Source organism: Pipra filicauda, unplaced genomic scaffold (genome assembly GCF_003945595.2).
Source record: "Pipra filicauda isolate LSUMZ 115617 unplaced genomic scaffold, ASM394559v2 scaffold115_size4368891_pilon, whole genome shotgun sequence".
Classification (NCBI taxonomy): domain Eukaryota; kingdom Metazoa; phylum Chordata; class Aves; order Passeriformes; family Pipridae; genus Pipra; species Pipra filicauda.
Window position 1 is genome coordinate 1,983,671 of NW_024103607.1, and position 144,179 is coordinate 2,127,849.

General features: G+C 41.9%; 3 protein-coding genes across 4 annotated transcripts; 2 read left to right on the forward strand and 1 right to left on the reverse strand.

The window, feature by feature from the left end:
- Positions 1 to 23,449: 23,449 nt before the first annotated feature.
- Positions 23,450 to 28,482, reverse strand: SOX1 (SRY-box transcription factor 1). The gene has a single exon (XM_039384642.1). It carries the CDS (start codon positions 24,834 to 24,836, stop codon positions 23,712 to 23,714), a length of 1,125 nt encoding a protein of 374 aa, XP_039240576.1. The 5' UTR covers positions 24,837 to 28,482; the 3' UTR covers positions 23,450 to 23,711.
- LOC120323919 (translation initiation factor IF-2-like) lies at positions 27,807 to 30,532 on the forward strand. The gene is made up of 2 exons (XM_039384806.1): positions 27,807 to 28,351; positions 29,220 to 30,532. The coding sequence occupies exons 1-2, from the start codon at positions 27,807 to 27,809 to the stop codon at positions 29,821 to 29,823; spliced, it is 1,149 nt and encodes a 382-aa protein (XP_039240740.1). The 3' UTR covers positions 29,824 to 30,532.
- Positions 30,533 to 32,061: 1,529 nt separating this feature from the next.
- On the forward strand, positions 32,062 to 73,448 carry LOC120323895. 2 transcript variants are annotated; one of them, XM_039384646.1, is made up of 5 exons: positions 32,062 to 32,223; positions 38,940 to 39,122; positions 61,981 to 62,071; positions 65,669 to 65,807; positions 73,370 to 73,448. In XM_039384646.1, exons 1-5 carry the CDS (start codon positions 32,100 to 32,102, stop codon positions 73,400 to 73,402), a joined length of 570 nt encoding a protein of 189 aa, XP_039240580.1. In that variant the 5' UTR covers positions 32,062 to 32,099; the 3' UTR covers positions 73,403 to 73,448. The 2 variants fall into 2 exon arrangements, 1 of the variants encoding a protein (XP_039240580.1); XR_005564809.1 differs by lacking the exons at positions 61,981 to 62,071; positions 65,669 to 65,807; positions 73,370 to 73,448 and having other exon boundaries at positions 32,062 to 32,255; positions 38,940 to 46,938.
- Positions 73,449 to 144,179: the final 70,731 nt, after the last annotated feature.

The following is a 144,179-nucleotide window of genomic DNA, read 5'->3' on the forward strand; positions in this document are numbered from 1 at the left end:
GATGCTGCAGTTCATCTGCACTGGTAAAGGCAAGAGCCACACATAAAGTTCCCACTCATGTGAGTTATGGGTCATTTGCTCATTAGTGAGGTGACTAATCCAGTAGTGAAGAGGATGTTTAGTGAAAAAAAATTGCATTATACTACTGACTGCTGTGATGGATTTTTCATATGCTCTTTGTGTTATCGTTCAGAAGACTCCCTTTACCCAACCCTTGGTGTTGCAGCCGTGTTATAAGGAATTTTATCAGAGCAAACAGGAGTCTTCCTAAGGCAAGAAACAATAGAACAAGCAGGAAATAAATAATAACTAGATAACCAGGAAACAGCACTAACACAATAGATGTTCATTCATTAGTTTAAACTGTCACATTTGTCCTGAAATGATCAGAACAATCACAGTGGCGCTGCAACAGTGAAGTTTACGATAAATCCACTCTTATGCATTTTGAAGACCAGTTCAGGAGAGTTAGATGAATAAAAAGGGAAATCAAAGGTGAAACTTGACAAGGAAAGTAGGTGAGCCTGAAAAGGTTTCCAAGCATTTAAATTCCTTAAAACTTTTGAAGCGCTTACCACTGAAAAGAAGCATTGCTTCACTTACCTACCATTTATAATGACCCAACACTAATATGGTAATCTAAATGGGATGTTTAGTCATGATGGGGTTTTGTTCCTCCACATATTGTCTTTCCAGACATGGTTTAATGAGACAAGTCTCTTCTGTCATTTCAGTCCACATAACTGCCACAAGATAGTTTCAACACATGGAAATAGCATTCTGCCACTGTCTGATCACTGCTAAAATTTTATTATTTATAGATCATTTGACCAAACTACATTGATTCTGAATATTCAAATTAATAATATCATTGATTCTGGATATTAAAATTAAAAATATTTATGCAAACACTCTAAACTCTGAAAACTAGGATCATTAATGAAAAGATTTTTTAAAATCTCAACCTGTTCAATGCATACGGGATGAAAAGTGATGCAGAGATTCACGTTTGCTTTGTTACGTACTGATGCTTACCAAAACATAAGGATTCTGTGTTATATTTGTAACATTCTGACTGCTTCTCCCACTTTGATTTCTTTTTTGTATCTCTTTCATTGGAGATGCTTAGAAGCAATTTTACCAGGTTGTAAGTGAAACGACCTCTAACAGTGAGCAGCAAAGTTCTGCCTGCTTTGCTTTGCACCTCTCAGAGTTAAAGCTAAGTTTAATTGAAGCTAATCTGTCATCACCAAAACTCCCCCTTTTTTTTTATCCTGTACATGTTGCCAGACAAAGCAGAGAGAGATTTGAGGTTTTAATTGTGGTTGTTTATGACCCTCTTTGGTAAGACTTGCTGAATTTCTAATTATGTGCTTAACCACTGAAACAAAGCTCCATACGTTACTGCATAAGAAGTCCTCCTTGATTGCTTTCTTTGAAGTTACATAGCAGCCTCGATCAGTGAAAGTATAGGATTGCTTTCCTGACATTTATTGAATAACCATTATTTAAATTATTTTTCTTCTTTCAATGAGTTTGTCATACACTGTATTTTACAACAGATCCTCTTTTTGCTTGTTATTTACATAAAAATTTCAATGCTTTGCTGCCAGAAATAAGGTAATGAACAGATACATGTAAAAGTAAAGTATGATTCACACAAAAATCAAAGATGAGTGGAAATATACTGAGAAATGCAAAGTTTTATTTTGCCATCAAATTGTATTTATTTGTAAGAAATATTTAAAATTAAAAGTATTGCTCTAAAAAGTAAACCTGAGCATCTCTATTCAAACATTTCTAATTCATTCCAAATTAATCTGGTTTCATGGGAAAAGAAAGATGTAGTAAAAATAACATTTCTCAGCATAGTGAGGCATAGTGGTATAAAAGGCCTTGATCCATGGCCCACTAGAAGTCCTTATACAGTGACATCACTGAGCCCTGGATCGGGGCTTGAGCAAAGGATATTTTAAACAGATGCGAGACCAGAATCTAGCTCAAAATACAAATACTTTGTCAATTGCACTGAAATGTGTTTCTCTATTTTAGCAGGATCAGAGAAGAGTTCTACTACTCTGCATTGGTACCTCTGAAACAACAAGTTACTTTTCCGAAGAAATCTAAGTAGCTGACAATTTGCTCCCAATAACTATTTCTTCTCACATTTTCACTGAAGCTATCGTTCAGTTTAGAAAAACAAAATAAATAAATACCCCAAACATGTTTTTTAATAGCGTTTTTATAGTTTGGAAATGGCAGAGAATTTTACTCTGAAAAATTAAGAAGGAAAAACACAATGCTACATATGCAAATGAAAATAAAATACCTGAAGGCTTGATTTTCCGTGGTACAGACATTACACAATAACTGACAGTAATTTAAATTTCATCATTATCATGCATTTGTAGGATTTCTTCAAAAGTTAAGATGATAGTTAATTTGAGATTGCTGACTTAGATCACAATACAGTAATTAGCCAAAATTAAAATTAAAGTCAAATTTGAAAGAAAATGAACCAAGTAATACAATGCATTGTGTAGTACTTTTTCCACAGACAACTCCACTGATAATCTTTCAGTGCATGAATTATCAGGGAAGAAATACATTCTGATTGTACAACTCTGTTACAAAACTCTTTGAATTAAGGTGGCGATGCAAGAGGCGCTAGCTTCCACTGAAAATACTAAGTGTGTTTTTTATATTTACTCTGAAGACGCATTTTTAGTATTTTTATTGTGGCAGGAAAAATAGCAAAGGTTTTGAGGAGTGCAGGGTGTCTCATAGTGCTCTACTGCTCTGGAGGAGAGTTGTTTGTAGTTGCTTAAAATATGTCTTACAGTAAAATAATTATTTGAAAGACCAGAACAAATCCTGAATAAAAAGAGTTAACACAAACATTTTGAAGTAATTATCAGAGCGTGAGGTGAAATAAAATACAGAAGGAGGAAAGGAAGAAACTGTATTTCGGCAGAAGGAGGTTTGTGTCTCTTCCTAACATCTCTGATCTTCTGTAATTTTTATTTTTCATACTGGCAGATTTGATCATTTTTCATAAGGGAGAGTTGCTCAGCTATCTGTTCCACATAGTTTTAAACAGAAACTGGAAGAATAAGAAAAACAAGGCAAAACAAAACCTAAACCCTGTATGCTCCATTTGCTGAATATATGGTTTCCTTCCCCCCGTTGTGCCTGTGCCAGATGGCACTACACTGGGTTGGATGATAATAAACATGAAAAATACAGTCAGTGCACGAGCAGAGATAACTGTGGCTGAATGTACCAGGACTGGAGCTGGTAGGGGGAAGGGGCAGAAGTTCCAGCTGTGAGAGAAAAGCAAAGTTCTGCTCCTCAAGGGGGGAGCTGATCTTGTTTCCAATTAGCTCCTATTGGCAGGGGCACATGGGGCCACTGGGAAAGGTTTTCCCTCGTTATCCCAGCACCCTGCCCAAAGGGCAGATTTGGGACCATTTCCCTCCAAGTAGAACCCAATCCATTAATGTGGGGTGATGGGAACTGTTTTGGTACTGTAAAGGACAGAGAGCCTGAGCAAGCTAACACACCTTTGGGTTTCATCCCTGGTATGTGAGGCTGGTAGGCTGCTGAGAAGGGGTAAGGTCCACCTGGCAGGATGGGCTTAGAATAGGGCTGCAGGGAGGGGGGAGGAGGGACATGTCTGGGTCAGAAATGGTGACTTGACTTTGTGCGCACCTCTCCCTCTCCCGTGGTCTGGCCATCTCATCATCAACTCGGAACAGTGGTGTCCACAGAGAGGACCCCCACCTCTACATATCCCCAAGGCAACATCTCCCCAGGAGGCCTGATGAGCTGCTGCTCCTCTTTGAAGCTTCTCCTCCTCAACCTCTTTCTGGAAGTACTTCAGCAGAGATCTGGATGAAGATGCACCCACTTACAGTAACAGGGCATTTGGGATCTGGTCATGTGCATTGCTGTTGTCCTCTGTGTAGGCACGGGAAGCACAACATTGCTTTTCCTCTGGGTTTCTGCATTCAAGCCAGTGAGTGACCCAGAGGGTACCTGAAGCATGTCCAACACCTCCCAGAACATAGATTTTGGGGGATCCCTTTATCTAGTAGGTAAAGTTTTAAGGCGGTAAGTGAACAAATACCTGGCAGAGAAAGGTGCTTACAATGCATATAATCTCTTTCAAAACATTTTTATGAGGCAGGTAGCAGTCTGAGTTCCTGCTATTACTCATTTGATCACGAGGCTGATATAGTTGAAAACAGGTCTTCTTTTAATCCAGTAATTATCCTTGGAAAACTCTCTTTGGCAAGGGGAAAGATCTTCCAGCCAGAAGATGTGTCTATGCATTAATTTATTTGCCCCATTCACTTCAACCTCTTTTTGGTTTTCTTTGTTACTCTCATCTTTTCCTTCTTACCGACCACTGCATTCTGAATCGGGCAACCTTAACTTTAGGAAGCCAATCAAATCACGGGGAATAATTATTTACTTTTAAATAATTATGTCCTTTGCAATTTATGTGATGTTATTATAGAATCCAATACCCAATCTAAAGAGAAAGAGCCAGTTGAAGGGGTAGGAAAGAAACACTGAATTACTTTTGATCCCAAAAATACTGTAATTAAGAATTTCTTAGCTCAGCTCTCTTAAACCGATGAAACTTTCTTCTCTGCTCCTGCATGAACGCTAAACAGTCCACACTCAAAGGTGACCACTAATATGTGTGACCACTCCATCTATGAACCAGGCAGTGTGTGAGGCTGGGGTATTATCCGTCTCTGTAGGTTCACTGTAAGACTGTTGCTGAAGAAGAAGCTTTGGATTCATTATTTCCTATGAGATAGGAGATTGAGGAGAGGCAAAGGTAACCCCCAACATTTTTAGATACCGGTGGCACAGACCTTTGCTCCTTGAGCACAGGCTCCTGACATGAGGGTGGAAGAGAGGGGAGTTTCCTCTGCTCACCACATGGTGATCACAAGTGTCACCTACAGACAAAAGAAAATGAAAAGGAACGATAAGTGAAACACAGGCAACGATTTCGTCCCTTGAAAATACACATTAATCATCTGACAGCCCTCAGCTTCACTGAACTGAAAGTTCAGTTCGTTTCTCATGGCAGGGCTAATTTTGGGACCAGTGCCGGGAGGCGAAGCTGAAGCCGGGCTGGCAGCAATAGTTAGGAGCGGCAACTGCATGAGTGTATTAAGAAACCGAGTATTTACAAAAACTCCTAACGGACCCGTAAATACCCAGCTTAGCTGCTGGTTTAATCACTCGCAAAGACATTGCCTGACTCTTTTAAAGCCCCGCATATCTGAAGTTTTGGAAGGAACTGTGAATAAATACTTCACTGCCTGCTCACAGCGACCTTTCCTCAGCATTAGCTCATTAGAGTGCCTGAAAGAGACCCGACAGAAAATAAGTTAAATGCAACTTAAATCGTCATCCGACTCGACTCTAAAAACAAGAAAGGAGAGGCGTCCACCAAAAGGTTGCAAAAGGCGTCAGCTGCACTGCGGTTATTAGGAGTGGAGGGAGAGGGATTGCGGGACGCGAGCGGGCAATGTGGCTGGGATCCCAGTCCCCAGTTGTTGGGGGGGGGGGGCATTTTCCCCCCTTTTTTCCCTTTTTCACACTTTTTATTTTCCTCACTTTTTCTTCTGGTGACTTCGAAAGATGTCACGGCAAAGTGAAATCTTTGTGGAGGCCTGATCATGCATTCAGACTGTAGAGTTTTCAAAATGTGATGTTTTGCAATGATGACATTAGAGTAGCAACCAAGGGTCCGAGACAGCAACGCCTGCTGCAGCTGGGCTTCGCTTTGAAATGCCCAAGACAATGGGGGCCACTGTTCTTCATCGCTTCGCCTTTCCATTCCATTTGCATAGTCTGTTCTGCCTGATTGACCAGCTTGGGCTGTCCAAGGGACCAGTATTGTTCACAGATCACTTCAAGATGGCACAGATGACAAGATTCAGGTGAGAGATGAAGTGGGATGATTCTCGAATGCCATAAGGAAAAGCTACCCTGGGAACTTTTAGCTCAAGAGAAATAATTCAGGAATCTAAGCAGTTAACAGATTTTATTTTTTAAAAAAAAACCCTGATCATATTTGGAACTACGCTGCCGCGACACACAAATTACAGGAGGTTTGTGTGTTTCGTTGAGGTATTTTTTTTTGTTTGTGTTTGGTTTACGTTGGAAGTATTTTTTTTTCTGGTTTGGGTTCGGTTTTTTTCTTTTTCCATCTCACACCTCACCTTCCCCAGGCTAGTCGTTCCCTTCCCCAGGCGGGGAGTGGTGCCGTTGGAAAACTTTGTGAATAACAGTTTGCTTAAAAAAAACCAGTCGACAATAAATAAAGCTCATCATAGAGGCGAGTTTTGAAATTCCTGGGTGCCTGCTCCGTAACTAAATGCCCGGATTAATAAGTTAATGTTCATAAAGAGCTTTCGACGTGGAAAACCCTCCTAGAAAGGCGAAGCGCTCAGAGCACTGTCAACTGCCTCCAGGACGGCAGTACCCCCAGCCCAGGCTTCGTGAGGGGAGCGAGGGGAGGCTGGAGAATGTCTCGCTCTTCCCGAAGAAGTTGTAAACGCTCTGCTGGCCCAGATTCACGACTGAAATGTCATGGTCTGGGCTGCTTCCCTCCCTCCCCCCCCCGCCCCAAGTACTGGAGTAAACACACATACATGGCAGCGCCCCTAAAATGAGTTTCATTTGACACCGATGTTTTGACTTCATCTCAAAAAGACAAAATCTTTGTCATACAAGTATGTTTTCCCTGGAGGGGTTTCCAGAACAATTTGCTATAATTTCTTTACACCTAACGGAACTGATGGGATCTGAGCAGTAAAACATATTCCCACAGTAGTTTCGCTCTCTCGCGCTCTCTGTTACCCTCCTGGGGTTCAGATCACTCTTTAGTATAAATATTGCCAATAATTGTGCTAATATGGTGATTCTCGGAAAGAAGCAGAACTCTCTTCTCCTCGTGTATCAGACCTAAAGCCATGCGACTTCTGCTTAATCTCTCGTTGTTTTCTCTCCTAGCTGCTCATCTTTCCCCTGCAGCGACTAATACACTTAATTACATGATTTACAAGAATTGCCAACAAGGTCCCAGGGGCCGCTAAAGACCGATCCCCACCCGGCGAGTGGGGCGTAAGGTGCGTGCCTGTCTGCCACATAGGCACCTCAAAGGGAAAGTGTCTTCAGCAGGACTCGGTTCATCAAAACTATCCAAAATATCAGGCCCGTCTCCACCGTTTCACACACACCCGCACACCCCTCTCATGTTGTGTTCCGGTCCCAGGTTGGTTTGAGGGGTGTCGTTGTTCCCCCCTTTCCCCCCTCTTCCCCAACCCCCCTTCCTAGAGAAAGGGGTTAAAAGCTGCAGAGGAAACTTAAGTGGCTCTGAAGTTTGTTTAATTTCCCTCCAGTGTTTACTGATAATTCGAGAGACGCTTATCTCGGGGAATATAACGATTAATACAACCGCAGGTTTCCAGATAAGTGATTGTGATGGAGATTGTTGGCGAGAAAATAGACAATTATCCGCTGTTAGCTTTACATAAAGATCGCATTAACTTGAATTAGTTATTAGACAAAAGAACATCAGAAAGCTGCACCTTTCTGCCAAGGCAACCGCTTGCAGGCGGTGTGCTCCGCACAAGCAAACGCACCGCTGCCTCCCCAGCATCTCGCAAGCATGAAAGGGGCGGCGGGCCCGCGGGGCCGGGGGGGGGACGGCACCGACACGCCGCGCTCCTGCGGAGGCACGGCCGCTGCGAGGAGCGGGAAGAGCGAGCCTCGGCACCGGGGGATCGCTTTAATATCAGCTGCCCGGCCCGGCCGCTTTCATTTCCATAGGGCGAAATTAACATGGACGTGGGGCAGGCGCTGGGGCGGGGGCAGCGCGCCAGGGGAAGAAGCGGCGTGGCTGATCGCCAAGGAAACCTCGCTGAAAGGGAAGGGTAGAGCATGTGGCTATTAAAATCCCGACACAATAATAACATTAAGGAAAAAAAATAAAACCATAATGATAACTTGGAGGCAGCTCCCATTTGCATATGAAACCAGCGGCCAGAAGTGCGGCAGTTCCGAGGTCGTCCTCCCCCAGCAAGACTGAAAAGCCTTTTGATTATTTCTCCTCTCCCTAGGAAAGGCTGATTCCTCCGTAATTGATACGGGGAAGGGCCGTAATTAATTTTGCAGCGAAGTAAAGTGCAGCTTCTTCTCCCGGCTGGAGAGGAAGGGCTGAGAGCGAGGAAAGGGGGCGAGGGAGCGGAGGCGAGAGGAACTCCTTCCGAGAACCCCTAATTAAAAGAAATCACGCCTCACCCTCTCCGGCACCGAGACCCCCTCGACTCCTCACCACCCCCTCGCTCGCCGGGGAGACAAGAAGGGCAGGGACTGTGGGCTGCTTTCACCGAGTCAGAAAGCATTCACCAAGCGCTTGTGGTGCGGGAGGTTTCTGTGGGAATCGAGTGGCTCGAGTAATTGGAAGGGGAGGCGGGTGCACTCTCGGCTGGTTTCACTCTGGAATTAAAGGCAGCCTTCAAAATAGGGTGTTTGTTAGAGAATTTCAGTCGGGAGGAAACCTGCCATTTCGGATCAGTGCATTTTCTGTGCTGGGTTTCCAGACAGACCCTTAAGCACCGTGTTTATCTGCATAAGGGAAGAGGGACAAGGGTGGGAGGCTCTTCATGTGTGGTGGGGCAATAGGGGAAAAAAACGGCGCGGTACTTCAGGCGGCAGGCTGAAGCCTAACAGATGCTGGAATACAAATCAGCTCGGGCGAACAGGGGCACATCAGGTCCATGCCTGAGGTAGCCGCGAAGGGAGCGGAGAGGGTATGCCAGGTGAAGTGGCGCTGCTCCCACCCGGGACGGAAAGTACCGGGAGCCGTCCCCAGCCTGGGGACGTGCCGCTGCCGCCGCTGGGTCCCCGCTGAATGGAGCGGATAATGATCCCCGGTTCCCAAGGCAGGCTTGCTGCTGCCTGGTGAGCCTTGGATTTGTGTGGTCCAAGCCTTTCCCAGCTTGTCCCATTCTGTCACCGGGATAAGGGGCTCCCTCGGCTCGTTTGCACCTGCGTCGCTTTTGGCTCCTTCAGGAATGCGCTGAAGCTTGTAATCAGCTTTGTGAAGCCATTGAGTGCACGGCTGAGTGAAACTTCCAAAGCTCGCAGAAAACTGGCCCGCTGAATAGGAGTCAGCATGGGGCTTCTCTCCAAGCCCCTGGCCTGCCAAATTCCAGCAGAGCCCCTCACAATCAGTCCACACAAGCTTTACTGCTCTCCCCGCACTGAGAGAAGCGAGAAAAGAAAAGCTAAAATACCAGTCACCGAGGTTAGCGGTTTGTTCCCAGATTAATGGCAAACGCTTCTCTGCCCAATCCCAATTCACTCGGGGTGTGTGTGTGTGTGTGTGTGTATACACATATATATACACACATATATATGTGTGTGTATGCATATAGATATACGTGCATATGAATGTGTATAAAAGCCTATGGGTATAACAAGAAAAGGAAGAAGGAAATAAGGGAGAGTTATTAAATTTTTATTTTATGTGAGCACAAAGGTTCTTGTGGCACCAAATAGGTAGCAGGCTGTCTTGCTGTCCCACGGGGTTATGCTATTCTCATCTCAATCTTTTCTGCAACGGTATGTTTTAAGGCTCTGGATGAATGTGACTCAACTGCAGTCTGGTTTTCCATCTGGAAGTGATTGCATACCAAACAAAACTCTGGGGGAGAGCAAGAGAAAAGCAATGGGCAGGTTTAAAAAAAAAAAATCAACTCTAGCATCACTAAACCCACTTTAGGATAACTTAGAGGGCCAAGACTCTGTGGTACTCGCAGAATGGGTTTCCCATGCTCAAAGTCGCGGCCGCCTCGCGGTCCCCAGCCTGGGGGAAGAGGGGATTCTCCACTGCCGCCCGGATTGCTTCCACGCCGGGGAAAAGCGAGCGGGAACGGTCCCACTCGAATGAATCCCCTTACTTCGCGCATCCTTAACACTTGCGACATGTATCCCTTCACTGCATCCGATTGCACAGGCAGGAGTGACGCTAAGCAACTCGGGAATACGTAGCACAACTTCATCATATTTTTCATCCGAGTTCTGTCTGTAGTTGAAGATTCACATTTATTAGCGTAAACAATACTGGAGCTATACAAACACCTTGCATTCTAAAGCAAGTCCTTTCACTGTAATAAACACAGTAAAATGTCTTTAACTCTGCAAAATTGTAAGGCAAGTGCACTGTGAGATCAAACTTCTGAGTACAGAACAACTGAGCAAGGCTTTAACTTCCGGTCTTGGGACTTTTTATTCCATTTATGTCCTTCTTCTTCTACATGTGTCTAAAATAATGAAAACAACATTATGACAACATGAACACTTCTTGCAAGTCCTCCTCTTCGGCTAGTATAAGGGGGGAAGTGTACACTTCCAGCATTTCCAAAGATAATGTTTCCTGAAGGGTTTAGCCATGCCTCTTAATTACGTCATGGAAATCATGTTTTCATGAGGTTCACATTGAAATAAACGCGGCAGAAGGGACAAAACTAACTCCACAGAGCTGGTAGACATTTCTTGTGGGTTCAGCACGATTTTGTCTCGCTTTGCTGTCATGCTTTTGGTGTCTTCTCAATTACCGCATTTTCAGGAATGTCCCAGAAATCGATGACAGCAGTAGGTGTTTTCGCCATTGCCTTCTGGCGAGCTTGTAGAGGCTCATGGGAGAGAGTCGTTTGCACAACAGGTGCACAGTTTAGCAGCATCAACGCACCGTATTCTGATTCCCCAAGCCCCTCTAAAGGATAAGGTAACACCCGATATAAAGAGTTAGGGAGTAAAAACGCAGAGGAACATGTCTTGATGTTGAAGTCCTGACCCTTCTGCTGCACAAAAACTTCTACATATGGCCAAAACGGGTTTAAAGCCACATCTCTTTCTGTCTGTAAAGTTTCTTTTCTTTTTGGAAGTTTGATGCGCTATTTTCGACTGTGTTGCTCCTTCCAAACATTCTCAGTGACAAGTCATGAGGATATGCAGTAATTCAGAAATTAGTGAAATTTTATTCTTGGTGGGGGCGTTGGATTAAGAGGCTGGGAGAGTGTGAAACAAGTCAACGTGTAATTGTATGATAAGGCTCTCACGAGGAATTTATTGGCCAAGTTGCTATTTCTATTCCTTCCTAATCTCGTTTAGCACATTCATTCTCTGCAATCTGTCTCCATAATCTTCTGTGACAGAATGGCAGCCAATAGAAGCATGCATGTTTGGAGAGAAGAGAAAATATGCAGAGGCGTGATAAACTGATGCTAATTATCCATATTTAGGACACCGAGTGCAGAAGATCAAGGTTTACAAATAACAAACCAGAGCCAATGATGATGGCTTCCTAGTGTGGAATATATTGGAGGGGACAAGATAAGGGTTTCACATGCAGAAGAGATTTATTGGTCAAAGGGTTCACCTTCCACTTTTCCACTTTTATATAGCAGTAAATTATTTGGGCTAAATTCACCAGAACATTACTCTTTTATTTGGCAATGTGCCATGACTTGCTCTTTCTTTGTGTCCTTTCAATGCAAATCCTTGTAGTGTAACATCAGTTGATAAGAAACAAATAATTGAAGTAATAGGTAATTCCCTTTAAATTGTGCATATAGGACAGTAAGGTAATCATCTAATGTAGAATGAGACCGGAGTATAGAGCAGATAGCTGAAAGTGAAACAATATCCATCTCGGCTATTAAATTACATTTGTACTAGGGAAAAATAACCTGCAGAAGACTTATAGGCTGAGGAAGAGACAACACTATTTTAGTCACCTTTAGGCCATTTTCCTACAGACATCTCAAATTTATTTCACTTTAAAAACAGTTTACCACAATTTTTCTTGTTTTCTCTTTCTCTTCCCCCCCCCCCCCCCCCCCCCCCTCTTTCTTTTCCCCCCGAAAGCTAGCATTTAAATTAGGGAGTCTTCATTCTCCTTTTTAAAAGCTCTTGGCTCTGAGAAATAATAAGGGAATTCAATTTGGCAATATCTATGTTGTATGGCTGAGGGTCAGTGGAGTGATCTTAGCAGTCTGCAGTAACTGTATTGCAAAGTTTACAAAACGAGAATAATATTTGTTGAGTTTATGTTTATTTATAAGTTCAGAAAGTATTCTGTACAGTGGCAAAATTCGAAACGTTATTTTCTATTACCATCTTGCTGTCAGGTAGAGGTAAACTGTTCTTTAAGAAAGTCACTCTTTAATTGTGTGTCAATACTCCTTGCTTCTCGAGCAGTATTTTTCTTGTATGGGTGGTACGACGACACAGCAAAAAACAGAACCTGCTGTTGGAGCAGAAGATACCCGTCTCAGAGGTGCTTCAATTAGGAAAACTCATTTAAAATATCTCTTCCTTGATATAAGAAAATATATTTCTTCCGTGAGTATTCGTTTAAGATGAGAAAATTTTCTGGCATTTTGTTTTACTGCTGAATGACTGAAGATTTTTTTCTCTCCCTCTTTGAGGTATTCCTTTGAATTGGTTCATGTTTTGTGTTTTGTGCAGATGCAAAAATACTGCAGTCCCAAGCTTAACATTTTCACAGGTTTCCTAAAAATATTTCTAAAGTCAGTCATGCTTTTTCAAATTCCCGTAAGTATCTGACTTCTCTCAAAATTACCAAAACCACATCATTAGAGAAAGAAGGTAAGCCAAGAAAACGACTGCAATTTGGGTCATAGAAATTACCATTTGGTCACTAGTGGGTAAAAGCAAAGGGCATCAGGATTGGAGCAAGGATATGGAGGAGTACGACAGCCTGGGGACAGGGCTGGCTCTGGGGTTGCCCTCCGCAGTGAGTGCCGGCCCATGAAATACCCCCGGGCTATTTCCCGGGGACGGGGAAACCTCTGGAGCCGGATTCAACCCCCGCTAAAATCCACCAGGGGCTGTCCCCGCCTGCCCCACTCGGGAAAGCGCAGGGTAGAGGCCTTCGCAGCCTGAGTGCCCCCGGCTTCCCCCGTGTCAGGCGAACCTTTGTCCCGTGTCCCCCATCCAGGGACAAGAGGCGTTTATCTCCGCAGCGATTCCACAGCCTTGGCCCCGGAGCTGCTCCCCGGGTGTGGGGCTCCCCACTGGCACCCACGCTGCCACCACCCGGCCTCTTCCTCTCCACCCCGTTGAGGACCGCCTTCCCCCACGGAGGGGGCAGAATCCTGCTCCCCACGAGGAATGCTGGGAGGTGTGGGGGGGAGTCGTGAACCTCTTGAGCAGGAGCACCGGGGCGGCGGGGCGGGGGACCCCCGGGTGGAGGTGCCACGGCGGGGCGGGAAGGGGCTGCTCACACCGCTTTCTGTAAGAAACTACTTGGCGCTGTAGGAGGGGCGGGGGTGGGCGCACGGGAAAGCCGGGTCCTGGGCTTCATGGAATAACGTTTGGCAACTGGTTTGTCTAAGGTTGATTTTCAAAGTAACGGCCTCTTAAGTCCGGACCGGTTTGAATCAGTAGCCCCTTTGGCTGGAGGAAGGACGGCAGGAGGCTTCACCGCAGCTGCCTCCACCCCTGCTTTCCGTGCGAAAAATCCTTTTTTCCCTGTTCGTCGGAAAAATGCAGTCGTCTTCCACAGAAAACTCGAAGACTTTTTTCGAAATCAGCATTTCACAGTTCCGTTTGTTGTCTCCGGAGAGACAGTGGAAATCCCTCTAAGCCGGGTGTTCTCGCTAAGCAAGGCGTGCGCACCGGCGGAGGGAATGCCGAAGTTTCCCCTTCAAGTGTTTTGTGGCTGCACTTAACTATATAATGCCCGATGATGGAAAGCACTCTGTTCCAGATGTTGTCCAGCTGTTTCATAGAATACGAACGGAGCTTCTATAATATCTTTTCTGCCCTTTCTTCATTTTTTTTTAATTATTATGTCTCGCATCACAAAAGCCAAACGCTATCCTCCGTGAATTTTAGCTCTTATTTTCCGCCTCCATACTTCCATTCATCACTCAATTTTCACTCCTGTAGCGAGTCCTCTACCTGTTAGGCAATAGGTATGTGATAATAAAACTAGGAGGTGAGACAAGACCCCTCGGCTACCCCTGAATCTGGTGTGTAGCTCTGTGCATATGGCGAGAGACTTGCATTCTCCAGCAAACGTCCGGAAACTATGATGGGATGTTCCCAAGTACGTGACGTCATTGCATATATTTATGAAGCAGTTGGTATCCACACACTGATTTTTATTAAAGATTCTTTTTTTTTTTTTTTTTTTTTTTTTTTTTTTTTTTTTTTTTTTTTTTTTTTTTTTTTTTTATGTGTACTAGCTTTTGCTCGTTAAAGGAGATCAGCAAGAATATCCTGAGGAACAGAGACCATGTTTTAACAAGGGACTCTGAGACTCTGAGTTTGCCTCTTTTCATGACAACAAGTTTACCTTTCAGCTATAGTATTTTGTCTTATTGAGCATCCAAGGCTACCCTAAGATAGATGATAAAAACAGACGTTCAAATAGGAACCCTTAACTGTGAGTACATGAACATATAGTTTAGCCATTATGAAACATTCAAAACATGTCTGAGATGCACGAACACCTTTAGTTTCCTACCCCAAACTACCCACTGAATAATACAGCTACATAGCAAGCTTCTACCAAATTAGGCTCATTTGGTCACCCAAGGATGCCTTTTGCAATAACGCCACTTCATTGCTTTCTTTATCTTAAATATGTGGATACGTGGCATGTTCATCATGATGAGCTTGTCCCACTTATCTAGTGAGCTTTAGTCTGCGACCCCTAAAACTGAGATGTTACTATATTCGGGAAAATCATGCAGGGCTTTCCTCTGCAGCTTCCTAATCAAAGCAAAACGATTAGAAGACTATTTGTCCCTATGTTGTGACCCAGAACTTAGTCAGCTAAATGGACATTTTAGCTGGAAGTAGCAGAAACTTCCTCAGCCTTGCTAGAAAGTTAGAAACTGAGAGGAACATAAACATGCTTTTTGGAGGAGAAATGCATGTTCTGCTCTCATTACTTTGTTCTCGGCTGTTCCATAAGACACATAAGTAAAGATGTGACACCAGAGCATGGAAATTAGCGATTTGTAAAATGCACTGCATGCCTATATCCCTCCTCTTCTTTCTTACGGCAGATCAAGGCACATCGCTGAGGAGATTTTTTTAGGCCAAACTCCATGCCTCCCTTATTCGTATCTTCTTCTTTTTTTTTTCCCCCCCGAATTTTATTCTTCCTGAGCTATATTATGGAATCTGACATTCACAGTTCTCCTCCAGTCTCTCTACCTTGACATATACAAGCTTGAGCTCACCTACAGCTGTGTGTTTTAAAAGGTGTTTCCCACTTAGTTTTGTTTTCTTTTTCATGGTCCTTCAAGGTAGAAAACGCACGTGCTCACAGTGACTCGATTGCATAGCATTTTGTGGTTTTCACTATTTCCTACATTTTAACAGCGGGGAGGACGAACCATGACGCTTTCACCTGCCCGGGGACTGAAAAGCAATTTAGAGGAAGGTAGGAGTGACAATGCGCGAAGGTACAGATAATGAGAAAAAAAACCCAAACCACTCCTTAACAAAAGCAAAGCCTCTTTCACTCTTCTGCTACCTACAGGTGAAATAAAAGGTAATATGGAAAGTTAATCTAGTCACTTGATCAAGGGATTGCACAAGATTTTCCCAAAAGATAAAGATATCCTGTGTGCTCTGCAAGAACTCCACGGTTGGAGTGAATGTAACTCGGAAGCACCGTAGCAGGTTTCAGATCTTTCCCCACCACTTAGGAATTGTTTTCATGTCGATACTTCGTTTTGAACTCCCCTGCTTGGGCTTTTAGTCTTTCCTGGCTTTGGGCTACCTGTGTTTGTAGCTCCAACCCTGAACAGCCATTCATTCTTCTAATCTGATTAGGATTGAACTATCCACTGTCCAATGATTCTAGCAAGACAATCTTCCTACAGAATTTTTTCTGCACTGGAGGTAAAAAAAAAAAAAAAAGACCTGAATTCAATACGTCTGAATTCTGTGCGAGACAATTTTTGGGTAGGAAATAAACATCTCCCTACACCCCCGGCACCTTCACCCCCCTCCGCGGATGTATGGTGCCTTTGTTCACCGCTAGTTCCTAGTTGCTATGGAGTTTTACGCCTTGGTAAACTATATTTCACCTCCTCCTGGTGAAAGCTATTCTTTTCCTAAATGCACACTTTGCAGACTCCGGTCCTTCCCCGCCTCATGTCGGCTGCAATTCCTCAGCCCACGCTGGTCTGCTCCTGAGTGAAGCCACGTTTTCCCACTCGGATCTCAGCTCACCCTCTAGCACTTGCCCAATTGTTTGACCCCCGACAGATGCTCTCCTGCTTCTCCTCGGTTTCATTGTCCTTTTTTTTTTTTAAGGTTTCTGAGGGATAGTCCCTCTATCTGAGAGCTGCGGTTAACCGTGGCACACGTCTTCTCCAAATCAATGAGAGGTGTCCGGTCTGAAAGCGTGGACAATGAGATTTTACTGAGCATGAAGCATATTACCCCCAAACCCGTCCTGACAGGCCGTGCTAAAGCACTGAATGACTTTCTTGAAACGAGACCTTTCTGAAGGCTCCTCCCTTCAGAGAATTACACCGTCCAGGAAAGATAGGCATGAAACTGCACGAGGGCACCCCAGGGCTTTGTAAATTGGGGGCGGGGTACGTGTTCTTTGTTACAAGGCCCCACTACTTCTACCCCAAAGCCAAGGACCAATGTTCTTTACCTTGGCGGTTGCTCCTCACTCAACACCAGCTCCACACGTGTTAAAGGATGAGGTTTTCACTTCGGTAGTTCCAGACTTTTTGACAGCACATACAGCAGTGTGATTCAGCTCAGTCGGCTCCTATTGACTTCTAGCCTAGCCTACAGAGGCATCGCTAGGGGTGTCCCGGGTTTAGGCACAAGGACTTGAAGGGCTTCCAGGTCTCCTGCTAGCACCCCTTACCACTTTGGGCATGCGGCCACAGGAACAGGCCCCATACACAGCACCGCTGTTACATCAAAGATCCTCAAGAGCCTCCGACCTTTAGTTGGTTTACCTTTACTTTTGCAAATTTTCCTCCAACGGTAGAATGGTTCACTGAGTGTAAAAGTCAACGGGCTTTCCCTTCAGCGTCTCTAACTAAAGCCTCCGGTTACATCTGTACCTGCACACCAGGTTCCCTCGTTCTTTTGTCTGCCGTCCTGCACCTCGGGGCCGTCCCTGTGTCCCAACTCTTTCTGACGTTACTCAGCAGAGGCGCAGTGGGGTTGGAGTCAGCAGGCAGGGAGGCAGACAGGCAAGGCCCTGCCTGCCCTGCACCCATAATCTGTTATCCCTCCTGCCGCCCGGCCAGCGGGAGTCGGCGCCCACCGCTCCCCCCCGTCCCTCTCTGCAGCCACTTTGTTCACGCCAGCCCTCCCCTCCGTGTCCGGCTCGGAGCTCTGCAAGACCGTGTCCTGACACGTTTTATGTTTCGTCTGCTCTGCCTCTCTTTTGGCCTTGCCTTTCCAGTCACTTTTCAGCCAAGCTTTACTGTTTGACTCCTCTCCGCCTCGGCCGTGGGAAACTCAGACCTCATTTTCCCTTCAGAAAGCAGCATCCACCCCTACCCAACCTCAGCATGAACCCAGGGAGATTCGCTTAATCTTGACCGGTACCCTCCGGCCCCAACCTGCCGCTCCTGGGCGCCAGCCCTCCGTGGAGCTGCGCGAGTGCCCGTGGCGCTGGGGAGACAGAAGGGCAGCAGAGCGAGACGGCGCCGCGTTTCGCAGAGCGGGGCCACGCGTGGCAGCAGGTGCCTGGGGCTTCACTCAGCACTTTTAGGAGGGATGTCTCCGAACCTGGCCAGGCCCATCGCCTTCGAATCCCCTTCGGCTCGGAAAATGTGTACAGAGGCGCTCGGTGCTGATTGTGGGGTAGTGCCGAACCACCCAATATCCTCGCTTTTGGGGGCGCTGAGTTTTCTGGAAGAGGAGGAGCCAATATGCCGCGAGGTGGAGGGACCACTTGCTTCTCCCCCCTTCCTCTCCCCCTCCCCCCAAAAATAAGAAAATAGCGTGTGTCGTCTCCTCGCCATGTGCAGTGTCTGTGTGCGTGGGGTGTGCGCGGCACGGCGGAGCGGCGGCGCCAGTGCACCGCGGGGCGCGGAGCGGCAGCCGAGGCGCCCACCCGCCGCTGCCGGCGGCCCGTCGGGGCGTGCCCCCCTGCCCCACTCCCATCCCCCGCCCCCGGTAGCCGTGCAGCAGATGGCCCGCGGTCCGGGAGGGCGGCCTGCGCCCGCCCGCCGCTGAACGCATGACTGGAGCCGGGCTTTGGTGTCGCCCATCCCGGGAGGGTCCCGTGTGGAGTTCAAGGGCGGCCTTTGCCGGCTGACAGCAACGCGCTTGTTTTTCCCAGATATCTCGGCCGCCCCCGCCTCTCACGCCTGGAACCCTCCCTCCTTGCTTTCCCCTCCTGCTCGTCGGTGAGAGGCCAATAGACTGCGGTCGGGAGATGGGGCGCACCGCAGCATTCTCCTCACCGCCACCCGCAGCAGCTCCCCGACCTCCCGCTGGGACCTCTCTTCTCCCACTCTCCCGGCTGTGGCATCTCCCTTCTCCCCACAGCAGAGCCGGGGCCTCCCCCACCAGACTCCCCCCCTCCACGGCGGGGTCTGGTCTCGCTGGCTGCCCGGCCGGCCGCTGGCCTGCAGCGGGAGCCGTCGGTATTCCGCCGAGTGATTGTAAACGGGTTTGACTGGCCGTTGATCCCGGGGTCAGGACTCTCCTCGCTAATCCCTCGCTCTCCAAACACCACCCCCCGCCCTTGTCCCCGCGTTCTCCCTCCCTCTCTCTCACCCCTCTCGCCTCCTTCCACCCCCGTTTCCCTCTTGCATCATTCATTTGCAGCCCCTCCGACGGCATCGGGGGCACTTCACTTCCTGGGGCTGCAGCTCGCAGATACCCACTCGCACCCCACGAACAACATTCCCCAGGCCCACTGCTCCACGACTCTGGGGTACTTGCTTAGCAAGATCAGGCCCCCGCACATTCACACGGACAGACGGACACCCTGACGCTGTCCGCGTCCAAGGGACTGCCCCTTCCCGGCACTCCCCACGTGTTGCTGAGTGTAGGAGGGAAAGGGAGAGCTGGAGCTTACTGGAGGGAGCTGGCAGAAAGTGTGCGCGAAGGGGGAGGGCGGGGCAGAAAAGGGCAGGGGAGGGTCGGTGAGTGCCCGGGAAAGGCGGGGGTATTGCGAGGTGTGGGAGAGCGTCGGCGCCAGGCCCGGGAGCGCATCTCGTCCAGATAACCCACAGGCACTTGCCAGTTCGTGTCTTTTAGTTCCATTTTACTGTACAGCAACTCTCAGATCAGCCGTTTCATTTAGTTTTCAGCGGGGGAGTGTGCATGTGTGATGTTGTGGCGCCTTTTTTTTTAACGTTGTTTTTTTTTCTTCCATGGCAGTTTACGCATGATAATAAAAGCTATAACCTCGTCAGACGTTCAGGTGACCCGGCCTGATGTCATCTGCATGTGGCGCAGCTGGGAGGGAGGGTCCTCACCACCCCTCTGTCCAGTGAAGGAGCATTTCGTGGGGCTTCTTGTCCCGCTGTAGCCCTCCGGGCTCGTTGGCTCTGATTTCTGGAATCGTCCCTCTTTTTATCTTCATGGATGATTTAATGTGCCCTCCTCCCCCACTCCGTTGCTCCCAGAGGCTCGGAGCCGTCCCATCGATGCCCCGCCCGGCGCTTGTTGCGGTGTGACTCCGGCTGAGGGCACGGAGGAGTGGAACTGGAGGGAACGGCTTTTCCCCGGGGCCCAGCGCCACTCCTACGAGCTCAGCGAGCCACGTACGGTGGGGGGAAGGAGAGGGGGAAAAAAAGTGGGGGGAGAACGGCTGGGAAAGAGCTGTGGAGTTCAGGCCAAGTTTGCGTTTTGGCTCGAAGTTTGGAGCGGATCAAATCTGTTATCGCTCTGTGCCTCCTGTCCTTCTGGCTGCTCTGCCGCCGCCCCCCTCCCGGGGCAGATGGACCCTCCGTCAGAGCTCTGACCGCGGGGGCGGGATCTGGCCCATGGGGAGCCTTGACCCCAAGCTCCCCACGCTACACGCGGCCTAACTCCGCAGAGGGCACCTCCACCGCGCTCCCCTTCGCCTTACTCCCTGGATTGTCCTTCCTTTTACTGAAAACGAGATGACTTTTTGGTTTAATTCTTCCACATACGCGATTTTAATAGCTCTGTCAATCATGTTAAAGGAGGAACATTTCATACAATTTTAGATTTAATGTCCTTAAACCATAAATCGCTTAAACCTATTCTTAGTTTTGCATATTCAATTATTCTCTTATATATAACTCGCACAGCAAAAAGCCGGAAGACCTAATTATTTTACTGTACCTAAACCCAACTCATCTGCCTAGGAAAGCTGTTTCGTTTGTATACCCAAACGTGAAGTTTAACTTAAGTAAAGTGAACTGCCAAACCAACCAGTAAAACACAACTAAAAAAAAAAGCAGCAAAAAATTCTACCCTGATGATGTTTCGGGGAGGGCGGGGGGGGGGGGGGGGATGGTTTTGGTATTTTGTAGTGGAGTTTTTTAATTTTTTGTTTGATGGGGGTTTTGTGGTTGTTTTTTGTTTGTTTGTTTGTTTTTTGTTTGTTTGTTTGTTTGTCTTTTGGAGGGTGGCCTTTCGCAGAGCAAAATGTATTTCTTTGAAAGGCGGGCTGAGAATATTCGAAGCTTATTTGAATATAACCGAGATTGGGTCTGTTTAATCCACTTGTGTTGAAAGAGCAGGTATTCCCATTATTCTAGGCATAACGCCATTGAGCCGCAAAATTCTGAGGGTAGGAGGGAAAACTCGTTAAAAGGAGATAATTTAGACAGCCGTAATATTTCCTTTTTTAAGCGTTTCCCCGTAGTATTTCTGTTGTTTGGAAGCAAATAAACAGATGTTTATTTGCTTTTCTCCCTTGACTGTCCCAGTCCACCTATTCCATCAGACGTGTTCAGCGATACAGGATCGTCTCACTGGGATTTTTCTATTCTGCATAGTCAGCAAATGTGATTTTCAATAGCTATGATCCTTAAAGAAAAGACACGTAACAGGGTTGCCTCAGATGTATATGTGTCTGCATGTGCATATGTACACACACACACACTCCTCTTCGGTCACGATGCTATCTACAGTGTGTATAGATATTTACGAGTACGTAGTATGCACATGAAGGAAAACACATTTCAAGAAACAGTTCAACAGGTAGCCAGCCTAATCTGCATATCTAAAGGTACGGCTAATAATATTTTAAATTACATCTAGGACTGTGTTTGGCTGGAGGTAACCGACGCCAGGGAAGTTTTCTCACAGTTTCCTGCTTTCTGTGTGCTCTGTTCGGAGGCTGAACATTTCCAAAAGTCGCCTGTCGACTGAACCCGCACACACCTCGCTGTGATAAAGGCTCAAATAGTTGAAAAAAAAAAATGTGTGGGGCTTATTTTCGGTTGAAATCAACAGACACCTTCCATGAAAATTCTACGTTCAGTTTAAAGCATGAGTGATTTATACAAAATTATCAACATAACTCGGAAGAGTTATATATGTCAATTGACATGTAAGCATTATAGAAGAAGTGCAATCTCTAACCGGGACCAAAACCGCTCCTCATTAACCAACTAAAACTTCCGCACTCATTATGGACGAAGTATTTATTCGCCAGCGCTAAAAGATAATTTAAAAAGTCCTACTGCCTGCTGCCGCCGACATTACAGTCATGGAAGTTAATTTTGTTTCCTTTTGTTTAAGTAGTTATAACTATTTTAAAAATTCATTTGCTACAGAAGTTTACAGCAAACTTTTAATTCTAACATATCGAAAAGTATCGACCGACAGCTAGAAAAAAAATTAAATTTCAAAGCACTGAACAACATTCTGCAACGAACTGACATACATCGTTTTGCTCGACAGCTTTAGCACCAGTCGCTGAAAATTGAGGGGGGGGGGGGGCCCGTCGGAGGGGACAGAAACGTGTGACCCCTCTGTTCCCCGCTCGCCCCCCGGGATGCTCCGGAGGGATGGGGCTACTTTTCGGGCTTGAGGTTTAGAGGTCGCTTTTCTTTTCGAGACGAGCAAAACTAAGCTCTTTCTCTTTTCAAGGTGTTAATTAGAGGGGAAGTGCCGCCCTGACCGGTGCCTTCTCGATTCCCGGGGAGGTAGGTGCCCCTCCTGGGCCGGCGGGAACTCCCGGCCGAGCGGGGACCCGAGGAGAGCAGGGGTGGGCAGCACCCGATTACCCCCCAAGGGGAAAGTTACTGCCCCGGCAAGGTTTAGACCACCAGCCCAGCCATAAAGTCCACAAAATAAATGTTCACGGCTAGAAGAGTAACGCAGTAAGAGGCTTTCCCTTGCAGTAGGGAACGAGTATTAAAATAAATCTACCTTCATCCCTCCCGATTTACACAGGTTAGGGAACATCGATATTTACTGCAGATTGCACTTCATTCTGTTTGCAGCTGCTGTTTAAAACTTCCTCCCCAAAATTTAGGTTTACCCGCTGTATTTCTAGGTTTACCATGGTAAACACTACTAAGTTCTCCAGGAAATTTTTGTTTGTTTGTTTGTTTTTAAAAACCAGGTGACTTTTTCCGCTTTGAAATTTATTTAACTCAAAAAAAAAAAAAAAAGGACGCATCCTTCGGATTTCTGTTTAGCAGAAAAGCTTTTTAGTAAACTATGTACAAAATCTGAATTCCTTCATAATGCCTAAATAAAAATTATTTCACAATGCATTTACAAGAAATGATACAAAAAAGAAAACAAAACCGAAGAGAAAACAAACAAACAAAAATATCCAGATACAATAAAATTTTACAAACCTCAGGGAAAAAAATGTAGCTTCTAAAAGAAAAACAAAAGTTTTATAAATAAACAAACAAGTAACAAAAAAACCCCAACCCAACAAAACCGCGAGAATATCTACAAAAAACTTTTTAATTATTCTTTTGGATTTGCTTTAGTACATGAGTAATAAATGAGAACTGTTTCCTCATCAACTTCGAGTTAATTAGTCAATAAAAAGCCTTCGCAAGAAGCGATCCGTGACTGAAATCGTAGCAGTTCCACGCGGTATAAAAGTTGGCATCGCCTACAACTTTTTGTTGGTATTTTTTTGTCTTTTCACCATCGTTTCCCCCCCTTTCTCCTTTTTTCCTCCCTTATTTTCTCTTTCTCTTCTTTTGCAAATAAACGCACTATGCCTCTTGGGTGAATGATAAATACTGTACAAAAAGTCTCGATAAAACACGGAAGTTCAGTTTAAAACTAGTTTCATAAACTAGTCCTTCTAAAAAAAAAAAAGGTAAGTAAAGCAACCGTTACCTTTTTTCTCTCTCGTCATTATTATTATTATTTATTATTATTATTACAAGAACATCAAAACATTTCTGTACAAAAAGGAAGGAAGAAAGAAAAAAAAAAGAGAGGCGGGGAAGGGCGGGAGGGAAGGGGCGCGAGAGGCAAAAATAAGAGGGGGAACCTGGGAGCGGGGCAGGAGAGGCGCGGGGCCGGGACGCGGGAGGGCGGCCGGGGCTGAGCGTGCGGTGGCAGCGGCGGGGCGCGCAGTCCAGCGGAACGGCCCGGGGCCGCGGCCGGGGCCCGAAAGCCGAGCCGGTGCTCGCACCCGAGCCTGCCTCCGCCGCTCCGGTGCCGGCGGGGGTTCAGATATGCGTCAAGGGGACGGTGCCGTTCACCCCCGTGCTGGCGCTCTGGTAGTGCTGGGGCAGGGAGTGGAGCCGGCTCTGGGCGGCAGCTGCCGCCGGATCACCACCTTCCCCGGCCGGTAAGTACATGCTGATCATCTCCCGCAGGTCCCCGGGGCACGGGGCCCGCGAGTGCGAAGTGACGGGCGGGCTCACGCTGGGCTCCGACTTTACCAGCGAGCCCAGGGCGCCCAGCGCCCCCGAGGAGGCGGCCGCCGCCGCCGCCGCCGCCGCCGCTGCCGCCGCCGAGTTCTGGTGGGGCTGGGAGCCGTAGGGCAGGGCGCCGTAGCCCGAGGGCGAGGCGCTCATGTAGCCCTGCGAGTTGGAGATGGGGCTGTACTGCAGGGCGCCCATGTCGTAGCGGTGCATGGGCTGCGGGTTGTGCGGGTGGTGCGGGTGATGGGGGTGCGGGTGGTGCGGGTGCCCCCCGCTGCCCGGGTGCTGGCTGTAGGCGAGCTGCGCCTCCTGCATCATCGCCGCCGCCGCCGCCGCCGCCGCCACCGAGCCCGGGTAGGCGCCGTTCGCCCAGCCGTTCATGTGCGCGTAGCCGCCGCTGGCCGTGCCGCCGGGGCTCTCCAGCCGCTGCCCAACACCGCCCGGGCTGACGCCGACGCCCATGCCCACGCCGACACCGGCCGGGCCTCCCGCGGCCGAGCCGGCGCTCAGCAGCCCCCCGGCCAGCGAGTACTTGTCCTTCTTGAGCAGGGTCTTGGTCTTCCGCCGGGGCCGGTATTTATAATCCGGGTGCTCCTTCATGTGCAGCGCCCGCAACCGCTTCGCCTCGTCGATGAACGGTCTCTTCTCGGCCTCCGACATGACTTTCCACTCGGCCCCCAAGCGCTTGCTGATCTCCGAGTTGTGCATTTTGGGGTTCTCCTGGGCCATCTTCCGCCGCTGGCCCCGCGACCACACCATGAAGGCGTTCATGGGTCTCTTGACCCGGTCCTGGTTCGCTTTGTTCCCCCCGCCGCCGCCGCCGCCGCCTCCTCCGCCGCCTCCCGCTCCGGTCTGCCCCGAGAGGTTCGTGGGGGCCTGGGCTCCGCCGGGGGAGTGCAAGTCCGTCTCCATCATCATGCTGTACATTCAAGTAGCTTTTTTATTTTCCACCGGCGCCAGACGTGAAAAATGAATCAAACATAGAGGAGCCCGGGCGGACGGGGAGCGAGCGAGGTGAAACCCGTTCGTATCTAGGTAGCTACCGCCGTGGAAAAAAAAAGAAAGGAAAAAAAAAAAAGAGGAGAAGAAAACCGCGAGGAGGGCGATCGGCGACCCCACCGGCGAAAAACTTTCTCCCTTTTGCAAACCACTTTCGGGGCTCGGCGGCGACGGGAGTTCGAGCTGCTCAAACAGGTGCACGGCAAACTTGCTCCTTCACTTGGCGCGGCGGGAGGAGTGTGCGGAGCCGTCGGCGGTGTCCTCCGCTCGCCGGCGCTCCCCGGCAGACGCGCGCACACCCCTCCGCTCCCTCTCTTATCCTTAACGGAGCTATTTTTTTTTTGTTCTTTGCTGCTAACTTGGAGAGAGAGAGGGAGGGAGGGGAGAGAGCGTGTGTGACTTGCATCCGCTGATCGCAGGTGAACGGAGCAGAAGAGAGGAGAACCCACCGCCACGCGAAAGGAGGCGAAAAAAAAAAAAGTATTTAAACGTTAACTGAAAAAAAAAAAAAGCGGGAGGAGGATCAGGGGAGGGAGGGGGTGGGGGGAAGAAGCCCAACCAAAACACGCGCCGAGCCCGGCGGCCGGGGCGCGGCGGCACAGTAATTTGCTGGCGGTGGTCTCCCTCCCGCGGCCCGGGCGGGACGGGCCGGGAAGGGGCCGGGACGGGGCCGGGACGGGGCCGGGAAAGGAGGAGAAGGAGGAGGAGCCGCCGGGCGCGCGGGCGAACGGCGCCGCAGCCATACGGCGCGCGCCGAGCCCGCCTTAAATCGCCTGCCGGCGGCCAATGGGGGTGCGCCGCCGGGCCGTGATTTGCATATGGCGCGCGCCGGGCGGTGACGTGCGGCGGGGCGCGCCGCGCGCGGGGGGGCGCGCGGGCGGAGGGGGCGCCCCCGAGGCGGGGACACAACGCACCCCATCCCGCCATCCCGGCCAACCCGCCCGCCCCACGGGCAGCGCCCCGGGCAGGCCCGGCCCCGCGCTTAGGCGACCGTCGAGCGGTATTTAGGGGGGCTGAGGTGCCCCAGGCTGTCCGCCCCGCCACAGAACCGGTGCGAGCGGCGCCTAAGACTGCCTTTTCCTCGGGACTTGGTCCGTTCTGGAGATTTCTCCAGTGCCCCCTCAGACGTCTCTCCCAGGTGTTAAAACTGCTCCCAGGCACGAGGCAGAGTTAAAACTAGGCCCGGGCACGAGGCAGAGACTGGACGCAGTCATTATTCACTTAGTCCTAGGGGATTTAAAATCACCTGCGACTAAAGAAGATACATGAAAAAATATGTTATATTGATGTAGAGTAAGTACAGGTGTATGACTTTTTTTTCCCCCTTGAAAATATTAAAAGACTACCTTTGTGCCTTGGCTGTCCTGTGAGATTTTAGTTATTTTACAGAGGGGAGAAAATGGTCCACGTGGAAATTAATGCTGCAATCTTTAATTGCAGCCATAGGAATGGCAAGTCTGTCGCACAAGTGCCCACGCAGATATAAACTGCTGCCCCCATCATCTTTTGTCAGGTGGAGAAAGGGACACATGCATCCCTGTTCTTTTCATGGTCTGTGAGTGTAAATTCTCCTGACCCTAGTGGCCATTCAAGGCTGGAATCATGCCGCAGCTTCCCCAGCTACTGCTATTACCACCAGAAGTTTTCTGCAGTGAGAATACACGCCATACACAAAGCACCACCCTTAGGCGCTGGGCTATGATTAGACTTTTTTTTTCCCATTTCCAATGACTTGTTGTGAAATAGTGATCTCATCATGATAATCTGGGTTTTCTGGCAAGACGAAAGCACCTCTCAATTGCTGCTGTCCAAAGGCTTGGCCTGCTTCTGGGCCTTTTGAGCTCAGCCTGAGTGATGATGTTAGCTCAGATGGGCATGCTTTTGGGAGGATCCTGTTCCCTTCTAGTCAACCTTAGGGATTCAAAGAGGGGACAGGAGGTAGTGCAGGATTGGACACATGTTTCTCCAGCTGATATTTTCTCAAGTTGCCACATCTGCTGTGGCAAAACAAGCGAGGCTGCTGTGATTGCTAAATTATGTATTTAAAAAATAATTGGTTGAGGTAGGAGGGGAGGGGGAAGGGAGAGAACGCTTCTGCAGAAAGGCACGTTTCCACTTGGATGGCCAAATGAAGATATTAGGAGTAAAACCTGCGAGATAAATGACATGGCTCGCACATTATCCATCCACTCAAGGCCTTAGTGGTATTTCTTCCTGAAATTTGATATTAAGGTACCTAAAGGCCTCCTGATAAATAAATGGGTCGAATCTCTGTAGGCCAACCTTTTCCAGAGGAGTTCTTTGCATCCTGCCAGCCAGAAGTCCCCATGGGAACATATGCTTATCCCTAGGAACTGGTGAAACACACCAGCTTCCCTCTCCCTCACATGCAGGTAAAAGGTGGAGGAGGCTGACCCTGTCTTCCCTTCTCTGGTGTGAGGGCAATCGCTCATCTGGAAGCCCCTGAGGCTGCCCCCCTCCTGGGACTTTTGTCCGTCTGGGGTTTCCCTCTCTTTCCTTCCGCCCCCGGCAGATAAACACAGAGCGCCCCTTCCCTCTCCTAAAAGCAGCCAAACTACCACGAACGCGGTCTTTTTGGGGGTGAAATGCAGACAGGGAGCGAGGAGCAAGGATATGCTGCTGCCGTGAGCCCTCTTGCCTCTGGCCCAGGCGCACCCAGTTCTCCGGCGGCTGGAGGATGTGTATCGACGGAACAGGGGGTAGAGGGGGGTGGGAGAGGAGACATAAAAACCAGCTCGGGAAGGCAGACAGGGGCTTTTCTTCCGTGGTAAAGGTAGCGCGGATCCCTGTTCGCGGGACAAGGAACGAGGTCAAGCGCTTTTGCGAGTGTCATTTGACAGGGGAGAAAAGCCAAAAGAGGTCTACGGGGCTAGGGTAATGCAGCTGGGGGCTGTGCCCGGAGATGGGAGGTACTTGGGCTTTCCCCAAGAGGAAAGTGGGTTGCCAAGAACCAGGGGTCGGGTGGTGAAAGGAATAGGTGGAGGCGGCCCCGAGAAGCGATGTGTGCTGGGTGAACGCTGCAGAGGAGCCAAAGGGAAAGTCCTGTTCCCAGTGCGGGAAGAACTAAAAGTCAGCTCGCAGCCCTGGCCACCGCCCGAGCCCGCGGAGTGGACAGGTGCCGGAAGGGCCCGCTCTCGGGCCGGCCGCACTGACGAGTGCCTCCCTCGGCCTCCGCTACCCCCCACCTCTGCGCTGTGCGGCGGGACGCGCCTCCCCCCGCTCCCGGCTGCGGCAGGAGGGCCGCCCCCTCGGGGCGGGGGTCGCCCGCCGCGGGCCCGGCCGACGCTGTGCCCTCTGTGCCGCCGCGGACGAGGAGGGGGCCAAGGGGCGGCGGGGCCGAGCCGGGCGCCCCGGAGCAGGCGGCGATCGCCGTCTACTGGCTGCCGCCGTGCCTCCCGCGCCCTCGCCCCAGATCGGGACCGGTGAGCGCCAGTCCGCGTCGGGGCGATGCTATGGGGAGATTATTAAGAGTGATGCTGGCTGATCCCGCGCCAGCCCTGCGTGAAACGCAGGGTGGGGAGGTGGGGGGATCGCTTGCAGCTCCTCTGGCACTTCACTGCAAAAGCCGCTGGCCCGCACGAAATGCGAAGCGCTCCCTCGCTCCCGGGCTGCCGTTACCCGGGCCAAGGCGAGCAACCATAAGGGAGCAGAAAGGGTAGGCAAGGGGGAGAGAGGAAGCCCTTTCCTGCCTCGGAGGAGACTTGTGGACGACCTGCTACCCAGTCGAGGTGGGATGGTGGAAAAAGGGCACCTGAATAAAGTCTCACTTTCTTTTCCAGTGTTAACTGTTCCGTGCGATCCTACAACCCCAGTCCCAAATCAGCTACGGGCTCTCTCTGTGTTTTGTTGTCTTTTCCCAGCTTGCTGGGTAAAAGCGTATGGAGAATCTCTGGAGCTTTCGAGTAGGGGCTCACCCTGTGAACGGTACTCACACATATAATTCAAATTTCACAGCTGACCTGCTCTGAAAACCTCAATCAGCTTCTAATTGAAGGGAAAACAAAATATTGCTTCCCTACAGCAGAGCTAACGATTTAATCATTATATCAGACATTATAGCTTTTAATTAGGCTAATGCTGATACTGTATGGAAAGAGATAATTCAACACAGTTCTTGATGAATTCTGTAATTGGGTTAACGGTGGAGCAGTTGGGGGAAGAGACGTCAATATTCAAGCTGCGTCTATAGCCACCAGGTTTATGAATGAAAGGGAAGGGGGGGAAAAGAAAAGGGAGGGGAAGAAAAGGGCTAAAATTCCCTGACGATAAATGTCTCCCCCCTTCGCCCAGGAGAGCCGTGCCAACCAACTGGAAGCGTGACGAGGGTAAGGGCTGTCCTGCCACCGCCTCGGCGCGCCCCGCTCCCGGCCGCCGGTCCCAGACAGCCCGGACTGTCGCGACACCAGCGCAACCCGAGTGGCGGCCCCGCTGCGGAACCACACTGCGGCTCCCCGGGGAGGCTCTGGGGGACGTCGGCTTGGCTCCCAGGCCGCTTTCCCTGTACCTGCACCCCAGCCGAAGGGTCGTCTACGGTCGCGCTGGGAGCATGAGGGGAGGGGGCAACCTGGGCCACCAGCACAGAAACCGCCCTGCGGGATGCCCTGGGGTAAAGTCGGGAGGCATGGTGGGGGAAACTGAGTATGGTACAGGACGGGGCCGAAAGGTTTCTGAAGTCGTTATGAGAGCAGGCAGTTGCCCTCCGCGCCCAGGGCCGGCGAGGCTCGGCTGCCCGGAGCCGCCCGCCCTGCGGGGCGCGGGTGCTGGGGACGGGGCGCGACACGGAGCACAGGGGTGTACTCAGGGCCAGCCTGTTCCGGGCAAAATCAAAGCGTCCGGAGGGCAGACGGCTGTTCCGTGTAGGTGCTTCCATTTATTTGTTTATTGTGCCAGATAGAAGGGGGCTGGAGCCGTTTTTCTAAAAGAATTCTGCATCGCCACTCCCTCCCCAATGTCGATAAATTGTCCCTTTCCGAAGAGTTTATCTATCCAAGCCTTTCTGTTTTCGCTCCTTTCTAGTTTCTAGTTCTAATTTCTACTGGCTTTGAAAATGAGCTTTATATTTTCTCTGCGCCTAAAAGTAGTATCGATCTCCCCACACGTTTGATCTCCGCAGTAGCCGGCGGCCGACAGCAGGTCCCGGTGGGCAGGTGGGCCGGGAGTGTCATCTCCCAGTTCAGTTCCCGGGACCGACACTGCAGAGGGAACGCCGAGGCACACCTCGGTGGGAGGGCGGGACGGTCAGTCGGCGCCTCAGCAGAGGTTTGCTTCCCCTCTCGTCTCCCCGAGAGGACATACTGCGTTGCCCCCTCGCATTGGAACGGCCCCGATCCTTCGCCCGATGGGAGTTCCGAGTCGGCAGAAAAAGCAGAATCGTGACTTTACGAAATTTTGCCAGCAGGAGCATTTTCTAAAAATGTTTGTTTATGCTACGCATTAGCTCGACTTCCAGCACAATATTGTTCCGAAAGAGGAATATCCTGTATTGTGATCTATCCTTGTCTTATTTTGTCAGTAATTACAGTAAAATTAAATGGGTCATTGATAACACTCCAATGACACAACTCCCTGTAATTAACAAGCTGAATACACCTTTTTTACATTACACAAAAGTTGTAATTTTCAAGTCTGTTCAGATTTTTTTTTTTTAATTATTATTACTAAGGCACATGCCAGGAATATGTGCTGATCAGATGGTACAGCATCTCGCGGGAGAAGAGGGTTTGCACTATCCTATTTCCTAGGGTTTGGGGCTTCTACCTAAGTGGATGGCCACACCTTTAACTTTTTACAATCGAGTTATCGATTGGCCCTCTAGACAAAAAAAAAAAAAAAAAAAAAAAAAAAAAAAAAAAAATATCCAAAACGAACCCCAAGAAAACCTACCAAACATTTTATTTTCCAACAAAAAGAAAATATTTTAAAAGTATAGTTTTGCAACTGTGAACTTTTAAAGGAAAAGGAAGAACTATGGGGATGGAGAGTCTGTCGGACTAGCATGACACGGGAAGTTAGTACGAAGTTAATCTTTAAAATTGTGCTGCTGAAATGTCAGTCACGCAAAAAGAGCTTCACAAGCCCAGGTGCGGCATCCCATTTCCAGAAGGGCAAACTGTCTGGTTATGTCTGTGGCACGTCGCTCAGAACACCGTAAAGGTAATATTTCTGGTTTGCATCCTCGTCAGTTATACCCCAATTGCAAAGGCATCATTTAGGGCAAGTCGGAATGAATTTGCATAAAAAATAAACGAGAGGGGGGAAAAAAGAAATAATGTAGAAGCTTATTTCTTGCAGGCCATCCTGTTATTGCAAATTAGATTAGCTACATAGGCTTCAATATAAACATGACACGAGGTTCACAGGAGAGTGAAAGTATCATCCACTCCAATCTCTCCTTTCATTGAAACATCCCCCACAAATTACATCTTCTCATTTAATATACTTTTTCATGAGATTAAAACATCACTTTGACACGATTTCAAACCTTTTCGGTCGCTCATCCAGTGCTTACTTCAGAAAACAGCAAACAAGGGGAAAACTAGAAACATCTAAATAATCCAGACCGCTGGTCTGGAAATTAAAGGTACCCAGAGGAAATACATGATCCTCTTGCTCCATCCAGTGCAGCATTCTGGCTATGGGAAGGCGGATAATGAACCCTTGAGACACGAGGCGAAAAAACCGGTTTCCTTCCCACCAACGGGATATCCCGATTACTTGGCCGCAGCCGTGTTTATTTGCCTTTGGAAAAGCGGTGTTTGTCGCAGATCTGTTTTTCAGCAGATCGCTGACTGATACTTCACATTCCCGTTACACGGATTCCCTGGCTGTCAACGTAAGGCGGGATAGCAAAAAGGCTACTGACACCTTTAGCAAATACATAATTTACATCAAAGACTGGCAAACCTGAAAAAGGTGCTGGGGCTGGGGGTGGGGGAGGGAGGGCACGTTGTTCATAGATTGTCCTGTTTTAGGAATAACAGCGCTTGCAACTATCTAAGGCTACAGTTTATCTGCACCCACAGCCTGAACCAGCCCGCAGCTGGTGCAGGGAGGCAGCCCCCGCCCCCGGCCGGACCCCTCCTCCCCGAGGGGCATATCCCTTTCCCGAGGTGGATGTGTCAATTTTTGCCACAGGGGCTGCGCAACCGGGCGGCCCACGGCGGGCAGGGGATGGCGGCAGCCCCCTGGGCCCGCAGCAGCCACTCTGCCCCTCCGCGGAGTCGGGACCAGGAGCGGCGGGCGGAGACGGGGCGCGCTGAGACGCTGGTGCAGCCCGGCTTGGTGGGAAGAAACGGTAGTTCGTCATCTTACTCCCTGCTTGATACTGTACGTCTGGGAACAATTTGCAACCACCCTTCCTAACCCCGTCCCGTCATCTATCCATCCCTTCATCTATTCATCCCTCCATCCATCCCTCCATCCATCCATCCATCTACCCTCCCCCCTTAACAAAGAGGCTTTCAAACCATAACCTTTTATGGCAGCCCGCGGGAATCAATGCGATAAAACGGGGTTTTAATGGGTTAATTGACTGGAGCCGCTATCATGTTTAAACACCTGTTTCTGAAAAGAGATTCAGCCAAAACCAGTCCCCTCCCTGATCGATAGATGTACAACCTTGCTCCGTTGCCTGTTGATCGACCCCAAATACCATCGTCGAATATGAGAGGAAAAATCCATGTCACCGTTTTAATATCTCGATACTTTATGGCAATAGTCAGAAGCTCTACAGGCACTTTGGAGTCGGGGAGAGAGGGTGGGACCCTGGGTCGGACCAACCCAGGTAGCCCTAAACCCCTAGTGTTTTTTTCGCCGGGACTCGACTTCGAGAGGCTGGGCACAACCTCCCTGTCGAGAGGTCCCGGCAGCTGTCACCTTCACAGAGAACCGGATCCGGGGATCCCCGTTCCCTGGGAAGACGGAGCCGGGCTCATTCCGGCCGCATTAGCAGTGCTGGGAGCCCATACGAATGCTCGTTCCGAGGGGCAGAGATTAAGCAAGCATTAGTTGTAATAGCTGAGGGCTGCTATGCCTATTGATTTCCCATTTTTTGGCAGTATTAATACAGCCAAGCCCACCGGTCAGTCACAGCGAAATTGATTCTTTGCCCAAGACACCTTTCACTAAATGGCACCCGCGCACCGACATGTTAATTTTTGAACGTGTAACCGGAGCGGGCGCTGCGCACTCGGGAGGTAGCGCCGTCGCCCCCGGCGCCCTCCCCGCCCCAACCCGCCCGCAGTCCCCGGCCCCGGCCCCGGTTGCCGCTTCCCTCCCCCGCCTCAAAACCCATGAGTCGTCTTCCCCAGAAGGCGGAGGGGGGCAGCCCAAAACACTGTCGCCCGCACTTCCCCCCTCCCCCCCAAATCCGTGTCATAGCCGATAACCCAGTGACTGCAATCGGCTCTTCCCTCCTTGCAGCAAAAGTAACTTGGAAGCCCTCCCTTCGCCGGCTTTCCCTCCTCCGTTCCCAAGACAGGGTGAAGACCCCCTCAAAAGTTAGAGGCACACTTACAGTTGCTCTTCCAGCTCCAGCCTCCTCCCAACATATCATCTGAAGGGGCAGCCTTATTATTATTACTTCCCTCCCCCCCCCTCTAGCCTAGCTCACACCTTCATCCGACCGTGCCCGCAGGTGCAGGGCAGCGCGACATGGAGTCGGCGGTCTCCTCCTCGCCCCTCGCCCAGCCGCAGCTCCCAGGCGGCTGTGCCCGAGCCACGAGTGCCCGGCGACACACGCACACTCACCATTCGCGCTCTCTCGCTCACTCGCTCTCTCTCTCTCCCCCTCACACACACACGCGCAACACACACACACACACCGCACTGGAGAGGGGGAGAGAGGGAGAGTGGGAGAGAGAGAAGAAAATGAAATTTATTATTGATAGAAAAGATTTTAAAGACAATTTCGAGTTATTGTTTCGGTCTGGAGAGAAAAGGGAAAAAAAAGAAACGGGAAAAAAAAGAGAGGGGCTTTTCTCCCCACCCCAACATAATGAAATGCCTTTTGTGTGGCACCGAACAATACCAAACAAGTATTCTAATAAATAGCCACTTTTTTGTTCCGTCGCGGCAGTGAATAGAATTGAGCAGTTGGTTTGAGAGCAGCTGGAGCGCCGCGCCGAGCGGGGAGGTGGAGCTCGGAGCCTTCCTCCTCTTTCTCTTCCCCTTTACCTCTCTCACACGCACTTTCTCCTCTAAGCTTGCATTTCTGCCTTCCAGCTCCTGCTGGGCCACTCTTCCCTGCCCCTTTCTCCGGTGGAGATGCCTCCTGGAAGGGAAGAGCCACCCCTGGGTGCTGCTTCCCGCACCTGTGCCACGCCGCGGGGCTCCCCGCGCTTCCGCCCGTCCCTCCCCACGTTCGCCTCGGTCGCCCCGAGCCCCCGCTCCTGCTCTCCCCGCTGTGTCCTGACGGTCCCCGGCCGCCCAGGGACCCCTTTCCCGCGCCCCCCCCGCCGTACTCTGCCTCCGGCAGCTCGGGACGGCGGAGGCTCCGAGCCTGGCCAGACCCTCCTTTGTTGACAATAAACTTGGATTTCACAGGGAGGCTCAGAGCCCCTCTCCGCCCCTCTCGCTCCCCCTCTCCCGGCCTTCCCTCGCTTTCCCCGAGCTGGAACCGGGCTTTGTCAGCCTCCCCCTCTCCGCTCGGGATCGCTGCGGAGGGTCCGCACCTCCTCCACCCTGTACCACTCACTGAGATCACCTCCCCTTTCCTAGACAGCGCCGTTAGTTTTTTTCTGCATGTTTTTTCCCTCCCCGAAATACTCTTCCAGTCCCTTTCTGCCAACGTGACAACCGTTCTAGGAAAGCAAGTCGATAGATGTTATTAAAATGGACAAAATCAGCTAAAGATTTTCAGGTAAAGCTGAGAGTGCCCCGCTTTCCGTTCTGCTTCGGCTGTGCGGGTGTGTACCTGTTCGTCTGTGCCAGGGGTGTGCAGTGAGGAGGGAGGGCAGAGGGGGACACAGGATATGGTTTTCCTCGCCAGTGGAGCCGGCTATAGCGTCCAGGCGGGTCATGGCTGCCTGTACCCTGATGAGGGACCAGCCGCGCCAGGGCTGGGAATGAACACCGGGGGCAGCCGCCTTCCTGTGGCCGGACTGTCTTCTTCTCTTACTGGGGAGGGATCTAGTCCTCATTTAAAAAATAAATTAATAAATACATCCTCCTACCCCCACCGTTTTCTCCCATTTTCTTGCCATTCAGAGCTCTTCTTGTCTCGCAAAAGCTGCGGGAAGCACCCGAGGTTCAAATACACCCCAACAATTTCTGCAAAGACTCCTTAGCATGCAGGGATTACCTCGTCAGCTATTTCGAGTTGCTCAGTCACATACAATCATTAGATATGTTGGAATAAAAAGCAGATTGCTTTAAAGTTAAACCATCGTTGCCCTTTACAGACTCGTATTGGCGCCTGAAGGGGGAACAAGGGAACGGACGGGCATATATATTAACGACCTAAATTAAATGTTACATCCTCATCCGTGGGAATAGAAGTGGGAGAGACCTCGGCCAAGGTGCAGCGCTCGCTCTCCATTAGCGCTTTCCCTTGCACGTCCTTCCAGAGCTGCCCAGAGGGATCCCTGAAGGTGGGGGCAGAAAGCGGGGGGGGGAGGGAGGGGGCCCGCGGGGGTGCAGGGATGCCTTCGGTGTTCCCTCCCCAGAGCTCGTCCCTTTCCCCGGGGGAGTCTCGCTGTGCTCCACGCCCGGGTGCGTACCTCTGCCTGCACGGAAAATTCCTCTCCCTTCTTTTTCCCCCCCTCCCTCCCCTCTCTTTTAAGTGGATTTTTGCTCTCACTTCAATAACACATCGGCTCTAATTAGCTGCAATATTAAGAAACGCTGCTAAATGACAGTTTTATCGGGTTTGTGCAGATAGGAGGAACGCGGGGACCCAGCGAAATACCCACCCAATGCGTTCGGCGCTGGATCCCCGCCAGCAACCGCTGCTCGCTCTTTTTATATGGAAAAATGGCAACATTTTGGAAAGCAGCTTTAAAACTTTGACTTATATTTTACATGCTAAATAACGGGGAGAATGGCGACAGCGTTACAGAAAGCTTCAACCCTGCAAATATTTGAATGGGGCTTTTTTGTAAAGTAGAGCAGCTGTCAGTCAGCTGGCTTTGACAGCCTGCCACAATTTTGTCATTTAATAGTGGGTGTTAGGCTAAGTGCAAAACACTCTGGCAAACAGATGTCAAACCTACATCTCATATAAATGGGGGTTGTAAAATTGAGTTTTAACCCACATATAGGGTTTTAAAAAGCGGTGCCAGTGTGTAAACTGTATACAAAATAGAGATACTGACAATCTCCCGTGTGGGTTTGTTATTTAAAGTAGGCTTATTTAGAAATCTGACCTCCAAATTATGCTAAATCTTCCTACATTTCAAACAGTGGAATATGAGAACAGTGCTTGGGAAAGTCGAAATTAAGGACAAATATGATGGCTTGTTGAAAGGGGCTGATTGCCATGTGTACTGAGAAACCAAGGCACATTCAACTCACCATCGCTCTTCCAAGTCCGAAGAGAAGGAAGGAAGGAAGGAAGGAAGGGGGAAAGGAGGGAAGGAAAGGGGGAAGAAGGGAAGGAAGGAGGGAAGGAAAAGAAGGGTTTGGCAGGTTCCGAGGTTCAGGGACTGTCTTTTAAAGCGGGACCCGAGGGATTTGATTTAGGCGGCAGGGGAAGGAAAGATCACAGACGCAGCGAGTACAACCACAGACTCCGTAGGATGAACGAGGGACCGTGCAAGGAGGTGGCCAGACCTGCTGAAAAGAATGGCAGGCACCCGTCTAGAACATGGCAAAAGAGATTTTGAGCGGTAGCGGGAAGAAATATTACTCAGTGTTAATTTCTTCGGAAGTTACTATTTGAAACACGAACTGCTTTTTCTTTTGAACTCACATTTCCAAGACTCATATTTTCACCGAGATGTGGTTTCCCCCTGTACTTCGAGGGACCTCCCTGACAAATTTCCTTTGAACATTTAAAAAACCGTCATAAATATTTACACCAAAAATTGTTCGTTGCCTCAGCTGGTTAGAATGAAGCAAGAAGAGAAAATGATTCAGTAATGATATTATATGGATTATATAAAATTCCCTAGAATAAGTCTGCACCCATATTATCATTTTCGAAGCTAGACATGTAGCTTCCTACACAAGTCAATATGAGGGGATTAAATGAAACATTTAATCGAAAAGAATTGTTGATATTAATAATTAACCATAGTTTAAATACACGCTCAGCTGATTTCCTTGTCGAGTACTCAGTTGCAATATTTGAACGGTCCTAGCTGATGTTAAATGAGTAGAGGAATGTACACGGGATGATTATTGATCACACGCAGTTACTGCTGTCTACTTTAAATCCCATTTGATCCGAACTCTCTCCACGTTCATCTCAAATTCCCCAAAGCTCTGCTGCTTGTTTACAGCGTTTCCTCTTCTCAGGTTTTTGTTTGTTGTTTTGCGGGGGCTGTAGACACTTACTTTTGCAGAACTACAATGAATGCCTGAGACTGGCTAATTCTGCCCCAGGTATTCAAAAGCACAAGGGGAGATGTGGATGCCCGCAGCCCCGTGCCCGACGGGAGGTCACCCCGCTCTGTGGGCAGCGGGCAGCGGCCCTTGGCCGCCACTCCGAGGTTGCAGATCTCACCCCTGGGCTCTCGGAAAGGGGCTCGGAGCCTCCCGCATCCCTTACCAGGAGTCTTGGGCCAGTACTGCAGACACTCTCCTTTCGGGTCTGACCTGAAAGTTGTCGCTTCAGAAATTCCAGATTTAAAAAAAATATATTAAAAAAAGCCTAGCGCTTCGCCTGGAGTGCTCCAGGCTGAGGGTACTGAGGACTCTTCGGGTCCCAAGCACCAGCCCCGAGGTAAGGTCTTTTCCATGCCTTGACAAGGCCAACTACAGTCTAGCATCGGTTAATATCGTCGAAGAAGAAATCAGGTTTTAGTTTGGAATAATTGCCTCCAACTTGTTTTAAGTCAATTGTAGCTGGAACTGTGATGGACAGTGAGGCTGGCTCTGTGGCCAGTCCCTGGCTCTAGAGAGGAGCCGTGGTCTGTCTTTATTCAATTCCCTCACACAGAAGAATTCCTGTATGCAGCCCATTTGCCTGCAAAGAAAGGCTATGGTAGAACACGACCCTTATTTTCAAACAACTGACTGACCAACAAATCTGCAAAAAATATTTATCAATATCTTTGATAGATACTAAAAATCTCCTCTTGCCACCTAAAAATGAACATTTTGTTACCTCTAATGTATTTGCTTTTTTAACAATATACTTGTACAATTGTTGCTTTCCATCACAGACACAGCCGCCCCCTTTTCAGCATTATGCAATGAAACAGTTCCAGACCTCAGAATTCAGAATATAATTGACACAGCAAAATATTTTTTTCCTCAAACATAGCAGTTTGATCAAGTCTTGAAATAAAGTCCAGTGACAACCTGCCTGTTCTACAATTGTTCTGAAATACAGATCTGCACCCTCTCCAACTGCAGTGTCATAAGAAATCCAAGCACTCAACTTGTATTTATTCCCGTACTTGAAACGTTAATATTAGCATGTTTTCAAGGATGAAATATCATAGCACAAATTCAAATGGTAGCGCTGGGAAATGACTAAAATAACATGGGAAATGTAAACAAAGATGATTATGATTTTAGCATTTAAGGATTAAATGGTGTTTGTGCTGTACATAGGAAAACCAAAGTTTGCCAAAATTTTGTCTTCCTTGACAAAATGAGTGTGGTGGAATTATGCCTAATCCATACTAGAGTGAAATCAGAGGGAAGCTACAAGTCCTGTAACATAAAGATTGCAAGCTATAAAAATCAAAATCTAATTGCATTGCTGTATAGAACTCATTTTTTACAATGTTTGTGTTGATTCTCTCATTTCATTTTAGAGCAGCAGATAGCAATGGAATTGCTTCCTTAGTGTTTTGTAGTTTTGGTTTTAACTTTTTTTTTTGGTGCTTTTTTTTTTTTAAGGTCTTAGACCCTTTCAACAGGGTCTGAAGTCTGAACCACACCATTCAAGAGCAGAATATACATTCCAAGACCGAAGTGCGAAACAGTTTTTCAAATGGCTTGTGAATAGAAAGTATGGGGTGCAGCTCAGGTTATCCCACTGTGATGTGATCCAGTCCTTCGAGGAAATCATCGAAGTTGAAGGTAGTGCTGTAAAATGGAGCATGGCATAGCATCAGGTATTAAAGAGACTGAGGCAAACTAACCCTTCTCAATGTAGAATGAAACATTTAGAGACTGTCATCACTGTCATGAGCCCACCAGAACATGTTATGGCTTTAAGAAATCAGTTTCTTTCTGAGTATCTAAGCAAATGTATTAAAGATCAAATTTTTACTGTGAGGGCAAAAATGTTTGCACATATTTTATATACACTTATAATATATTTGTATTTCCTGGGGGAGGTGATAGTACCTTTTCCATTTGATGCCCTAGCAGTATATGCAAGTTCCAGTGCTGGAGAAGTGCCTTCTCAAGTCATTGGGATGAGGCATAGCGTGCTGATACAGTGACTGCTATGAAACTATTCAAACCTCTTCCAGTGAAGATGATTCACTTCTGTGATTTTACCAGGACTGTCACTAGTTCACCCAAGGGCTGAATTGCTTTTCTGTTACATTAGGTCCAGCTGTGCTGTCAATTTGTCGCCTTAAGCTTCAGCCAAGGGTCCTGATGTCCTAATTGTTGCCATTGTAGAAATCCTGGGGTTTTGGCTGGGATGGACATCCTTTGTGAGAAAACCAGGAGGAAGGAGAGAGGATGGTTTTCCCCAAAGCCCTCTCCTCATAGGCACTATAGCCATGGGCCAGTCTAAAGTGGGAGCCATGGACTCAGTCCCCGCTGCAGATCCCAAAAGTTGTTCACATGCATTGAAACAGTTCAATCAACTGGCTGTTAATAACAATTAAAAAACAGCCTTGAGTCCTTGGTAAGTCCTTTATATTTCAACATTTGTAGGGATCCAGAATATTTAGACACAAAATTCTCACTGAACATAAACTCTGCATATAAATCCTGGACTTAAATCTCCTTGAGCTGGAGATGTGAGATATCAGGCTTAATCTCCACGAGCCTTCACTGAACCATAAATATACTGACTACCATAGCACACGGGAACATCACAGAAGAATTGACTACAAATTTGCTAATACTTTTAAAGAGAGATAAAGAGGTAACAAATGTGCTAATGATTATCATTACTGTTTACCACCATGACACTCACTGGCTGGGAAGGCAGGAAATAATGTTCAGAATATCTGAGGAATATTGCCTTGTTTGAAAATATCTCTGCTACTAATGTGATGACTGTCTATGGAGTTGTGGTTGCTGGGAATTCACACACTGATTTCATGGAGAGATAAAAGAGTGGAGTTTATATGGAATAAACCCCTTTTGAATAAAACAATCTGCATAAATGCTTTAAGAAAGCCTATAATTATGATAAAAATGTTGCTCAAAGTTAAAATTATGAAGCAATCAAAATTTATAAACAGTCTCTCATCGACTTTTAATCATACTTTCTCATATACAAACTGTAGAAAACATATAGTAGCAATATATAACAATATGCATTTTATTTTTGGTAATTTAGGGTGCTATGTCATGCTCTTTAATCAGACAAAGCTTGGCTTGTCAAGATCTGTCGTATTATCCTTAAATGTCAAAAAACACATTTAGGCCTCCAAGTTATATATACACTTAGCTGAGGTTTTATCCTGCTGGCAACCTCTGGAGAGGTGGTGTGCCCTCTCTGGGCTAGATCCGAAGCTTTCTTCTGTCATATTCCCACCAAGATCCTCTGGCTAGGGCCTCTACTCTGACTGCCTGCTCTGAAGGTGCTCACTCAGTCTAACACAGGATCCTACTCACACCTCCCCTGAAATTCTCTTGTAGACATTGCTCTTCATTTGTGATTCACTAAGGAGAATGCTTAAATTATATGCATCATGTAGAACTTGGATGGCAAGAGATATTCAAAACAAGGAATATTTGTAATGGGAACCTTGCCAACTTGAATGGTAGCCTACCATGTCTATAAGCTCCATTGTTTCCTTTGAGCTGAACTAGCTGAACACATTCAGGATGCATCCTGATAGTAACATGCCTCTCTTGGCAAGTAGTAAAATTCACTGGTACTGTGTCCTTAAAAATGTTATCACAGATAGGTCAAATTAATGAAGTATTTGCTTCAAACAATACATATTTTTTTAATGCAGTATTACTAGATTCTTTTCTGGAACAGAATAGCATGCAGAGTATTCCATCTGAACTCCTTATGAAAATGAGATCTTCTATTGAACTGACTGGCACAGCTCTTATAGATAGATTGAAGGATGGAGAAGCACCATGCATGCAGCTTGACGTACATTCTCAGATAGCATTTGACTATCAAGCAGTGGCATTCTTGGACGTGCTTGTTATGCTCCTGCCCATGCCCCAAATCCAAGCATGGTGCAACTTCCCTTTTCAGCCGAAAAAAGAGGACCATTCTAATTTTAGGACTTTGTGGTTTTGTGAGAGAAAGGCGAATTTTATTTTTTCTTCTTTTTACAGCCCAATTTTCTGACTCTTGGCCCTATTAGGGGTTTGCCTGCTGAAGGATGGGTAGAAGTTATTTTCTGTGATTAATACAACATTTCACTTAAAAGACTTCTTTGCTATGAAATCTCTATATTTAGCAGTCTATAATCATTAAATGTAAACATCAAGCTTCGCTTTGTGTCTGTATGTGGCCTAAAAATGTGGTTCTGTTTCTAGCTGAGAGAGATGAATGTCATGAGTGCTCTGTGTAGGATGGAGAACACAAATACCACAACAAAACCTAAACAAACCTAAAGCATGAAACAAAACATTTTGTACACGTACATTAAAATTATATTGAAAATTGGGAGCACGAACTACCAAACTAGGCTTCTTTCTGCAACAAACTGCAACGTCTGTTAAAAAAAATTTAAAGCATAATTGCAAATTGAAATTTCCTCCCTATTCTTCGACATTTGCGTTTTTCTCTTAACATCTCCCACATGTTAATGCAGCAGCTTCCTAACCCTCTTGTTATGTATCACATTCAAATGTAACAGTTTAGCAAATTCTCCAATTGTGTTGGTGTTCCCTTTCAGACATGGAAAGCAATTTGATGTGTCCTTTTAATGAGCCATTTTCATGCAAGGAGGAAAACAGTGGTTGGGGAAGTTACTAAAGCTTTCTGCTCATTGATTTTAAGACTCTCTATTGAATCTATGTTGCTTAAAACCCAGATTGTTTTGTTAGAAGAGTTATTCAAACCATATTTTCTTCTAACTCCTAAGTTTGAAGAAATCTAGATTCCTTTTACTCCTTTCCAGGGGCTGCAGATTTGTCACTGAATTGACTCTACCACAGAACTGTGAAGTGAAATCCAAGACTTAATTTAAAAAGTTTTTAGCTCTTGGGTTGCTAATGGTGACTGTCAAAATGTTAGAAGGATGCAAAACCATTTGTGGATGGTAGTGCAGGGGAAGTGCAGAGGGAAGTCTAATAGGAGCAGGAGTTCTCTTCATCTGTAGCAGGCACGGATTATAAATCATAATGGTGACAATATAAATGCCATTTTTTAAGCTGTGCTCCTGTGCTGATCATTTCAGTGATATTTCTAATGAACACAAACCTATTTATCTTGGTTGAATGCTGAAGTGGACAGAGGGTAGCATGCTCAAGAAGAAAACATTGCAATGGATGGTTTCTTTAGAGAAACAAGAAACTTGGGACCCAGCAAATGACTGTGAGAAGAACAGATGTGCCAGACCCCCTACACTAGTCACTGAAGCAAACACAGCGGTCATAATCCTACTTATGGTCACATGTCTTCTTGTACTAGGGTTCCTTCAGGGTTTCACTTAACTGAGAAGACTCTGAGAGATGGCACATACTGAGCTTTCAAGCACTGACCAATAGTGACCAAACTTTTGGCTACAGGGAGCCACATGAGCTGTGTCACACTGTAGAATGTAGGTGTGCTTTCCTAGCCCTTTGCTCTGGAGAGACAACTCAGACAATGGCCTAGCTCCATGATGGACATAGATTGAAGTACACACCATCTCATCCCTGTGTTCAGGTTTTTTTTTTTTTTTTTTGGTGCACTGGAAAAGAGCTGTGGCATGTATGCCAGTGAGTCCCCTCATCTAAAATGTTGAGATATATGGCTGTTGGGCATGCTGGTGAGCATATGCACCCTACAAAAAAGAATACAGCTGCAATCATCTAAGGAGGTTGGAGAATGTACAACAAAAAAGCATAAAGGAAGGTGGTCCCTGTAGCATGTTGCAGACACGAACATTCCCACATGTGCATGACATTTATCAGGGGCTGTGGGTAGTGCATGTGTGCAAGGCATAAACTTTTGGTCATGTTGTCGGGGCAGCAGGGATGTGTACTGGGACACTGGGTAAAGAAGTTACAGGATACAAACTGCCAGAACAACTCATCCAGATTCCAGTTCCCTCACAGCAAGCTGGTGGTCACAGGGAATAGGCTACAGGATTGAATGAATGTTTTTCCGGACTGAATCTTACTTGCTGAATACATGTGAAGCACATTGGTACAACTCATGACTACAATTCAGTCTTGCAAAAGTAAATTTTGTTGGAATAAGGGACCATTAGAAAGCAAATTCTATAGGACTCATGTGAGTCCATTTAAAAGCAAAATTGTAGCTCAAATAAGTTTTTTTTTTTTTTTTTTTTTTAAATTAAATAATGGTTTTCTAAAAGCAAGGACTGACCACAATGTAGTTAAAGTGTAGGTGAAATTGTTAGCTGAAGCTACTGGTGGACAGAATTTAGAAAGTACAGGCTCTATAAATTATATTCAGTATGTTTTCCAAACTACATAAGTAAAATGCCAATTATTTATTAAAAATCCTACTTCAGTACAAAAGTTTAAAGTTTCTTTTTGGGCACAATGACATTGGCTGTACTTAGAGTCTGTATATTAGAATGACATAGGTCATTGGGAAATCATAAAAGTCTTACCAAAGAGTGAAACCACTGCATACATGCTGAACTACGTAACCCCACCACGAATTGTCTAAACAAAATAATTTGATACTGGCTGTTTTCCACACTTTAATTAGCAAGCACAGATGGCTGTTGCATAATCCTATTTAATGTCTGTGCTGGATACCTCCCGAATAGCTCAATGATTAAGTTCATACCTTAGTTTGGCTAAATGCATTAGCTGAAAGAAAACTGCTCACACTAAGATTCACTTTCCGACATAAATTTAATGCAGGCATGTTTCCTTCCACTGGTTTAACAGAGAAAAAGCTCTATTAACCTATAGTATGTTGGTTGCAAAGATGCCCCGAGGTATTTTGTATAAATGTATATTGATGTCTTACGCGAATTTTTCTTCCCCAGCAGAGTTTCTTTGCAACAGAGATCACAGTGCCCCCATTAGATAATCACCACCCTCAATGACATCCAGGCTAATCATGCAATTGATCACAGTAAATCAAAGATTTGGGAATTCTCCGAACAGCTGTCTGCAGCTAACCCTATCTGTGCAATGGGCTGCCTTGGCCACATTTCCCCTGGAGGCAGATTTATGAGAGGGTAAGGGAGGGCAGATGTTGAGTCTGCAGCCCACCTGTCTGCAGTGCTGGGCCCCAAGGTATAGTGATGGCTGTAGTACCACTCCTGCTCCCCACCACTGCTGCTGCTGCCTTGGACTGCTATTTGCCACAAAGCAACAAGATCTCCAGTCCTGTTAATTATGGTGGCTAACAAGACACTTGCATACCTGTATGCAACATGAATCATACTAATTCAACTCTCATCATTTAAGATTTTTGGAGTTACAAACAGTGTCAGTTCTACCCTGCTTTACCACATTAGGAAATATATTTTAAGATGCTTAACCGTTTTTTCATGTGAGAAAAGCAAATTCTTAGTTGCTCAACAGGTGCATAAGCAGTTATTGGTAGAGGAGTTACGTGCATTTACTTAGACAAATAAAAATTTACATTAAAATAACTTTCAAGTATTTCAAAATGTAGAAATGAACATGATAAAAAAATTCTAAGTGATTACACAAGATTTTAATAATTTTACTATCTCAGCTCAGTTGGTCTCTCTAAAAAAACCCCTAAAACTACCATAAAGAAAAGTAATTATGTTTTATCTTATCTCTCCCAGAATATATTTTATTACAAAAGTCTAGAACATCTGTTGTGTAGCATTCTGTGCATTTTAATAACATATTTTAAAAATTTTTAAAGGGAGGATACATATTTCTGTTTTTCAAAATATTTATTGGATGACAGAATGTACAGATATCAGTGAGATGTGTACATATGATTTTTAAAGAAAATGGCAGTGGACAGCTTGTGGTGGGTTTGTCTTAAAATCACAGTAGTTCTTTCTGTGTCTGGCATAAAGTTACAACTCACGGCCCAAAGTTACAACTCACTTCCTAAAGTTACACACTGGTTCTGTTCAAGAACATGGGACAATATTCTATCTCTTGTCAGTGGTGGAAGAACAGATACATAATTTCACGCTTGATTTTTTTATAAGGAAGTTAGTTTTGAGAATGCACTATGACTTAGTAATAAAAGGAAGCATCGACATAGTTTTGTATCAACATTGACATTGTTTGCTGAACCAAGACCACAAACAAACTCATCTCAACTGTACTGTTGTTAATCTGTAAATTAAGGGAAACCTATTTCTTCCTGAAGGACAGAAATTATAACTTCTACAGAGGTGATCAATGTACCTGAACTTCCAACAAGACCAAGAGGTATTCTTCATGTCCTCAAGATATTACCTCTGCATTAAATACCACCTCGGGCTGTACTGAAATGCTGCTGCCAGTGTAATTAAGTCTGGCTTTTGTCCCCAAGGCAGAGAGAAACACAACTTAAGCCCAAATAAATGGTTGTGGATAGGACCTGAGATGGATATCTCAAAAGAAAAGATATTTCCCAAATCCTAAAATGGCTTTTATGGTCCTGATTGATCAGTCTTCTCTTCCACAGAGCTCCCGCTGGATGCAAAAGAGAGTTCAATGGGAGAAAACAATGGCTTGAGTGGATGACATGGAGTATACTAGAATACATCTAGAATTAAGTTAATGTTCTCTTCAGGAGAAGGTGAAAACCAGATACAGTAATACACTACTGGTCCACAAGAAGCTTTTTTAGACATTTTTTCTTTGGTTGGGTTTTTTAAATGCATTTCTGTTTGGGTGCTTTCTTTCAGGCAAACTCAATGCAGAAATTTATAAAGATCCCACTTATTCCATCTATGTCCAACAAATACCAGAAAAAAATACAAAAGCATGCAAGGATGTTAGATTAATTATGGGGAACACTGTGCTTGTTAATGATTTTCATTATATTTATTTAGAGTAAAGACACCAAAGAAATGAGAAGGATCTTTGTATTATATTCTTCTGAAGCCCTGTGATAACAAAAAGTTTGAGATTCTTTTGAATCACAATAATTCCTTTGAAATAGGCAGAAGTGGCTAATGTGGGATTCCTGATATTCAGCAATGAGAAAGGAATCTTACTCAAAATATGGTAATTCTTCCATCTCTACTTCTTCCATCTCTCTGTACACTCCCAAAGACAGTTTATGTGGTAAGCTCTGCAAATCAAAGTAAAACCAGGTATTTCCTAAAGACATGGTAGTACCTGGAGAATCTTTAGGAACGCAAGAGACCCTTACACTGAATGTCTTTTTTTTCTGCTGGCCTGGCTTGGTAATAAAAGTTGAAAAGTTATCTTATGAAAATCAATGGCATATCTTAGAGAACACAGAAAGCAGAAGCACAGTTCAAGTAATGAATGGAATAACTTCAATTATATTTGGTTTGGGTGTATGGACTGAGTTAACTGCACTTACAGAAATGTGTTTTCAAGTTAATTATCTAATGTAATTTTAATTTAAATATATTAAAGGGACTTTTTTTTCTCATTCTTGGTCTACTGTGAAGTCATTCAAGTGTATAAGTGATTGAACTCTTGCATAAAAGTGTTGACATTAAAATAGAGTGTAATAAAGAGAACAGGGTAATTGCTAGAAGGTCAATGAAGAGAAAAGGAAACAACTGTGCTCAATTTAACAGTAGCACGGCAGGCAACATTGGGAAGTGAAATAGCTGCCAAAGAATGGACATCTGGGTGACCTGCATTGAAGAAAATGAAAAATGACATACTATTTTCTTATTTTCAGACAATTGGTATTGCAGATGGTTCTGTGATTGAAAATACACTGAGGCAAGCTGAGTGGGATGTACCTTGACAACAGTCTGTGTTCTCAAACTCTCTTTCTGAACTGGTCATCTGGACCTGTAAAGCCAGTGGAAACAAACGGTATGATTGGTTTCTTCCTAAAGTACATGTCAAAAATGTATTTCTCTAGAACTACAGGTATTTTTTTTCACTGGATATGAAGATACCTGGAGATGACAAGTTCAGATGTGGGCATCTAAAACTAGTGATGGAAACCCTATTAAAGTCATCTCTGGTGTTGGAAAACCATCAGCAGTGTAGGTGGAACAAGGGAAGACCAGGGAGTAACAGCCTTGGACATCCACTAACTGCTGCTACATCAGACCTTTGGTGAGGAACTTCAAGACTGTCCAGTGACACTACATAAACTTAGCAACTGTGTCAGTCCCTGGGTTTACAGAACATATACAGACTATATACTGTGGTTCCAAAGTCAGAAAGAGGACTCTTGTTTCATGATCCTGTTTCTAGATCAAACTTGCTATATGAAGTATGAAATCGGTGGTTTACACCAAAGTAGTCTTGGAAGGAGAAATCGTCAGGTTGCAATATATGCTCTTACACTGTTTAGTGATGCATGAAGCAACTAGAGTAGGACCACGAAGCTGTAGTCCTAAGAAGCCTTAGATTTTCTTTTATTGTTAAGTCAAAAATATACACCAAGATGAAGCCATTGTCTGTAGCTAGGGCTGATGATAGGCTTCCTTAAAGAGAAATCTACTTCACAGACTCCCAAACACCTTCAGTTGCTTTCAAGTTAGGCTTTATAGGTGGTTATTTAGAAATGCATATGTCCTGCTGGTTTTATTGTACTTCTTTTGATCTGGGGAATGCACTGTAATACTGTGCTTTGTAATCTGCGTTATTACCAAAATATTCTTCCCCTGCAATTTTCAACTATTTGGATATTTGAAACATTAATATTTTGAACTCGTAATTTTATCCTGGGCACCAGCCTGTTTTTCTGGGCTATGGCTATCAGCAAACAGGTAGCTGAAAGTGCAAGTGTTCAGATATATATTCACGCAATTATTCTGAGATCATAAAATTGAAAAAGGTTCTTTTGCAAGTACAAAATAGAAGGTTAGGCCTCTCTTCAGCTGAACAGCATATCTTATCCTCCTCCCTTCAGTATCTCTCTCCCCATCAAAACACCAACATGCGCAGGTGATGTTTAGGTTACATATTATTTTCCAACCTGGCTGATTCTATAATTCTATGATTCTTTGCTTCTACTTGAGTACATAGAATAGGTTCGGTTTTGGCATATGGATCATCTCTCTTACGGTATCATAATTATGTGTCTTGGTAGAAGATATCTAAGAGACTTGTGAAGATTGCAGCCCAGCTTTTGATTATTTTTACATATAGCTCATTTATTGTCTAGCTCAGCTAATTTGGTATTTTTATCATATACTGATGCTGTTGCATGATCTAATGTCAAGGAATGGTTATAATGCTGTTGCAAATTTAACCATGTTGGGAAAATACTGATCTATTGATACAGGCACCGAAATTCTTCCAACCAAGCCTAAGAAATTTGAACTACACAATTTGACATTCCCCTTGGGCCAAAGAAGCTTTAAGAAATTCTTCCGTGTAAAAATTACTGCTTTATATCTCTTCTTGATATACTGAGCTTACTGTTTAATTTGCTGGATCTTCACACTCTAGGCATTTATTCCCACATAATCTGGAAGTCTTGACTTTGTAAAAAACCCCTGAAAGGCCAGCAAGGGTTCTCCATAATGCACTGCTTGCAAAACCAAGGCTCTAGATTTGCTGATCCTAAAGATCCCTTTTTTCCCATGGTGAAAATGGACCATAGGCATACACAAGAAACAAACTCATTTGACTGGACAGGTAGAAGAAAGCAAGTCCTCTTCTGTCTTAAAGAGGACTTTCCAAGAAAGTATCTTGCTATAGATGAGTTTTTGAAATAGGGATTTAATTCATGTAGAAATATCAGTACTTCTGTGACTATGCAGGGCATGGATCTCAGTTAATGTCTAGATTTGTAGACAGAGCAGGTATCTGTGCTCTTGCGAATAGATTGATCCTAATGACAAAGAGAAAGGCAGGATTTATGCTTATATTATCAAACACTGATGCTGCAGGCTTTCAGGTAGTTTTCTCTGACAGTTTTCTACAAAGAACCGTATAAATGGAATGACAAGGACAGATGTCAAGATCCCCATTTTAGAAGTGAACATGGTAGAAAGAGAACATAACCATATTGTAAGGTATTTGGGGTTATCCTTAAAAGAGAACACCTGTATAGCAAGGGTAGATTTTTGCCTAACAGAAAGGAAACCAGATTACTGGCTTGGAAAATTAATTATTATGTGTATTTACTTATACCAGGAGTGAGAAGAAACAGGTGCTGAGAAGCACTGAGGTCCTATTAAGGCATCTGTTTGATATTCAAAGGTAACAGCACTTTTTAGAATGGGTAACACTCAAGGATGAAAGCTGTAACAGTTACAGATAGGCTAAGGAATACAAAGGTAATCCTCTAAAGTTCATACAGCAACTAAAATGCATGTGATATCGATAAGATCATAGGGGAAAGGTTGTCTAAAAATGACAACATCAAATAAAAGAGCTAAATAAACTCTGGTACAAAGACAAAGGTAAAATTCCTGTAAATGTTGGTGCTAGGTAGCAGTCTTGGCACTTAGATTGTGTTTAGACAATTCCACTGTATCTTTCTCCAGAGGTGCACACCATTCTGAGGTGGAAAGTAGCAGAAATAAACAACTGCAAAACAACTGAGAACAAGATAATATTCCTGTGATTTGGATATGCTAAATCCCATTTGGGGAACATTATCATCCTAGGCTCACTTCATAATCAACAGAGAAGAACTTGCGCTTCCAGGATGTGATTTGGATGAAAAATGGTCTCACTTTTCCTGTCAATTTCCTTTCTCTCTCAACTATCTTTTTAGGCGGCCTTGAACAACTCTGCTCCTAACTAGGCAACTATGTTGCTAGTCTCAGGTGCTTTCCACTGGGTGTGAGAAAGTCGGGGCTCAGGGCACTATCTGGTTCACACGTTTTTGGTGCTTAACACAAATTCACACAGAATGAAACACTACAGTCTCTACATTCTGTAAACCATGTCTACTTGACTGTATGAGCGCCTATATTAAAAATTAACAGTAAAGAATACTTAAACAGCAGTGACAGCTGGGACCAAGCCTCGGGACTCTCTCAGGCCTGCCCTCACCAATGGGCTGCAATATCAAGCTCCCTCTTACCTATTCTCTCTCTGCTCCAAAGGCTCACATAGTGAGCAGAATGAAGAACTTCTCTAGTTTGATGGGTAGGATAAGCTCTGAGGAAAAGGGAATTGCGGTTCAAACCCCTTCAGTCTGAGAAAGGCTTAAAATCTATGTTTCCCACTTCTTGTAAGAGTGTTCAAACAATGAAGTTATTCTGAAGTGGCTGCTGCCTCTTCCTCTTGCATCATTAGCTGCTTGCTCTCAAGAGACGACTCAGTGCTCTGGATTTCAAGTGGATGAAGGTGATTGAGGTTCAACACTTGTTCAGATCTACGCTGAGAGGTTTCCCAGGTGATTGGTAGGTGGGAGTTTCAGTGACCTGCTCAGACAGTGGAGAAAGATAGGTTCCTAGCTGCTCTGAATGATTTCGGAGGTTGCCACATTTCCCCACCCATTACACTTGGAATTGAGATGTCTACCTCAGATGCACTGAATCATCCTGCTGAGCCAGGAGCTGCTGGAAGCACGGCAGCACCCAGGCTGAGCAATTCCTGTTGATAGTTCAGATACTGCCTTCCTTTCATGACACAGTTCTTAGCAATTTCTTTCGAGCAGGTACCAAAGAAGCGATGCTTCAGTGACAAATATCCCTCACCTTGCATGATCTACCTCAGCAGCCTGGAATACAGGAAAGACTGCTTTAAGCAAAAGACCGCATAATCATATTCAAGGTGATCAAGGTATTTTAATTTCTCAAGATTTCCCCTCCACAAAGAGTCAGTATATTTGTGATCATACTACAGAGCCCCCTGGGGAACTGGGAAACATATTCAACACATACATGCAGATATGTGCTGGATGTTCGCCACCCTAGGCATGACATTCTCCAGTCTATTCTTTAGCAAAGCAATGAGCATAACAGGTAGAGAAAGTGTGTTCACTCCACTATAAATAGCTAGTTGCATTAAGTATAACATTTACATTTGCTTGTAGTTGTCTGAATTCAGAAACAAATCTGATGCACTACAGTCATGCCAGTAGATCCTCTATTGCCCCTCCTCCCCCCCCTTAATTGCACACCTTTTTCGCTAGCTACTTTTCCCCTTTCAGTCCTCACCATGCAAATTATGCCCACTTTCACTTATTTTCTGACTAATTTAGACCTAAAATTTATGCTGCCATTCACGTCACTGCTGAAATTGGCTCAGAGCTTTCCAAGGGAGTTGCACTTGTTGACAGCAGGCATGAATATATTTCTTAGATTTGAATGCCTTCGTGTGAAAAAAAAATTGCAGAGCACTGTCAAAGCTGTGACTGATACACTGAATAAATGTATAAAGTAAATAACCACACTTACTATGATGAATTCTAGTCTTAGACCCTAATAAATACCTTTTGCATGCAATAGTTGCTGAACTTTTATCTGAAAAATATGAGCCTGGTACCCTAACATTTATGTACTAAAAACGCAAAGGCTGGTTATCAATATGCTCACTTAAATCACAAAATTCAGTACATGGATAGGTGGTTAAAAGATTACCAATTACTGCAATATTGTGACGGACTCCTCCAGCAGGAACAAGAAGAAGTTCATCCCCCAGGACAGCTTGAGTCTGAGAAGTAAGTTCTGTTCTAGATACTTTTTACGCAGAAGGTGCTGAGTCTCCTTCCATAAGATACTGATTTGGATCTTTGTATTATATATTGACTGGCCCAATATCGACCTTTGTCTGAACTGTAGCTGAACAGTTTTCAAAGCATCTGCTTACTAGAACAAAAGTAAACCGCAAAAGCATATTGGATACAAAATGCTGACCTCTCTAGATCATTTTTAACCTTAGTTTGATACGTAAACATCAATTTGTAGTCTGACAGGCAGCTTACTCAGGCTAACAATTTAACTGAATGAAATGCTATTGTTTTGGTCATAATATATAACCTTTTAAAGAAATTTTACTCTTTAAAAATGTAGAGATTTTCTACTTAGATAGAAAATTATATAATAAAATATTTCTGCTATTAAAGAAGTTGGCAAAGGCCAAAATCCTTTACCACTGCAACTTTTTGGAATGAAACATTCAGTGCTTTGAGAGGTAAATACTACGGATAAAAAATCAGTATAAACACCAGCAATGCACAGGGCACTTTTAGACATCCAGACAGAATACAGGTGGAATAAGGAGAAGTAGCTACTGTTATTATTCTTGGAAAGCAAGCAGTCTACAACAGCCCTGAAAGCATGTGATTCTCTCTGTTACTTCACATTCAGCTTTATTAAACATTTAGCTCTGATTCAGCAAAGTACTTAATAATGAACACAGCTCAAAAAAAATCTGATGGGTCTCCATGGCTGTCCTCATACTGCATGTGAGGAAATGGTCCCGAGCAAATGCTCTGAGCACCTCTCTGGGAGCAAGAGTGACAGTGGGTGTTGAGAGCATGATTACAGGAAGGCAGAAATCTGACTGCAACACAAACACAACAAACTATCCCCAAGAGTGAGGAAGACTGAGTAACAAGTTTAGCAATACAGAGTTGTTGTCCAAGTGAAAAGCATAGTCCTAAGCAGCTGCAGCCAGTGTGGCTACATCCTTGTTGCAGTGGGCCGAAGAGCTAGAAAGCTTAGAGCCTACATTTGAACTCTGAGAGACCTAACTTTAACATAAAGCACCTGCCTGCACTCTTTGCTGAAGTAGCACCTTAGATCTTCAGTTAAGTCATCAATGTTGAGTCTTATGGAAGGCTGTGTGATACTCTCATTCAAGGCATGCACCACAAGGAAGCTGTGGGCTTTGGTGGATTCAGCAAGACTATTCCTAGAACATTTTCAAAAACATAACTAAATATTTTTAAATAGACAATTCTTCCCGCTGAAACTATTTATGTGGGGATCTGATAGAAATTGTTAACATTTTAAAGAGATAACTAGAAAGTATCATATAAATGTTTGAAATTAAAAAAAAAAGATTCCCTTAAAAGTGGAGTTTGCTTAAGCTGATACTTTTCATAGGTAAAATAAATAGCATTTGAATTTAGAAAAAATTAAATAAAAAGGGAAAATATTAATTGTGAATAGGAAAAGGGAAAAATTTTAGAGATAATCTAAATTTCCCATCAACTCTACTCTAGAGAACACAGCTTTCAGTGAAATATCAAATAAAACTCCCTGTGAAAACAGAATTAAAAAAATCCAGCAGCAAACAGGTTTCACCCAGACACTGTTTTCCAAAAGGGTTGACAACCGCCCAGTCACCCAGCCAAATGAGTATCTCGAAGGCCCCGGACCCACTCCACCAGACAGCAGTAGAGTAGGTAGGTAAATAGGTATGAGTAAGCACATAAACATGGGATAATACCACGACTCTATTATTCTCTGGTAGGTAGGAAAAAGAAATAGAAAAAAAAGTCTATTGAAGTGGCTGAAGGCATGGGGGCTGGTGCCAGAACCAGTGTTCAAATGCTTGTAGCCCTCTCTTCCCCTGGGCCTTGTGCTGAGCTCATTTGAATCCTGACTGCTCTTTTCATATATAGGTTTTCCACAGAGCAGTCAGACAGCACAAAGAATATATTGAATGTTGAGGTCAGAATTAGGCTTAGAAAAGACCAAGGATCTTTGCACTTTACACCGGGCAGAAAAATTTCCCAAAGGCACAAATGATTGCCCCAGCTCCCAGAAAATAATGCAGATTTCCAGCTGCAGCCTTAAAAGGCTCTGAGGCCAATAACTAAACTGCAGTGGGTTGACCCTGGCTAGATGCCAGGTGCCCACCAAAGCTGCTCTATCACTCCCCTCCTCAGACGGACAGGAGACAGAAAATATAATGAAAGACTTGTGAGTCAAGATAAGGGCAGGGAGAGATCACTCATCAGTTACCATCATGGGCAAGACATACTCAGGAAAAAAAATAAAAATTTATTACCAAACAAATCAGAGTAGTGTAATGAAAAATAAAAACCTAAAAACACCTCCTCTCCTCCTCTTTCTTCCCAGACTCAACTCCACTCCTGATTTCTCTCCCTCTTCCCCCCAGTGGTGCAGGGGGACAGGGAATGGGGGCTGCGGCCAGTTCATCACCCATAGTCTCTGCTGCTCCTTCCTCCTCAGGGGAATGATGAGTCATACTCTTCTTTGCTCCAGCATGGAGTCCCTCCCATGGGAGGCAGTCCTCCATGAACTTCTCCAACGTGAGTGCTTCCCACGGGCTGCAGTTCTTCACAAATTGCTCCAGTGTGGCTCCTTCCTGAGAGGTGCAGTCCATCAGGAACAGGCTACTCCAGCATGGGTTCCTCACAGGGTCACAAGTCCTGCCAGCAAACCTGCTCCAGTGTGGACTCCTCTCTCCATGGGTCCACATCCTGCCAGGAGCCTGCTCCAGTGCAGGTTTCCTATGAGGACGCAGACTCCTTTGGGCATCCAGCTGCTTTGGTGTAGGGTCCTCCAGGATCTGCAGGTGGATCGCTGCTCCACTCTGGACCTCCGTGAGCTGCAGGGGAACAGCCTGCCTCACCATGATCTTCGCCACAAGCTGCAGGGGAATCTATACTTCGGCACCTGGAATCCCTCCTCCTCCTCCTTCTTTACTGACCTTGGGGTCTGCAGGGCTGTTTTTCTCACATATTCTGATTCAGCTGCATTTGCAGTAATTTTTCCCTCTTCTTAAACACATTATCACAGAGGCACTACAACTGTTGCTAATGGGCTCTGACTTGAAGTCTTCTGACATTGGCCCCATTGGACATGGGGGAAGCTTCTGGCAGCTTCTCAGAGAAGCCACCCCTGTAGCCCCCCCAATACTAAAACCCTGCCATGCAAACCCAATAGAGGTCCTTAGGAAAAACAGTCTCCCTCATCCCTCAAGCAAACAACCCAGGTAATTGGTAACCTTAGCAGCTGTTTCTACTTCCATTGAAAAGAGTTAGAGTCAGAAAAAAGGCTTGGGTGGGGGAAAAGCAGGAGAGATAAGTCAGAGCCAGTATTCAAGGTCACTTGGTCTGGGAGGTACAGTGAGACGCAGAGGTCTCTATGCAGAGTATGCTGCTGCTGAGGAGGAAGCAAAACACCCACAGAAGTGTACAGGCAATAAACAGGTAAGACCATTTTTGCCTGAAAGTGATGCCAATCTTAACCAGAGTTAATGACCCCTGGAGAGCCGAGAGGTTTGTAGGTTACACCCTCTAGCGTTCATTTTTAGCAGAAGGAGGAGGGCACAACGTAGGAAGGGGGAATCCAAAATGTCAAGTGCTTTTCAGAATAAACATTTATGCAAATTATTCAGTGATGCCATATCTTTTGCCCTCTAAACCTAGCATAACAGAGACTGTGTTAAACCCGAACTAATACGTAAGCAGGCCATTCAGGTACACATTGTTCCCATCACCTCAGCTATGGGCACCAAACCAAACACTAAGTAAATAACATTTGTCACAGAGATTCGATTCCCCAAGAACATTTGCTAAGGTTGGCCAATTTCCTTCCTCACTCTTTGCAGGAGGTGAGGATCCAATGCACAACAATGGATTGATAGTATGTGTGTAAACTAAACTGATATAAAATAATGAAAAAGGCAGCAGTAGAAGTGGGTATGGGTCAGAAAAACTTAGCTGCAAGAAGCCAGCAATTTCTTTGTCCAAGTCTCCGACCTCTATGACACTGATGCATATTGCAGATGAAAAAAGAGACATGCCTTTGCATTCAGTTCATCATTGTTAGGCTCTCATTAGGATGAGCATGAGTAAGAACGTGTTGCGGAGTCTCGTTACAACAAGTCTTTGAAGGCATCTTAAAGGAAAAAGTCCTCAGTACAGCACCATAGATACTGATAGCTCACCTGCAGAGGTATGATACTGTATCATATGACATGGAACACAAAATGACAAAATGAGCACTGATCCATTAAACAGATTTGTTCTTGACAGCGCATGACATTATGGCAGAGTCTTTTAAAGAGCAAATTCATGTAGTCATGTCTAATTAATTGGTCTGAAACATGAGACTGACAAAACTTAAGGTTGCAGCTAAGCAAGATCCTCAGTGAAACACACTATCGGAATCTGCTGTTACTCATCAGTCAGAATAAAACCAACAGCACCACTCCAGAGAGAGAAAATCAGGGAAAATATCTAAGCAATTAGTAGTTGGATCCAGTGTTTCAAGTGTCACACATATTCTGTGACCACAGGAACATGATAACAAGGATCACCCATTTACAACATACAGGACCAAGGAAGCAACACAACAGGCACAGGCAACCACAAAGGCAGTTAAATCCTGGATGTGCTTAAATATAAATGTGAACACTTTTTTCCTAAATTTAAGAATATTCTCTGTCAATCCACTTGCTCTCAGGGCCAGATTCAGGATATCTACTTCAAGAAGGTTACTTAAGCATCAAAATCCAGCCTCTAGGAAGGTGGCTTAGGGCACACAAAGCTGTCCGGTGGGAGAGGTCAGCATCTTCAATAGTCAGGCAGTGTTATAGCCTGTGGGGTGAATTTGCAGCTCGCTAAAAGAAAACACAAAGCTGTGGATTGAACCTCAACCAACACATAGTCCTGAGCAGGAGTGCTCTGGCCCATTTCAGAGCTGCATGCATACAGAGGGCATAAATTCTACCGACAAACCTACGTCTGCTGTTTTCCTGATGGCACAGAATGCCTTCAGAAATGCCATGGTACTAGGAAAAGATGTAGAGGGAATTCAGGGCATTTTGATCCAGATCCCTAATGTGCAGCCTTGAGTCAGGCACTTACGCCTTGATTTTGATGCAAACCTGGGGCAGAAACAAAGAAGAGCCATAAACCAGTGAGGCTGGCAAGGGGTTACTTTCATCTTGCCTGGTGGAAGTGAGATGAAAACTGCAGATACAAGAGGAAGGCATTCAAAGAGGCAGCAGAGCAGTGCATTGGCAAAGCTCCTGCAGGAGGTGTCTAAGGGAGCAAGAGATGGCAACAATTAAGGGAGCTGTGGTGGCAGGAGTAGGCAGTGGATTTGTCTTGACGATTTCGGAGACAAAGGAGATGGGAATGTATTTATAGAGGCAAGCTGGATTGGAGAAGGTATTTTCAAAATAGAGGTTGCAAGAACAAGGTTACCGTGCTTGTGTCTCTGCCACTGAATCATTGCGACAATTTCCCCATCTGTAAAACTGAGATAATAATACTTACCTATCTTATGGAGGGAGGGGAGTGTGTTGTGAGGATTAATTAGCTAAGGTTTGTACAGCACTTTGAACATGTAGAGAGCGATATAAGTGCTCAGTACTAAGATTATTATTAATATGGAAGAAATAAGCCAGGGTGGGGGTGGAGAGTGAATGAGCAAGCTTTTAAAAGATAAGGAGAAGGAAGTAACAAGAGGATGATAGAGAATAGGAAAGGTTGGGATTAAGGGACAGTTTCTTAAATTAGTGGTAAACACAGGGAAACTTTACTGAAAGCTTAAATGAAGGAAGAAAGCATTAGGAGCAGAGCTGTTAGAACTATAGGCCTATGAGCTCTGATATTATTATCATTTTCTCTTGTTTTGTCAGCTTTACAACACACACTGTGGGATTTTTGTTGTCTTCCCAGAAGTCTTTACCTGGAACACTGGCTGCAAGTAAAATAAATACGAACTGTCAAACTCAAACTTTTGTTCTAGTACTACAGCTCCCACCATATCAGTAAGTTGTGGGTCTGAAACATGAACTTAAAAAATAAGTAGTCTCCTATTTGCATCTTTTATGTAAACCTATCTGCCCTGGCCCCTGTGTTAGTGGTTACCTTGGCTGAAGGCCCGGTGTCCACTGAGACTCCACTCAACCTCCCCCCGTTCAGGGAAAAGGAGGAGGAAAGGGGGGAAAGAAGAGGGAAAAAAACCTTGCAAAACTGATACTGCCGAGAAAGGTGGGTTTATATTTACGCAGAAAGGGAAAAAAAAAAAAAAAGAACTATAAGCACTATACACACAGGGAAAACTGATAATAAAGACTACTTCCCCACAGAAGGTGTTTTCCTCCTCTGAATAACAGCCGTCTATCCCATGCAACTGTCCCGGAAGAGAAGAGAGGGAGTTGTTTCCTTCTCATCTTTTTATATCTGACCTGATGTAACATGGTATGGAATAGCTTATTGGTAAAATATACATCAGGTAACCTATCCTAGTTCCATTTCTGTCCCAGGGAGGGTTACAAGCCCACTACAATCTGTAAAACCTCAAGAAAGAAAAATCAACCTCCCTCCCAGCCATACTGTTACGGACAGAAAAAACATGTATTTTTAGCACCTGTAAAACTTGCAATATTAAGTTCACTTTCATCTCCTTCTTTCAATGAAGCAAAGTAGATGAGGGTATTCTATTGGCCAAGGATTTGTGACAGGTTGCTCAAGACTGGCAATTTTAAACAGAGTGTATGTTCATTAAACATAGAACAATTCCAGGACACTCTGTAGTGTGCTTCTCCATGACAGAGTGACATGCAGTGGTCACTCTGACTTTGTCATCTACGAATTTATAATGGAAGACTATATTTCCTCCTGCCAAATTCCCAGCTTCTATTTTGTGACAGACAAATTACAAAAAAACTTAAATTGTTCTGAATTTTATCCAGAATAATCAGATAAAACAGACACACTCTGTTCACCCAGCAGAGGAGATAGAATGCAAAAATTTTAACTAAGATAGGCCAAACAGTCTTCAAAGTAAGCGCACCTTACAGAGCTTATTTCAGCCTAATAAAAGCAATGTTACTGAGACAGATCATTTTTTTACAGACGTGTTTGTCATCAACCCTTCTTTGGGGATCATGGATTGAAACTAGTGTGGGTCTAGGTGTATCTTTTGATTCTCTTTGTAGTTACAGCACCTAAAGTGACCTTTTAGTTTATCATCAGGTTCATTATTCTGTGTAGCTGACTCTACCCATACAAACCTATTCATAAACATAAGGAGACACAATTTCAAGGAAATAGCTAATTTTCCTGATGTGCCCAGATCCACAGTAATAACTAGTGGATCAGGATAGGTTAAGTGATAACTAATAGAACAAATCTTGTTACCAAAGGGGCTGACTAAAGCAAAAAGTTTTGATAAAGCTAAGTATTTCCGAAAGATAAGTCCAGAAGCTCAAATATAGCTTCTATTTGCAGTGACACCTGATGCTGGTAGCTGGTGCTGGTAGGTGAGGTGTCTGAAAGAGCCTGAGAACTTATCTTCTGACAGTGAAGACCTCTGAAGGCTCTTGACCTGGTTGTCCCTAATACGAAGGCTGTTCCCAGTTGAAAATTCAGTCCTAGTGTAACAGGAGAATGCATCAGAGCTTTACATGGAGCAAATAACACTTTCCCTCGGAATGTCACAAAATCCAGTAATGCAGAGAGAAGGGAGACTGTTGCCTGTAAAGTTTCCTTAGAATACTGTGAAAACATTTTGTACAGTTGTACTGTCAGCGTTATGTGGCATTTACTCCAATTTGTTTAGGATGTTGACAATAGAACTTCATGGCTTTCCCTCTTGAGTCCAGGTTTCTAACAACTGCCTTCCATAGTAAATTATGTATTTCAAATTATGTATGTTTTTAGCAAGGCTATGCTCTTTCTTTTACAAATAGAATAAAACACAATATTTAAATATGCAAGCAAACAAAATGTCTAACAGCAACAAGGAAATGAAGGTGAGTTGGCTGTATATCACAAATGAATACAGAGAATCATTACAGTTTGCATATACTTCTCTTCCAATAATTCCAGTCACAGCCTTCCACTATCTAAGCCAAACTTACTTGTTTAGATAACTACATCAATACTGCCAGTCTCTTAGCATGAGTGGTTTGCATGAGAGACAGCTTAGCCCTTTGTGGGTGCATATTGCTGCCCTGTCTGGAAGGACAGTAGATCTCTGTGTAGCTAAGAGTGGTAATGTAGTGCTCTCCTATTCCTTTCCTTCTGTCCCTTTGGGTGAGGAAGACATTCATGCAATGTTCCTTATACAGGAACATGAAGTTGTTTTTTCCAAGGAACTGCCAGTCTGACCTTCGGACCCCAATTCTCACCTTACACCTTCATTTTGCTGTTTTATACTTCTTACTCTGTGACTTTAATGGGCCTAATGCCTGAAAGGCAATTAGCAGCTATACTAATTTTTGCAAAGGGGACTGGCTATTATTATTAATGCTGTCAGGTCCATCCATCTCTGGAGTTTATAATGTCTGCATAGCATTTCAGTGACAAAATGCAATCATGTTTTTAGACATTATAAAATCTGCACAGTGCTTCAAAGACATTGTGATATCTGGGGGAGAATTTATAGCTCTTACAAAAATTGATGTTTTAAAAAGCAATGATTTTTTAAAAAAAGACCAGGTATTCATGAAGGTAGTCCAGAATAAGAATTCTTGGAGACCTTGCAAGTAAAAATTTGAGGGTTTGTCCATGTGAGGAAATTAACTGGCAGAACTATGGCAGTATAATTATAATGCTGCAGCAGTTACTTCTTGTGTAACTCTCTGTGTTCCTACATAGACACTATACTGGAATAATAGTCTTTTTTTTTTTTTTTGTTATAGACCTTACACTGCTTTCTAACTAACATAAACTCTTTCTGCTTCATAATCACTCGGCCCCCTACGACTGAAATCAGCCCTCCATTTTCTCTTTTGTGCAAATGCCCCTTCACCAAATTACACTTTTGCAGCATAACCAATGACTACAGAAAATGTCTGCAACTACTAATTATAGGCAAAAAAAGAAAAAAACCAAAACCAACAAAGAACCTGACATGGTAAGAGAGTGTGTGCAACAGAGTGACAGAAGGCCAGAGCCAAGGCTACCACGTTTATTGCCAGTTTATTGTGTGTAGCACTCACAGATGAGCCCTAAAAAAGTTTGTTGCAGTGATTTAAAAGAGAAGCAACACATGGTTTAGGGAAAAAGCTGAGGCAGTTCAACACAGCACCTTCAGTGAGTGAATTTCAATTGGCTTTCAACTTAGTATTGCAGGAAACTTTGGGAGAAAATGGATTGAAGTATTTACAGAGCATATAAATCACAATAAAAATGAGAACACTTTCTCAGTTATCTACTTGATGAATAGTAAGGGGGAACAATATTAAGCTGGAAGCTTAAAAATTTAATATGGGATAATGCAGAAGCAGGTATGGTTCAACTGAGGATCTGATATTGTAATAACCAAACAAAAATGGAACTTGAGTGGTTTATACATGTTATCAGAACTCTTCAGGTGAATGGAGGTCTTACTAAGAGGATATATTTTTTTATAACTGTAAACTGTACAGTCTGATAAATGTTTAATATTAAACTTATCTAAAATTCTAATAAAATAAAACATACGAGGACAACATCTACATGAAGTAGTTCAAGTTGTTTTTGCTGTGGCTCTAAGAAACAGTTTATATTGTGTTTGCTATCACAGACCCCTGTTTAATAAAAAAAGGGGAGCAGGAGTCACATAAAGCAAAAAAATGGGAGTCAGTATTACCTAAATAAAAGTTTCTTGTTCACCAGATGAAGCTGGCCACAATACAATGTGCAGATTGGTCCGTCAGCACACACCAGACCATGGGCTCCATCTTACAGACATTGCTTTAACAGACAGGTAATCTCATTTTGCAGTTTGCATTTCCAAATTTTGTATGCTTTCCAGGAATTGGATAGTAATGAAAACTAAACACCATAGCTACAGAAGATGCCCTCAAATATTCATGCTTTAAGTGACTTTCCTTTTTATATGTTTTTAGGCTTCTACATTTCTTCTTCTAAAAATGCTCTAACAATTAAGTTTATTGGTAAGAATATAATAAAATAAATAAAATATAATTATATATATATTGCACAACATTCACTAAAATGTGTTCTTAGTAAGCAGAAGTTCACCTTTTCCTGAATCTTTCCCTCTTCCTATCAGGAGACAGAAACACAGCATGTGAACCATGTATCTTAACACAAAAATTTAAATTCTGAATCAGAAAAGGCCATGAGCAAAACTCCAAAGAATAAAATGTAACTTCTAGACTTGCTGTTTTATCATTTCCTTCTTCTAGTCTGGAGAAAACAAGCAGAACTGAAGCTGGTAGTGAACTGACTTACCAGACTGGTAGAAAAACAAGGATTAGGAGTCCCAGATTCTCACTCAAGCACCATCTGCAGTGAGCTACATTCCCTGATCGCTCCTATAGTCTTTGTTCAACTTAGAGAAGACCTGTAACTGAATTCTCTTGGTTAACTGATGTCAAATATTTCCCAACCAAGAATGTATGACCAATATGATAATAACAGATTACTCTGAATGATGAAAAACATGAGAAAATTGGAACTGGGACAAAGCAGTTGGACAAAGGACAACATTAAGAATTCATATACTTGTGCTGATTTTGAATGCTGCTGCTACAAATCCCTCTAAGTCACTGTTCCACTGTCCTACTACAACTAAAGGAGTTTACTTGTCTAAATATGTTTGTAGGAGGGTGCCTCTTTCACACAGATGCTGGCAGCATCAGTGCTCAAGTCAGCCTGTGCAACAAATGGTCCCCATTGCTGGGAACTTCAGAAATGCTCCAGTATTTCAGCATTTGTTACCACCTTACCATTAGGAATGTTGTGCACTGCTGTGTACCAGTTAGTCTCGTACATTACCCTTACCACAAGATTGGCTAGTGCAGAAACAAACCCATTTTTTTTGTTGTTGTTTTTGTTACAAAATCCAGATTTGACCACATAGTTACAAAGGATAATGAAAACCTTTGGAGACAGAATAAAATCATGTTTAATGTAGTTATCCCAGGGTTTAGTAAATGGTCTTTTCCTCAGCACCTCTTTCTCTCTCTGACAAGCTGTTCACACTTAATTTGTACAGGGCACCATTTAGTCTTGATGTGCACTCCATCTTCCCAGATTAGTTTAGTCGAATAGCCACCTCACCACCTACATCCAAGCAATTGTTTTACAACAAGAGATTCCCTATGGCCAGGCAGCAGAGAAATCCTTAGTGTATGGTGCAAAAGAGTTGATGAAACTGCTTCAAAAAGAATGAATTAGCAGATAGTATGTTGGTAAGGTGACCCAAAGCCACAAGCAGCAAAATGCATGGGAATATGAGAAGCTGCTGGGTTGTACTAGTTGCCCATCTAGCCCAGTATTTTGTCTCAATGGCAAAAGTAGATGTCATTCACGGACAGCATGTGAGCCTAGTCATTATTTGCAGTCCATTTCTTTTGTATTCCCTCAGCACACAAATAGAAACACCAGGGATTTCAGAGGGCACCTCCCTGTCTAGTCCTTCTATACCTCTTTATGGACTTGTTGTCCATGGATTTTTCTGGCTCTTGTTTTGAAGACCATCTTAGGGTCTGCCTCCGCAACCTCTTGTGGTAGCAAGTTCTGGAAATTCACTATCCAGTGGGTAAAAGGCTTGACTGCTTCTTTGCTTTAATTCACGCTCCTACTATTTTCACTGAGCAGCCCCTACTTCTCATAATGTAGAACTTTGTGAGCAACAGTTCAGCCTTACCTTTGTGTCAGAGCTTCACTTGCCTGCCACCTTCCCCCTCTCTTCTCCAAACCAAAGAGAGGTATGACTTCAATTTATTGATTCGTGAACAACTCTTGATTAGTCATACTATCAAAATCAGCTGTGTTGTGTGTATTTTATTTAAGTAGAGCATTTTGAGCTTCTTGTAATACAATGTTCTCAGCATCTTTGAGAAGCCTTAATTAAGAAAAACCCACACATCAAGTGTAATGTTCATATTTCTCTCCATTTGGAAGCGTGAGGGAGAACAGAATGCTTGAGCATTTCTAACTATTATTAAAGATGCCCAAAGAAATAATATTGTTTATGTTGTGGGATTTGAGACTAGGTAAGTAATCATGAAATTAAGGACTGTACTATAATGTGTATGGAAGGTAAGAAAAAATTTAAATTATAAGGTCATGTGGAGCCCCTCTCAGTATCAGCACCTCAGGATCAGGAAAGACAGTGGGGATTAAGATGCAACTGAGAATGAAAGGCGTGATTTCTCTTGATTCTTAGTGAGATCTGGGAGCCTAGATGTCTCTTTCTCCAGGGAAAAATCCTTCACCATATAATTTCCAGAATTTAAACATCAATTTAAGTAGAATTTAAACACCATTATAATATTGCTGCTGTGTAACTTGGCATGGCTTTTCTTTCAGAATGTATTTTAAAATACAGAAAAATTCGAATAGGCTTTATGACCGTACACCTTCCTATGCATCATTATACCATCTGCCAACAGTATCTCATTTCTGCAGCCTTAAAAACCTACTTTCATAATCCTCATACCAACCAAAGCAAGGTATCTCACTGCATTTTCTTTCTTTTATCCCTATTGTTGTAGTGTATTTTCATAGAAATACTTAGGCTGTAGTTACTAGGGACAAAAACGCCTCCGAGTGCCGTGTCCTATGAAGTCTGGGCACCAAGGTCAGGACACTGACTATTTCAATATCCATGTCTCCATACCTGTAGCCGAGTAAATTATGCACAGAGTGTTTATTTCAGGCCTTTTCTTGCTCATCTCAGAACAGTTGTTTAAAAATGTTTATTTTCAGGGTGAAATGTTTTAAGCCTTATGTTTGACTGAGTAGTAGAAAGCAGAGATAACCTTCCCGTTCCAACTCCAGCTCCAGGGACCTGCCAGGCCTCTCTTTCCCAGCTTTTGTTGACCCCTGAAGCCCTGATAAACACAACCAGCTGAGCTTGGCTGGTCCTTTGTCCTGCGTGTCAAAGGAATAATCACACCCTAACTGCTTACTCTGCCTTTGGCCCCTCCTGTGTCTTGCTCCCCTCCCCATGTTCTGCTTTGCATTGTAATTCCTTGGCTTTCTGACCACTGCCTCTGACCTCCTTTTCATTTTGCCCTTCAACTTGGTAAAACTGTATCCAGTTTCCTGCCCTTTGGCTTGGCTTCTGGTCCGAGGTCTTGCCTAGATGCTTGCCTTGTATATCTTTACTCTTCTAATGCCTGACTTTGACTTGCCTGGCTCTTTCTATTGATTGGGCTCTACACCCAACTTCAGCTAGATACTAAGGTATTGATTACTTGTTAAAGTCCCAAAAGAAGATAAATTTTGTTTTTAGTTTCATTCTTTCTTTTTGCTATGTTAGGAATATAACTCTCTGCCTTCAAACTGAGATAGGAATGATCTGTTCTTTGTATTTCTTTTTTTGCAGGGTGAAATTGTATGTCTCAGATTCAGCTCTCAAATATGGAGTGAAAAACATGTTCCCAGCCATTAACCTGAGACCCTCGATTCTGCCAGAAATTCTCTGGCCAACAGAGTTCAGCAGCAAGCACCTTGACAACAGAGAGGTATTAGTTCAAGTAAAGACCTGTATTAACACGTTACCTCACAGGGACTTAGCCAGGAATGGATGCACTGATGACTTTTTACCATGACAAAGAGCTGACTTAAACAATACTCCCAAACTGTGGAACTATTTTTTGATCACGTGTTCACAAATGCCTGTTCCAAATCTTTGAGAAAACTGTTAGCATGTGAAGCAGGACCTAATGTAGTACATCCAAAAATGTTTCTTGCTTTGAGGCAATAAGAAGAAGCAAGCTGACTGGATCATATTCTACTTTTCTCTGTGCCCTGGTACACCAGTGATTTCATAAAGCAGCAGTCAAGAGAAATGTTACAACTACCATTTATGAACATACACTCTATCCTCGTGTATAGCCTATATTCAATTCACAAAAATATTTAAGAAAGAGCTTGAGTGCTTTCCTGACAAGGGTATTTCCAACCAGGGCCTCTGTTCACATCAGTTCTTTCACTAGGGCAAGAATGAAAGCTAAGGTAATCTGAAAAGTTCACTTTAAATCTTAATTTTCACATTGCAGTTTTCTGATGAGCCCAATCCCCATTAAGCTACATATTTTCTATGCATGGCTTAACAATGACCTGTTTTTTAAACAGTAAAATTCTATGCTCTTTTTTTTTTTTCTTCTTTGAAGAAGGAAAATATATTTTTTGCCTTTTCTTTTGTTAAAAAGTTTTTAAAATCCGGTCTTGTAAAAGGTCAGTTCTACAATTCTGTGATTCTGTGTGCCTCTGCGAGCAGGGGAGCATTTACACAGGGCTCAATGCTGGTCAATGTCTCCACACACCCAAGTGACAGTCAGACCTTGTCATGCTTGTCTGAGTATGCCAACAAATTTTCATCACTTCAGACACCCCACAGAATTTGGAGGAAGAGTAAAAGGGTCATCCACTAATAATCTCTAAAAATACGAAAAATAGAGTTCTCAGCTCAAGATGGGCCATCCAATGTGAAAAGATAAGCAGAATAAAAGAACATAGATTTTAATTTGATTTGTTGTATATGGACCTCTTCTACTTTCACTGAATTTAGAAGAAACATTTCAAAAATATAACCATGTAACTGGAAAACAAACTTTGCTACTGTGACTCCATATACATACAGATGGTGAAGTTTTGGTAAAGGCAGAAAAACCCCAAACTCTAGTATTTAGATCCCATTGTCTTCTAGAACTTGGAGGTTTCATGCTTAGAAAAAATAGCCAATTTCTGAATAAAAAGAACTGGAAAGAGGGAATTACTTGATTTTGTTTCTCTCTGTTGAGCTAATGAATATTTTACTGAACATGAGAAAGTACCAATCTACTTTTTTATTTCATGAAAAGCAATCTTGAAAACTCACCAAAGAGGACTGGAGAATTACAGTGTCCTCTATCCATCCAACTCTGTTTTCCACTACATTCCCATTTTCTTCCACCTTTCTTTCCAATCTGAAAAGAAGGGACTGATGCTAAGCTCCCTCTGTTCTCTAGCCCTCAATTAAAATTCATGATGTGAACACCTAAAAGTCAAAATGCAGAAGTCTGCCCTCAGTTCTTACTCAAGCATAACTGTTGTTAACTTTTGATAAATTTGACTCATTTTTGTACCATTTTATGTATTTTCTTCTAAAATATTTAAAACAGTTTCCTTCATGTAGGATATACAGGATATTGGTATTTACCTACTTACACTGGTGATGTTGAAGTGTAGTGCTATTTGAGGTGGCACGAAAGAAGCCATCAGATTGGTGGTTTTGTCATACATGAATAATGTATCCAATCCAACTTCATTTTGACAATATCATTATACTAAACTATGACATATAATTTTTATATATTCTAAGTATTTTTTAGCTACATGTGGTATACAGTCCAGCAAAAACCCCACCCTTAAATGACATAATGATGTTACTGAGGCTGGTTTCAACGAAAATAGTACTTACAAAGTATAGCACAGTAGTCACTATATATTAATTCCCTCTCCCATCAATTAATTACCTCACCCTTTAAGACAGACATATAATGTAATTAGAGATTTGAACAGTTCACAGCCAGATCACTTAAAGTAACATTGTTAATGGGCTTTAGAAGTTCTCCCTTTAATATTGCCAGTGTTATAACTTCTAATTACCTTAATAATTAGGGCTGTGTCATTCATGATTGAGGTAACAGTTGCTAACACTAATGGGTATCAGAGGTCTCTCACAAGGCATGTTTTGATGTTCTCGTCCAGTTGCTTAGGGCAGGCAAGAGCTATTTGTCCTTGGAAACATAGCAGTTGCTATGTGGTGGCCTGGGCAGAGGCATCCTTACTAACCACTTTAATAGCGCCACCACCGCTGCTGTTTTCATCGAGGAGTGACTGTACGAAATGCTCTCACCATGCACTACCCTTGAAATGCAAATGTGGCACCTACGGATGAAATCTGTTGAACTCTAATTGCAATTGTTGCTATTGCTACAAATAACAGCATAAACTTGAATGTGAAACCTGACTGAAATTCAAAGAAATCCATAGGTAACCCTTCCCCATTCCCAACCCTACAAATTAGCAATGGTTAAGGTTTTCAAAGTCTAAGATGACACATTTGCTTAGATGTGTTTCATTGTGCATGAGTAATTCTAGGTTAAAGTCTAAAGGAAAGCAATTGGAATTTGCAGCTATTTTGTCGAGATATTACACTAGTATCACCATTCAAGTCCATTTTTTCTAAAGACTTCTGGCACATATACTGAAACCAAGCCTTTTATGAAGAATAAGAGTCAAAGGTTCCTCTGTATTTGGCTGAAACCAGAAATTCAGAGATAAAAGCCTGTTTGTTGGCCATGCTGCCCTTTGAGGCTTAAGAGTTCATGGGAGAGTGGAGAACTCCGGATTTACTCTACTGTCTTCCATACCTCAAATTTACCAAGATTTGTGTAATTAGAGACCAATAAAAAGATTTGGAGAACTATCAAACACAAGTAGATACAAAAAAAGAGCAACTTCATTGGACAGACATTCACCAAACTGGTTTTAAGCATCTAGTTAGTCCCTGAGGACTAGGAACAGAATGACCTCTCTTATTTACTTTGCTTTTTGGAACTTTATTACATGTATAATATGACAGTGATGGAAAATATTAAATCCCCAGGGGTCAGGGGAGCATTTATTTCTTAGATTTGTTTGTTTTCCAGACATAGATTCAACTGATTTCCTGACTCAAGTTAAATTACACTGAACAGGTAAAAGGGCAACTCTGTGATACAGAGAAGAATGCCCTAGGGATTAAAAAAAAAAAAAAAGACTGATTTATCCCAGTCACACTAAAAAACCCCAGGAACTTAACATTTATTAGACTGGACATGAAGGACATACTCATATAGATAAGATACAGATGGTAAATTAGCCCTTTAAAGTACAACATTGAAATCAATACACTACACAGATACCACAAAGACACTCCCATTCCTTTTCATCTAAATTAAAATCTAGGTAAAAAACAGAAAAAAACCCCCAAAAAACCAAAACAAAACAACCACCAAATCCCAAACTCATGTAGGTACTTGAGCAACAGGTGTGAGAATTTCCCTCTCTCATCAGGTAAATATATAAAGTATTCATAGTTGAATCAGATTTAATTTCTATAGGCTTCCATTATTAGTTTGGCAAGTATCCTTTCTTCTTTTGTGCTCCTTTTCAGTGAAAACAAAATAATTATAAGAGTACTAGCTTTGTCTGCTTTGACCTGAAAAAGTATTACATACAAATACAATCTCATCAAGGAAAGAATTTCCATTAGGAGTGATCATATTTCCTGTTGACTACAAGATATAATTCCAGGATTCAAAAATCCCTATATTAAAGTAATCTTGAAGATTTTTACATCAGCAAGTCACAAAATACATGAATGAATATTCACATATGTATACGTGTTTGTATACATTGTATGTGCATATATATGTATGTAGATACACACAACTCACACATATTATAGTGACACTAGTGCTAAACATTTTGCTCATACATTCCTAAAAGTTTTCAGAAAATCTTTACTAACCATTTGGCTACAAACCTATTTCACTAAATTTCAGAGCAGTCATGACAGAAATTCTACAGTTATACCCTTAACTAAAAGACAAAAGCTATGAGATCTTAGCTCACATGAAACTATGCCAAGATCATTTAAGGAGCCCAAAGCTACTTGTAATGCAACACAAACAACAAGTAATTCAAAGTACTCTATGGACACATCCTGTCATAGAGGAACTTGCTACCAGATTTCCAGGTACATTAACAACATCAGCCATTTGCTGTGAATTACTGTTACATTAAATGCCTAAGCAATTTTTTACGTGCATAATCCCACGTCATAACTACATGCATATGAATAAGGGTATGCATGTAACAGTACTTCACATTAACACTTTATGTTTGCATTTTAGAAGAACATTTAGTGCCAAGTATTTTTGCTAGACTCAGACAAATTAAAGAAAGTAACCTGGTGACTCCAACTTGGCAAAACACAGGTGCACATCGTATGGAAGAAAAACACCCTTTAGCTCTCGTACTAGGAAAACTTTTATCTTCGTGCATTAAGCCCAGCCACTCCATTCAGCAGAAGAGGGCATAATGGGGCTACCATGCCTCTATCTTCTAGGTGTATCATCCTCTTTTCTGTCACAACTCCCATCCATCCCAAAATATGCCTTTGTCTAGTATATCCTATGGGTACACATTAAGCTTTTTCTTTTCTGTCTCACCCTGTGGAGACTCAACACAAAAAAACACAGTGTCTCACTTGTGCACACACAGGCTTTTATAGCTGTCGGAATGTGTGCTTCACATTGCACCATACAGTTCTGGTGCCCTCAAGTCATTCAGATAGAGGCCTGGCCCAATTATGAAGTGATATCCAGACATCTGCATGCCTGTCCTTCCTTCCAGTGAAAACCAGAATGTGATAGAGATGAGCTATTGACATGAGATAAGACAAATCTCTAGAAATACCTGTTTAAAAAAACCCAATAACAGTAACGTTAGTTCCAGTGTCACACCTTGCCATCAGAGATCAAGAGAATTTCATGTGACTTCACATGAAATGTGACACCTTCTCACCTAGCCCTAGGAGTAAGCTGTAGCTAGAAGGTGCATCCAGATGCAAAACCAGAAAACAAGCTCCAGGTCTCAAATACAGGCTGGGTGAAACTGCTTTTCCTGCCTACCCATCTCTCAATTAATAAGCTTCCTCTGCATTCAGTTCTTAACCCTGACATACTAATTTCCTCTGGCATCCAAGGTACAGAAATTAAGAAAACAAATGTAAGATAAATTCTCCCATATTTCAAAAGGATATAAAATTCATGTTTTCTATCAGAGGTAGCCAAAAGTTCATTGAATTAGAACCACTTTCAACTACTAATATATTACATACATAACTCACTTAAAACCTTTTACATACAGGGAGGATAAACGCTTAAAAATTTCCATTCAGTGTTTTCCTGGAAGAAGCAGTGCTGGCTAAGAGCTTCCCACTAGGAAAAATAAGGATATCTGAAACTGCCAATTCTGTTGATCATAGTGGAGTGAAGACAATTATATTCAAACACATCTTTCTAAAAAAGCCCAGCAACATTCCTGTCGATGTTACACTCTGTCACTAGAGAGTAAAAGGAGAAAAAACCCAACCTCACTCTAAGCTCTGCCGTGATGTTTTCCCAACTTCTAAAAAGGCACAAGCAATATGTCCTTCTGATATTAATATAACCACACTACCAGTTTTAATAGTGTTTAAGGTGAAACTACTTCCTTTCATTGTCCTCATGCATGAAAAAATCATCACTGGAGTTACTAGAAGGCTGAATATCTGCATGTTTATGAAGAAAGGAGTGATGATTAAGATAAAACCATCCCCTTACTGATCTCAGGCCGCTTTTTCAGATTAAAGAATAAAATTAAAGAATATTATAACATTAAAAAACTCAGAGCTTGCTGAGGGTGAGTGAGTTCATGATAGGCACAAACTAATAACTACATCCACATTCCTACTGACAAATCACTATACTACAGGTGCATGCATAAAGATTAACATAAACATACTGCTATTTGCTATGGGATTTCTATTTTTCTACTTATATTGTTCTTTTTGAAAATAAATATATTACTCCATCAATAATTTCAACATCCTTGAAGAATATTGGAGAACTGAATACTGTATACACATGCTTGTGTGCTACATGAAAATGTTGTAGGAGTCAACTGCAATTCTACAGGTCCATTTCTTTGCACAGTTTCAGCAGTTCATTGCTAAATAAAGCCCCATTTCTGTCCCTTTCCATCATATGATTTAGCAAGTGCATATTGAAAAAATGAGTAATTGCATTTGAGTCAACCTGCATGCACTGAAGTTAAGCACCGCTTAAGTGTTGCAGGATTGGGGTTTAAGCTTCCAATTATCCCTATTGCAGCTGTGTGAGATATACCCCAATGAATGCATTTGGCATCAGTTTTCATTTGCGTTTTCTCTTTCAGGGGACTGAAAATGGCAAACACGAGTAGAGGCTGAGTGGTGTTGTTTCTGTTAGGCCTACACACCTAATAAAACATAATATTTACTTTCAATATTATCATCAATAATTGAGTTAGAGATTCACTGTATGACCCAGTGATCATACTACACATGCTACCTCACTTTAGGAAACAGTCTGGATTTTTAAATTCAATATTGTGTAAGTTCGTAAAATTTATATATAAATATAAATAAAATATTTATATGTGTGTAGCAGGTTCAATATGTCACTGGAACGAAACCAGCAATTGCTAGGGAGGTTTTGTGGCTGGTTATGTTATTCAGAAGGCCACAGTACACAATCTCAGGAGTCTCTGCTTACCTTAGGAAATACTGTTAAGAATTTAAGCCAAGTGCGAATTGTTATGTGGGCATTTTATTAGTTGTCAATTGCACAGCATTATTTTTGAGCCAGTATTAGACTCATATCCTAAAGCTGTCAGTATGCCATACATCCTCTTTGAAGAAAAAGAAAGTCTATTTTTTTTTCACCAAATAAGTCCTACAAAAATACTGAAAAAAATGTCAAGACTACACTTGGTCTACCACTAGATCCTGCTATGGCCTTATGTACAAATCATATTTGAAGCAAGGGAAAAACAGGTACTGTAATTTTTGTCACAAGATATTCAGATAAATTAATTAAATCAGGGTCATGTCCATATCAACCTGAAAAATGCACAAATTCTTGTTGCTATATTACTAGATGAAATTTAGATCTGTGTAAGAAGCTGAATTTATTGCCTGATGGCAGTGAAACCAGCAGTATGCCCTAAGAGACATCAGACAACTATTAGAAATCACTAATACTTAGCATTCCTGACAGAAAAATGAAAAAGCAATTCCTAAGGTTTTAGGGATCTGATGTTTTTCTTTGCTTAAGGCTGCATTTGACGTACCTATTGACATAAACCCTGGAGTCACAGTCCCCTACCAACTAAGTAAGGTCATGCAGTTGAATGGACACCTAAATGCAGAGATGTAATGATGTTTGATGCATGTCTGGTTGTCCTCCAGGGTGGAGTATGGACATGGCCAGCATGCAGATGAAATCCAAGAACCTGAGAACACTTCAGAATCTGATAATAAAGACATGGCCTAATTCACTGTAAGTTTTAATGGCCTTTCCTTGTCCCACCTTCCTCTAAGCAGGATTTAGATTTGATCTCAATAGGAAGTCAAAGGAAAACTCCTAAAACTTTTTGGGTATCTCCTTCACAATAACAAGGGATAGCTACTGAAGCAAATGTCAGTGAGAACTCTATTTTAGTTCCTTGTGTTACAGATCGTAGAATCATAGAGTCACAGAATGCTTTGGGTTGGAAGGGACCTTAAAGATCATCTCATTCCAACCCTCCTGACTTGGGCAGGGACACCTTTCACTATATGAGGTTGTTCCAAGCCCTATCCATCCTGGCCTTGAACACTTCCAGGGATGGGGCATCTACACCTTCTCTGGGCAACTCTTCCAGTTTTAATCCATTCCCTCTTGCCCTACTACTATATGCTCTTTGTAAAAAGTCTCTGTCTCTCTTTCTTGCAGGGTCCCTTCAGGTACTGGAAGGTCACAATTAGGTCACCCCTAAGCTTTCTCTTTTCCAGGCTGAACAATCCCAATTCTCTCAGCCTTTCCTCATAGGAGAGGTGCTCCGTTCCTCTAATCATCTTGGTGTCCCTTCTCAAGACTTGCTTCAACATCTTTGGATGTGCCAAAAGACCCCAAGGGATGCTAAGTCCAACATTTTACCTCCCTAGATAAGTAGCAGATACTCCAGTGATAAGGTTTCCTGGTGTTGGCTTACGTGAAGATGATCAAGTTGTGATGATACAGTAGAATGTAACATGGTTGAGAATCAAGCTATGAAATTCGGATTCCCATTTCTTTCCTCTTGTTTTCCATGCACAAGGTATAATGTTTTCTGATCTTTATCCTTTTTCTATCCCACCAGCTCCCAGTCATGTCATTCTCTATTTCCCAACCATTTTCCAAAACATTCTTTTTGTCTTTTTGCTTTCCCTGTGTCCCTCCCAACCTCTGCTAATTTTCTTCTTCTCACGGACATTATTCCAACAAAACTCTACATTTATACCATATCTGTTCCTCTCTTCTGTACTGCCCTACATCCCTATACATCATGTTGATCACTATTCTTACCATTTGACTTCCCGTAGCTTCCAACATTTTATCTGTAATCTGATTTTCATCAATCAAGATTTAAAAAAAAAAAAGCCACAATACTGGTAAACATGAGGTCCCTGAAACAATAATTATTACTGTAAAACATGTTAAAAATATGCCACAGAAAATTTTCAAACTATTACCTTGTTATTTTGAAAAATGCCAGTGTGTGCCATTTTTTCATTACAAAATTGCTCCAATCACAAGTGTGACAAAATCTTCATATTTGTCACTGTAAGTTTTAAAAGGTTTGTAATAAAAATAGAATTTTAATTGCAAACTTTTGAAAATTGTAAATTTGGGGAAATTTTAACAAATACTAATACAGAGACTCTCAAACACTTGTGTGTTATGTTAAAAACAATAATTTAGTCTCAGAACAGGCTGATGAAACAGATAGTGTTTTAGCGGTGGGAATTTGAGACAGTTGACACTTTTCAAAGTGAGATCTGTAGATTCACAGATGCTTGCATTGGGTCATTGGACAGAGACTACCCATGTTCAGAAGATGGATGCTACTATACATCATACAGTATATAGTAGACACTAAACTTTTTTCTGGAATACGATTTTCTTTCTATGCATAGGTAAATTTATACCAACAAAACCATCTTTACTTTAATAAAGTGTATTTTGTTTGGGGAATTGGTTTATGAACACTGGCTAACATAAGCAGCAACTACATTCAGACAGCTTTGCAACAGAGCTCTCCAGAACATCTGTGCAAGAAGAGCCATTCAAGTGTTGGTGAGATTTCTAAATGAACCAGCAGTCATATTTCAGAACTCCTATCCAGGTTAAATGCAAAATAAAAACCAGAGATGGGAATAAAATTCAACTTTTCTGGCTTTTTGTGGCATTTTTTAATCAAGGTGTACTGCTACTGCAGCTCTCTGTGGTAAGAAATAAACTCACCACGTACCCTGTTATATTCAGTCTCAGCAACAGAATCCTGAACTCAGTTGCTGGAAAGTGAGAAATACAGTCTTAAAACTCCTGTTTATTTTCCATACAGCACACAGGAAAGCAGCAAGGAAGAGAAACATTCATTGTCAACTCCCATAATGTTCTGCAAGTATAAAAAATCGTGGCAGACAACAGGAAAAAAATGAATATATTTAAATACTGAAGTGGAGAGAGGGAACAGAAAAATTACATAAAAATAACATAACTGATAACCTCTATCAGCATAGATTTTAAGGTTGCTGCTGCTGCACTGGGCGTGAAAAAAGTCTATCTGTAGGAGGTCAAATGCACTAAGCTTTAAACTGCAGAGAGCTTATAGGAATATTAATGGCATAGTCTATCCCAAGAGAAACACTGTAAAGAAGCTAATAATTAGAAAAAGATCTTGAAAGGGAAAAAAAAGAGAAAAGTTGTCATGTGTTCTTTAATTTGAGTGTCAGCTGGCACATAACGGAAACCAAAGCCAAGTAAGTGTTAACAGTAATTCTACAAAATTTCATCCTTTTTAAAGCAAGTTTTTCATGTTTTCTCTTCTCACTGTAAAGTGCATGAATGTCAAAAGTGCCTGAATGCAAAGGCATTTTATATTATGGATCTGACCAAGTAACTCCTTCACCACTAGAAATGGATCTAATGGACAACTTTGTAAAACCTCGGTGACACAGTTTATCGATACAGCAGAGAAGGCCAAGTCTGCCTTTCTTATAAGACAGGCGAGGTCCTTCTTCTGAAATCAGTTTTATATAAATTTGCAAAGTAATGGACTGCTGGCTTCGAAAATGTACACTTTAAAGCTGTGTGAGATCCTGACTATATTGCAAGATGGTGATGAGGGGATTCAGTTCTGCTGCACTGCAACTTCTTGCAGTACCTTTTCATAAAGCCACTGGTAATTTTAAATGTGGAAAAGGTGCAGCCTTTTTGGAAAGAAGGGTGGGAGAAATAGGGTCCCCATGAAGAACTTCTATCAACATCAGCAGAGTTAGTCCTACCTGGCTGTCCTAGGACATTGCTAGAAGGATGGAAGAGTATTATGGAGAGAGCAAAACTTATCTAACTCAGCTGGAGGAGGGACAAAAAGGAAGCTTTATCTTTTCTCTAATTAGCTTCTGGAAATGTGGACAAGCAACAAAATGATGAGTCCTAACACGAGCACAGTGCTTGTGCAGTCATTTGGCCAAAAGGTTTCAGCAGTGAGTAATCCCTTGTTTTCTGTCTTCTAGCAGACACCTACATTATCTCAATACACCCGGTAGTTCAGTAATGAGCCTGTATTATTTCTCATTTATCAATGTGCACTTAAATGGCCACAAATAAGAGGGGTTATTGCATTTGGTAAAAAAAAAATTATGTCCAGGGGGGTAGAATGTGAACTACAATGAATGTGTAGATATGACTTATAAATGCAGAACTTTAATTATCCTAATTGCAATGCTACCACCTATAACCTGACTTCACTCCTTTTTTTTTATGATTATATCAACTTATTTCTCTCTATTCAGTTGTTTGGCCAGCTCCATACTGCACCAATTTTTTGTTAATAGAAAGTCAGGCCATCATCAGACCATAATAGTCAGCTACATACTACGGCCTTACACATCTACTATTGTACAAGTAAATTAGGTTAATTAGGTATTACTATCATCACTACTGCATTTTTGCAGTAAATAGAAAAGAGAATTAAAAATCTGTTATTGTTGCTATTTTTGATTCTAGTGTGTAATGTATCTGTTTGAACAATCTCTCTAACAATATTCCAATACCTTATCATTTGGGTGGTATGGCTAAGGAATCTGGCTGGGAGAGCTTTGATCCTATTCGTGTTTGTTTCTACCAAATACACATAAAGTGCATACTCTATGGCAGTATCAAAACACAGGGGGAAAAAAATGCTACTTGCTAATTTAGCAAGCAACATTATTTTCTATCTGAACAACAAAATTTTGCATTTTAGGAATTCAAGAGAAACATCTGGCTTTACCCAGACAAGAACCTGGATTTAAAGCCAAGCATTAAATCCATCCAGGAGGAGACCACACCAGTCCAATTGCCCTGTAAAGATGGTGTGCGTCATCTGCCAGCAACAAATATTGGAAGACATCCTGCCCCTCTGCGTCCTGTGTGATTAGTAACACGTAAGAACTGGGTCCATGAAGCTGGTTTTTCTTTTTTCCCCAAAATGCACTGATACAAATTAATCTTCAGTTTACAGCCTGAAATAGCCCCTTGAGAACCCCTCCATAAAAAAGCTCATCTTTGCATTTTATAGAGACTAGACTTAAAAAGAAGAAAATATGTGAAACAGAGCTAGATTTTTCTTCATTGTCAGTAAGAGGGTACAAGTACTACCTCAATTTTTCAGTTATTCTGTAAATAATGTCTCACTGCATTTTCTTTAGGAGTATATAAAACTGCCTGGCTTTCATATCTTGATGTACACAGTACATTCTGCTAAGAGATCAAGGCAAGTTCACACCCCTATCCTCAAATTCTTTAATGCCTTAGGAAAATGACTGCTACAAATATTTGGGGGTTAGAAGTGCACACAGAAATTACCAGTAGCATTTCCCCTTTGATTGCCATCATTCTGAATAACAAACACTGTCACGGCAGAAAGAGAGCAAGATGACATGATACCATATAAAATGACACTACCTAAAACATACCTGTAAATGAAAGCTTTGAGAAAATGCTATCTTTTTAATAGGAAATATAGCTCACTTGAATGAATATGCAATATTCTCTCAGGGTTTGAATTAAATACAGACCTTAATAATTACCCTAATTACTTCTGTTGTGATTCTACCTTTGAGTCTACATGAAACAAACATCTAACAATTAGTTACATTTTCATTTAATCAACTGGTTTTGAATAAACAGCTGTTAGTATTTCTTTTAACAAACCTGTTCTTTTAGAAAGACCAAAGACAAAATTGTTTGTTTCGATTTAGCATCCAACATGTCATTTAGTTTGGACTAACATATTTATTTGGATTTTTTGCCCAGCAACCAAAGTTCTCTATCTGGCCACAAAAGAAACACAACAAAAGCTACAGCAGAAGGTGGAACACATTATTTGGTAACACATCTCAAACACAGCCTGGACAAACCACCTCTGAGGGTAAAAACATACATCACGTTTCAGCTTCCAAGCCCAATTTAGTCTTCAGTCTCTCAACTGAGCCTGTCAATTAGGGCGTCAATTAGGCCTTGATCCAGCAGAGCACCGAAGCATGTGTGTAATCTGAGCATATGAATAACCTTGTTGCTCACTGCAAATCAGGATGATAGTGACAGGGGAAAAATGAACAGGACCACCAGTTCATTCTCACATACAGCAATTACATCACACTTTAAAATATTTTCTTGATGAAGCAACATACTGGAAAATTGTGGCATTTGTCATCTCTGCTCCTTTTGGAGCCAGTATAAACCAAGGTTGCTGTTCATCTTTTTTAGTTGGCAGAAAGAAACTAGATATTCACTCCTCTAAAACTACGAGAAATTATTTTCTTCCAAAACAGACCTGATTTAAAGTGGCATCTCTTTTTATAAAGCTATACAATAATAAAATTGTTTCTTATGCATAGTGCAAACTGAAGATTTTCAATATTTGACTTGTTAGTAGACTTGGCACTAGTGAGGGTGCTGCTCCTAGATACGTAACTAGAAGTGATTTACTGTTTTGTGCCTGAGCTTGCCTGTACCTAACACGAAGAGCACAATCCCTCTCCTTTTCCAAAGCACTGAGGTCTCTCAGTTATAGAAACATTCCCCTAGGATAACTTTTTGCTGTTGTTCTTGGGCATACATACCGTAGCTCCTGAGGCAAATCAGTAGCCATTGCAAACTGATGCATATTCCTCTCCACGAAAGTAAAAAAATGTAGCTACATCATGAGATTTCCCAGTTAAAGAATCACAAAGGACTGTACAATGATGTGCCTGCAGAAGTACCGGTGGAGGGAGGGCTGAGAATACCCAACTCAGGACTCCACTGGGCTGTTGTAATAGTTTTGCTCTCTGGACGATCCTTTAGTAACGAGATGAGAAACACAGAAATGTCGTCTTTAAGAACTTTCACTTGACCTCTTCAAAGCTTATCCCATGCAAGTTTTAAAATACCACAAACGTTTGAGATAAACTATGCAACATGGAGCTTGCTAATGACAGAGGCAAGCCAGCCTTGGCAACATGCTTTCAGCGCTAGGCAAATACAAGTAAAAATACTGTGATAGTTCCAATCCACATTTTCCTCCCCGAGTCTGATGTTAGCCTGAGAGACCCACACCCTGACCAATTCTTTTATCATAACTGTAGAGCAAGTGATACAAGAAGGAACACAAAACTAGGTTCAGGGTTTTGCCACACTCAGTTACAAAATGATTCCACGCTGGGTGATGCCACTCAGAAAGGAAAGGGATCCAGTAAGAGCCTAACCTTGCTCCCACTGGAGTTTGCAGCAAAACTTACACAGAAACAGAATGAAACCTACATTTGACACCAATGTTAAAACTGATGGACGCCTTTCTATAGCCTGTCAAGTCAGTGATAGGTTGTTTGTACCTTTGATTGTTAAAGGGAAATTACCAGATCAGAATTCTGAATCCTTATAATAAATGAACTTTTAAAAATGTAACGCTTCTCAAACACTGTGTCATATGTTTTGTCAGGCTAGTGTAACACAAAAGGTTGTGATGTATACATTAAGATTTAAACGCACTCTCTTTGTAAGTGACAAGAAACGTGCAGCCTTTCCATCGTTTTTTACACATGAAAATGAACTCATTATTTCTATCTTAAGATTCAGCCTTAGAAGTATCTCAACAGCAGTGTTTTTTACCTTCTGAAAACGGCTGATCCTAAAATGCTTTTGCGGCTTTCTACTGAGGGAAAAATAGAGTTTAAAAAAACCCCACTGGCATTGCAAAAACTCTTCCGTCCAATGCATTGGCATGTTTACTTATCAACACATGTCCAGGGCTCACCCAAACATCCTTCCTCCTTTGAACAAAACATCTTTCCCCAGTTTCTGGGTTTAAGCAGAAGAAAACACATGGTGGAAGGTGCATGCAGTCTATCTCAGGAGCCAGAAAACAATTCTAAAATGTGTACAGGGCTACAACAGTTAAATCTGAAAGCTGCTGAGAAATTGCTTGGATGCTATGAGCAAAAAGTGTGGTTCCAGAGTATAATCCTAGTGATACACTATGTTCTTTGCAAAAGGTTGTGAGGCCTTGGCCTAATAAGCATAATCTCATTACACTGCAAATAAAAGTTTCCTATTTATCTCCAGATTTCAAATGAATCTAATAAGGCTTATGATACAGTCACCCAATACCCTAATCATATTTCTGCCTATCTAAAAGCAATCAGTAATTGTGTTATAGCAGAACGTGCTGACAATACCTCTGACACAGAAAGGAGAATGAGAGCCCAGCTGTACTAATTAAATTAAATGCTAGGCTGATGGAATACATTTGCTGAAGCTTGGAGAGTATGGGTGCAGAATTAATAAGCATTACAGCTCAGAGCAGGAGATGATATCATAATGGATGCAAGGTTTTGATGTGGAGAGCCTCATTCAGATTCAATGTACCATAATGTACGGATGTGACAGCTGCTTAGAGAGGTGCAGAACCTTGAACAAAGTGCACAGGAACTTTCTCTGCCCCCTCCTTCTTTTTTTTTCCCCTCCCCTCTCTCCACCCCCCATCTTTTTTGTTACTTACTTAGGAATTGTATTTTAATATTATCCATCAGCTCAGAAAATACTCTGTTTGGGCCACTGTTTACTATTTATTGCTATCCTACTGGTTTGCACTGCCGCTTCTTTTCTTCCCACCTTTTCTTGTCTGCGGTTTTAAACTTACCAGCCATGTAAATTCGAGGAAAGCCCTTTGAAAAACAGTTTATAATGATATATATATATATATAGGGTTAATAATCATTTTGCCTCTCGTCTCTCTTTCTTATTATTTTTAATGCCAGAAATCCCGAGGGCGGGGGAACTCCTGCAAGGGAGACGAAAAACCAAACGCACACCACCTCTGTCACTGCGGCCAAGCTGCTGCTGGAGGCGCTGGGAGGGCTTGGGAATGAGCAAAAGCCACTGGAAAGGACCCAGAGCCGGTTTCCCCGTCCGAGAGCCAGCGGGGCCCCGCCACCCAGCCGCTCTCCCTGCCCGGCCGTGCCAGCACAGCACAATCTCTTGCTCATAAATGGCTGGCGGGGAGCGGCGGGTCCGGGGCTGCTGCGCCAGCTCCGCCGGCCGGGGCTCATTACCATGAGAATTTTGACAGGATATTAGATTTACTAATCCTGAACTTTCCGGGCTGACCCCTCACTCGCGAGCAGACAATGCCGCTGCCTGCCGGCCGGGCCCCTCCGCCTGCCCTCAGCATGTTTTACTCCCCCCGCCCCCGGCACACGCACAACCCACACGAGGGCACCGCGGGCCGAGGGCTCCTCCGGCCGCCGCCCCTCCTCGCCTGGCCCGGCCGTCCCTCCTGCCCCCCCTCCAGCCGCCTTCCCTCGCTGCCTCTGTCCTCTCCTCCGGCCCAGGTCGCTTGGCTGTGCCCCGTTTCCATTAGGAAGCTGAGCCCTGTACGGGAGCAGGGCCCGGCCGCTGCCCCGAGCCCCGCTGCGGGGGCTGCACGCGCCGCTCCCGCCCCGGGCCGGCTCTTCCCACCGGCCCCCTTCCCCCCCCCCAAACCGGCCCCTCCTGAAAACACAGTCCCGATTAAGTTGCTGAAAACAGCAGATTTCCACTGATACTATACAGATAGAGCTGACCATTAAATTGCAATTTTACATCCCCAGGCAGCAGTGGCTGCTGACAACCTCTAAAGCTTGTAATCCCATTTAACCCCCTCCTGTCATGAGCAGGCCCACCCTTTTGGAATAATGCAGGCCAAATTAAACCTGACACGGCAACAAGAGAAATAAACCCCCCTTTAGCTTAAAAGTCATGCCACAGTGGGTAACCCTGACCTTTGGCTTCCCCTCTCCCTTCTCCAGGGAGCCCCCCCAGATGCTGGCGTTGACAGAGGCGAGAGCGGGGAATTGCAAGGCAGCTGGATGGCCCTGGGGACAAATTAAAGGGAATTTTGCTAGACAATAGAAGGAAATTTCACCTGAGGGTTTGTTTTTTTTTTTCCTCCCCCCCTTTTTTCTAAGTCTTCCTTTTGTAATAAAAAATGAGCCCTGATCACTCACTGCCAACTCTTTCCTGTCTGGCCTGGCTGTCAAAGGCCATCCCTATTGAAGCAGCCTCAGCCAGTGTTACAGCCGCCTTGCCTCAGAGAGGAACCTCAGGTTTTCACAGCCCACGGCTGGCGTTTAGTGCCGATTTCAGAAGGAAGCTGACCACTTCTAAGGTCCCCTGAAACAAACACAAACCCGCAAAAAAAAAATAAAATCCCTCCCTAGCTCAAACTCATGACTATAGTCCATCTCCTTTGTTGGGAGAGGAGGGGAAAGGCACGTCAGGGTGAGACTCGTCCTGCGTTATTTGCACACTGCTAGTCCTAAGTACAGGAGGAGCTTTCAGACCTAACCCAGGCAATATTGCGCTCATTACTCTGGTCTCATTTGGGGAAATAACGCTGTTTGTTTGATAATATTTTTGAGAATACTGGACTATATGGACAAGCCTCTGTAAGCAGTGTACATCCGCACCACCGCACCAGCGCTTGCAAATGTGGAGGATGGCTTTTCACACCTAATCTACACACAAGCAGACCACCACAAGTTTCTCCCCAGTTCTCCTCTCTGTTTACTGCCTGGTAAAGAGAAAAGACAAAAGTCAGAAAGCACCTGCATGCAGAAAAAAGCCACATTGCCACTCTATCTTCAATTTCTTATTTCTGTCTTTATGACAGATGCAATGGGAATATGATTCTATAGCAAAAATACAAACCACCGCATTTTTCTACCTATCCACCTGTCTACAAATACACACCTGTATGCAACCAGACTTGCCCTTTCCATCCATGACACTTTTCTCAGCACTCCCCCACCTGCCCTTATTTCTGTACGCTGAAGATCACGCTAACAAAACACCTTCCAAAACGCTGCAGCAGGAGAGGTAAATGCCCGGATCGAGTGGAAAGTTTGCTACGGAAGTTTGCAAGCTGCTTACAGCGAGCCTCTGCAAGGGACCCTGTCTGCACCACACCATTTCGCCCGTAACTCACCGAGTCACTCTCCTAGAGGCCCCACAGCAGGAATGAACTTGCAGCGCTTCTAAATAGTGGAGCACCAAAAAAGCAGGCTCATTACCTGGACACATGGCTTCTCATTACTTCATTGCTTCAGATGCCAGATCCCTTGATGCTGCAGATCAGCTCAAAAATTTGAAGTACTCCTTCCTTTTTTCCCCCCCTTTCCAATTTTCTTTCTTTCATTCATTCTTTAAAAAAAAAAAAGGATGCTTGACTAAAGTTAGCTTAAATTTGTTAAGAATAAAACCGGCATAAATGTTTATTTCGACTTCCTAGTGCGGCAGTGTACCGAAGCCCAGCCCGCCCGAGCCTCTTTAGCAATGGAGTGGTTTATTTAATTTGTCAGTATAATAGAAGCAGCTGAGTGAGAGACAGAGAATGCAGTGTGGTATAAAAGAAACAAAGGCTAAAAGTACCACTATTTTGATTCCCTTTTTAAAATTACTTCCAAAGTGTGGTATCTATTGTGAAGAATAATGCTGAACAAAGCACAGTGTCTTGGCAATATTCACAGAGCTCATTCACAGAGCCAGTTCTGTCTGTACATTCAGAGGTAGAATACACTTATAAATGATGCATTGGAAGGACTATAGTTCCTATTGTATTCCCAGTGTAAACAAAAAGACAGACAGAAGCTGAATGGCATATGGGCAGCAGGGCCACACTTTATTCAACCATTCCAGCACCATTGTGAAGGTAAAATGGAATGGGAGTTCTCTCTTCAAATCCAGTGAACACATTTTGGGTTAGGCTAACAATTTTTATATATATGAAACACAGATCTGGTGGTAATTTTGTACAGTTCTGTGGAAAAGTGATCTTTAAAGCAATCTACAATAGGGATTGCTGTCAAGTTTTGGAGGTCATTCCCAATGGAATTAAGTAGCCTCTGGAGAAGACTGGCTGACAGAGGGTCTGTGTGTTGGCTGTAAAGGTGGGTGCTTAATGCATAGAGCCAAAATGGCCTAAAAAAGCAGTAGCAAAAGCTGGCAAGGAGACTGAGGTCCTCAGGATCCAACCTACCTGGAAAAAGATATGCTACTGGAAGGGGTTTTCTTTGTATGGACTGGAGTTTATCCCTCTTTTTGCACAGTTGAGCCCCATTTGTTAGCCAGCGAAGACTGTCTGAGCCTGCAAAAGGAGATTGGTAACTTTGCCAGATGAGCATAAATTGCCTTTACTAAGGTAGGCAATGTCCCTGCTGAAGAGTTTATGGTCAAAGCATCTTCACTGTGTTTGAAGGGGACGAAAAACCACTTACGTGGAAGAAACATTAAAATTAGATGTGTCCTTTCTGCTCTTGCTGTGTCAACTGATACCAGGAAGTTTTATGATCACTAGCTCCTCTTCCTTCCTTTATATTTTCTGCTGTCACAGAAAGGCTCACGTGCTGAAACTCTACTCACTGTATTCAGTCTTTCTGATTCCTGCAGGCATGCCTGTGTCTGTGTGATACAGTGAATCTGCTGCACATCACACTCCTTGGTTGCATTTGGTGGGACTTGTGCAAGTAGCGTTAAGGGACTAGTTTGCCTTTTCCTTTTTTTTTTCTCCCTTCTTCTGTTGGCCCTGTTGCATTTGCTCCTTGCTTACCATGGGTGATCACTGACTGAGTTCCAGCAACCAGGCTAGGAATATCTTGTTTGATTTTGTCTGACAGCTTTTTCGTGCTTGGTACAGCTGGGGCCAGGCAGGATTTCACAGCTGTTTGAAGTCACTGGAGAATGGTGTCCTTTGGGAGCTGAGGGAGGGTTGCAGTTGGAATGGGAGCTGTCTGGAGATAAGTCTGCCTGACCTGTTCTGGTATTAAAAAGCCTGGCAGAATTTGCTTTGTTCTGATGGGATGGAGATTTTGCAAGTTTCTGCCTTAGATAAGTCACTGTCTTATCAAGGTCTAACATGATCATGTAAATAGAAGAAACCATTCCAGATGAGGATTACTCAGCTTGATCCCTAAAGTTGAGTGCCTGCCTCTCTTTATGAGTATTTATAGCCTTTGATTAAAATAGAATCTGGAAACTCTGTGTCCCTGAGCACTTTCCTAAATTCTTTGATTCTATTCACAAGAAAATAGTATTTGGATTAAAGTATGTTTGATGTTTCCAAGAAAAAAACTCATCTAATACTATGTTTTCATTGCAAGTTGCTGCCTGCCAGAACTGATGCCAAGAAACCCAAAATATTTTAATGACTGTGCTTAGATGTCAGCACTGATTACAGATGCTTGTGTCCTCCAACTAGAATTTTTCTCTTTAGGGATCAAAGTTAGCAACCGAGACAGTTGGAAAAGTCTGCAGCTGTTGTAGTACCATGGTCAGAGCTGTCGGTGGACTTCATGAACTCCCTTGCACAGCAAGAGTCCTGGGTAGAGCCCTAGGCAGATTAGCTAGTGGCATCACATATGGCTGAAGGAGTGGGAAAAAAACGAAGACTGTTCCAACAAAATGAATGGGTGAATGACCAAAAGAAAAAGAGCTTGGAACTTGGAAGAAGACCTGGACAGACTCACTGTTATTGAGAAGGCATGTTCTCTCATCAACTTTATAAAAATTACATCATCTTGTGCTGTAAATTTGAGATGCAGATGGACACATTTTGCCTATTAGAAACTTACTTTAGGTGACATTCAAAAGCACAGTGACGACATGGATGTGGAAATTCACAATTTTTTTAATGTTCTTTACTCAATGTCTCAGTTAGGCACACATATTTTCATTCCTGAGTGTTGTGGTTTAACAACAGTTGGCAACTAAGCAGTGCACAGCCTCTTGCTCACTGCCCCCCACCCTCCAGTGAGGTGGGGAGAAGAGATGGAGAAAAGGTAAAACTGACAGCTTAAGAACAGGTAAAAAATTGAAATAAAGTAAAATATACTGCTAGCACTACTAATTGGAATGAAAAGGAAGATAACAAAAAGAGAGGAATAAAACGGACAGGTGATGCACAATACAATTGCTCACCACCCACTGACCGATGTACAGCCCATTCCCAAGCACCAGTCAGTGGCTCTCAGCCAACTACCCCCAGTTTATATACTGAGCATGATGTTCTCTGGAACATCTCTTTGGTCAGTTCGGGTCAGCTGTCCTGGCTATGCTCCCTCCTGTCTTCTTGTGCAGCTCCTCACTGGCAGAGCATTGGAAACTGAACATTACTTAGCAACAACCAAAGCATCAGTATGTTATCAACAGTATTCTCGTGCTGAATCCAAACCACAGCACTATACAAGATACTAGGAAGAAAATTAACTCTATCCCAGCTGAAACCAGGACACTTAGAGATTATTAAAGATGCTCAGTCCCCAGCTGGACAGCACTAAATGAAAGCCAAAAAGGTATTGCCAAAGGCACAGGTGTGTCTTTAGAGGTCATAGAATTTGGACAGGTAATACAGACTTGTCAGACAATTATTACAATTAGTGATGAAAAATTGAATTTCAAAATAAGCCAGCCTTTTCCAATGTTTTCCATATCAGTAAGACTCTGTCACCCCCAGATATTTCAGTAAAGGCTGCTGGGTCTACACATGGAAGGGACCTCTGGACATCTCTGCACGCTGGAAGGAAAAAGTATGATCTAAGTATCTATAAAAGTATGTTATTTTTATTTGGCATGTCAGTATGTATTGGTTGTGGCATTTCATGGCATTATATATACCATGGAAATGAAAAATAATCTCTTTTTCAGTCATATTATGACTGTAGGATTCCAATGCAGGTATGGTCATCACTATTATGACTGAAAGTATTAGAAGTAAAGATAAAGTCAACTCACAGTATGTAAAAGTGTCAGTGGGTACAAGATACTATTTGGTATTCTGGAAAGGAGAATGAAAATGTGTGGGTTTATTTTTATGTATAGAGACCACAAAAGTTTCCCATTAAGGTAATCAGAAATTACTTATAGACTGATACAGAGAAAAAAAACTCGTCTGGTCAGCTACTACATCACTACCACTCAATGTGTTCTGAAAGAGAATGTTCTCTTTATGACTTTCTAGCACTTAAATTCTTCAAGAGGTGAGTGAACTCCCATAGTAGAGGTTGTTTTTTCAGGAAGGAAAAATTGTGCCAAGAACTGGCAGTAGACTCTAGACGCTGAATTTCAGTGACTGCACCACCACACTGTATATCTTATTAGGGTACTGGTGGAAATGTAACATTTAGAGAAAATATTAGAGGAAGAGATTTCATGGTTAAAATTTTAATGCTGTGTTTTTCAGAGAGCAGAATGTGTTTTTCAGAGAGCAGAAACAGCAACTCCTACTCTGTATGTCCTATTAAAACCAAAATAATTGAATTCAAATTTCAGCTACTTTCTATCCACAAAAAAAACCATGGAAAATTTAAAGAAATAATTTTTTGGATAAATTGCATGGGGAGTACTTTTGAATTATAAATACATTCAAGAAAATTATAAGATGATTGAAGATAATTCATTAATAGATAAAGACTGAAATAATTTAATACATTATTCATGATATATTATTCTCTCAGCTCCCTTGTTGATGACCTTCTGGTTACTTTTTTTTTACAGTACTAGTCGAAGCTATTCTTTATAAAGGAATATTCAGAATTCCTGACATAGCTAAAATCATAAATTGTGGACATCCTTGTACAGAATAAGCATGTTTTATCTTTTGCCAGTGATTATAACACTTCTCCCATCAGGCTATCCTGGTATTATTTCTGATTTATATCAGTGTAACTAGGATTAAAAAAATGTCTTTTCACCTCAGAGACAATACAGCTTCCATTTGTTTTCCTTTACAAATTTGTACTTTATGAACAATTCCCTCAAACACTCTTCTAAATAAACATTTAATAGTCTAATGGCATTTCATTCTGTATAGTTTTTATCAGTACACAAGTGAAGTCACGGAGGAAACAAATAGTTTCAGAAGGAGTGGTGAAAGAGTGGCTTCCCATGGATTCATATCCTACATTCTTACAGCATCATGCCATAAAGACTCTGCTTCCCCTCCTTGTGTCCTGTGACTTCCCCTCTACAATAGCCCCTCTCCAAGTCCTCAAGGGATCTCCTTCCCCATGTCCCCATGCAGTTCTCCACAACTCACTTTTACTGTATTTTGACCTTCCTCCAGCATTTCTTACAATGCTATGCAATGTCCCTGATGAGTCTCCTAAAGATCACCAGTTTCCTCAGTTCCCTCTTCTGTCTCCAGCTACCAGCTGAACAAGAGGCAGCACGTCTTGTGGGTAATTCTGTGCTGCATCTGCGCTTATTTACTGCACAGCGTTTATTTACTGCTTGCTGAAAAGACAACATCTGTGCATGTACTGCAATCTTCTCTCATTGGTGAGTAGGGATTGATTTGGGTTTCTTGCCTCTTCATAGTGGCTGCTTTCCTTGAAATAAGAAAAACTATGTATCTCCAAGACGCTCTTAGTTGGACTTGGCAAAAGCTAGCAAAGATGAGAGGAAGCTGGATATTCGAAGAGCAAAAATGCATGAGGCTACTCTTTTGAGGAATCCAGGGTAAAATACGCTTATTAGGTAGGTAGCATTTGCAGGCTATTAAGTGTGCCAACTTCTATCCATTTGTTTCTCACCTAATTTCAACTCTGTCTTTACCATTTACTATCCTCCAGTTAAACAGAAGAATAAGAAAGGCAAACTGTTTTTTAGTTATTGCCCAGTCCTCCATCTTTCAGTGGACTGCTTAGTAAATGGACATATGCCACCCATTTTTATTTGCTTTCAGTTTTAATCTCTTCTCTCTCCCCTAATTCCCTTCTGTGTGGTACTGTTTTATGCTTTACAGTTTTTTACAATCTTCTTTCCTAGCTACATTATATTAAAGCATCTTTGTTCTAATCCTTTCTATCACTGCCTCAATTCATCCCTTCTTTTTTACAGAACATGGATTCTTGCCCTTTTATTCAATAAGTAGCTGTTACCTTACTTTCATTTTATATCCTTGCAAAGCATTTTTCTCTTTTAACCATCTATTTTCTCCTCCTACTCCTGTTTTTCTCCATTTTTTATTTCTTTCCTTTATCCTTTAGTTTTCTGTATTCTTTCCTCATCAACCAAGCTCTGTTTCCTATGGTAAAAGTCTGACAGGTAAAACATTATTGCTACTTGTATGCTTATTTGCTAAATTCTTATTTGAAACAACATTATGTTTGTTTCCAAGATGTCTGAATGCTACCAGCTGCTGAATTAATATGAGCAAGTTTTCAAAGTTCTCTCTTCCACAAGAAGATTGATTGCTTACTTCCTACAATCCAAAAGTAAAGCAAATTAATAACTGTAAATTAAACCGAGGATGATAACATTTTGCACTTAAAAGATACATTTCTCCCAGGTATTATATGTGAATGGGTAAAGGTAAGTGCTAAAAGTATTACCTTTCTTGACATGAAATCTTAGGTTGTATAAGAGCCTAACAGGAGGGAATTTTCTTTCCTAAATTCCCATTCTAACTGTTTTTGACCCCACACAGATCTTAAAAAAAAGCCAAATCTGCCTCAGGGAGCAGCTCCTTATCTTGATGCACTTCTGTGTCATCTTATTGCTTTTACTTGCAGCTACAGGCAAGTTGAAGGTTATGGGAGGTGTCTCTAGGCCTAGGCAGGCAGGTCTTCAGGAATACATACCTAATATTCGGAGTTGCAGTCATTGCTAGACAGATTGAACTTGTACAGATTGTCCTTCAGTGCCTGAGGGCAGTGAGTAGCATGCTTACATTCCATCAACCGTGGAATGATGCATTTTTGTAAATGACTGCAGTTGCTGTTTTCTTCCATTACTTCCTTTGCTTTTAATGTTAGTTATCTTTTCTAGAATAAGGACTTTCTCTCTTACAAACCACCTACTCTAGTGCTACAATAAAAGAAAATCCAAGGTAAAAATACTAACATATTTTCTTGGGAACACAGACCAATTCTCCATTCCTTAAGCTTCCTTAATTCTTCATTTTTTTAAGCTATACTTACTTTGGGAAAAATAATCACTCAGCAGCACTAGAAGTATTACATTTTTAAATACAATCCCAAATGAATCTGCAGGGGCAAAACTCATCAGTCTTGCGCTAGACAAACATGATGGAAGGTTGCACTTCCCTGAGGCCAAAAGATGGTAGTAGTCAAAGAAAGAAAGGCAGCAGAGGCATTCTTCCCTGATACAGAAACCACTTTGATCCTAATGCATCTATGGATTTGACTGCAATTAATCAGTGTATACAGTGAAGCAGCAATGTAATGTTGATGGCTTTAGCAAGGCTATCACTTATTATGCTGAGACTGTTGTACAGTTTAAGGTCTGCTGTGGTGCATTTAGAGTGAAGTCTTGCAGAAAAAACACAGTTTGGTTTCTGACTATGGTATGCCTTGTCTCATCTTTGCACAGAAAAGAAGGGAGCAGCAAGCATCACTTTCAAAGCAAGGATAAGTTTTCAGAATATATATTGTTTTTACCCTTGTGTGCATGGAAGAAAGTCATTACCTTCAAGTTGTGGGTCTTCAGACTCTGCAATGCATGCTACTTGGAATTCCCTCTCTAAGACTATGGGATGTGCTAGAGATATACATTCTTGTTTTAAAAATTTTCAGAGTTCTCCAAGTCATTGCTATTCTTTCTGGCACACCCCTTGGCACCTGCCTTTAGTAGTTATTTGTCAAGAATAGTGAAGACCAAGGGTTCCTGTAAAGGTGGACTATAATAGCGGTTTTGCTGAGTAAGCACCAGTGGACAAATCACCCAGAACACTCATACATACTTTGTGCCATTGACTCACCATGGACTTGCTGCAATTCTCTCCCTTTCTGCTGCCATATTGGCAGTGACTGGATATTGCTTAATGCAGATTATCTGGAAAAGGCATTGTTTCTGTTATATTGTCTTAAAGCTGGACTTCAAAAAGAAAAACCTGCATTAGCACCATTTACTATGCAACAGTGTTTCAGGATACAAGCGGCTGTGGTTAGTAGACAAGTGAACTTTAAAAACCAGGGGCAAGTGATGGCAATAAAAGACTTCTGAAAGAAGGTTATGTAATTGCTTTTTTCTTCTAGAATATGTTTTATAAAGTTTACCTTTGCTACAATTTGTCACTGATTAGAAGCATCATACATTGCAAAGCCAGAAAGAGCTATTACAGTCAAGTGTTATGACTACTGGTGTAACGCAGGATGCAGGCTTTGTAGAATAGGTTTTATTCGGCGTCAGAGATAATATTTAATAACGTGTCAAGTCTGAAGTGAAAATATCCGTTTATGGAGAATCCGCCATAGATATAGATTGTTTGAGGGACTAAATATATTTACTGTTAAGGACAAATACATTATTCCTAAACTTTGTCACCTTTTAACTTTGTGCTCTGACATTCTAGTCAGAAAAGTCCTCCATTAGCATATTTTGTCTCTCTGTGTTCATACTTTCAAATTGTTGCCAAGTTACTTCTTTTTTCAGTTAAACTAGCTGAATTTCTCCTACTCTAAATCATGTTTCCAACTTTTAAAACATTCTTGTAGTTCTTTAAATTCCCTCTAGTTTGTTCTCCTTGTTCTTGAATTGAGGGTATGACAAACAAGTAGAGTATCTGAAAAACAATCCCAGCAATCCTACTCCCACTTCTTTATGAATTGATGTATTAGTACTTTACCTCAGTAGTAGACTGAGAGTTCATGTTCAATTTCCTACCCATCATGACTCTTTTCCATGATAGTTTTTCCAAGTATGGGGGATTCTAGTTTTCAAAAGGTCTTCCAGCTCTGTCTTCTGGAAGAAATGTCATTTGCTACTAACCCATTTGCATCTTCAAGGCAGACTTTTTACAGTTTTAAGATATCCACTAATTTTCTTCTGCGATGAATTGTCCTGGCCATACTATGTTTGAAAAGAATCTTGCTACTTGAAAGACTTGAAAAAATGTTGTTCATGTTTGATGCACTGTCTTGAGCTTTGAGAAAGGATGTATGCTCACTGACAAATGTATTAAGAAAGCATATGTTGAGAGTTGAGTATTTTTAATCAGGGGTTGACCAATAGTTTATTTGTGGCTTCTGCGACAGGTAATCTTCCTTTTTAATGTCCATAAAAGCTGTCCCTTTTCTGGTAGTTTCTAGCCCTTCTGCCCATATGTAAAAGCTCAAGACCTTACAAATGACTTTTCCTCTCAGTTCTACCAGTTCCAAAGAATAATCTCCCCAAACATCTTCATAGCTGACCCCTTCTTCACACATTGTTTTTGGTTCTAGCTATTCCTCATTCCTTTTGTCTTCTGTCTTGAGTGCCAGTTCCCTCAAGAGCTTCCTCTGCTTCCTGTCCTTGCTGCCCTTCTTAGTCTGATAGCATCATCGTCTGGAGGAGGACTGAGGGCCAAAGAATGGAAGGAGGAGACAATGAACTGACGCCATTCTGTAGCCAGATGAAGTGATTGGTCACATCAGCACTCTCAACAGCTTGTCACCACTGGCCAAAATGCAGCTCAGGAGAAGAGCTCGGTGGATTTGCCTGCCCTGCTTCAGGCAAAGACAATGAAGTTAGCTCAAGTAACAGCTAGCACTAGCTAAATAACCTGTCTCAGTTTGTCTGGGGTTGGGATGCACATATAGTACTTGATTTCACCGTGTAACATCTAGTGCTGCTGTGGAAACAAAAGGTTGGGGATGGCAGTTTTTGAAACTGGTGTGGCTGCTGGCAAAGCGCACCTGGATGAAATTGGTCAACCTGAACTGGTTTACACGCTATACCTGTACAATTCAGCCTTTTGTGTGCAAATGTTTCTTTACTGTCTTAAAAGCATTTGTGCTTTCTGTTTAGTTTGGAGTTAAATGTATACATTCAGCTAATAAAAATCAGGATAAGCTTTAGTGTGTTCTCAAATTAAATTGCTGCATTTGATATAAACTCTTACAGCATTGTAAATAAATGAAGAAAGATAAAGTAATAAAGAAATTAAATGCATGAAAATATGAATGAGAGAATGAAATGAAAAAAAAAAACTTTTCCAATTTAATAAAATAATTGTTTTAAGATTCATGTGGTAAAAACTGTGCCATTTTTGTAAATACAGATCTGTACCAATTTAATCAGCGGGGTTGATCACGAATTCTCTTTAAAGGAAGGACTTAAGCCTGTGTGTGAATGCATGCTTACCTTCGCTGCTGTTGCTTGTGTACTTACATTAAGCATATTCTTACATGCTGGATCACAGCTGCAGCTGAGTCTAGAATTACAGCCTGGTGCTGCTAGAACTTTATATTGCCCTCATCGTATTAAAATGTGATAAAATAGTAGAGAAGTTATTAGTCTGAATAACACAGCCCAAAGCATTTTAATAAAATAAAATTGTTGTATCTTCAAACCAAATAAAGTTAAATTGATTGTTTTAAGAACATCTGACAGGATTCTTGTATTTGATAAAAATAACCGATATTATAAAATATTTTATGTTCTTCGTATTTTTAAGGACAAAAGGAATTCTTGCTCCATAGATGAAGCAGCAGATGATTTAGCCAGAATGCAAAACAACCAAAATCACCACAAAGACAGGAACCCAAATAATAAAATTGTCAAATAAACAAAAGTAAAGAGCTAAAAGCATGAGGTTACTATAAGCTATTTTCTATAATAACCCTCCCACTCCATGAAGGAAGAGAGAAAAATCACTAGTCTCTTTATGGAGTACATCAAATCTCATTTTGTTCTAATGTGTTAAAGTGCACACTGAAAAAGGCAGAGTTGACTCCTGGGGAAATAATGTTAAATCAGTTCAGAAAAACGAAATTTGGAAAAATACTTTCATTTTCCTTTTAGTGTTGCAACAAATTTATTCATCTGCCTAGATAATTTGGCGTTTTAAATAACTTCATGCTTAAGCTCTGTCAATTTGATCTCCCAAGGTTAATTGATTATTTCTACAACAGTCCTGCCAGAAAAGATCAGAGCTCTTACATCTTTCCATTAATCCTTGCTGTTCAGGGAGAGGGTGCAAAATGAGAGTACTACGATTGGCTTAAATCTTTGCATTAAATCTTCTCTTATTTCCCTCCCTCTAAAGTTGTATCATGTCTGATTAGTTTCACGTCACGGCACTCCATTTCATTAGTTTCACTGACATGGCATTTCAAATATGGTCTCATGATGGGAACATCAGATCTACCGTCAAGCATCTATCGCTGGTTACCACCCAAGAGCCCTAACCCCTTATTACAAAGGATGCTTGAGTCAAGGGTAGTAAAGGAACGGTGAAAAATTGAACTGATTTACTGTGAGAAAAGGCAAAAAGTTTTGAAACATAGCTCTCCTAAAATTGACATTCAGCGTTTTGCTGCAGTAAACAACCATCAGCATGCGACACAGCCTCTCTGGGCTTTTCGAGAAGACACAAGCTTTATCAGCAATTGCTGTCGCAGTCCTTCTTTGCGGTGGCATAGGCAACACAATGGGGGATTAACCCTCACGCAAGGCAGTGTGACAACTCATCAGTTGAAAAACAGAACCTGGTCAAACGGCAGCTTTTAAATCAGCATTAAAACTGCTGGCATAGAGGATCTCTTAAAAATAACTAGACAAAAGCCCCGCTGTGGTTTGTGGGGAACCCTCATTTATTTGAAATGATGGCAAATTGTGTTTTCCTGTTTGGAAACAAAAATATTTCCAGCTCGTCAAAAGGCTGGAAATAAGCAGAAAACAGAGGTTCTTTTCTGTTATCAGCTCCTTCTCCTGCATTTCATGTCTCCTCTCCTCTTCCCTTAAATTCATCTGGCAGTTACACCTATTAGCAGCTTCCCCTTCCTTTTGTTTTGAATGTAAATGAAGATCTGACTGATTTAAAGAGATGTTGGTTTAAGATGCACTTAAAAGTGGAGGTAAAAGTCTCTGTCAGCAGCATTCTTGTGAATTAAAAATGCAATGGGTAAAACTGCCAGCCTGTAGGTGGGTGCAGAATTTGGCCTTTTGAGAATGCATAAAGGCTGGCAAGGTGTGCCAAGTTCTCCCCTCCTCTTCATTTCTAGGTAAAATCACTGCTGTCTTGAAATCTGAAAGAAGGGGCCACAGCTGTACTTAAGTAGCCCTGGAGATATCATCATCATCAGGATTTTATCAGGTTTAGTCTTTTAAATGATACAGTGAAATACTAATGACCATCTCCCTTTGCAGTAGTTTACATTTAGATCAGCAACAGCAAAGTCATTTAGAAAGATCCAGGGCACCGAAATTAAAACATGTGTAAATTAAACACATGTGAAGTGCACAATATGTGGCAAATTAGTTCAGAAAATACTGAGAAATGTGCATCTTCAGGGTTTGCCTGCACACCATGATGTGACAGGTATTATTGCCCTTTGTACAATTATTTAAACCCTGTAGGAATTCCCAGTGTCAGAGTATGTCAGCATACTGTTATTAGACAAGTTTAATTAGGATCTACCCTGCTGCTCCTAACAAGTATTTAATTAACTTCTAGGCAGGGTAATTAGCTTTAGATTGTGGCTGATTTTCTGCCTCACCTTCTGTTGACACTTGGCCTATGGTAAGGCAGCTTGCTTTGCTGACAGTGTAATGGATAGTAGCTTTGGGAAGACTAATATCAAGGCTGACTAGTCTAATAAAAAAAAAAGATGAAAAGAAAAGATGAAATAATGACTACCAGGTCAGGGTCCAAAGGCATAAAAAAAAAGCCACTCACCAGACAGGCAGACTGAAAAGCCTGGTAATGGGAAAGAAACAATCTGACTTTAAGCATTGCAGAAGAATAAAGAAAAAACTGTGATATTCAAAAATCAAACAAAGCAAAAGGATTTGAAAAGTATTTATTCCATGTATTTCCTTAAACTGAATAAAAGATGAAGCTTAATTATTATTTACATAGTACTATTGAGGTGTGCCTGTACTTTTCTGAAAAAATTTCTCCAATACAAATGAATCCTTGAATCCCGGCTCTAAAGAAATATGCCTCACTTCCCATCAGCACAGTAAAGAATATGCCACAAAGTGAGCATTTAAAACAATTAGCATAGACCAAATGAACCATAGCAAATTGGTCAGGTCACCGTTTAACCCGTTGGTGGCTTCTTGAAGAGCTCTGCGATTTCCAAGAGTGTAGCTTTTGATATATGGTACGCTATTCTTCTATGCAGTCCTGATATATTATTAAAACTAATGGGACTGCATTTAGTGCCACAGCTAAAAAAATTTTGGGGCTAGAGGGAGTGAACACTTGGGAATTTAAAACCCTTTCCCCTATCATTAGGACAAAAGGGTTATAATTCTCTTTCATTTTGAAAGAAGAATAATTTTTTAAGAAGTCTTTTAATTTTTTTACTGGGTGCCCCAGGTATCAAAGCTCTGGTTCTCCCAAAACTGCCTCAGTAATAGAAATAAGCCAGCATTGCTCCAAAGCATTCCCTTTTGCAGGAATACCACTGCTGGGATTTGCATCATTGTTACAGCGTAGGCAAATATTCTACCAGTGAGGCTCAGCCTGACTACTTAGAGCAGCCCAGAGAGATTTAAATAATCACCAAAATATGGTTTAAAGGGGGACCCACATGTTTTGCATATCTTTTTGTTCTAACATTTCAGGTGACTTACAAAGACTCATGTTTGTTTCACATTTCTGCAGAGCTCTGCTCTGTAAAGAGGCAGCACCCCCCTTGAGCTGAGTGGGGAGAAAACCAGAGTTAGGACTGCTGTACTGCTCCATAGGTGTCCACTGAAGAGCAACAGAGATTGCATGCTTGCAATTTCTCCCTGAGGTTTAAAAAATGTCACCCGATAAGCTGACCATCTCCTTTAGAAGAAAGTCAAGGACTGGATTGCAGTTACAGTGAGATGGTTATAACAATATACCTGCATCCCATTTGTTCACAGCCGTGAAACACACTCTGGGACCACTGAAAGCAACCACCAAGGTGCTTTTGGCAGTCACTTAAACTAACAACCATCATTTTGGATAATCTTAACAATAGCTAACTTTCTGTTTGGTGAATAGTGACATTAAAATAAATTCTGAAATAGGTATTTTGGCTGTGGGGGGTTTGTTTGTTTGTTTTGCTTTTGGTTTTGTTTTTGAGATTGTGAGGTTTATACATCTGTCACCAGCAGAGAAAACAGACCTCTCGCATCTAAAATAGGGTTAACTAAGAAATGCCTCAGCTGACTGCAGCCTTCTTTTGATGCAGAACTCTGATTTTATGCTGCTTTTTGCTGTTGTGTAAAACAAGAGTGAAACTGGACTTAGGTCCAGGACCCTGGGAGAAACCTATGTGGTACTTTGTAAGTGTTAAAGAAATCTCTGTGGAGTAAGCCATTGTCCATTCTTCTCTCCAATACAAGCAGGTCTATTAAGAAAAAAGGACAAAAAGGAAAAACTAGTTCAAAATGTTCAAGAAATACTAAGAGTACACAGATCACATTTTCCCTTTTCCCAGGCTGGGTAAGTAGTTCTCAAGTGTACTAAATAAAAAGATTTGAAGGGCGTCATATTAGACTTTGACAACTGAAATTGCTGAAGGAATTTTAATATCTTGTGGTAGGTTGACCCTAGCTGGATGCCAGGTGCCCACCCAGGCTTCTCTATGACTCCCCTCATCAGCTAGACAGAGGAGAGAAAATATAGCTAAAGGCTTGTGGGTCGAGGTAAGGGCGAGGAGAGATCACTCACCAGTTACTGTCATGGGCAAAACAGACTTGGGGAAGTTAATTAGATTTATTACCAATCAAATTAGAGTAGGATAGTGAGAAATAAAATAAAATCTTAAAAACACTTTTCTTCCACCACCCCTGCTTCCTGGGCTTAACTTTGCTCATCATTCTCTACCTTCTCCCACCAGCAGTGCAGGGGGACAGGGAATGGGGGCTGTGGTCAGAGACGTATTGTCTCTGCTGCTCCTTCCTCCTTATGGGGAGGAACACTCTTCCCCTGCCCCATTGTGGGGTCCCTCCCATGTGAGGCAGTCCTCCATGAACTTTTCCAACATGAGTGCTTCCCACGGGTTGCAGTTTTTCACGAATTCCTCCAGTGCGGCTCCTTCCTGTGGGCTGCAGTCCATCAGGAACAGATTGGTCCAGCATGGGTCCCCCAGCGGATCACAAGTCCTGCCAGCAAACCTGCTCCAGTGTGGGCTTCTCTCTCCATGGGTCCACATGTCCTGCCAGGAGGCTGCTCCAGTGGTAGCTTCCCACAGGATTGCAGGCTCCTTTGGGCATCCACCTGCTCTGGTGTGGGGTTCCTTCATGGGCTGCAAGTGGATATCTGCCTCAGCATGGACCTCTGTGAATTTGCAGGTGGACGGCCTGTCTCATCATGGTCTGCACCATGGACTGCAGGGGAATCTCTGCTGTAGTGCCTATAGCACCTTCTCCCCTGACCTTGGTGTCTGAAGAATTGTTGATCTCACACATTCTCACTCCTCTTTGCCAGCTGCAGTCGCACTCTTTAATCTGTTATTCTAGAGGTGCTTTCACTGTTCCTGATGATCTTGGCCTTTGCCAGAGGCAGGTCTGACTCAGAGGTGTCTGAAATTGGCTCCATCAGACATGGGGGAAGCTTCTAGAAGCTTCTTACAGAAGCCACCCCTGTAGCCCAGCCGATACCAAAACCTTGCCATGCAAACCCAATGCATATCTATTGCCCTATCCTCAGGATGCTTGCAGCACCATGGTGTGAATCAGAAACGCATACTGGCTGCCTGAAGGCACCTGTGTCATTCCAAAGAGATAGCAAACTTTGAAGACACTCCTGAAGGTTTTGCAGGATTTGCACTTTGATAGAGCTGCCCTCTGCATGCCTCCACATCCCAATTGCCCAGGAAGGCAACTTCAGCTGTTTGACTGTCAAGTCCAGCGTGGGCCAACTGAGCAACATACAGTAGTGGACACTTGGTTTGTCGCAGAATAATGCAGTGGGTCATTTTACACGTGCAATAGTCACAGATAACTTTTGGTCTTTAGAATCTTTCCTAAAGAAGTCCTCTTTGTAAATCTGAGTACACGGCCCTTGTCCTCAGGAACAAGCATGACACCTGTACTATGACTGATACTAGTACTCATATTTTCAGACTCATTAGTTTTATGTAGCAAAGTTTCAGTGTTGGAGTGGGGCGCACAGGGTTGACTACTGTGGGAAGACACCAGGAGCTATCCCCATGTCAGAGACAGTTCCAGTCACCTGAAAAATGTCTGTTCTTTTTAAATTGCCTTTATCTTGACCTACATGTTCTGTTTTTTCTTCCTTTTTTTTTTCTTTCTTCTTTTCTCTCTGCATCTTATTTTCTCCTCCTGTCCTGCTGAGTAGGGGGAGTGATAGAGCAGCTTGGTGAGCATCTGGCATCCAGACAAGCTCAACCCACCACAACTTCGCAGGACAGTGACTACTCTTGAAGGTGCAGAAGAGGATCTCAAGGGTGGGCCATCATTACTTCAGTCAAGACTTCAGGAGAAGGAGAAAGAAGTAGCAAAAGGAATCAATCACAGAACATTGACACAGACTTTTTCATATGCAAGTGCCAACAATAAAAGAATATTGGTTTAGTCTTCAGAACAATCATAAAAACTTTCCTTTACAAATATTTCACTTTAAAAATAAATTGGTGTTCTTTGGTGAACATTTTAAAACTCAGGCAACAACACCAGAGAATGTAAATGCGCAGTATGACCTCATAGATGAGATCATTAATTCTGTAATTTCTGTCCCCCATGATGCCGTTATCTGTCTGCCAAATGCCCATTATATGTGTTCTAGTGGAAGCATCATGTAGTTATGCTTGTAAGTGTTGCATGCCCAGAGAGCTTTTGGACAATGGTAGATCCCTGTAACATATAGCTATATGTTACACCTTTTATGTATACTATAATTCTGGAACCAAATAACTACTCCTATTGTCTGTCAAACATTTTAAAGTAGACAAATGAATATGGATCAGTGTTCATGAACATACATATCTATAACCAAGATGAATTACAGAACTTGAATGAGGCTGGTTAAACATTTAACTTTAATTTAATTCTTTTTCTAGAACATGAAATGCACGATTTATCTCATAACCTCCTTGGCTGTAGCTATCAGGAGCACTAATCACACCACTGTGGGATTAGAGAGAATTGGCTGTTTCTCCTTGCCTCATAAGACCCCAGAGGTGTGATTATCTCATGGTTACCACACCCCTGTTGTGCCTCACTGCTTCAATGAAATAAATGAACTGTTAAATTGACAGTTATAAATGAAGTTCCTGCTGGCCATCTGACTTTGTGGCATTTGGGAAAAAAAAAAGAAAAAAAAGAAAGAGATACGAGCCAATAGTAATTTAATTTTTTTTTCTAATTATTTTTTGGCTTGTTTCCTCCTGAACTTGTGGTATGGAACTAGCATGACAGAGAACTGTCCTCCTGCCCACTGCTCCTTGCCAAGTGATCTGATATATAGGAATTCAGAAAGCTAAGCATGAACAAGCAGAAACACTAAGCAAAGAAATATGACTACTAGCTGTCAGAAAAAAGTAATTTATATAGAGTGTATTAGTAGTTCAAATGCGTCAGCCACAGGAGACTGTTTGTCAGGTTACATCTCACCCAGAGCAATGTATTTGGCTTTTATCCTTGTGACAAATGATTTTTCAACTTCTGTATCGCTGGCAACCAGCCAAGAGACTAAAGCGTCTGTAATACACCAGCCTCTCCCACTGCTGTCTCACCCAGCAGCTGTCTTCACAGCTACAAAGCTCACTCTCCTGCTCACATGTGCACACATACATGTCCTGGCCACAGAAATTCCGTAGCCCAGCCCTGGTGACAGAGCAGCGGTTCCCACAGAAATCATCCAGTTGTGCTGTTTAACTAAAAAAGGTACATAGGGAGGATAAGAACAAATGTGTTTTCCTTTTCTCATTCACTAAACTTTCTCATTCTCATTCATGCTGCTATCTGTGAGTTTTGTGCTTTTTTCCCTAGATGCTGCAGACAACTGAAGGACAGTTTGCCAAAGGAGAGTTTTTCTCTTGGTCCTCACACACGACACCTCTCTCTGTAGCTTGGTTACTGCTTTTGGGTCCATAGGATCACACCTTGTTCAGGAATCAATGGTCCCTTTGGATGGAGATAATCCGTCTTTAGGATGTGTTTTTCACCTTGTGAGTAGTTCCGGTCCTTCTTCTGGGAACCACTCCTTGAATCGTGAGCAACACAATTGGGCACAACATTCCAGGAGAGGCAAACTAGTGCCAGCTTCAGTAACAACCTGCTCTATGCACTCCTATCCAGTTTCCCAAAGATGGCACTGGGGAGTTTTGGTCATACGCTGTCCTACTGTTAATTTTTTCTTTTCTCCTGCAAAGCTAGTTGCTTTTGCTTGGGTTCCAATTTGGCTCTGTCACCACAGGTAAAATATAAAAGTTTGTGGGTTTTTTTGCCCCCACATGCTTTTTTTGGTGGTTGTTTGTTTGTTTGTTTGTTGTTGTGGGTTTTCTGTTTGTTTTGTTTTTCTTTTTGTTTTCTTTGAGAATGAAAGAAGAAGGAAGAGAGCAGGGAGGAAAGGACAGCAGCCAACCTAGTAATTTACTTCAAGCTGAATTTTATTTACCTTTTTCATAGCAAAAACTGTAGTATGTGTCATTTAGGTAGCACATAGGAAGTACTGCCACATACATTTATAAACTCTATACACATGCATTTTTTTAAGCAGTGACAAATATATCTAGTACCAGTTATGGCATTACCTTGAATGCTAAAATATTTAAGTGCAGCTTCTGCTTGTTGACATGTCTCTAAAATACAAAAAAGATTGCACTGTTGAAGCAGAAAATGCCATTATTATTTATTTTTAAAAAGAACGCTATGTTTGGAAGAATTACATGTAGCTTGCTACTATTGTGAGTTTTAAAATAAGATACTAATTTTAAATACTTGCTGATCAAAATATGATGGAAATGCTACAGAAAAAATAACATTTCACTGTTTATTGTGAGATATTATTGTGCAAAATAGATGGGGGTGTGTGTGTTCACTGCACTCCCATAGGCATAAGCTCAACGGGCACGTAAACGTACAGGCAAGTGAACTTCCATAAAGGAAATGTAAAGTGCACTGCCGTGAAATGCACAGGCCACGTGCCTTCAAGGCCCTCGTGACCTGTCAGTACATTCCCTTGCAAGGCACCTGTGCCCGTTTCCCTGTCCCAGTTTCCACGTCCCCTTCCCGTCCCTCCCCCTCACGCCCACCCTCACCCTCCCCTCCCCCTCCCTCTCCCCTCCCCTTTCCCCCCTCCCCTCCCCTCCCCTTTCCCCCTTCCCCCTTCCCCCTTCCCCCTGCCAGCTTCTTTTTGGAACTTGAGAGTAAATTCTCCACTGAATGCTTATTTTTGTAGATTTTCCCCTGTGGATGCAATAATCTCTGATATTGCCAGAGATTATTGCTGCTAAAAAGGTCATGGTACTGACAGGTAAGAACATGCCTAAATCCCACATCGCTCATCTTTGAACAGCTCCTCCTGAGATTGAAACTGGGAACATTACAGGAGGCCTTGCTTAAAGATGCAGAAGAAAAATGGCAGTAAAATTGTCAAGCATGCCTGTGTGCTTGGGGCTTCCCAAGTGGTGGAGAGAAGTGATTCACAGAAAGTAAAGAAAAAAAAAAGGACCTATCCTTAGCTTACCAAAAGGAAAAGAAGAAAAATGAAGAGAACTTTTTTCAGTGTAGGTGGTACCCACTGAATGAGAAGAAAAATACATTTGGATTGGTGGTATATTTTGGTAACCTTCTGTCATCAAGATCTTGTCATAATATTGGATCTCAAATATGTATGTGTGTACGTGGTCTGCTGAACAGTGAAATTGTTATTGTTGTGGTTATTTCATGCAACAATACAGTTTTCTCTCTCTGCTCCTCAGAATTCTCTGGCATTATGTTAGGGATAGCACTTTGCATCCACTCTGTGCAGGTAGGAATGACTGTAATATTTAGTAGAAGTTGGACAATAAAGTCTTTCAGCTTGTCTTTGAAAGTGTCAGGCACAGCCTCCTATGGTGTTGTACTGAAGAAATACCACCGTCTTGGGGAAATTTCTTTCAGAGCTAATGTATGGATGAGTATACACCAGGCAAGGGAGCTGGTGGAGACAGGAACACTGGAGAAAGTGGCATTTGAGAAGACCTCTCTGGCAGCTAGTAGGAGACAAGTTCTGCTCTCAGGAGGTGCCTGAGGGATGTGGGAGGCTGGGCTGATTGCATGGTTTGAATTTATGCTGTGACAAATAGTTCTAGAGGTAGGGTTTGGTGGGAAGGGGCCTGATTTATGTTGCTTAGACCTCTATTAAGCACCATAGCTCTGTTTTAACCACAGGAATTAGTCAGCAGAAACCATATCCTTTTTTGGAGCATAATTGTCTTAACATTGCAAATTAACAGCAGGAGAGGCTGTTAATAAGGCTTTGCAATTACCTTCTTTTTTCCTTTGCTTAAAAAAATAATAAATAATTAGAAAGAGCAAGTTAATAAAACCTACATGAGGCCCTGACTCCATGGAAGATGGCAGTAGCTTTGTCATTGACATCAATAGGATCTCCTCACTAACATCTGGTTATTATTTTATGGTTCTACTTTGATAAAAGTTGTGGAAGTGAATCTTATAGTTATTTGATAAATTTAGAAATTTTCCAGTCACAGAAGTGTTTTAGGACATGTAGCTATCATGGTCTGTTTGTCACTGTATTTTCTGGTGGTAATTATACCTTGAGGAGTTAACCAGAAGTTTATCCCTATATATTCACAAACACATATATGTATATGCAGCTAAACTGGTTTTCTCTACAATCATAGCATTTTGGTGAGCAGTGCAGAACTAGAAAGGCATTCTATTAAAAAGCTGATCATTTTATCCAAAAAAAAGCTTCAAAATTTTTAATTGGTAGTTAATTGGTGTTGCCTGATTAGTACCAAAGAGTAAAGGACTGTGTGAAAATTTGGAGCAATTTTGGATCTTTGCGTGATCTCACTGAAACAGTAACAGTAATTTAAACATGAGATTTCTGTGAAACCACTCTACAGGGTCCTGAAGAATCTACAAGATTAATATTTTACTCTTACTGACATTTTCATTTTAGCAAGCCTTCTTTTTCACAGATCTTTTAGGACAGCTACTACAAAAGAAGTATAAGACCTAGTATCTCATTTCTGTGTACTTTGCTAAACTTACAGGGAGACAGAGAACTCAGGGTAAAATATGTAAAAAATCCTTATGACAAAATTACTTGTATCCTACTCCTTCCTCTCCTTCTCTCCCCCCCTAGCTAGAGACAATGCTTTAAGAACAAAATTCATTATAAGATTTTTTACTAGATAATATAGATTACATCTTACATATCTCCCATGTAAGAAACTCCAGGTGACTCTTCTGAAATTAATCAACCTATACACCAAATTCACAGCTCTCCTGATTTAGGTATTGCAGTCCATGGAAAATTAAACTACGATCAAATATATACGTTTCTGTAACCAGCCATTTCAAATTCTGTGAATTGATGCATTCTATGTAAATAAAGGGACCTGATTTTGTGCTTTGAAATCAATCCTTTGCCTCCTGTTTGCTGCACAGTGCCACCTGACTTCTTAAAAATAGGCAGATCCTTTTTCCTTATCTGCACCTGCTCTGCTTCAGAAATATCACTTAGGGAAATCTTGGGCTAGTTCTGTCTGCTCTGACGTTAGCTTTGCCATCGGGAGCAAGGACTATGTGGGGTGAAAATAAAAAACAAGAATGTGTAATCCAAAACAAGGAGAGGGAAATGATTCATTTAAACAATCAGTGCATTTCAATTTCGTTTGACAAAAGAATGAAAAGGCTCCTAGACCAGCATGTTGGCAAATCTCTTGCAAATAGACGCATTAGCTGATATCATCAGCCTACACATGCTGTACACTTGCACTACCAAACCACTTAGGTAGGTGCTTTACTTCATGTATTTTAATTTTTTACCTATTTTGTTGAGACAATTCAGATGTATAAGTTTAAAGCTCTGCATAATTGTTTTGGACTGGAGCCCTATAAAGAGATTTTATTTCCTGTGATATAAGAAGACTCAGCCTATATCATCCCCAATACTCTTTAGCTGGAGTGAGATTTGAAAAAAGCTATACCAAGGAAATGCTACTGGTTAGAAAATCATAGAGAATAATGGATAGATAGGTAAAAGGAAAGATGCCATTAAGTGACAATTAAGATCTGGCCATGTCTTAGGGTCTCTCCAGGTCTCCATGTAGACAGCCTGTATCCCCTCCCCTTCTCACTTTGAAAGAGAGGTAACATATTCCCAAGTGGCTCACTTAAGCGAAGAAGTTTCTCTAAGTAAAGGGAATTTTTTATTTGATGTTTAAAATAAATTTCCCACTCACTTTTCCACTATTTAATATTGCTGCAAGGTGTTAGGTTCAAAGGTAAACCTTTTTGCCGTGATTTTTCCTACGTATTTTTCTAGAAATCATCTCTGTTATAAAGGGGTTTGGTCTGTGTCTGTGTTTAGTCTCTCTTTTCTTGAATGACTCAAATAAAGCAGGAAAGTCTGCTGTGTGCAGAGGTGAGACAGATACCTGGGTTGCCTCAAACTCCTGCAGTTTCACCTGAGAGGGAGAAGGGGACTCCGGGTTTTCACTGAGACTGACATCTTCAAAGTGTTTACACATGACCAGCCATGCTCATCATGGCTGAGACTGAACTGTATAACTGTCTCTCAGGAGATTCCAGGACTAAGGTCTTTGCACTCCAGACCTTTTCTTGAAATGCAGATCTCAAGAGGTTAGAGAAGTGAATAGAGAAGCGAAACGAAGAGGCAGAACTACCTCAGTGCAACGTATGAGTAGTGAAGAACGGCTTTCCCAAAGGATCCTGTAGGAATAGGAAAGAGAGAGAAGGAGGACAAGGATGATAGGAGCATGGCTCTGTGCAAGGAGAGGTTAAACAGACTAGAGCTCTTTTGCTTGAGAAAGAGGTGATTCAAGAGGTTTATAGATACTGAGTGGAATAAAGAACCTGAACAGAAAATTATTTTTCTCCATTTCTCTTTATACAGGACCTAGGAGGAAACAATTAGGAGGTCAGGAAATAAGTTCAAAGTAAGCAAGAAGGAAATTCATTGTAGAATGAATTAGTAGAGTGAAAGAGTTGAATGCACAGAAAATGCAATTATGCAAAAGGTGCTTGGCCTCAAGGATTAGACAACATCATGAGAGGATAGTTTGTTATGGGGAATTACACTTGATGATATCTCCTCTGGCTTAACCTATCCCTGAGCCTGTGATTTCTGAGAGGTATGAGGATGGGGACCCTGTGTAGCTTCCCCTGGCCTTAGACAGAAAGGGCTGCAGGAAAAGGAAAACAAGGAGGAAACAGTGGGAATAATAGATGAGAAAAGGGAAGGTGAAGATCATGGGTTCAAAAGGGTGCAGCTGGAAAACTAAACAGAGTGCTTTGCACCCTGGCAGTTCCTACTGCTCCCTGAACATATCTGAGGTGGAAATGGATGTACTCTTTCCAGAGGCCTGATAAGAAAGGGAACAAAAACTGATCCTTCCAAAACTTCCTCCTGCAGATGGCGTGCAAGGCCAGTTTGGCTGGGGCCTGGAGGAGGTGATGAGGTGGTCTTGGGGACTTGTTTGGTGTCTGAAAGGGAGAAGGGTAAGGGTTCAGGGAGCTGGTCGCTGTTGGAAGCAGGGTCCTGGACCTCAGGGACCCTTAGGCTGGTCCAGTACAGCTATTCTTAATTTCTGCACATGCACTGGCACTGCTCTTGCTGTGGGGCTTTTGATGTAGTGATGAAGTACCTTCAGGAAACAGAAAAGCAGTCATAAAAGTTTCTCAGAAAAGACAAGGAATGAAGGGAATTTAGAACTATAGGTGAAAACTGGAACTATCTCTTTAAGCATAGTTTTACATTATCTGAATAATACATGTATAAATAAAATCTCTCATTTCACTAGATGATGTAATGTAGGCTTACTCTTATGCTAAAATGACATATCTGCTCTACTCTATGTTATTTTTCTTGTTTCACAGGATCATTTACCTCTGCTTTCCCTGAGTTAATTCTTGAGGTCCTTATCCTTCTGGATAAAAAGGAATTTTTTTTCCTCAGATGTCAAAATGTGTTCCTGTTGCTGTCCTGAGGAAGGACCATTTACTCAGAACTTCTCCATCCTCCCACTGTCAGGAATCAAGCCAGGGACACACAGAAAGATGGAGCTGTACTGCCGTGAATGTTAAAAATGATCTTTCTTGGTAAGTGTAAAATTACACCTAATTACAAAGTTAATGTAAGTGAATGTAATCAGATACTTACAATGGGTAATGACATGATATTTACAACTTATAATGATCTTGTTATTATACTGTATATAATGACATTATCAAAATTCTGTCTGAAGTTTTTTCCCTCTTTAATTGGCCTTTTCATATAAAAGAAATTATTTTAAATGTTTTATAATATTCTGTGTGAATCCTTTACAGTGTAACATATAGGTTTAAATCCTTCTTAAAGCCTTGGTAATATTATTGCTATTTACTCCTTTAGTTTTTTTTAAACAGATATTAAAAAAAGCAGCAGCTCTTTTTAAGGTGTGGTGCAAGAAAGCCTTTGAAAAAGTCTAATTTCCATTCTTTTTATTGTACACCACTTGAAGAAGTGAACAGAATTGTTAATAGGAGGCAGCATGTGGGCAAAACCTTACCTTAGGCAGCAAATGACCTTGGGGCTATTCTCTTGGGCAAGTCATTTTATGTTTTTATGCTGTGGTTTCCCTATCTGTAAATGAGGAATGATGATATTTCATTTCATCTGTGAAGTCATAATATACAGATGAAAACTGACAAATATCACATGGAAAGGAAATTACAAATTCATGGAAGGAATGAAGACAGACTTTAATTGGAATGAAGGCGCTCCACTTTAATAAACACCAGGCTCGCCTAATTTATGAATATTGGTGCATGTCCCCTACCCCCTTCGCACAAAGCTCAGATAATTGGTCTTTGTGCAGGGAACTGCCTATGGGTTGGAATAACAGCAGGAGCTCCCTTTGTGAGTGCTTTGGGCCCAGCTCCAAAGGTCCTCTCAATACTGGTGTATTCAAGGCTGCTACAAACACGAGGCCTGATTCATGTCACCCACGTTACATCACTTGTATGCCAGCGTAATTCCATTTAAAGTGATGGACTTGCTCATGCAACATAATACTGAAGTAATTCACCTGATTTTAGTGAAATTACTCTGGCATAGAACTGAAGTCAAACAAGGACTGACTGGAGACTGTGGGCCTTGAATCTTAATTGTTTTCAGAAGTGTCCTGGATATAAAATGCTGTTTTCTGACCTGTGAGCATTTGTCACCTTCTCTGCATGGAAGCAAATGACCCCAGTGAGAAGGCCAGTGCTTTAATTCTTCTCACCACTGCCTCATGATCCCTTTTTATGTTAGCTTCAAAAGGGCCAAAAAGTGGTTGCTAAGCTTGCTGACAGCCCAAGAGTCCTCCAATAGGCTAAGTGTCCTTTTTCTTTACTCTGGTAAGGTAAGCCTGGGGTAGTTAGAATGTAGTTGAACCTCTCTCCAAGTCAAAGACCATGCTGCAGCTCTAGAAAAAGTGGCATCAGCAAACAGTTGCCTTTTGGAATCAGGAGTTCTAAGTCCATGGGAAACATGGCTGTCCCTCAGTGCTTTTGCATTGATAAGGACACATATAAGTCATGCAAAAGCTCTGGCTTTTCATCATTTTACATCTTTACTATAGTGTATTAATGAAGCCTGCTATGTAACATAGCCTGTGCTGGAGATGCCAGCAGCTCAGCTAGTTTAAAAGGGAGCAACATAGAGAAAGAGACTAGAAAAAGAGGAGGTGCTTGACTTAACCTGTGCTGGATGTCCAAAGCAGAGGTGGTTACCCATGAAGAGATGAAGAGATACCTCTGACTAGGTATGGCTGACTGTGGGATGATGGATAGGGTTAAAGTTTAGAGGAGGCTAAGAATTCTAGGGTAAATGCAGCTCCAACTCACTGGATGGAATGTGGTTGAAATGCTCCCCATACAACAATAAATATCTGCTCAGAGGAACGGAATGGAGAGTAGAATGAAGATTATGTGCCCCCCCCTTCAAATCCCAGAAGAAGGGGAGAACACTGTGGTGCTGTGAAGATCATGAGACCATACAATGTCTGTCAGCCAAGGGAGAATCAAGGTGTTCTGCTGCTTAGCCAACAATCATGTCGAACCACCTCCTCAGGTGCCAAGCCATGACCACCTCCTTCCCATTACGTATGGCAAGAGAACTTTACACCAATCAGAAATAAAAGGTATTTATGACTAGAGCTACTCAAGCTCCACCTAAACATAATGAAATAGTATAAAAGTAAGTTGGGGATAGGGGGAACGTTGGAGAAGACTCCACCGAAACTGCGGGGATCAGTTGACAGGCTGAGCCTATCTTCTTCCCCCATCAGGGGGTAAGGATTATATTCTACTCATGTTAAATATTGCTTTTAGGATTAGAGCTTGTTCTTGCTTAATATATATATCAGTAGATTGCTTTAAAACATATTTTTGCAGCCAGACCCTATCACTGACATCCACAAACATTATTAACCTGTCACAATTTGTATTAATAAAGAGTGTTATTCTGTGAACTGTTAAGAGTGAGTCCTTTCAGTTGCTGGCAACGAATAACACTTTGGCAGGGCCTGCTGAGGGTCTTCATGCTGTTGGCAGAGTCCCCCCTGACAAGGGCAATCGAACCACGCTCTGAACCTGTGAATCAGTTGGTGAAGGGTCTCATTACGAGACCCTGACAAACTGGTTGGACATGAGGGTCTCGACTTTCCTGAGGGCACCAACAGACAAAAATCTAAACTCCTCCCTTTTCGCATGACACTAACAATAACTTGCATAAGGCTGACATTGCCATGCAAAACATGAGTGGATGCAGTGTTAAAAGGGAAGAGAGGAAGGAGGTCTAGATATGGCCATCACCATTCAGGGCCTGCTGTCTGAGTGGTCATTAGGTTGCTTCATCTATTAGGTCTTTTTCAGCAAAGTATGCTTAGGAGAATGGAAGTACTTAGACCATTAGAAAATACAGACTTAAATCCTTGTAGAAGCTGAGAATCAGGGATTATTTCTGCATACTGAACTGGATATGAAGGATGAGATCGAGAAAAAGAAGGTATAGATGTTTTATCATCACAAGAGAAGAGGAGGTAAAAAGTAAGACAGCCGTGCCTAGAAGGAATAGCATTTGAAACAATGGGCCTGCTTGCTTGCTTGTTTTTTTTTTTTTTTAACAGTAAATTAACAGCAGCAGTGGAAGAAAAAAATGTTAAATTAGATTCTGAGGACAGAACCCTTTAGAAGAAGGCAGAAAATTTTCTGATATTCTCTTATGTCAAACACTGGTTTGAATCCAGGCAAATTGTCGAGTCAGCTGCAATATAATCCCAGAAACACTGGACCACAAGAATCTAATCTCGTGTTGCTATGTACAAGGGAACAGTTTTAATTCTAAGAGTGCTTGTATGCAACCCAGGGAACACAAGACCTTCTGTAATTCATAATTTCCCCACCAGTTATAAACTGTAGTTTCTATAGTTTTGCATTCACAGCTGGATACTAAAGCAGCAGGTTCCATGGATTTGATCACAATGTACCTTCTTCTACAGAAGGCAGGAGAGCAGGCAATGCTGTCCTTGTTCAGCAGTCCAACATAAGAAATGCCTGAACAAAGAATATACCAAGAAGACAAGGCATGTTTGGTATAGAGTTCCCATGTTTATCCTCTGAGACTTCTGACACGCAGACCTGGTCACTGAAAACAAGACAGTATCTTCTTTAATGAGTGAGGATATATTACATGGTTTATCCTTTGTGCAAAGATCCACTGGTATAACGTTCAAATTTATTTCCGTCATGGGGAGCTATACTAGCTTCTTCACACCTTAGAGTCGACAGAAAGGGTTTCCATTTGTGCAGTGAGAGTGGGTCATTAAGAAACATGCAAAAGAAAGAATGAAAAAGAATGAAGTAAATCACAGCATTGATCATTCCATATTTTCTGCACGTGTGGAAGTCTGAGTACCTTTGAAACATTTAACACACCAAGATGCAGTGCACTCAGTTGGTCCAGAGAAGAGACATTATAAAAGAAAGATTATAACAATCCTGAAGGGGGGTCCTACCTTTCCTAAAAGTCTATTATCCTAGACCATGCATCATGTTAGAAAGGAGCTAAAGTCAGCCATATTTCAAAATCAGAAGTTCAGATCACTTGTAAAAATCTGACAGGTCTGCAAAGGTATAAAAATGGAATACACTCACCTGGAAAGCCAGTTCAGTCCGGGAACTCAAATGGTCCCACTGGTTCATTTGTGAACACAACATGAGCATCCAGTTTGACCAGGAAGGAGGTCACACAACTGAGGGTACAAACTGCTATCAGCAGATTAGCCATAGCTTTTCTGTGCATTTATTTATCAGCTGCTTAGGTGGGGTACTAAGCATTAAAAATAGCAATTCCAGCAGTTGGGAAGCTAAGCACTGGCACTGGCTCTAGCAATCAAATCAAGGAGTAATGAGAACTGAGGGAATGTTGTCCTAAGGCAGTTGCAGTGGTAAGAGCAGTTGAGATGGTATAGACTGCTTGAAGGATGTCTCAACAGACGACCACACAGGATATTCTTTGAAAAGTAGCTTGAACTGTCATTATGGCTTTCAGGAAGGATAATGGAAGAGGATACAAGAAGAAGACAGTGCCTAACGTAATAGATTCTCTACCTAAGAGAACATGTTGGCCCTAATGCTGTCAGAAGTATGAGGCTGAAGAGAAATTATGGGTAGAATTCTTCAGGATAGACCTAACAAGAACGTGTTCAGTATTTTCTCTGATGAACAATCACAAGAATTAGGGGTGAGTTGTCCACATTTATTGACACAAGAGTGTGTGCAAGCACTGTCAGGGAGAAAACGTACATAGTAGTTTACAGCATAAATCAGAATGCAGTCTAATTGGAAAAGTGCAAGACCATGTGCACAACGCACACAAATAACCTGATTTTCTTAGCTGTATAGCAAGGGGTCAGACCTGTTAGAAGCAGAGGTGATGTCTATTTAGGTACAAGAGAGGATATAGGAAGTATGGTACATGGAAAGCCTCTAAGTCACCTTTATGATGAAGCCGAGAAAAAACCAAATATTATTCTACCTGTTAGGTTATATGTTTCCAGTAGAGATGGAAATGATGAATGTCATCAAACAAGATATTTCTGTGAAAAAGAACCTATGTTAAGTGAGGTGGATTCAAGTTTCAGCAGCTACAGAGGTTTTCTACAGCGATCGGGGGAAAGGACAGTCTACTTTGCAAGCGGAAAAAAAGAGCTACGTTTGTTTAGCCAAAGAAAACAAAGGTTGAGAGAAGGAATTATTGTACTCTACAGATATGTCAAGAGAACAAGTATCAGAGAAGAGGGAAAGTGTTTAACTAAAGAACAATATTGACATAAGAATAAAAGGCAGTAAACTAACTAGGAATAGAGTTAGGCTAGAAATTAGAAAATATTTGCAAACATCAGAGCCATAGGGCTTGGGAACAGTCTTCCAAAAGGGCTGTGTGGACAAAAAATCCCAGCTACTTTCCAGATAGAGACAGATCAGTTCATGAAATAAAATTTGCAACACAATCAACTATGAGAAGAGGGAATTTGATTTGATGGTTCTGAATGCATATTTGAATCCAGTGCTAAAACAGATGCCCTGTGTTAATATCTAGTTCTATGCCTCAGTTTTATAATTTGATAATATATTTTATTTTAATTCTGTTTATATAAAGAATATGTAAGAATTTTTGCATATACTGTAGTAGTTATAAATTTGCCTATAGCAGCTTTGTTTCTAAACCATTGTCTGCTTTGTACTCCACAAATACTTACCCTGATTACAGTTTTCAGAACCCCTGAAAATCTAATGTAACAGTTTGTTCACATCTACAGTACTCTCTTAAAAATAATGGGTTTAGCACTAAAAATTGCTATAACAAGAATAAAGATGGACAGGCTGATGTCACTCAGCATCCAATGTCTTCAGTATCATGTTATTCAGGACACAAAGCTCGCAGGTGGTAGATACAAAAAAACAAATCCAAAGCAAAAGAGAGCCACCTTCATATTCAGTTTCAGTTTATTCCCAGCAAATAAAGCTTGATTCTAACCCTTCATAATAGTCATGTGTAAATAGAGATTAGCTGATGCTGGTCAGAATGGACAGACTTGGCCATTTACTGCAAATCTACGCTTTCCCGCCTGCATTATTTATGAAAATATTAATTATAAATGAGAAACCTGCGGAGCATGGACAGAGAGCAATGAGAAACAGAGACATGCCCAAAGGAGGAATGTGATCAGTTTGAGAGCACTCCTTGCTACAGAGCATGGCTCAGTGCTGAAAGGTGAATGCTGGTGATTGCTCTTGGTTCAGACGTGCAAGGTCTGCTCTGTCACAGAAGAGAAAAGAGCTTATCAGTTTCCTGTTGCTCCCAGGTGTGTTTTCTCCTGGCAGGGGAGTTAGGCATCAGGCCTCCTCGGCATTTTCCTCTGACAGCTCGCTGTTTTGTTTCTAACATCTCTATTAGTGGCAGGATTTTTTCCCTCTGCAGTTTTAGTTTCAACAGGTGCCAGGATTTGAACTGGTCAAAGTACAAAGATGCATTCATTCCTAAATTGTCACTATCACAGCCATAACTATCAAAGTGTTGCCATCCCACTTCCTAGGTCAATTTATGGCATAAATACCCTGTCAAAGGCATAATGATTTATTCATTCCCCTCAAAGATAACTATCATATGGTGGGACTCATTATATGATTGATTTCAGCTTATTTGAATGATTGCATTGCTGATGGTGGAGGCAAAGGGAGGCATAAGAGTTCTGGGAACTAGACACATAACACTGGTGTGTTTTTCATGGGACCTCTTTCACTTATACTCCAAGTCTCAGACTTCACCTGGGTAATTCATGTCAGCTCCAGTAAGATTACCAGAGCCTCTTAAAAAAAATAATTAAAAAAAAAGCTAAGCTAGTTTTGCTTAAAAGCAACATGAGACCTGTAGAGATCCTTGGAAATTTGTGCCTGTCACTCCTGATCTCTCTGATGGCAGTTTTACTAAGTGCCTACCTCAGTGAGACAGCAAACCCCAGGGAACAGAGCAGCCAGGGAGGAACAAAACTTGTGTGGTTTCTCTGGATGTTGTCAAATCCAGGTTTTACTGGAAAAACAAATGGATGACTTTGGCTCTGCTGAACAATCACAGTGCCCCTCTGTGGTTCCACACACCAGCAGTTATTTCAGTGCAGGAGAAGCCTTCTAAAGATATAAGCGGAGTTAAACTTTGTGTTGCAATGGGAAGATGAGTTGTTTGAAAACAAGTGGAAACTTTGTCATACAAAATACACAGTGTCTTAAAAGGTGTACCTGTATGGCACATGCAGCTTTAGTGTATAAATGTAGGACTTGGTTTCTTTGCAGTAATACTTGGGGTTTTGAAAAATCTGTTTTAATGAGTTGTTCTACAGTGGAAAGCTAAGAACAGAGACACTGATAAACCTGTAAACTGGCTATTTAAATGAAGTCCAGTATCCTACATACCACTTCAGCACTTTACAATATCAAGCCATTCACAGAATAGCTTCTTCTTGGATGTTGAGGGTGTATCTACATTCACATTTGAGTTTAGAGCAGTAGTGTGTTACTGCAGTAAATCTCCCAGTTGCTTCCACCTCCTCTTTGTTTTGCATCAGAAAGCAATCTCATAGTAAAAGAACTGGATTCCTTTCAAATAAAATTAAATTGAAAGATGTGCTCCAGATGTTCACCTAACCACAAATAGGTGGTGGACAGCTAGCCTGAAGTGACCTCCCCTAAAAAATCCTTCTCTGAAATGTGCACCTTGAGAACATCAGGTCCTCAACACTAATTACTTTACTCCACAGAGGCCCACTCCTGCTCATCCACACTGCTTGCTGAAAGGGCACAATCTGTAGGAGTCTGATCCTGGGGACAGCATGGTCCAAAGGACTGGTGTGACAAAAAGGTCCCACAGTCCAACACCGTGAAAACTACATGAAGCATTTGCTTAGCTTTTCCCACATCACTATGGACATAATTGAGGTTTGGGGTAAGTGTATTTACTGACCTATTCTGATGCTGAAGCAAAGTTTGAATACAGGTATTGATAACAACTCTGCCATTGTTCTTTCTCCCTTCATGGAAAATCCTTGAGAAATGTGGTGTTTTTTAAAGCTGCTTCCCAGTTTCAAATATCTGCAAAATGCAGCAGAACTGAAGTTAAGTTAAAGAATTCCTTTTTAAACCTTTACCTGTGCACAGAAAAACCCCTCAAAATGTAAGCTCTAAAGAACCAATAGTGAATGAATGACTTCCTTCTTATTTTCTCTTATATTTTGTGTTCTGGACCTGTTTTCTTTACTTTTCAGGATCAGAAAACTGAATAGTAAATTTGTATAGTTTAAAAATGTGCAGGCAGTTCTGTTTTGTAACCAGCCTCTTCCCAAGTCCCCCCATGGAGGCACCGTTCTGTTTGTACTTAGAGCAACATTTCAGTAGATTCCCTGGAAATAACTGGCTTCAACTAGAATGAAATAATTTGCCGCACACATTTTCTCAGGTTTAAAGGGATACCTGCTTAAAAATGGTGACTTGCAAAGCAATCTACTGGGTCTGACATAAAGAGACTATGCTGCAGGCGCATGCAGCAGGCGACAGGTTGCTGTTTACTCACTGTGCTCTGGACCTTCTGATGATATTGGGTTATTTTCATCCCTCTTTCCCCAGAGCAATGGTAAAATACAGCTTTAACTCATGGACAGACATATGCAGGATTGTTGTGTTTTACGTCATGGACCATGCAGAAATATTGATGTGGTTTTATCTGTTCAATCTTGAACCAGTTATTATAGCTCTAGAGAACCCTGATATTAAGCTGCTCTTTGAGTTTTATCCAGGCATAATGTGCTGTTCAATTGAAAGGCTGGCTGTGAAGAAGATGCAGAGGGTGTAATCACAGCCATTACGGAGAGCCATCAGTGGAGCCAAACCTACACTTTCCACAGTCAGCAGTAGGCAGCTAGATGAAAAGGAACTATTAGAAACCAAACCTAGCGCCCAATGTGTAATAAACGGCCACAAGAAAGCCTATTAGAGAACTGTTTCCACAAAAAGGCAAAATACTGTCATACAGAAAAAGAAAAGGTTTGGTGCTAGTTTATAAAGGTCAGCTTTTCAGGATAAACTGACAAGACTGATATTGGAAAGCTGCCACCATTACCATCACCACTCGTATTTTCAAATTCTGCCCTCCAGCCTTTGTAAGGGGGCGGAGTTTATCAAAAGGATGTCTTCATAATCTTCCCTTCTCTCTACTTGCCTCTTTTTTTTTCTTTTTTTTTTTAAATTTTTTGTGGGGGGTGGAATATCTTTAGGGTCATTTTTAGGTCATTTGTATTCAATGATTAAAAGAAGCCAGAGCACTCTAGGTCTTTCTCCCTCTGTCCTCCCTGTCAACAATGCTTTCAGAAAGTGCAGTTCCTTCCACCTTCTCACCATCTGGAAACATCAGTGACTTCCTGAGCAGAGTCTCTGTGGGGAATAGAGCAGGTCAAGAGCAGTGTTAACAGTCACCCGTGAAAAAGAGGAGCAATAGCCAGTGAGGCTATTAAAGTCAAAGTTTCTGAGAAGTTTGTATTCATTCATCTCCTTTACATGAGAACAAGTCCTTCCCAACAAATTGTGGAACCATGGGACTGGGAAACGTCTTGCCAGGTATTTAGCCCAACCATCTCTGTCAGGTGCACTTTTCACTATACTGAGAAGCATTTTATTTAATGTGTTCTCTGTGTCTGGCTTCTTTGGTGCTGAGGTCTCTGCAAGCTCTATAGGGGACTGAAATTATTATAGTCCTCCCTGTAAAGAGATTTCTGCCAATTTTAAACAGTTAATGGATGCAAATAAAACATATTCATAGGTGAGAAATCCTTGGAGAGGTGAATCTTCCCACTGGCTGGATCCTAAGGATTTTGTTCAGTATGAAGGTTTAGAGTGGGATAAAGAGAAGGGACAAGACGGAAGGCATTGAGGAAAAACTCTGCTTTTGAGATCCTGGAGCACACTAACAAGGCAGGTACTGGTCCCAAATCCCTTTTTGCTAGCATAACATGTCACCTTCAGCCCTTACACGATATCCTATGAGGCTTGGAATTTTTTTTCCTTTTTTTAATCACTCTTGTGTCTGGTTTTATTTTTTTTGGTTTTTTTTGGTAATATGATAAGCCAGTGTGCAGATATGCACAATATATTTCAAAAGCTGACCTGAGTACTGCAAGTATAATTAAACTTAAGATTCTCCAATGGCTTGTGCTTTGTAACCTGTTTTCATGGAAATTCATTGGTGTTTGGATAACCACCTCCCTTAGGCTTTTTTAAAAATCCCAGCAGAACTATGACTGAACATCAGAAAAGAGCACCCTTTGCTTGTTAATGAAATTAATCTAATCTTCTTTAAACAACTGGGAAAAAAAAGTGGCTTAGGGTTGATATTGCCCAAAGTATTTTAAACAGAACACAAAGTCATTAAGAGGATTATGGTAAGCTTAGGTGAGAGGAGTAAAAGCAAGAGTAGCAACTGTAGTCCTGGGCAGAAATAATGGCTGACTTATTTCTACAGATTTATGCACAGTGAAATAATAGATTTTACAAATAACACCCCAGATATCCAAAGGAGCTCACCCCAAAGGAGTCTAACTCAATTTTTACAATTAATTAATTTCAATAAGCTAAAGAACCCTTGAAGTTCTGTCCTAGTTAGGACAACTGAGACCAGTTCATCAGGGTATGGGTGTAACCCAAAACTGTGTATTCTATAGCCTTCCATGCCATTTCCCAGAAACTGTTATCAATGAACCATTTACACCATCTGCCCATAGAGCCTGACTCCTCAGGCTATAAACTAGGTGTTAAGAGGCCTGTGAGATAGGAGGATGCTCCTGCCCTCACACCCTTTGTGGAACTCCCCGCCCTGAGGGAAGTGCTGAGCATTCCTGCCTGAACTGCAGGATATATAATCTTGGAGTCTTGGAACATTTTTAACCACTCTGTGGGATCCAGAGAAGGACTGCGGCTCATCGCTCTCAAACAGACTTGGATCACCCTATACTGGACTCCAATCACCACTTTGACCAGACTGCAACAGCTCTTCCCCCAGCATCTCACTGCAATCACCACTTTTGACTAGACTGCAACAGCTCTCCCACCAGCAGGTTCTTCCCCTCTCCCTTTTCTTTGGACTCAAGCGGGGCCCAAGGAACACCACGTTGTTCATGCCCCAGGGTACTGGGTTATACATTTGGGTTTTGTGGGTTAAGACCAATTGTTTGTTTGTATGATTGTACTTACTGTATTATTTTAGTAAATTGTTATTCTGACTTATAATCTCTCCTTTGAGTTGAGTTCATTTCCCCTGCTGGTTAACTCTTAAACCAGCACAAGTTCATCAAAATATTTCATAATGCAACTCAGATAAGTGATTTTTATGTACAGTGGCACTCTCAGTACAGGCAGAAACATTGGTTGACACTGCCATAACATTTAATATAAAATTAAATTTAATTGATGTTAACTGAGATCCTAAAACAGTGGAACTTCACATGCTTTTTCAGGCTGAAGGACTCAGAAAATTTTCATTTTCTGAAGTTTATTTCTGAATTTTCAAAATAGTTTATCACCTCTCTTATGCATAAGCCCTACTGGTTCCTTACATATGTGTGTTTTCTCTCACCTGCATGAGGCATTTTGATCTGGCAGGCTATCTCAGGGCTGATGCTGGCTCCACTCAAAATCTTACAATCCCTAAAGAAGGAGGTGGTGGTTCTCAATTTTTGTACAACATCAGGGTAGTTTGAAGGTTGACCTATCTTGTAGTACACCAGCCAATTCCCTTTGCTACCTGAAGCACTTGAAATCCATTTCACCTTGTATGGTACAGCTGTGTAGCTTCCTCCCTCTCCCATCCAGTTTAATGCTTTCTTGTCAGAAGAGAAGGAATGGGACTGAGCATGGCTGTCTGACCTAATGTGTACAGCTTGCTCTTGAGTGGGCTAAATCCCAAGGTCCCAAGCTTTGCTGGTGCCTCGTATCCAGTACTAAGTGTAGGTAAAATATAAGACTGCATGTGTAAGAACTTGCAAGATCAGGGACTAGCGATAAAATTTTCTGCCTCCTGGAACATTCCTTGTTCATTACTACAGTCCTTCTCAATTAATCTTTTAATATTACATGTGCAAAAGAGCTGCTTCAATTGGACAACTAGAGGGAATTCCTTCCACTACCCATATCCACTCTAGAGATACATGTATTCCCATGGTGTGACCTTTTTTCAGGAGATTGGCTTTTGGCACATTTTGAGGTGCATGCTTTAATCATCACCATTTTTCACATTGTAGTGGCAATGACAGCATCTTTTGGCTCCGTATTTTAAAGAATGAGTGTGATTCTTCCTCTGTTTTTCAAAACCCCTTTTCAAGGTGGAAATAGGACAAGCACTGAGTGAGCTGGTAAAGGCAGCTCTTTCTGATCATGGTGTCTCAAAACTTGTGTCTACTTGTTCTTACAACGGGTGTGAAGAACATGGGAATGGAGGAAAACTTTCCAAATGTGGGAATGGGCAAGGGATACTGCTGGAAGGAGCATTGCTGGGAGATGTGGTCATAGTGGTGAGAGAGCAAGAGGTTTCTAGAAGGTGATCCCAGCACAGTGAGCCAGATTGTCATCATCACTGCTCTGCTGGGGATGGTGCATCCTGCCTGCCTTGAGGAGACCAATATTCTGGGAGAGAAGAACTTGTCCTCACTTCTTTTTGTGAGCTACCTGACAATCTTTACTAACTCCTTACAGGAAGCTGTATCTATCAGGCTTTTTCAGTCATCTAAGACTGGCTAATGATCGCAGCACGTTACTAGTTAAAGGGCATAAAGAAATTGGGGAATGAAGTACGTATAGCAGCCAATGAGATGGGGAAAATATTGTGATATACAGCATGAGCACAACATATGGCTTTGTACCTGAATTTCTTGACAGAATACAGCACTCCCGCCTCATCATCCTGTTGCATGCCAAACAAGTGACTATAATTTGCATCCGTTCATTCTGCATGGTGCAGCTCACACATGCTAGTTACTCACAGGAGCAGGGCAAACAAAACTCTCCAAATCCTTATGACCTCTCTGCTACAACACGGATTAGGGAGAGCAGCTGTCACTGTTAGGCACCCTCCCTTAAGAGACAACTAATCATTCTTAGGAGGATTTAGAGCTGGCATGTAATACTCTTCCACTAGCCCCTAGTTACCCACTCAAACTGCAGTCTCTTCTTGTGCTGCCCATGGGGTTCCATTTAACTCCAGGCAAAAGAGGAGGTGAGGGGAAAGAACAGCAGGTATGACCCAGAGGCTGGCCTCAGTCATCTCAGGTGATTCTGCCTGCACTGTTCTCTTAAGGATTGAGGAAACAATGTGCTAGAGATTTTATTCTGAAATTGAGGTCAAATATCCACTATCTCTCATTTAGATTAAACCTATATAAAAGCTGCATGGACTGGAGATTGAACAAACTGGGTCTGACTAACAGGCCAAGCACCAAACAGTTAGGAGCGAAATTATGCAGCTGGTCACCACTGGAAAGAAAATGTAATGCACCAGGACTCCTCTGAGGGAGCTGTGTGTCAGAGAAAAACAGTGTGGAGGCCAAAGAATCACTGAGAAAATGTGAAAAGAAGACCCAAAGACACCAAAGAGCAACATCTGTAGCAATACTCTAAGAAAATCCACTTGTGAGAGCAAGGATAACGGATCATGTGTGTTTTTAGGAATGAGGGTATCCCGGAGACTTGGAACAGCAAGGAAAGGCCTTGCCACTGGATACTTAGTGCCTCTTATGTTTACTAAAACAAGACTTTGTATTCCCATCCTTTGTAGCTACATCTGACCTTACCAAAGATATCTGTTTGCTTGATAATGAACATGGTGGCAACAGTCTGTGAAAACATAATATTGATTAAGGATTCAAGTCCAAAGAAGAGATTCAATTAACTTTTACTGACTTAACTTACTCTTGTGTATTGAAAAGTTCACTTTGCTTAGCACTTAATGAACTTTTCCTCTAATTACTGCATGTCATTAAGGTAATACTACCTCTTTATCCTAAGGAGAAACCACTGATGACTATTCAAGCTTCACTTTCTACTCATGTCACCAAATCATTGGATAGCATAATCTTTAGGTAATTTAATACCTGAATTGGCTTAGATCTAAGCTTAGGCATTTTTACTACTTAGTCAGGACTGGTCTATAACTCCTTTATGCCATGTGTAAAGAGCACTAGGATATGATACACATGTGCTTCTGCTTGAAAAACAAAAAGTAATTTGACCTTACTAAGTCTGATGGTCTGCAGGTTCATTGTCCATTAGACATGTTTGAATTAGATATTTGAACTATGTGTCACAGTCTCCCAATGTCTTTACTGCAACAATGGTAGATAGAGTAAGTTCAGCAGTACCAGGCGGGACAGATTGCAAAGAACAGTCACCCACCAGTGGTGATGATAAACAACCTTTTACATCAATTATCTAGTTAAAACACCATTAACAATTAATGACATACATCAGAGAACTTACTGAACTCATTTAAGACTCATTTACTGGCTATAAAAATATGGCATTAAGAATTTATGGATCATTAGCTTTTATTCCAGAATGAAATATTGCTTACTGAAACACTCAAAAACTGTTGAAAATCATCACTCGTTAAAAACCATATGAAATTAAATGAAATAATGGCAGAAGGAAAGGAAATGGAGGCAAGGTTTCTAAATGTTTGGGTAGAGGAAACTAACTTATGTCACTGAATGAATGAAGATTGCATTTTCAGACAAGATTGAAATCTACACTTAAATAATTCAAACAAAATTTTAATGTGCAATAAATTCTTCATTTTTGAATGAAAAAACACAATATCACTAATCAAAATTCTTATCATGATCTATTAATCACAGTCGGTTATTTTGAAACATTTTTAAAGAGACTGTAACAATGTTAAAATTAATTAACTAATTCCTTCAAATAGGCAATACACAAATACAACTTTAGCAGATGCTCCAACCTTATATATATTATTTCAAAAATGCCCTGAAGACAACACAAAGCTATTAGAAATGGATTGTAACTAACTACAATTTCTACGTCACTGTTTCCCAATGAGGCTACTTTAGAGTGGAGCTCCACTTGTTTGTAATGGGAGAAATGTACGTCATACATTCTGAAATTCTACAGAGGACTTTTAAAATAAGATGAAATACTTGCATTGTTCTGCACTGTTTCTAGAGGAAACATTTTCCCTGAAAAAATGGCTTCTGTGTTCTGTAACAGTTACAATAGTATTTTCACAATATTTTCGAGATTGTTCCAGAATAAGAGTGTAAGGCTTGAAATACTCACTTGAACAGTCAACTCCCTTATCATTCACACCAATTTAACTCTGGAACTTCTGTAATGCTCTGTAAACTACCTCTGATGTACAGCAGCACAAGAAAAGAATTGTACCTTAACTAGATTGAGAAGAAACTATTCAAGTTTAATTTATAAAGTAAGAAGAATTTTGGCAAACTATGTATTTAGTGTGTCTAACATTTTCTATTATGAAGTTTTATTTTATTTTCCACAGCAGTTCAAGTGTTCTCATGATTTGCAGAGAGATTTTGATATTTGACAGGAGAAGAACCAAGTCCCAGGATAAGCTAGTGACAGTGTTTAAATTTTGGTTGCATAGATTCCCAGTCGAAGTCCCAGCTGCAGTATGGAGGGGGTTTGAAAAGTCAGGATAACCTGCAGGAAGTCAAGATAAACCATCTAGGAGGGTCTATCTGTCAAGAGCTCAAGTAATTTTTAGAGTAGAGGCAGATTCTTCTGTAAAATTAAAGCCTCGTGGCAGATACTGCCACAGTTTGAGAGACTTCTGTCTCTCCTCGGAGACCCTTTAGGTAAGTGCCCTTAGTACCTAGAGCTGAGTGGAATGGAGGGAAGGGAGGAAGGAGGAAGGGTGCAGCATTCATGGAATGGATGGAACACAAAGTTCACTGCCTCAGAAGAAAAGCAACACACAGCAATAAAATGACCTGGCATGATTCTGTATCTTTACAATTTGTGAAATCAGTTGAGTTCGCAGAGCTGAATTGCCACTACATTCTTTGAGAATCTGGATAAAGGACCTTATTTTACCATAGATGAGTAAGTCTCCATTGCATGCAAAACTGATGCTTTTAGGATCATGAAATCATAGAATAGCTTGGGTTGGAAGAGGACCTTGGTCATCTAATTTCAAACCCCCTGCCATGGGAGATGTAACTTACTATATGAAACAATTATTTTATTTGATCAAAAATTTAAAAATCCATCCCCAGTAACTCTCCTTCTTGATAAAGTGTATAATGAATAAGACTCCAGTAGCATACTTTGGTTTTGGCAGGACCTGATTCCTTCTCTGTGAAACTGTAAGGTTATGTGGGTATAATTGTGTGACTGTAGAATTAGCTCAGTGTAAGAAAATGAGCAATAAAGGCTACTTTATTTTTCTCTGCTTGCTCTTCCAGGCAGTTTTCCTCCAGAAAAATGAGGCATAGGAGAGGGAAACTTCTTTTCTTTTTTTGAGAAATTTAGAAGACCTGCCATCACCTCTTTCTTTAGGTTCTCATTCTGAGACCTCGTGTTCAATCTCATTACTAGTTCACTGTGAGGATGGAAGACGTACATTCCCAGGTTATTATTAATCTAGCCTTCCAGTGGATGACAGAACATAGGGCTTCTCATCCTCCCTCTGTAGCATTTGTTATAAGCCTGTGAGGCCTTTAGTAGGTGATGAAATCGGGATCCATTTAATCTGTTTGTATGTGTGTGCACATATGTATTCTCCCATGGTTTACACTTTTGGTTGGGGTTATGAGATACTAGGGAGATTAGAACCATAGAAAATCATATTAAAAGTTATCCTCTTACGTGTTCATCTCCTTGGTCCTTTTTTTTCTTTCTCCTTTTATACACAAAATGAAATTTATTATAATAAATTGAGATTGCTTCCTGTTTGTGAAGTAATAATTTTCCTCTTTGCTGAATAAATTGATTCTGAGGGTCAGGTTGGTATTATTTCATTAATTCAAAGTCAAAAGACCTTCTACTCTATTAGCATAGGGTGTAATTATTACTAAATTAAAAGGAAGTACCCTTGAGATATTGTGGGCCAAATCCTCAGCTGGTTTAACCCAGCATTACTCCACTGAAGTAACAGCAAGGTGATGTACATATTCACTGAGAAACAATCCAGCATTGATTATAAAGTGCCCTAGGAATGATTACTAATAGCTTAGTTATCGAGAAATAACTTCTAAGGAGTTAACTCCATCTCCTTTAAATTATTTTAACTAATTTGGAGCACATGAATTGAGGAGTTTAATTTACATATACAGCAGTAATGGAGACAAGAAGGCTTCTTCAGAGTGTAACTGAGAATGGTTATCCGTTTATAATAAATGGTTATCCGTTTATATCAGGGCTAAAATTAGTTGATTATGTTCTCTGTCAGGAGATAATAATGTGATTGCATTCCCAAACAGATGTATGACTTAGCACTTGTTCGCTGATGCCAGAGAGCGAAGCCAGAAACAATTTCTGTGGGCTGATGTCGCACGCCATATAATCCTAGCAAAAATGATGCTGAAGCTTATCTTACCAGTCATTTGTCCCAGGGCTGTGAAGAGAGGCTCTGAAAGTTAAATCAGCAAAGAATACAATGTGCTGCTTTCACATTTTTTCCTGGGAAAACCTGAACAGGTAGTGAAATGTGTGATGATGGAAAGACCCCTCAGTGAGTCACTTTTTTGTCTTCCTTCATAGGGAGACAACAAATGCACCTGCTTGTAAATGCTAATGTATATTTTTCCTAACAGCTTTTAATCTTTGCAGCAAAGGAGGTTCTGTAATGTTCTGAGCAATGATTTCTCTGTAAGACTTTGCCCCTAATATCTATGTTAAAGCTATGCTGCTGTAAAGTTAGTAAATTATGGTTGTCCTTCCCTTGGTGGACATCACGAACTGATTCCCATGCTTTCTATACATGCCTTCTACAGCACAGCTCAAGGCCTCTCAACAATGTAGGCAATATTGAAAGATGGCAGTCAGCTTTTAGGGAGGAAGACTAAATACAGTCTGTACTTGCAAGTGTAAAAATGTAGAAAATGGACATTGCTGCTTCTGTCCCAAACCTAGAGTGTGACTCTTTCCTCTGGGAATTCTTCTTCCTCCCCAGCAGCAACAGTAGCTGGCAGCCTGGCTTTCTAGGACTCTGGCATAGCACTGCAAGTAGCCCACAGCCTGAAGTAAGCACAGCAAGTAGCCCACTGAAGTTGCCTTCAGTGCCACAGCCTCCTCTGTTTACCCATCATAGAGCATTCTCTGCTTTTACATGTTGAAGGATTTCTGTGTCTCCTTAGCTTGGATTTTCATTTCTGTAGCTTTGTCTGCTGGTTTCCCCTTAAATTGTTTTTGATGTAAAGCAAATGGAGCATCGATGTGCAAGTGGATGTGAGTGGAAGTGGAGCAAAATCAACATGTTGTGTTTCTAACCTGTGACACTCTGAGTTTTATCCAGAATTAAATTTGCCTCAATTTCTTTTTCTCCAGGAGTGTCACAACTTATATTCACACAGCAAACTGCTGCAATGGCAGGTCCCTTTCTGGTGGATTGATGCCTCTTCAGTTTTTCATTTTGTAATTGCATATCTGCTGTCTTTTTTTTTTTCAGTGTAGTGCTCTCCATTTGTCTTTATTGAAATTTGACATCCAGTGTATCAAGATCAATTAGATTTCTGATACTACCTTCCCTTTTGTGCTTAATGTTATGTCATCACAAATGTCTTAAATGTATTGTCTACTCTGTCACCCAAATAATTCATGAACACATTGAACCAAACTGGATCTAGGACAATTCAGTGCAGAATCTTGCTTGAATTATACCTACACTGATAATGCATTTGGGGCATTTATGGTTTAAATGCATTTTCAGCCAGTTTTGAATCCATTTTATGGTGATTTTATTTAGGCTATATTTCTGCAATTTGTATATACCAAGGTATGCAAAACAAACTCAAAAAACATATCAAAGTATAGTACAGGTATTACTGTGTCTTTTTCAATTACCAGAGCAGCTGTCCTTCTGAAAGGAGAGACTAGATTGATTTGACATGACTTACTCCTGAAAAATCTGTGTTGGTAGTTTTAATCACCTTAATATGCTAAGGATGCTTATACATTGATTATTTAATTCTTTGACTAATATTGCTTCTGACACTGAATAAGGCTATGGTCCTATTCCCCCTTTTTAATGATAGATACTAAGCTGACTTCTCTGCAGTCTTTTGAATTCTTTCCCTCCTCTCCTGAACTTTTCAAAGGTAGTTCTAATGCCACAGGGATTGCTTTGGGTGATTCTCTAAGTGCTCAGTTGGTGAATTTCATCAGGAACTAACTTAAATACATTTGGGATAACTGAATGCTACTGAGCCTACCCGTTCTGTCTTCTGGCCTTCATATTGTTCTCTTTTAAATGAGTTGCAGTAACACTTGCTCTCAGTTAATCTTTTCATGAAGACTGAAGTAAAATGGGGAGATTCAACTTTCTTTATGCCTGTTATTTGCTGCCCTCCCCCATTAAATGATGAACCTATAGTTTTTTTAGTCTTTGTCTGATTTAAAATGCATGTCCTTATTGGTGTTAATTAATTTTGCACTTTAACACTTCTGATTTTGTCCTCCTTGCTTACCCTGCCTCATTATACACATCCTATGGATATAGATGGAAGTGTTCTAGTTTATTTTACTGGAGTGTTTGAAAGAGCCCCTTACTCTTCATTGCCTTCCCACTGGTAGAGGTTACTGCCTCCATAGCTGACGTGTTCCTAATTTGTCACAATGGTACTTTGGGTGGGCTAGTGTAAGTCATTGGTACAGTGAAATACAAAAACTGCTCTGCAATACCCATAGTCATATCTTGCTTTTCCTACTTGTCTTTTGATTTTCAAAGTACTCTATATTTTCATCTTGCTCTTCTTCCTACTACCTTCCACAGTGGCATGTTCTGCTGTTCTGCTTTTCATGTAACTTTTTTCAATAGTTGCCAGGACTTTTCCACTTCCGTTCTCATCAGTTGCTTATCCAGGAAAACCTACTTCAAGTAAGTTCCCTGACTTTATAAAATATGCCTATTTTGAAAAGCACAATTAGTTACAGAAAAAAATTAGATATAGATATTGACAAGATCTGGAATGAACAAAATAATTATTTTTTAAAAGAAGGCTAAAATATTTCTGCCAGAGGCTTGTAAAGCACATCTTTTATGTTAATCAGAAGTTTGATGACTTTTTTTGCAACTAAAAAACCTTTCAGACATTAAACTCAGACATTGGTTCACATGCATAATTGTAATTTGACATACATTCTAAAAGAGCAGACATGTAAAGCAGTAAAGATTGTCTTAGAACTAATGCATTTCATTCTCATATTAGTTTCTGCTTGTCCTCTATAAGCCCTGATTTGCATAGCAAAACTGAGTGACAGTGAAAGGTTTAAAGTAAGGAAGTAAGCTTTGTTGTTGCAGAGCTCTCAAACTGGAGTGTGAAGTATGGGTGGTCTCATTTGCTATTCTCAGTCTTTTCCTTGTCTTGTGAACCAGTTGTCAGAGAATTTTCAGTCTCACCATGACATGGTTGGTATAGCTACAGTCCTGAAGCAAATAATGTTCGATCAGATGTTGTTTCGAACAATGTAGAAGGAATTGTTATATTGGAGGAGCCAATCAATTATACATATAAAAGAAACCAACAGTAGATGCTTCAGAGAAAAATGCTCACTGTCTTTAATCTTCTACATTCTTGTAGAAGATTGGACTTACTGGTTCAGAGGATAGCACAGTTCTGTGCTTAAAATGATTGATTAGACATCATCCTATTGATATATAAATAAGAATTGTACTGAGAGTTCTTTAATTGTTAACTTTTTCTTGGCTGGGGAAAAGAAATTTTTTTACCTATTGCCCAGAGGGACATGATGAGACTAATAAGAATTCAATATTCTTGAAAATACTGCTGCAAATTTGTATCCCTACTGAAAGTTTAAGGAAAAAAATCAGTGTAGAATAAAGAATAAATAATTTTAAGGCCAAAATATTAATTTGTTCTTTCCCCAAGATTTTTTCCACTTCTCCTAGGGGAAAATGGTTTTAGCTGTAATGCCTATGACACCAGCACTTAAGTATTAGAGATTTCTTCTAGGAAATACACTGAAATAAATTTTTCTACATTACACTTTATTAAAGAGATCAGTTTTGAGGTGCCAAGTAGTCAGCTAATTCCAGTTGCAAAAGAGTAAGCAGGATCTCAGCCTTGTAAAGAGAAGGAACATAAATGAGAGCTTTTCAATCAGCTAAACCTAATGAATTTCTTCTGAGGGTACTTAAAGAACTGACAGATGAATCATATGGCTGTTCACAGTTATCTTTGAAAACTTGGGAAGGGTGAATGAATTGCCAAGAAATTGTCTCTGGACAGCTATGTTTTTTAGTTTTAAAAGAAATGATATTGAGAAATTACAGACCACCTGAGTAACTTCAATTTCTAAAAGAAATGAGCAATCAAATAAAATATTTCTAAGTACTTGAGAAATAAGGAGATGAGGAATGGTCACCATCGATTTACCAAGAACAAATAACATGAAACAAGCAAAATTTCTTTCTCAAAGTGGGTAACAGACCTTGCTCACTGAGGAGAAACAACAGACTTTATCTTTCCATATCTCTGTAAATCTGACAGTGTCTCACATGACATTTATATAAGCAAGCAAAAAAAACCCCCCTATAAACAAAGACATTAATGGACATGTATAAAATGAGTTTGAAAGGTGTACTTAGAGAGTAAAAAGTGATGTTTCACTGTCAAAATGGAAGGCACAATTATATGGATTTACACAGAAGTCTATACTGGTTGTTGTACTGTTGGATACTGTCATTAATAACCTTGATGGTGGAAGAGAGAGGAGTGACCATTTTAGCACTACAAGGCATGCAAATACTTTTATCTAGTCTGTGCTAGAGAGACAGATATGAATAGCTTTGTTTTTTCTGCTTTCTTGCTGCAGCCAAGTAGTTAGAAATACAATAATGCTAGCTTGCCCACTTAGGAGAGCTCCTCCTCTAAAAAATGTATTCTCCCTTATTCTAGAAGCCCTAGGCTGGGCTCCCAGAGTCAGCTGCAGAGTTACTTTTCATCCAGCAATGATTCCCTCCCCACTCCTCCACAATGAAACTCCCCATACTCAGTGAGCATGACTGCATATTCACCAAGTTAATGTAAATGTTGTTGCTTGTGTGCTGAGTGTGTGGGGAGAACAGGAGCATGCACACTGTTCAATGGCTGTGTTCATGTCAGTCATAAAAAATGAGTAGGCTGCAGGACTGATGAGCATTTTCAAACTGTGACATTGCAGCCAATTGGATCAGTTGTCTGACTGCCAAACACATCATTAATTTAGACTTAATGGCAGTGAAACAAGCAGTAAGTAAGGGGGGATGGGCCTACAAGGCAAGAGCCAACAGGTTTCATAAAAAAAAAATAAATCTAAAGCAAAAAAGGATTTGGTTTGTCTTTGTTTGCTCTCATTTGCTAGTATGTGGAACTTCACTAATTGATTCCATTAACAGGAGACCTGTCTTTGTGAAGAGACTGGAGTTTTAAGGACAAATGCTTTTACAGGTTGAGTATATTATAAAATTGATGGTTTTGGCCTCTTAGGCAAGATGCAAAGCAACATCCTTGAAGTTCCATTAGTGGAACAGTGTCTACACCTACATGATCCCCATAATACCTTCCTTATCATCATACTTTAAAAAATAACTAAAAGTTGAGAAAACTGCAAGCAGGTTTCCTAGGGGAAGGATACCTTCATCCTTTTTTTTCCCCACTAGGAAGATATGCCACACTTTCAATTAAATAGTGGAAGTTTCTCAGTCCCAGAGAGCTCCGTGCCTAGGGTCTGCTTGCCCAGTTCTCTAGCAGTTCCTCTAACTGCCTTTGCCAGACAGGCAGGCATTTGCTCTGTTTTGTAAAGCCAACCAGTGTAAGCTTTTAAAGAGAACTTTTTAGGACAGAAATGGAGATTTGGATTGTAAATTAAAAAGGCAAACTCTGAGGGAGCACGTCTCCTTTTGCTGAGTTATGTTCCAAGTGCTATTTTTACATAGGACGGCATTTGCCTTTATGATAATGGTGACATTTTGCATCTGTGTCACCAGAAGTCAATGGAATAAGTGAAATTATTCCCATGTAATAATAACATCCACAGATAAGGGAAACCCTGGGGTCACACACTTGGGGCTCATGAACCACATGTGATAGACAGAATATAAGGTTCTGGACAAATGTTGAAACACGGTATGGTATAATTCGATGAATACTACCAGAATGTCCTCCAGTATATTGCCAGTGAGATGGTCCATGTAAGGAGTCAAAACCATTGTTCTCTTCTACTTCAGTTCTAGACCAGATCAAAGCGAGATGCATGATGAGATTCTTTCATCTGGCTTTTAGGTGTGATTAGTTTACTTGCCAATAAATCGAGGAAATATAAAGTGAATGACTGACTAAAATGTTAAAATTATAAAATGTTTTTAATTTATGTCTTAACCTGTTTTGAAACAGCCCAAACCCAAACATTATTGGCTTTAAAACAAAATTTGCAGTGTAATTTACAAAAAAGAGAAGGATTTCTCAGTATTGCAATATATTTTTCAAAGAAAAATTTTAGCATGGAAGGGACAACAAGATACCACATTTAAAAACAATTAATGGCTAAATTGAAACGATGGTAATAGATCAGTTCCAACCACAAACCCACTGTGAGTGCTGCTCAAGTGTTCTGTGAATTATCAGAAAGAAAGCTGACATAAGACCATATTGTATTCAATTCTCTATATCTTGAACCTCAAACTAGATTTCTTTTTTTTCAATCACATATAGAAGAATAATACTGACAATTATAAACAAAAACACAGGTCATCAAGAGATGGCCTCTCTTTTATACAAGTCATGTACATTGTGTGAGAATGCTGGTAATGCTAGGCGTGGTTTATACTCTTTCTAGCAGGAGACAAAGCTACATGCAAAATCATGAAAGAGGTACCAAGAATAAATTAAGACTGATGCAGTTCATAGGAAGACACTTAGATCCAGTGTCCTAGTTCCAACTGGGATAGAGTTAATTTTCTTCTTAGTAACTGGTACAGTGAGAGCTAGAGAATAGCTCTCACCAATTTAGCATGAGAATAAGGTTGATAACATGCTTATATTTTGGTTGTTGTAAAGTAGTGCTTACCCTAAGCCAAGGACTGTTCAGTTTCCCATGCTCTATCACTCAGGAGCTGCACAAAAAGACTAGAGGGAGCTCGGCCAGGATAGCTGATCTGAACTAGCCAAAGGGATATTTTATAGTATAGAACACCATGATAAGTGGGGGGGGATTGTCTGGAAGGGGCCAGTCGCTGCTCAGGGATGGCTGGGCATCGGTCAGTGGGTGATCAGCAGCTGTATTGTGCGTTACTTGTGTTTCTTGGGTGTTATTCATCTCTCCATACTAATACTAATTCTAATTCCTATTATTATTATGATTATCATCATCATAATTATAATTACCATCATAATTATATTTTACTTTATTTAAGTAATTAAACTATTCTTATCTCAACCCATGGTTTTACCTTTCTTTTCCAATTCTGTCCATTCCACGGAGGGGCGGGCGGAGTGAGTGAGCGTCCGCATGCTACTTAGATGCTAACTGACATTAAACCATAACATCCAGTTAAAGAGACCTGAGAGTAGTGTGCTTCTGGCAACCACCTGAGTACATGAGACATTACAAAATATTCCAGTGATTGCATAAGTTTATTTAATTCAGTGTGAATGACAGACTTCCCCATCAGGCTTTGCTACTCCAACAACCACCAGGATACGTCTGAAGGTGGTCTGTCATACATCCAGTTTGTTATAATTTCTTATTATTGTTGGGTTCAAGGAATCTCTGGCTGGGTTTCATTATATAAAAAGTTGTCATCAGTCATATCTTGCTGATGGACAATCTCAAATTTTTTCAAAGTTAAGAAAAGACATTCTGGTTCTTTGAAGACCCTCTCTGTGCACCTGTATGCAATCTAGATGGTAAACAGTATGCCACTGTGCCCAAAATAGAAGTGATTGTCTACCACCTATGGAAAACATTGACTAAATAATATATCCTGTCACTTCAGAATTTGTCTCCATGAAGGACTGCAACTGTCAAAAGGAATGTGCCAAAAGGAGGTTCCATCAACTCCTGAAGCTCATGCTCTGAAAAAAGTTGTGGTTTTGAAATTTACTATCTGTAGCCTATCAGTGATATATTTGAATGCTGGAAGTGTGGATGACCAAGGAGGAATTTGTAACTGGATGACGTTCATTCAGGCAGGGACAGAATGCACTGGCTGTATTCATCTTACCTGGCTTTAGGTCTACAGTGAAAAAGGTTGTGTCTGAATCATTTGCCTGACTGATTAAGAAAAAGTGCCTCTTCTAGAACTTTCTTTCCAGATTCTAATACCCCAAACTTTTTTATAAGTTTTTGGGACACAAGACTAAATTTTTTTAAAAAAACCAAACTGGTTTTAAGGGATATCTCTTATGATCAATGGATTCTACTATTTCACAAGTAACAATAATAAGGAAAAGGTTATATGCATAAAAATTAAGGTATGATGTCTGCCATCAACAGAATGTTCTCAAAACCACTGACATGGTGGCCTCTCAGAGAGTAAGATTGTACTTTTAAATAGAATCATATTTTTTCTTCTAAGTTGATTTAGGTTTTTTCCAGTTCTTTTGCTGTTGTTAAAGTTGCAGAATCTTACTGCTGGAAAAAAAATCCTCATTATTTAATACCATAAAGCTGAAAATATGTGGAGCAGCTTCTGACAGTTGCTTTGTACCATTTTAAACTTTTGTTTTGTTTTGAATGATAGCACTTCTTGGTAGAAAGAAAACCCTCTAAAATGTCGATGCTGCAGTGCTATTTTCATGAATCTACAGGCATCCAGATTGAATCAATAGTTCTAAAAGGAGTGCAAACTTTACCATTCTTCTTAATGGAGTGTTTACTTTGAAGCCCATTTATAACCTTGTGAACATTATTATTATTATTTATTGATTTACTTGTTTACTAGAATGGAAGTTCAGCCTTCTTTCTGTAAAAAATTTTTTTAGTGTAGCTTTTAGGCCATGCTCCCTATTTTATCTGGTCCCCACCTTGGCAATTTCAGCAGCACATCCCCAAAAAAGCACTGATTTTCCACTCAAAACCACACTTCTAAAAGTAAAGATCTTCCTGAATCGTCAGGTAGGAGATCTGATATCCCCAGAAACCAATGTCCATGAGAAGTTCAGGGAAAGGAGCTGTCTTGATTGTCAAAGCTGACAACTGAGAAATCAAAAGCTAGCAGTTTGTTTCCACAGAATCAGAACAAGTCCTGGTGGTATTTGATTTGCTTGCAATGTCAGTTCATAGATTACTTCATGATGCTGTCAACTGATGAGAGGAAACAAGGATTTCCATACTGCAGAAGCTTTAAACTATCACCAGAGTGTAGAAGAAGCAGCATCAGTGATGAAAACATAAGAAACTTATTCCTGCAGATAAGCGCAAATTTTGATAGAGGGAAGATGGGTGAAACAAATCAAACTGTCGTCGTTCACTGCTACATGCTCTTGTAGGTTGCTGGAGTTTTTCAGACTGGAGAGTGAATTTCTTTTTTTACATACATGAACCCTTACTAATCTTTATTTCTGTAACACAGTCAGACAAGCATCTGTATCAGTTTGCTTCACAGTCTTGCTCTGCAATTAATTTAATTTCAATACTGGAAGTTTCAGAACACTTCACTAAAATGAGGAATATAAAAAGATGATATAACTCTTAAAAGTATTCCAGCATCTTAAAATGGTAAAACAATACACTGCTGAAAAAACAGGACATCAGATTTACATACATTTCCAGCCAAAGGAATCAGTTCACACTATGGGCAGAGAACTCTTATTTCCATTTCCATTGATGAAGCAAGCATAGGCTTTTTGTCTAATGATGAAGATGGAGGGGTGAAATACTTGAACTGAAGGAGAGACTCTGCTGCCAGAGTCACCTCAGAAAGGATCCCCAAGTGACCAACCTCATAACAATAAGGAGGCATGCTGATGGCATAGATGAGACGACCCAGCGAAAACAATACCAAGCACTGAATGTTTCCTCCCTCTCTCTGACAGAGAAGTAATAAACTGCAACCATCATCTCCTTAAAACTAAGAGGAAGGAAACTCCACCAGAGTGCCTGTTAACAAAATAAAAAAGGTTTTATCCAGCTTTTGTTATGCTGTGGGAGGAGCTGACTCCGTGGTGGGCTCAGACCCTCTGGGGCTAACTCAACACTCTCCTCTCCCACTTATGGCAAGGGACCAGAGAACTTTGCCCAGCCCTTCCTTGAGCCAAACTTACATAGACCAAGAAATTTGTTTATTCCATAAGAATAGCTTTTTTTTTTTCCTGTTTGAATTCATATTAAAATGAATTAAATTGGAAATACAGGGAGCAGAAGGAAGTTGTATATTCTAACCTGAATTGGATGTGCCAGATTTCATTGCTAAAATCCATGATCAACCGTGAGATGGTTCAGCAGATGAGTCTGATACTGAGTAGGTGTCCTTTAGTCTACATGGTTTTCTGAACTACTGTTGTCTTAAAAAAATCTCATGATGTCTCTCTCATGGGCTGAAAGCTCATCCTAGTGTCAGTCAAACAGATAGTACAAAAATAGAGCCTCTCCTTGATATATTAGAAGAACAGAGAAAATTCCTTAATAGTCTAACCAGAATCCTTTTGGCCCATAGAGCCTGAAAGTCTGTCTGGGACTTGTACAAGGTGTCATATTTAGAAGAAGCAGTGAAGCGTCTGAGGGATGATCAGGGAACAACTTTCTCACAAAAAACATGGTGAACCACTGAGGTCCTCAGCATGCTCAGGACCATGAAGTTTTCTTGCACAATACCCAGGGTCTTGAGCACACCTCTGGATCAAAGCTGCAAGGGTCTGAGGTGTGGATTACTTTTTCCTGAGAGTGATGATGAGGCAGCGATTAAAACCACTAATGTCCTCATGAATCAAGTCTTGGTTCTTTGGTGGTTCAAGACTACCTGAAGTATTTTGTTTGGTGGTTCAAGACTACTTGAAGAATTTTGTTATCAAAACTCTTAAATAGAAACTCCAAAGCTTTAATTTCTAACACTGTCTTTCCTTCATATCATGAGGAGAACAGACGTTTTCCCTGACAAACTCGAAGCAAAAAGAACTTTTAACAGATGTGGAGACTGCCTCTCCATTTATTGCTCCTTTTTTTTCCTCAGAGACTAGTAGAGAACCACTGATTCTCTCAAAACCATCCTGTTCCACAGGTATTTACATAATGCATGATTTTATGTCTATGTCTTTCCATACCTGCTTCTCATATTCCCACTTAGCTTTCCTAATTCCTATACTAATTTTAACCTCTTATAATTTGTGCTATGGGCTTCAATTTTGTTTGAATTCCTTTCTCCCAAGGACATGTCCTGGATAGAATAACAATCTCAAAGCCTGCCATCTAAACTTGGGTTTTTTTCAAAATTTCCTTTTTAGTTCCTCTTTTGCTTAGTTACCTGTACTTTCTATTATTCAATTGTAATACACTTTAGTGGTTACCGTTGCTGATTCTACATCTGCTCACTCTTACCATACAGTGTGAAATTAGTTAGAATTAAATGTGAATAAATATAATTTTTAGAAAAAAATATTTCAGTCTCAGTTTTCAATCTAAGTAAAGGTCAGCATGAGTTAATGTTCTGTCCAAAGCAGATAATCCAGTCCTGTCCAAAACTGCAGCAGCAGGTATGGTACAAGCACTAGTGTATGATTATTTAAATAGCAATCTCTTCTGCTTTGCAGCTTTCATTAGTTCCCTATTTAAGTGAAGAGCCTGTGAGTAGTGACAGAAGCAGAGAAAATGGGCTGTTTAGGTATTTTAATACATTCCAGTGTTCTTGTATTTGCTATGAATAAAGAAGTCAAACAGCATATCCAGTGATTCAGAGATCTTAGATTAACACTTTTTGGATGATACGAAACACGTCTTGATTTCAAGACTGGCTTGTCTGCATGACCACACAAACTTTATGTGGAGAATAACATCATGTTTAAGGGGAAGATATTTGGATAAATGCATTAGAATTATTAGTTATGAAAACACCTTTCATGCCATACCCTGGGTCTTTTAATGTTTTGGGCTTTTTTTTTAATAGTTCCTTGATATCAGAGCCTTTAAAAGAATCCACTTTCACTGTCTGCCAGTGTTCAGAGATATACATAGGCTAGGCTTCCTGATTGACCTGTAGTTAGCATTCTTGGAATTATTCTTTTGGTCTGTCTTTTCACTGTCATAAATGAGGAGAAGCACTGCTTGAAGAAAATATTTCTGTTCAGAGAGCATTTGTGTTCTCCCCTTCAGCTCTGTGTCAGAATCTGTGAAAAGACAAGGGTGTGTTAGTGTTGATCGCTGAGACCAGCAGATGCACTTCTGCCCAGCACTGTTCCTCAAGATAGACAAACTACTGCAGCAGTGGGACGAGGGTGCAAGTGTCTTACACAGACCAGCAGAAGGGCCTCATCTGCTCAGAAGTTTTCAAGAAAAAATTGTTCAATGGAAAAATGGAGAATCGTTCATGACTCTGTTCTTTGCAAAAAATATTTTTTCTTCCAGCAGTATATTTGCTTTCATTTGGTGTCCTTCAATGTATACTTTTTTTTAGCCAGAGGCTGGCATTGCAGAAGTAGAGGAATTGTCCAAGAAGCTGCCTAAGCTGGAAAATGAAAAGCAGGCAGTTCTGAAGAAGGCTCAGTGTTGCAAAGAAGGGCTCCCTAAGTCTTTGTTGAGAATCTTCTTCTGAAATCAAGTGTCTGCAGCAACTTGACATTTTCCTATCTTTCGCCTTCCCTACAAATAATAATCAACTCAATGACAAGGACCAAATGATTACCAAATATGAGAGGAGATCACTCCATTCTCTTCTCTGCCTGCTGGAGTTTGAACCCACTCCAACTGTGGCAGGATCCAGGCACTGAGTTGAGGGTTGTTGTGTCCCATCCTCTTCTGATGATATGTTTCCACTTTACATATAAAACCTCAGCTCACTAAGGCATTAGATGGATTCCACATTCCTTTCTGGATCAATGCCCAAATTACTAAGGTAGTGAGTTATTATCTGCCTTCCCCTCAAACTATCTTTGTAATTCCCAAATTACTAAACTGTTTAGTAAGAAAGAGATGGAGGGGTACCGCAGTTCCAAGAATACCCTGCCTTTTAGAGGACAGTTACTTTACTGGGATGTGAAACATATATAATCTTGTCTCTTCAGACACAGGAAAAGGTGATGCTTTTCCTGCACAGAAAACTATTCAGATAAAAGAGCGAAAGGGTGATATTCGTCCGTTATTCTGGCACTGCCAGATTACTGGTTTGGGTTGTGGTTCTTTTTTTTTTTTTTTAATTCAATTGACTTTGGGCCTTGTGGGTGAGATAGGTGTCTCTTTTGCTAAGCCCATGAGGGCTTAAACAGAATCATGACGCTTATCTGCTCTTGACTTGCTTGCTCAGATCCATGAGTAGTAACAGGAATGAAGGTACCTTTGGGACTTCTCTGGTATGTGTACATAAATGTAATGCTTCTGTGATGTGCAATAGATTTGAGTATGGGTATTTTGAATCCAGCTTGCACCCTATAAACTTGTATTCACAACATGAACAAGCAAAGTCCTCTTTCAGTGCTTTCAATTAAATTAGTGCCTTCAGAAACAGAGTTCACACATGAAGTGATGCATGATTGAAACTCTGGAGGCAAGTAAATGAAGAAATTTAATGTATGATTATTCTCTTAAATGGTTATCTTATGCTGTAGAAATATGGTAAATTCCAGTTTATTCTCAGTGTTTTGAATCCTATACCACTGAGTCCAATGCTAAATGCTGATCACTAAACCATGCAGCACTCCAATGTATGTTTTTGCTTCTGTAGTGTTTTTTCAGTTTTTCTTAACTGTGGTATATCTATGTCCTAATGGAGATCATTCCAGCCAGTAAACAGAGCAAATAGCAGTATTTACTTTTTAAGACCTGTGAGAGATAATAACTGTACTGTCATTGAGTTTTGTGTCCCATTCTTTTCACATGGATGAGCAGTGCTAATAACCATGCTGTCATACTGTACTCTCATTATGTGGAGTGATCTTCCCTGCTTGGATATTATGCTATAACCTAGTCCTCTTCCAATACTTCTCACCTGGCTTTTTCTCTACTACAGACTGCAACAGACACTGATCTCTTCTCTGCAGCAAGCAGTGATAGGACCTGAGGGAATATCAGGGGAGGTTTGGGTTGGATATCAGAAAAAGGTTCTTCACCCAGAGGGTGGTTTGGCACTGGAACAGGGTCCCTGGGGCAGAGGTCACACCACCAAGCCTGACAGAGTTCAAGTAGTGTTTGGATGATACTCTCAGCCACATGGTGTGACTCTTGGGGATAGTCCTGCACAGGTCTAAGAATTGGACTCGAAGATCCTTGTTGGTGCCTTCCAACTCCGCATATTCTGTGATTCTGTGATTTCTGAGGTAAATATTGCTTGTGTGATGGATATATGAGCTTCTTGTGTGTTTTGAATACCTAAGAAATACAAACAAATATAGTACTGCTGTTTTATTTTTACGCCATGTGGGACAGATTTATTTCACGTATGTGAAAAAGGACCTAAAATCCCTCTTCATAGCATTTCAGAGAATCATAACAGTAATTCAGATTGACAATGAATTCTGGAGGCCATCTGCTCAGCCCTGAGTTCAAAGCAGGGCCACTTCGTAGTTAGAGCTGGTTGCTCAGGGGCTTGTCTAGCAGCATAATGAGTATCTCCAAGGGTGGAGATTCCACAGGCTCTGTGGCACCTCTGTAAGTGCCTACACATTTCCTTCATGACCATTATTTTCCTTGCCTTCTGTCAGAATATCTCTTGTTGCTTCTTGTATTTTCTACAATTGTCTATTCCCCTTGTTCCGCTTTCCACACCCTTCAGCACATGCCAGAGTCTTGGCTAGTGGTGATATCTTAGTGTTTTTTCTTTTTAATTTTATACTCCATTTTTTGTATTTTGTAGTGCTAAAAATGAAAGAAGGAAATCACATCTGTGACCTTTTCCAGTTATCCAAGTAAAAAATTCTAATTTTCCATTTTTTACATGATAATGTCTGAATGGGTACTATTTTAATTTACTTATCTTGCACTTCTTTCCTCTGTAGTTTTGTTAGTTAATGCTACTTAATTAACACACTCATCTGAATAGAGAGAAATCTGAAATCATAGTCTTTTGGTGATACTGGGAAAGGTACTTGTACACCTGCAATACACAGCATTAAGATCTTGCTCATTAACAGTTCTTTTTCTTCCTTTTCTGTTGTCTCTAGATATGGGTGTAGGTTTTGTCCCTACCAGAAGTTTTTTGTCTCAAACTATGATGCAAGCTTCATTTTATAATAATATCACTGTATTTTTAAACAGCAACTATTCCTTTACTTTTTTTCCTGATTCTTTTATTTGTATTTGTTTTTCATTGTACATAGAAATAAGCTGTAGAAAGTACCTCACTTTTTCTCTCTCCATGTATGTATAATACATACAATATATCTATCATAACTGTATTTCTCAGTGATATAGTAAAGGATTTTGAGAGGGAAGGGTTTGTATTATTTTTATAAAAAGAGAAACACTGCAATATTTCCGGATATTCATTTGTCCATGCTGGGGGTGGTCAGAATGTGGAGGAACATCTCTGTGAACCTTAGACTTGATAGAAGTTACACAGGCTAGAAAGCTGTTGTCAGTAAGTATGCTTTGGAAGTCGTGACTGAAGCTGTTCTTCTCAATGTAGAAACAATTCAGTTTGTTCACATGTGCAAACATTGTGCTCTAGTGAGCTCTGAGGAACTGCTGATTTGAAAGATGGCTCCCACTACTATCCTCTGAAGCAACTTGTAAAGTGTTACAGCCTACCTTCTCTTTAGCAGGAATGGTTTGAATCTAGAAAAAGTCTGCTTTTGTTTTTTACCTTGGAATAAGTGGTGAGCACAAATCCAAGGCTTTAAGATTTCAGCTAGAACAGAAGACTCCTATTTTCCAAGAACCAGAAGGTTGAACTATTTTATAAAAGTTTGTTTTGTAGTTGTGTATGGTGATGGAAAATACTCTGTAAATTATTCTCCTGGCTTCTGGCTGGACAGTGCTAAGCTTTTCAACAACCAGATATGAACTAGTCATGGATACATTCCTGGAATCTTATGCCTGCATAGGAATAATAAAATCTGGAAAAAAAATAATTTTATATAGAATGCTTAGAACTATCTTATAAGCCAACACAGATGTTTATGACCAATAGTCAGCAGTTGGGTAGTAAAAATTCATGCAACTACATGGATTGCAATAAAGATCCTAATTATTGATGCTCTTGGTCTGTACCTCTTGTCAGTGGCACTGCTTCTCACTGTCATGATCTGAGTGTCTCCAGGTATGTCCTGCAGTTCTTGATAGGGGTTTAATATTAGCATCTGCCTTTACTTCACCTGCATGACCGTAGTGACTCCATGTCTGGAGAAATATGTATGTGCATGATTGCCTCTGGCCTGCCCAGTGACTGAAGCATAGACCAGGGGTGGAGGCAATAATACGTGGGGAGGAATCACAGCTGTAGTCTCCTGGCAGGCAGACCTATGGTAAATCTTGCTGCAGAGTTCAAGGGTTAGGTGATGAGAGAGAGAGGTGTGCCAAAATTTTTAGGTGTCTCTTTCAAAAAAATACAAGGAAGGTAATGAAAAACTGATTTATGGTGGTCTACTGGAACAGGTTGAGAGAGCTCCACTAAGGTTAGGTGCCTACAAACACTTCCAAAAGCTGGGGAAGGGACATTTCCTCATTCTTGAAACCAGGGCACTGCCAGCACTAACTTTATTCTTTATGGGGTTTCAATGACCAAGTTGTAGCTCTCTACTCTGCAATGCTATTACAGCATGTAAGACCAACCTCTGTGCTTTTAAAGTAAGCATAAGTCATCCTGTCAAATATATTTATTTTATTCAAGTTCTAGACACATATTTTAAAGAAAACTATGGTCTACATCTTTTTCCTTCCACATCTATTCACACTTCTGATATTTACAAATATAGAAAAAGAAGATGCATATGAAAAAGTAATATTTAGAAAATTATAAACAATTAAAATGGTACAAAATATAATAATTTCCATCCAATTTGAAAGAGATTAAAAAAGCAGGCAACAGAGGCAAAATTGGTAAAAAAAGGGAGACATGGTAAAAAAGGTGACATGGATAATGTGGAGAAGTGAATGTGACTTGCAATGAAAATGAATCCCAGTGAGCAGCTACTGTTAACTGTAAGCCATAAAAAGCTGCTGGCAACAATACTTTGAGGAATAATGGCCATTTCAGTGTTTTTTCTACTCTTTTTCTCATTAAATCAAAACCCTTCCTAAAAACCATTATGCCTAACGTATGTTCAGAACTATTTCTGAAACTAGCTGTTGTCCCTGTTCTGATTTCAGTGGTTGAGTATCTACATCAAAATCACTGCTATTTTAATTGGCATGCAATGACAGATTTTTGGTGCACTTAATAGAAAATTATAGAAAATTAATTTCTCTCTCTGCACTACGCTTCATCCAAATGACAACTGTAAGTCATTTTTAAGAGCAGGTCTTTAAAAATTGTTCAGGATAGATGATCACGCAGTCCTGCAGAACCTAACTTTTTTGTTGAGGTGCTCCAGTGAGCAATGCTGGCAGTCTGATGCTACCTGAAAACTGTTTATTTGTTTATGCAGAATAATCTTGTAACTGCTTTCGGTAGAGAAAGCATATGACACAGAGGGTCCAGAGGAGAATCCACTGAGCCACAGATGGACCATACTGGCAGTGAAGGCTGCTTGGGGAAGTTTACATTTCATCTATTCTTTGCAGAGGGAACTTGAGTTTCTAAAGGTGATACTCTGGATGGGCCCTACCCTGTGTGCACCACGATGCTTTCAGAGCTCATTGTTCGTCAATTCTTAGAGCCAGTTCGAGGCTTCACAAGGACCGAACCAAATCAAATGCATCTGAGGTATGAAAAAAACCCAAATTTCAGGGCATCACTTTTCCAAATTTGGGGAACTGAGACTGAGTCAGTAGTTCTGTCCCTTATGCAAGCAGCCATTGACCCTCTGCCTGGGCAGTGAGTCTCATTCTGTGTGTGCCTGTAAGCAGCATTCCCCACCAGCCCTGGTCACTGCAGACCATGATTTTGTCGCTGTCATTCCTGTGCCATGCTAGGAATCTGTTGCTCTGCTTATGCCTAAAGCAAACTCCCCCCATGACATTACCTGAAATGCTATCACAAATATACTGCCTGGTTTTGCTTCAAGTTGCACAGCAGGATAAAGAATGAAAATTCAGAAGAAGATAAGAGTTTTATTAATGGCATACTTGAAGAAATGTAGCATAGACATTTTCCTCATATGCTGTCACCAATTTGCACGTAGTATGGATGGATAAAACTCAGCACCATAGATCTTCAGGAACATCATTGTGGATACAACTAGCCTTCAAGGAAACGGTGTAAAAGGTAAAGACAGACAAACAGCAAGAGTAACTGTAAGCTAATAATAATTTCTGTAGAATGTAATGTAGAGATATATAGCAGTGTTTACTAGCTTATACAAGAGTAGCTTTGTAGAGTTAACAGTTCATTCAAATGAGAATAGTAGGGAACCTGAGTTATTTTGCTGATTCATGAACTTTGCAGACACAAATGCTGGTAGAGTAGTTATTCAGTGTGCTTCCATTACATTAACAGAACTGTTCTGGGTATTACTACTAGAAAAAACAACCTATAGAATCAAGTACTTAGAATCTGATTTTCAAATTGCTCTCCCTTTTGCATTTGCATCGATGTTTTGCATTTGTTTGGAGCTTGCATCTGCTTCCAAACAATAAGCACTAATTTTAAACCTGTTTAGTACTCATTTAACCCAGATAGTTCTTTTGTGGCCATTTCACATGCATCTGGGATTCAGTGCAAAGAGGTTGCATAGAATAAAATGAGAGGAAAATGCTACTAAC

What these genes read in the sequence shown, in the direction of transcription:
- SOX1 (XM_039384642.1), bottom strand. Translation starts at nt 24,836, where the DNA reads ATGTACAGCATGATGATGGAGACGGACTTGCACTCCCCCGGCGGAGCC.
- LOC120323919 (XM_039384806.1), top strand. Translation starts at nt 27,807, where the DNA reads ATGCAGCTGGGGGCTGTGCCCGGAGATGGGAGGTACTTGGGCTTTCCC. An exon ending in CTCGCCCCAGATCGGGACCG is followed by an intron (nt 28,352 to 29,219) that starts GTGAGCGCCAGT and finishes CCCTTCGCCCAG; the next exon opens with GAGAGCCGTGCCAACCAACT.
- LOC120323895 (XM_039384646.1), top strand. Translation starts at nt 32,100, where the DNA reads ATGGCGGCAGCCCCCTGGGCCCGCAGCAGCCACTCTGCCCCTCCGCGG. An exon ending in GACATTGCTTTAACAGACAG is followed by an intron (nt 62,072 to 65,668) that starts GTAATCTCATTT and finishes CTTTTTTTGCAG; the next exon opens with GGTGAAATTGTATGTCTCAG. An exon ending in AGCACCTTGACAACAGAGAG is followed by an intron (nt 65,808 to 73,369) that starts GTATTAGTTCAA and finishes GTTGTCCTCCAG; the next exon opens with GGTGGAGTATGGACATGGCC.